Raw genomic sequence first — 121,896 nt, forward strand, 5'->3', positions numbered from 1 at the left:
TTTTTGTTGACGACAGGTACACTTTAAGGACAAAGCCCATTTTGGCCTTAAGGACCAGGCCAATTTTATTTTTGCATTTTCGTTTTTTCCTCCTCACCTTCTAAAAATCCTAACTTTTATATTTTCATCCACAGACTAGTATGGGGCTTGTCTTTTGCGTGACCAGTTGTCCTTTGTAATTACATCACTCATTTTACCCTAAAATGTATGGCGCAACCAAAAAATTTGTGTGGCGAAATTGAAAAGAGAATTGGAATTTGGCAAATTTTGGAAGGTTTTGTTTTCACGCTGTACAGTTTACATAAAAAATGACATGTTCTTTATTCTGTGGGTCAATACGAATAAAATGATACCCATGATTACTGCTTTTCTATTATTGTTGCGCTTAAAAAAGAATCTCAAACTTTTTAACCAAATTTGTACTTTTAAAATCCCTTTATTTTGGCGACCTATAACTTTTTCATTTTTTCATATAAGTGGTGGTATTAGGGCTCATTTATTTGCATCTTGCTCTGTAGTTTTTATTGCTAGTACATTTGCGTATATATAAAACTTAATACATTTTTTGTGCACGCAAAAAAAATTCAAAGTCCAAAATAGTGCATTTTTGGTCACTTTTTATATCATTTAAAAATGATCAATAAGTCTTATCAATGCAAAAAATGGTACCGTTAAAAACTTCAGATCACGGCGCAAAAATTAGCTCTCATTCCGCCCCATACACGCAAAAATAAAAAAGTTATAGGGGTCAGAAGATGACAATTTTAAACGTATAAATTTTCTTGCATGTAGTTATGATTTTTTCCAGAAGTCCGACAAAATCAAACCTATATAAATAGGGTATCATTTTAATCGTATGGACCTACAGAATAAAGATAAGGTGTAATTTTTACCGAAAAATTTACTATGTAGAAACGGAAGCCCCCAAAAGTTACAAAACGGCATTTTTTTTTTCAATTTTGTCGCACAATGATTTTTTTTCCGTTTCACCGTAGATTTTTGGGCAAAATGACTGACGTCATTACAAAGTAGAATTGGTGGCGCAAAAAATAAGCCTTCATATGGATTTTTAGGTGCAAAATTGAAAGAGTTATGATTTTTTAAAGGCAAGGAGCAAAAAACGGAAAAACCCCCGGTCCTTAAGGGGTTAAGCATGCCCTTCGGCTGTCAATGCATACTGAGAGTTGTAGTTTTGCAACAGCTGAAGGCACACTGGTTGCAAAACACTGAGTTAAGTAACAAACTGTTTTGAAACTAGTGTGCCTCCAGCTGTTGCATAACTGCAACTCCCAGCATGCAAGCACAGCCAAAGGGCATGCTGAGAGTTGTACTTTTGGAACAGCTGGAGGTTCCCCCCCCCCCATGGTACATTCACACGTGCGGGGGTTGACAGTGCATTCCCTGCTGCAAGTTTGAGCTGTGGCAAATTTTCTGCCGCAACTCAAACCCCCAGGGGAAACTCGCTGTAAACCACCGCCCATATGGATGTACTCTAAAAACACACTACACAAAATAAAAAGTAAAACACTACATATAAACACCCTTACACAGTCCCCCCCCAACCCATTAAAAAAAAAAAAAAAAAAAAAAAAGTCTCGTCCGGCACTGTTTCCAAAACGGTGCCTCCAGCTGATGAAAATTAACAATTCCCAGTATTGCCTGACAGCCACTGACTGTCAAGGCATGCTGGGAGTTTTGCAACAGCTGGAGACACCCTGTTTGGGAAACACTGCCGTAGGGTATTTTGGTGGCGGATGCAAATCCCCAATTTGGACCTCAAATGCGCATGGCGCTCTCTCGCTTTGGAACCCTGATGTATTTCAAGGCAACAGTCTAGTGCCACATAGGGGGTATTTCTGTACTTGGGAGAAATTGCGCCACAAATTTTGGGGGGCTTTTTCTTCTTTTACCCCTTATGAAAAAGTAAAGTTGGGGTTTACACCAGCATGTTAGTGTCAATTTTTTTTTTTTTACACTAACATGCTGGTGTTGCCCCATACTTTTAATTTTAAGCGGTAAAAGGAAAAAAAAAGACCCCCCAAAATTTGTAACGCAATTTCTCCTGAGTACGGAAATGCCTCATATGTGGTATATGTGACGTAAAGTGCTCTGCGGGCACACAACATGGCTCAGAAGTGAGGTCCGAATTGGTGATTTGCACAGGGGTGGCTGATTTTACAGCGGTTCTGACAAACGCAAAACAATAAATACCCACGTGACCCCATTTTGGAAACTACACCCCTCACGGAACGTAACAAGAGGTCTAGTGAGCCTTAACACCCCAGTGGTGTTTGATGAATCTTCGTCATAGTTGGATGTAAACAATTACCCTACATTTTTCATTTTCACAAGGGAAAATAGGAAAAAAAAGCCCCCCAAAATTTGTAGCCCCATCTCTTCTGAGTATGGAAATACCCCATATGTGGATGTAAAGTGCTCTGCGGGTGAACTACAATGCTCAGAAGAGAAGGAGATCCATTGGGAGAGAGAATGTGTCCAAAATTGAAGGCGATGTGTGTTTAACAAAGCCCCTAGGGTGCTAAAACAGTGGACCCCATTTTGAAAACTACACCTCTCACAGAATTTAATAAGGGGTAAAGTGAGCATTTACACCCCAGTGGTGTCTGACAGATTTTTGGAACAGTGGTCCATGAAAATAAAAATTTTTATTTTTCATTTGCACAGCCCACTGTTCCAAAGATCTGTCAAACGCCAGTGGGGTGCAAATGCTCACTGCACCCATTATTAAATTCTGTGAGGGGTGTAGTTTCCAAAATGGGGTCAGATGTGGAGAGGGTCTACTGTTCTGGCACCACGGGGGGCTTTGTAAACACACATGGCCCCCGACTTCTATTGCAACCAAATTCTCTCTCCAAAAGCTCAATGGTGCTCCTTCTCTTCTGAGCATTGTAGTTTGCTCGCAGAGCACTTTACATCCATATATGGGGTATTTCCTTACTCAGAAGAAATGGTGTTGCAAATTTTGGGAGGCTTTTTCTCCTATTACCCCTTGTGAAAATGAAAAATTTGGGGTAACACCAGCCTTTTAATGAAAAAAATATATATACTTTAGCAGAAATTTGTCAAACACCTGTGGGGTGTATAGGCTCACTGTACCCCTTAAGTGCCTTGAGGGGTGTAGTTTCCAAAATTGAATGCCATGTGTTTTTTTTTTGCTGATCTTCTGGCACCAAAGCCAAATGTGACTTCTGAGCATTGTAGTGCGCCCACAGTGCACTTGACATCCACACATGGGGTATTTCCATACTCAGAAGAGATGGGGTTACAAATTTTAGTTTTTTTTTCCATATTTCCGTTTGTAAAAATTCAAACTTGGGGGGGGGGGGGGGGGGGAAATACCAGCATTTCAGTGAAAAAAAAATCATTTACACATTCAACTTTAATGAAATGTCGTCAAACACCAGGCTAATTGTACCCATTGTTACATTCCTTGAGGAGTGTAGTTTCTAAAATAGAATGCCATGTGGTTTTTTTTTTGTGTTTTTTTTCTTTTCTGGCACCATATGGGCTTCCTAAATGTGACATGCCCCCCAAAAACCATTTCAGAAAAACTCACTCTTCAAAATCCCATTGTCGCTCCTTCCCTTCTGAGCCCTCTAGTGCACCCACAGAGCACTTGACATACACATGAGGAATTTCCTTACTCAAGAGAAATTGGTTTACAAATTTTAAGGTGATTTCTCTCCTTTTCAAAAACTGGGTCTACAAGAAAATGCGAGTGTAAAAAAATTAAGATTTTGAATTTTCTCCTTCACTTTGATGCTATTCTAGTGAAACATCCAAATAAAGGGTTAACACACTTTCTCAATGTCATTTTGAATATTTTGAGGGGTGCAGTTTTTATAATGGGGTATTTCTAATATGAAGGCCCTTCAAATCCACTTCAAAACTAACTGGTCCCTGAAAAATTCCTATTTTGAAAATTTTGTGAAAAATTGGAAAATTGCTGCTGAACTTTGAAGCCCTCTGATGTCTTCCAAAAGTAAAAACATGTCAACTTTATGAAGCAAACATAAAGTTGACATATTATATATGTCAATCAATATATAATTTATTTGGGATGTAAATTTTCCTTATAAGCAGAGAGTTTCAAAGTAAAAAAATATGCACAATTTTCACATTTTTCATAAAATTTTGGAACTTTTCACCAAGAAATGATGCAAGTATCGACAAAAATTTACCACTAACATAAAGTAGAATATGTAAAAGAAAAAACTCTCTCGGAATGGAAAGAAAAAGCATTCCAGAGTTATTAATGCTTAACCCCTTAAGGACACATGATGTACTGGAACATCATGTGTCTGCTCCTGATCTATAACGCGGGGCCACGGCCCGGGTCGGGCCCGGCCTTTAACAACAGCCGGGACCCGTGGCTAATAGCGCGCGTCATTGATTGCGGTGCCGCGCGCTATTAACCCTTTAGACGCGACATTCAAAGTTGAACGCTACGTCTAAAGTGAAAGTATGCCGGTTAGCTCAGTGGGCTATTCGGGATAGCCGCGGCGAAATCGCGGCATCCCGAACAGCTTACAGGACAGCAGAAGGGTCCCTACCTGCCTCCTCGCTGTCCGATCGCCGAATGACTGCTCAGTGCCTGAGATCCAGGCATGAGCAGTCAAGCGGCAGAATCATCGATCACTGGTTTCTTATGAGAAACCAGTGATCAATGTAAAAGATCAGTGTGTGCAGTGTTATAGGTCCCTATGGGAGCTATAACACTGCAAAAAATAAAGTGAAAAAAAAGTTAAAAATCATTTAACCCCTTCCCTATTAAAAGTTTGAATCACCCCCCTTTTCCCATTAAAAAAAAAACAAAAAAAAAAACAGTGTAAATAAAAATATATGGTATCGCCGCGTGCGGAAATGTCCGAATTATAAAAATATATAGTTAATTAAACCGCACGGTCAATGGCGTACGCGCAAAAAAATTCCAAGGTCCAAAATAGTGCATTTTTGGTCACTTTTTATATCATGAAATAATGAATAAAAAGCGATCAATAAGTCCTATCAATGCAAAAATGGTACCGCTAAAAACTTCAGCTCACGGCGCAAAAAGTGAGCCCTCATACCGCCCCATACACGCAAAAAGTTATAGGTGTCAGAAGATGACAATTTTAAACGTATTAATTTTCCTGCATGTAGTTATTTTTTCCAGAAGTACGACAAAATCAAACATATATAAGTAGGGTATCATTTTAATCATATGGACCTACAGAATAAAGATAAGGTGTCATTTTTACCGAAAAATGTACTACGTAGAAACGGAAGCCCCCAAAATTTACAAAACTGCGTTTTTTTTTTGAAATTTGTCTCAATGATTTTTTTTTCTGCTTCGACGTTAATTTTTGGGCAAAATGACTGACGTAATTACAAAGTAGAATTGGTGGCGCAAAAATAAGCCATCATGTGTATTTTTAGGTTCAAAATTGAAAGAGTTATGAATTTTTAAAGGCAAGTAGGAAAATACGAAAATGCAAAAACGGAAAACCCCTCGGTCCTTAAGGGGTTAAAGTGACAGTGGACAGATGAGCAAAAAATGCTCGGGTCCTTAACCCCTTAAGGACCTAGGGTGTATGGATACACCCTGGCTCCCTGGTACTTAAGGACCCAGGACGTATCCATACGCCCGTGGGAATTCCGGTCCCCGCCGCGTGTCGGGCAGGGACCGGACCGGGATGCCTGCTGAAATCATTCAGCAGGCATCCCGTGCAAATACCGAAAGGGGTCCTGGGACCCCCCCATGTCAGCGATCGCACCAGGTGAATTCACACCAGCGATCTGCCGCGATTCGGGTCATACGGGTCACGTGTGACACGATGACCCGGAGATACATGGTGATCGGGGGTGTACAATACAACCCAAATCACCTACTGTATCTACGGGGAGGTGGCGATTTCGTCACCCCCCCAGGAGCGCTGCTATTGGCTGGACCATCGTCCAGCCAATAGCAGCCGGCAGGGGAGGGGTTAACAGCATCTTCTCGCAGCTCTGCCGGTTTACTGAGTTCAGTCAGCGGGCAGAGCTGCTCGAAGGTGCCAGGGACCCCCGCGATCGGAGCCCCCTCAGGGAAGAAGATCTGGAGGGACAGAGCAGGGAAAGAATACAATCCAGGGTAAGGTAGGAGTGAGTGTAAAATAAATCCCCCGCCCCCCCCCCCCCAGCAGGTCCCCAGGGGTCCGCCATAAATTTTTCAGTGTGACCCGGGGCCTATTAGGGGTTCAGGGCGCTGCATTTGGCCCCCCATTTTTTTTTTTTATCCGCAGCTTCCCCCCCTGTCTAACCGTTATATCTAATAGTTACACCAAGCACACACTACATACTTCCCCACAGAAGTGGCAGATGAGGTTCAACACTGATAAATGTAAGGTAATGCACGTGGGGAGGAAAAATCTGGGCTGGGATTATGTATTAAATGGGAGAACACTTGGGATGACTGACATGGAAAAGGACTTGGGAGTCTTCGTTAACAGTAAATTTAGCTGTAGTGACCAGTGTCAGGCAGCTGTGGTCAAGGCAAATAAAATCATGGGGTGCATCAATAGGGGCATAGATGCCCACAACAAGGAAATAATTCTACCGCTGTACAAATCACTAGTCAGACCACACATAGAATACTGTGTACAGTACTGGGCACCAGTGTACAAGATAGATATAGTGGAGCTGGAGATGGTTCAAAGACGGGCAACCAGGGTAATACGGGGAATGGGAGGACTACAGTACCCAGAAAGATTATCAGAATTAGGGTTATTTAGTTTAGAAAAAAGAAGGCTTAGGGACGACCAAATAACTATGTATAAATATATCAGGGGACAGTACAGAGATCTCTCCCATGATCTATTTATTCCCAGGACTGTATCTATAACAAGGGGGCATCCTCTACGTTTAAAGGAAAGAAGCTTTCTACACCAGCACAGATGGGGGTTCTTTACTGTAAGAGCAATGAGACTGTGGAATTCTCTGTCTGAGGAGGTGGTCATGGTGAACTCTGTAAAAGAGTTCAAAAGGGGTCTGGATGCATTTTTGGATGATAATAACATCACTAGTTATGTATATTAGAATTATAGGGACAGAACGTTGATCCAGGGATTTATTCTGACTGCAATATTTGGAGTCGGGAAGGAATTTTTAACTCTAGTATGAAGGTTTTTTGCCTTCCTCTGGATCAACTCAGTAGGGACTCATTAGGGTTATAGGTTGAACTTGATGGACTACGGCCTTTTTTTCAACCTTATGAACTATGTACGCCCAGCAGTTCATCGCCCACCACTCTGATTTGTTTTTGGCTAGGTCCAATGAATGGTACGCCGTCAGTGCAACCGAAAGGAGAACATTTTGGGGCCTCGTGCTGCACATGGGCCTAGTCAAAAAACCTAGTGTCAGGCAGTACTGGAGCAGGGACATCCTCTACCAGACCCCGCTTTACAGTATGGCCATGGCACGGAAGTGGTTTGAGGCCATTCGGAAATGCCTTCTATGACCAGCTTTACAAAGTGAGGCCGGTCATCGATCACTTTGGGGACAAATTTTTGGAGGCCTACGTACTGCTCAGGGAGCTCTCTGTAGATGAGTCTCATCAGTTTTAAGGGGAGACTCATCTTCCGCCAGTATATTCCCTTGAAGCGGGCACGGTATGGCGTGAAGCTCTACAAACTTTGAGAGAGTACCTCTGGGTACACTTACAAGTTTAGAGTATATGAGGGCCGATATTCCCATATTTAACCGCCAGAATGTCCCCCCACTCTGGATGTTAGCGGGAAAATCAATTGGGACCTTGTGCACCCATTGCTGGATAAGGGTTACCACATGGACAACTTTTATACCAGCATCCCTCTGTTCACATCCCTTTCCGCCAGATCCATGTCCACTTGTGGGAGTGTGCGGAAGAATCACAGAGGCCTCCCTCTAAATTTTCTGCAGACACCTATGCCCAAGGGTGAGTCCCGTGCTCTTACCCATTAAAACCTGTTGCTGGTCAGGTATAAGGATAAGAGGGATGTCCTTATGCTGACCACAATTCATGGTAATGGCAGCTCACCCATCCCTGTGCGAGGTACCACAACAACGTCCCTCAAGCCTGATTGTATTCTGCACTACAATCAGTATATCGGGGGAGTTGATCTCTTGATCAAATCCTGAAGCCATACAATGCCATGCGGAAAACACGGATATTGTACAAAAAAATTGCGGTCTATGTACAAATCTTTTGTACTGTACCAGAACGCTGGCAGCATAGGGACATTCCTCCAGTTCCAAGAAGTCCCAAAGGCCCGGATCTTTGGCGACCGGAAAAAAGCAGGCCGGAGTTCCCAAGGAACTGAAGTTATAGGTGCAAGGATCGTCCCAGGCCAACACTTTCCAGGTGAGATCCCCCACACTGGAAAGAGGGGACGAACCCAGAAAAAATGCAGTGTGTGTCACAGGAGGGGGATTCGGAAGGACACCACCTATCAATGTGACACTTGCCCCGATCATCCGGGCCTCTGCATTAAAAACTTCTTCATGGAGTATCACACTTCCATTTTTACTAAATTTTTCCATTTTCATTTTTTTATTTTCCATAATTTGACCCCAATGTACCAAGTCCGGAGTACATTCCAAGTTTTAACCCCATAAAACCACTACATTGCCCCAAAAAACTTTTTCATTAAAAAAAAACCAAAAAAACTGATAACACCTCTGTGGGTATTTAAAAAAAAAAAAAAGGGTCATGGGTCAATGAGTCACTATCATTAGGAAGTTTTTATGTTGAGGCAACAGGTTAGGGACGGCACACACACATCCCATTCCCAGAATGATGATTCAGAGCATTGGGCTTGGGGTGGGCATATTCTTTAGTTTTGGCTATACTCTGGGTCATCATTCTGGGAACATAACCTATTTTATGATTTTACGTCCCACTGTACCCCATTTTAGTAACTTACCTCATGTAACATTTAGTAATTGCCCCATGTAACGCTCCTTGAGGGGGGTCCCACTGTTCTGGCTCCATAGGCTGCGATGTCGAAGCTCAAGGCCCCTGAGTGCGCTCCTGTTCTGTGACCGGTGTGCACCCTATGTCCTTACTCCAAAGAAATGTATTTACAAATAAATAAAAAAAATTTTTTTGCTGTTCCGGCACTAAATGCGACATGCCCCCCCCCCCCCCCATTTCAGCAAAATTTGCAAATGTGACACCTCCTCTTCTGAGCAATATAGTGCGCCCGCAGTGCACTTGATGTCCACACATGGGGTATTTCCATACTCAGAAGAGATGGGGTTACACATTTTGGGGCGCATTTTCTCCTATTACCCCTTGTAAAAATGTATAATTTGGGGGAAAAACAGCATTTTAGTAAAAAAAAAAAAAAAAAATAAATGTATTTACACATCCAAAGTCGTCTAACACCTGTGGAGTGTTAAGGCTCAATGGACCCCTTGTTACATTCCAAAATTTCCAAAATAGTATGCCATGTGTTTTTTTTTTTTTTTTTTTTGCTGATCTGGCACCATAGGGGCTTCCTAAATGCGACATGCCCCCCCCCCCCATTTTTGCCAAATTTGTAGATGCGACTCCTCTTCTGAGCATTGTAGTGCTCCCGCAGAACACTTGACGTCCACACATAGGGTTACAAATTTTGGGGGGCATACTCTCCTATTACCCCTTGTAAAAATTTTAAATTTTGGGAAAACCAGCATTTTAGTGAAAAAAAAAAATCATTTACACATCCAACTTTAGCGAAAAGTCGTCAAACACCTGTGGGCTGTTAAGGCTCACTGTACCCCATGTTACATTCTTTGAGGGGTGTAGTTTCCATAATAGTATGCCATGTGTTTTTTTTTTTGCTGTCCTGTCACCATAGGGGCTTCCTAAATAGGACATGCCCCCCAAAAAATCATTTCAGCAAAATTTGCTTTCCAAAAACCAAATGTGACTCCTCCTCTTCTGAACATTGTAGTTCGCCCACAGTGCACTTGACGTCCACACATGGGGTATTATCATACTCAGAAGAGATGGGGGTTACAAATTTTGGGGGGCATTTTCTCCTATTACTCCTTGTAAAATTTTAACATTTGGGGGAAAACCAGCATTTTAGTGAAAAAATAAATAAATTTACACATCCAACTTTAACAAAAAGTCGTCAAACACCTGTGGGGTGCTAAGACTCACTGTACCCCTTGTTATGTTCCTTTAGGGGTGTAGTTTCCCAAATAGTATGCCATGTGTTTGTTTTTTTGCTGTTCTGGCACCATAGGGGCTTCTTAAATGTGACATGCCCCCCAAAAACCATTTCAGAAAAACTCACTCTCCAAAATCCCATTGTCGCTCCTTCCCTTCTGAGCCCTCTACTTTGCCCGCCGAACACTTGACATACACATGAGGTATTTTCTTACTCGAGAGAAATTGGGTTACAAATGTTAGGAAGATTTCTCCCTTTATACCCCTTCAAAAACTGACTCTACAAGAACATGCGAGTGTAAAAAAATTAAGATTCTGAATTTCCTCCTTCAACTTGCTGCTATTCCTGTGAAACACCTTAAGGGTTAACACACCTTCTGAATGTCATTTTGAATACTTTGAGGGGTGCAGTTTTTATAATGGGGTTACTTATGGGGTATTTCTAATATGAAGGCCCTTCAAATCCACTTCAAAACTGAACTCGTCCCTGAAAAAATTTGACTGACAATTTTGTGAAAAATTGGAAAATTGCTGCTGAACTTTGAAGCCCTCGGATGTCTTCCAAAAGTAAAAACATGTCAACTTTATAATGCAAACATAAAGTAGACATATTGTATATGTGAATCAATATATAATTAATTTGGAATATCCATTTGCCTTATAAGCAGAGCGCTTCAAAGTTAACAAAATGCAAAATTTTCTATTTTTTCATCAAATTTTGGAATTTTTCACCAAGAAATTATGCAAGTATTGACGAAATTTTACCACTAACAAAGTAGAAGATGTCACGAAAAAACAATCTCGGAATCAGAATGAAAAGTAAAAGCATGCCAGAATTATTAATGCTTAAAGTGACAGTGGTCAGATGTTCATAAAATGACCGGGTCCTTAAAGGGGTAGTCCGGTGGTCAACGTGTTTTTCTGTTTTTGACTTACACTATTTGTTTTGTTTAATTTCTATTCTTGTTGTTTAGACAACTCTATTTCCGTTCATTTCTATTCTTGTTGTTTAGGCAACTCTATTTCCGTTTCCTTCTCTCCCTTCTTCGCTGTGGAACGGGCCCAAAGGGTCCCTGCCAGAACTCCTCTGCTCGGGGGGCCTCCTCGGCCGTTTCTACCTGGACTTCTCCGTGGAGTTGAGAAAACAGCGAACCCAGTTTACAGAAGTTAGAGCCAAACTCCGCTCCAAGGGATATCGCTATGCCATGTTGTACCTCATCCAGTGGGATGCTTACAAAGCCACGTTTAGGGGACCATTTATGGTGGGGGTAGCGGGCAGGAGGGCATTATTGGGAGCCCGGGAGCAGGCGCTGCAGTCAGAAATAGGGGTTCTTGAGGCAGCGGTGGTGAGGGACCCAACTCCAGTGGGCTAGGGCTCAGAGGTCTCTGTTTATTGTCCAGAAAGATCGGGTTCATTTGAAACTGGCAGCGAGGGAGGCAGCCATATTTGAATTTGGGGATAAGAATGGTAAACTTTTGGCCTACCTATCTAGGGAAAGCTGCCCTGTTGCTTCCATACCCTGTGTACGAGCGCGGGATGGGTCCCTTAGCTCTGACCCGTCAGTCATCAATGAAGTTTTCCATTCCTTCTATAGCTCAATGTACTCCTCTTCCCCTGGGGTGGCCCCTGATACTATAATGTCCTTCTTGACAGACCTTCCCCTTGTCCCGCTTACCTCGCTCCAGTCCTCTGGTCTGGAGGACCCGCTGACAGCTGAAGAGGTGTCCAGGGTTATTAAAGACACCCTCTGGGAAGACTCCAGGACTTGATGGCTTGGTGGGGGACTGGTACAGGCTGAACGAGGAAAAATTGATCCCCATCTTACTTAAATTGTATACGGTGACCTTTGAGTCTGGGGCCCCTACCTGACTATGAGAGAAGCTCTGATTGTAGTACTACCTAAGCCTGGTAAAGATCCGACCTTTCCGGATTCTTATCGCCCCATTTCCCTCCTCAATGTGGATATCAAATTTCTAGCGAAGGTACTGGCGAACAGGCTCCGGGGGGTCATTTCCTCTGTAGTTCACCCTGACCAGACTGGGTTCATGCCTGGGAGGGCAACTGATGTTAATGTGGAAAGACTCCAGCTTAACATTTCCGCACCGAAGGAGGATGGATCCCCTGGTTATGTGGTTAGCCTTGATGTTTATAAGGCCTTTGATTCAGTTGAGTGGCACTATATTTGGTGCCTGATGCGAATCCGCCGCTTCGGAACTGTTTTTCGGAAATTGGTTCGGTTGCTGTATGACTCCCCTAGGGCCCGAGTACGCACTAATTTGGAGATCTCCGAGTCGTTCCGGTTGGGCTGGGGCACTAGGCAGGGGTGCCCCCTATCATCCTATTTGCTTTAGCTGTCGAGACCCTGGCAGCGGTAATTCGCTCCTCTACCTCAATTAAGGGGATCACTAGGGGTTCCCTGACCGAGAAGATATCTTTATATGCAGACGATACCTTAGTGTACTTGGCTGGTTTTGGGGACTCCCTGGACGCTTTATTTTGTCTGTTGGAGAGGTTTGGGGAGGTCTCGGGTCTGCGGGTCAATTGGGCTAAATCATCCATAACGTCTTTGTCCCGTGCTGGGGTTCTGCTCTCTGTACTTCCTAATGGGTTACAGGCAGTATGCTGCTTTAAATACTTGGGAGTGGAGGTGTCCCCTAACAACTGAGTTTATGGCCCTTAATTTAGATTCCCCTACTCAATAATACACTTACTCGCTTACAGGCGTGGGATTCCTTGCCCTTGTTTTTGGCTGGTAGGGTTAACATTTTTAAGATGATCTTTCTCCCCAAGTTCCTCTACCTCTTTCACTTATCCCCTATTATTCCTCCCAAAGGCTTTTTTGTCAATCTTAACCGGGCTCTGAGATCCTTCTATTGGCAGAACAAACCTCCGAGGTTGGGACAAGCCTAGCCGCCCCTAATATGCATAATTATTTTCTGGCTCCGCAGCTGGTGTACGCGGCCTTGTGGATCGACCTGGACCTTTCCAATGCCTTCACGGCTTTGGCGGGGGCTCTCCTGGGTTCTTATGAGACACTGACTAACACATTATACAGGTATGTTCCCTCTCTCTCTCTCTTTACCGACCCCCGTTAAGACGGTGGCTGCGGTCTGGTCGGTGGTTTCTGTGCGCTTCCCTCAGCTGGTTGTTTCTCCGAGAGCACCCGTGTGGGGTAATCCACAATTGGAGCACTTAGGGGAGTTGCAGGCAGCCGGCTTTTGGAGCTCCCAGGGAATCAAATTTGCCATGCACCTGTTTGGAGAGGACTGTGTCTTCCCTTCATTTGCTGAGGTTAGAGAGCGTTTTAATGTCCCTCAGGATGCCCACATCCGGTATCTTCAGCTGTGACATGCGGTCTCTGCGCAGTTTGCTTCACTGGAGGTTACCCCTGTATTTAATGAATTGGAGCTGCTCCTAGGAACCACCGACCTGGCGAAGCCTCTTATTCAGAGTTATGCCTTACTGCAGTCAGTGGGTTCAGACCCGTTTGCTGTTGCGCAGTTGAAGTGGGTTGAGGATATTCCCAGTCTTTCAGAGGATATGTGGAGGGAGGTTGTCAAAACGTATTATTCTACAGTAGTTAGTGCTCGGGATATGCTTATTCAGTCCAGGTTTATCCTCCATTTATATTATCCTCCAGTTAGGCTACATCCGATCGGGGTCTCGGGGTCAGAGATCTATTTCAGGTGTGGGAGTGAGAGGGGCACCTTCTTAAATGCGGTTTGGACTTGCTCCTGCGTTGTGCCCTTTTGAAGGGAGGTTATGACATTCTTGTCGGATCACTTAGAATTACCCTTTGTTTTAACGCCAGAGGTATGTTTGTTGGGGGTTATTAATGGGTTGGTGAGGGGCTCTTACAGGCGCATTCTGGTCCGCTTCCTTTTGTTTTGTGCCCGTAAAGTTATAGTGATGACCAGGAAAGAGCTGCAATGGAGTGCGTTTTGCTTGCCTTGAGAGGGTTAATGCTTTGAAATATGGCGGGGACAGGCATAATCTCCTATTACAGAAGGAGGCCCACTGGATAATCCAGTCTGGTGCCCTAGGTCCACTTGGTCTTAATGACCGTCATGATCTTAGTCCTTTCCTGTAGATCAATGCTGCTATTCTAGTGTTTTTAATCCACTTCACGTTTTGTAATGATTTTATCTCTTGTTGATATACAGCAACAGGTGAGTTGTTATGGCAACATAAGTATGCCGACAGTGCTGTATCACGCACGAAACGTTCATTCCGCACACGCCCCCTGCTGACCGCTGAGTCCCACCTGCCTGCGGCTCCATTTCGTTGAAGAAATAAAGCTACCCTGAAGAGCGGTGAGTGCCGTCTATTCTGTGTCTCATACTCCAGCTTTGCTTGCTTCATTACGGACTGAGCACCATCAGTCTAGGGCAGGGGTCGGCAACCTGCGGCTCTTTTAAGCCTTTGCTGCGGCTCCACGAGTCTGTCCCGGTCCCCCTTACCTTTACGTTTACTCACCTGCCCTGGTGCCATCGGAGCGGAGTCTCTTCTTCCGGGGCCGCACGGATCCTCACTGTCATGTGAAAATGTAACGTCACATGACAATGACGTTGCCGGCCTGCGCGCTCAGTCGTTAATGCTGCCGCGGGGTGAGGGGTTAACGCTACCGCTGCCATGGGGTGAGGGGTAACTTAACCCCTCACCCCATGGCAGCGTTATCGCTGCCACGGGGTGAGAGGCCTACCGATGCCATGTGGTGAGGGGTAACTTAACCCCTCACCAGGCTCACCCCATGGCAGTGGCAGCGTTAACGGTTGTTTAACCCCTCACCCCGCTTCAGCATTAACCCCCCCCCCTCTACCCAGCCCACCCCAGGCTTGGGCCTAAAAAAAAAAGCCAACCCCAGGCCTGGGCCTAACTAAAAAAGGCCCAGGCCTGGGGTGGGCTTTATTTTAGTTAGGGCCTATCTAAAAAAGCCCACCCCAGGCCTGGGCCTATCTAAAAAAGCCCACCCCAGGCCTGGGCCTATCTAAAAAAGCCCACCCCAGGCCTGGGCCTATCTAAAAAAGCCCACCCCAGACCTGGGCCTAACTAAAAAAAAGCCCACCCCAGGCCTGGGCCTAAATAAAAAAAAGCCCACCCCAGGCCTGGGCCTAAACATTGTTAAGTGAAAGTCCTTTTTTTCTTCAGATTGGCAGCTGACTGCACGATCCTGTATATATAGCATCAAGGTAAGAAACAATATATGCAGTGTTATATTTGTTTTAAATGTTGCAATGGTTTTGCGGCTCCCAGTTTTTTTTTTCTTCGGAAACTGGTCCAAGTGGCTCTTTTTGTCTTAAAGGTTGCAGACCCCTGGTCTAGGGTTTAGAAGTCTACGCCGATCGGGAGTCTACGAGCATTACCAGTGCATGTTATCCCTCGCAACAGTGCCGACTTTACCTCTTTGTTTGCTGTCCTCACCCCCTCTAGATAGCCCTAGTAAATAAATATGTTCCATTATACCATGCTTATTATGTTAGTAGGAAATGCCCGAAATTTTTTTTATAAGGTCTTGGTTCCATAGTGTTGCTGGATGTCTCTACTGATCCTCCAGTTTGGGGGGCCTCTCAGTCATAGAATGTCCAAATGGGAATCGAGGAGCTCCTAGGGTATGTTTGGATGTGTGCGTGCGTGCGCGCGCGCGTGCATGGTGTTGTCTATGTGTTGTAGTTCTGGGTGGGCCTCCCTTCCCTCGACTGCTATATTCGTATGCAATTATGTATTACTTTTCCTTTGGCATAACTATGTTGGGAAGCGAAGGGGGAGGGTCTGCTTAATTGTTATTTGTCTGTTAAACTTGATTAAAAACATATAAAAGGAGATTTTTATGCTTACCGTAAAATCTCTTTCTCAAAGGATCCATTGGGGGACACAGACCATGGGTATATGCTGCTGTCTCTAGGAGGCTTGACACTATGGCAACAAGAAAAGTCGGCTTCTCCCAGCAGGGTATACCGGCCCACAGGCATCTGAGCTTATCAGTTTTAGTCCAAGAGCAATAGGAGAAGACCGACAGGTCAGGAGAAAAAAACACGAACTGTCCGAGAAACCAGAAGAAAGAGTAACTGAACCTCGGACAGATAACTGAATAGGAACACCGAAAAAGGGTGGGAGCTGTGTCCCCCAATGGATCCTTCGAGAAAGATTTTACGGTAAGCATAAAAATCTCCTTTTCGCTATCGGCTCCATTGGGGGACACAGACCATGGGACGTACCAAAGCCATCCCTTGGGTGGGCAAGGAAATCAGTCAGGTGGACAGCTGGACCACCGCCGCCTGCAACACCTTACGGCCCAGACTAGCATCAGCTGATGCAGAGGTATGAACCTGGTGAAAGTGTGCAAAGACGACCATGTGGCTGCTTTACAGAGCTGCGAGGCCGAAGCCTTGTTGCGGAGGCCCAGGATGCCCCGACAGAATGGGTGGAATGAGCCAAAACCCTGAAGAGTGGGATCTTTTCCTTGCAGTGTTAAGTGTCCGAAATAGCAGAACGGATCCACCGAGAAATGGTGGCCGTAGAAGCAGGTTGCCCTTTACGATGACCTCCCATAAGAACAAGAAAGGAGTCACACTGCCGAAAGGAAGAAGTGACAGAGATAGGTCCGAAAAACAACTTTGTCCTGTGTACAACCAGGAAGGGAGAACGGCAGGAGAGAGCTGCCAGCTCTGATACTCTCCTAATAGAGGTAATAGCAATAAGGAATGCCACCTTCTAGGAAAGGAGGCGAAAAAGAGTGTCCCTGAGAGGTTCAAAAGGAGCTCCTTGCAGGGCACCTAAGACCAAGTTTAAGTCCCAAGGGGGAAGAAGGAGACCGATAAGGAGGGTCAGTGTGTGCCACTACCTGAAGAAAGGTCCGGACATGAGAATTGGACGCCAGAGGACGTTGAAAAAGAATGGAAAGGGCCGAAACTTGACCCTTAAGGGAGCAGAGAGCCACCCCTTGTTACAGCCCCAACTGCAAAAAGGAAAGGAGTCGGGGAAAGGAAAACATGACCGGAGAATAGAACTGAGCTTCACACCAACGAAAATAAGACCGCAAGGTACGGTGGTAAATCTTCGCAGAGGAGGGCTAGCGAGCCATGAGCATGGTGCGAATTACCTGGGAAGAGAAGCCGCGGGCTCATAGAACCACAGTATCAACCGCCACGCCAAATCCAGCGACGGTAAAGTAGGGTGGCACAGGGGACCCTGAGACAGGAGGTCTGGAGACAGGAGTACCACGCCCTCCGGGGCCAGTCTGGAGCCACGAGAATGGCGGGAATGCCCTCTGCTTTGAGTTTCCTCAGAACCCTGAGAAGAAGAGGAAAGGGAGGGAAAAGATAAGGCAGGGCAAAGCACCGACCAAGGGATCACCAGGGCAGCCACGGCTAGAGCCAAGGGGCCCGGAACTTTGACACAAAGAGAGGAACCTTCTGGTTGTGGCGGGACGCAAAGAGGTCCACGTCTGGAGTGCCCCAGAGGCTGCAGATCTCTGAAAACACCTCCGGATGAAGGGACCACTCGCCGGAAGACCGGCTTAGAAAATCCGCTTCCCAGTTGCGTACTCCCGGAATGTGAATTGCTGAGATGGTCGGAACCCTGAATGCCACCCAGAGGAGAATTTTGGGTACCACGGCCATCGCTGCGAGTGCCGCCCTGGCGATTGATGTACGCCACAGCAGTGGTGTTTTCCGGCTTGATATGAACAGGGCGGCCCTGAAGAAATATATCCCAATGTAACAGGTAAAGATAGATTGCCCTCAGGTCCAATATGTTGATGGGGAGAAGGGTCTCTAGAGGGAACCAAAGACCCTGGACTGTCCGGTCCCTGAAAACACCTCCCCAGCCACGAAAGACTGGCATCAGTCATGACAACTTGCCAGCGTTGGGGCAGGAAGGAGCTCCCATGAAGAAGCAGGGGGGAACGAAGCCATCATAGAAGGGACTGACGAGACAGTCGAGAGAGAACGATCTTGCGGTATAGATAATGGAGACCTATCCCACCGGGAGAGAATCACCAATTGAAGAGGTCAGTAATGAAACTGGGCAAATGGCACTGCCTCCATGGCCACCACCATCCGACCCAGGACTTCCATGCAAAAGCGAATGGAAACTGGGGCAGGGTTACGAAGTAATCGAACCCCTGACAAGAGAGTCAGTCGTCTGTCCGGTGGGAGCCGAATTCAGGAAGAGGCCGTGTCAAACTGGAGCCCCAGGAAAACCAGTGACTGGGTAGGAGAGAGGTTGGACTTGTCCTGATTGACCATCCAACCGAAGCAAGACAAGGCCTGGAGGGTGAGACCAAGACTTTCCAGATTTTGCGCACTGGTTGGAGCCCTGATCAGGAGGTCGTCCAAATAAGAAATCACTGAGACACGTCTTGTCCGTAAAAGGGCTAACACAGGTGCCAGGACCTTGGTAAAGACCCCCGGAGCAGTGGCCAGATCGAAGGGGAGAGCCACAAATTGAAAATGGCCTTCCGGGACTGCAAAGCGGAGGTACCCCTGATGACCGGGGAATATTGTAATGTAAAGAAACTCCCCTTGAGGCATGGATGCCACGACCGAACGGAGAGACTCCATTCTGAAAGGGCGGAGTAGAAGATGCTGGTTGAGGTTAAGGCCGCTTAAGATCCAAGATTGGGCGTACAGAACCCCCTTTCTAGGGGACCACGAAGAGGTTGGAGTAAAAAACCTCAAACGTTCCCTGGGGGGAACCGGGACAATTACTCCCTGGATGAGAAGGGTCTGGAGTGTGCCCTGTAACGCCTTTACTAGAGAGGAGGACCGAGGGGCCCGGGAAAGAAAAAAGCGATCCCTTGGAAAGGAGGAAAATTTGATTTGGTATCCGTTGGATACTACGTCCCTGACCCAGGAGTCCTGAAAGTCTCCAGACATCCCGGAAGAGTAAGAGACGACCTCCCACCCGAGAAAAATCTGCAGGTGGGGGCGTCCCTTCAGGCCGAGGTAGGTTTGAGGGTGCCTGATTTGGCCGCAAAACTGCCGGAACAGTTATCCGATTTCCAGGAGGGACAGGTCTGGAAGGCAAGAGCCTTCTTGTCCCGCGAAAGTGCCTGCCTGGACCCTTTATTGGCACCAAAGGTCCGAAAGGACCGGAAAAAGGAGTACTTCCGGCGAAAGTAGTGATGCGAGCCTTATTCTGAGGTGATAAGGAACTTTTTCCGCCCGTCGCCTCTGAGATAATCTCATCTAGGCGCTTGCCAAAAAGCCGAGAACCAGTAAAGGGAAGTTCAGTCAGAGACTTCTTGGAGGCAGTGTCCGCATCCTAGGCTTTGAGCCACATGGAGCGACAGAGGGCTACCAGGTTGCCTATGGCAAATGCAGCACACTGCATGGAAGCAGAACACAGAATCTCTGGCTTTTGAGCATTGGAGAGCTAAGTCAGCCAATTCCTCCAGGGGGATCCTGAAAGAATACCCTGGCGGAGATGGGAAGACCAGAATGAAACTGCTCTGGACACCCAGGCAGAAGCAAAAGCAGGAAGAAGGGACGAACCTGCTGCCTTAGAAAGGCAAGAGACTGTTGGATCCACAGTTGGAAAGGAGGTCCACCGAGTAATGAGGTCCTTGGCGAAAGGGTATTGCGCTTGAACCTTCTTCGTTTCCTGAAACTTCTTGTCAGGATGCCTCCAGCAAGGCTTCAAATTCAGCATGAGAGCTGCAAATCTTGGGTGCCGGTGGGGCACAGTGAAAGGAAACTTCTGGAGCTACGTTCGAAGTTCCTGGGTCCTCTAGGTGGAAGGTGCCCCTTATGGCTGAAACCAATGTGTCCACCGTGTCAGACAGATCTGTGTGTGGTCCTCTGAGTCAGAGGCCGAATCAGAAGCCTCATCTACAAGTTCTCCAGGTGAGTGGGAACGAGTGGAGGCAGCCCTGGAAGAGGGAGATACTGACCTGGTACGCGGTTCTGGGGAGATAGAGTGGCGACCAGGGGAGCGTCCTCTAGGGGAGTGACGCTTGCGGCAAACTGGAGCAGAGGGGAGATGCCTGTAAGGGGAGCACCTGTGTCTGCCAGAAGACTCAGGAGATGAGTCGGATGATACACTCCTATTACACTTGCGAGACCGGTTAGTATAGGGAGAGGGAGTCTCTCTGGAGGGACGGCGTAGGGAGGACCTCTTCAAGGCAGTCACCACAGAACGGGAGACCTGAGCCAAGTCGGAAATAGACTGGGAGAGGGGGGATACCCAGACTGGAGGGATAGCTGAGTCCACAGGGTCTGGAGGAGCATCCCAGGCAGAAATAACAGGGGGGGTCAGGGGGAGCAGTGGTGCAGGCGGAACAAGTGGGTTCAGCAGAACCAGACATTTTTGTATTACAGACCTTGCATGCATAATAGGTGACCAGGGTCCCAGTTAACTGCTTGGAGAGGAACAGTTCTGGGCTCAGACATAGTAAAAGGAAACTGTCTCACCCGGTGTCTGTGTCCCCAACAGGGCAGCTGCTGTGAGGAGAACTTCAGTCGCAGCTGAGAGAGGGAGGGGGGGAGAATACAGGACCAATGAAAAGAGGGGGCCAGATAAAACTATTGGCGTCTCTGATTGGTCCTGGGAGCCCCTCTGGACATGTACTGCGTTAATTGGTAGTTAATTTGCACGCTAGTGAGTTAATCCCCGCTGCCACGCGTGGCCGGGGTTAGGGTTCGGCAGAGCTCGCGGCTGAAATAACATGTGGCCGGGATAATGGCGCCCGCTCCCAGCCCTGATCGCATATGCGAGCACCAGGGGAGGGAGCGGGTAAACACACCGCTGGCAGCTTCTTCAATGCGTTCTTAAACTTTAACGCACGTTCCAACATCGGCCTTACGCTCTTCCTGGGGACGGGAACATCGGAGAGCCGTCAGCCTATCACCGGACACAGCGATGTTCCGCCTCGGCCGGTGATAGGCTGAGCCCACTGTCATGTAAGAAGCCGGCTTCTTACATGACAGTGCGCTCAACCTATCAACGGCCGAGGCAGAACATCACTGCGGCCAGTGATAGGCTGACGGCTTTCCGATGTTCCCATCCCCAGGAAGCAGGTGAGGCTGGTACTGGACCAATGGGAGGTGAGTTAATGTTTATTTTTTTGCAGCCCAGGCATAAGGATACCGCACAGTATAGAGTGTCAGCACCGGTGGCCCAAACAGGAGGACTAGGAGGGCAGCGCTTGCGGGTGATATGTGAGTATTTACCAGAATGGGGACAGTGCAGCGCTGGGCTGGTCTGATAATTTTGGGGGGCAGAACAGTGCTCGCAGGTCACATGATTAGTTCCCCGATGTGGGGACAGCGCAGCGCTGGGCTGATAATTCATTCCCGAGGGGGAGGGGCCAAACCGATATGGCAGTATGGGTTAAAATTCATATTGTGCAGGACACAAATTTCGGTATTCGGTATGAACCGGTATACCGCCCAGCCCTACACTGACGTATATATACACATTTCTATTTCCCACAGAGAGCTGTGATTGGCTGGAACCATATGACCAATCACAGCTCTCTGTGGGAAATATGAGTAGGTGTATTTATACGGCAGTGCAGGGGACCATAGAAGAGCGGCTGCCGCATCTATACATTATACAGGAGGATCGCAATGGGCGATCTGTCAATTAGTACAGGTACTAATACTCCCATCATGGAACAGTGTGTTCCATGCTGGGAGTAGTAGTACAACCTAAAAAAAAATAACGAAAAAAAAAAGTGAAAAACACACACACTACATTGTTATTATTGTCAGCTACATTTTGAGGTCCCCGCCCACATAAATTGATCCCTGTTTGAAAAATAAAAATGTTATTATAAAAAAAATTTTGTTAGGCCTCTTTCACACTATAAAATAGTTCCGTTTAGAAACTTCTGTCACCAGTTCCGTCACTATATCGTCGAAATCCGGCCGTTACAAACTGCCCGTTTGCACCCGTATATGCACGTAATTCATTACGGGCGTTATACAGTGACGGGACATCGTGGCGGAAAAGTTACTGCATGCAGGGTTTCGCCGATATAGTGACGGAACTGGTGACGGAAGTTCCTAAACGGAACAATTTTATAGTGTGAAAGAGGCCTTAGATACAATTTTTTCCTTCACTACTGTATCTTATTTATTTTTAATGGTACCCTATGAAATGTTATTCAAAAAAGGTATCTCCATCACTTTTTTGGATCGCTAAAGTCCAAAGAAAGAATAAAAACCGCCTGCAAAAAAGCCAAAGTTAAAACCCACATATCGTTTTTCTTGGTGTTTTTTCACTCCCATAGGCTTCTATGGGAGAAAAACACCACAATTTTGACAAAAATAAAGGTAAAAAAAATAAAAAATAAATCGCTAGTGGTTCAACATGCTGCGATTTTGGAAAACCGCCAAGGAGCTGAAAACGCCAAGAGTGAAAAAACACCAAGAGAATTAAAAAAAACCCATCAAAGTGAAAATTGCCAAGTGGAATAAGAATTTTGCCATTTCTCATTGGCCGAAAAAAATGCCATGCGGCAGACTTGGCGTTTTTTCTTGGAGTTAAAAAAAAAATAAAAATAAAAAAAAATAGAAACTTAGCCTAATGATAAATCTGGTTTGAGCACACAATACATTAAAGTGAATTTCAAGGTGGAATTCATTAGTTACATTTCTTCTGAAGGAATTTTTGCCCTCATTCAACAAACACAAATCTGCAAACTTTGACATGTGGATTCGTTTTTAGAGTACAGTGACCCCCCCCTACGATGGCCCGGACACATGATCAAATCAACATACGATGGCCTCTCAGATGTCAGCATCGACATACGATGCTTTTTTATGTCGGGGCCATCACATTAAGTGCTATCCGGCAGCGCAAAATGCTTAAGCTGCTGCCGGATAGCAGCTTAATGTTCCCCGTGTGGTGCGGTAAGTATTACTTACACGCTCCGGGGTGCCCTCCGGGTCCAGTGCTGGTCTTCCGGGGTCTTCTCGGCCCTCTCCGATGACGTCAATACACTGCTGAGCACGTCATCCAATAGGAATGGCGTACGCAGCGGTGTAATGACGACGCTACGCAGGCCCAGTAAGGCCTTGTGGAAGACAGCAGAGGACCGGGGTCACCATCGGGAGTGGCAGGGACACCATCGCGAGCGGCAGGAACAGGCGAGTACAGCTTCCTATACTTTTACATTGCATGAATCTCTCAACATATGATGGATTCGACAAACGATGGCTCCTTTGGAACGAATTACCATCGTATGTTGAGGGACCACTGTATCCTGTAAGGGTATGTTCTCACAACAGAGTGTGAACGGAGTCTCCGCTCGCTGAATTCAGCGAGCAGAGATTCAGACTAGCAGCCGGCGGTGACGGAAGGACTGCGCGTCACCATTGACAGCTATGCAGGGCTCGCAGACTTCCGCGCAAAGAATGAACATGTTCTTTGCGCGGAACAATTTCAGCGGTGGAATTGTCCGCCGCTGAAATTCCGCAGCGTGAACGGGTTTCGCGGAGACCCATTCACACTAAGATTAAGTTCACACTGCGGAATACCACGGGGGACTCCATAGTGTGAACATACCCTAAATCTATTATACACATCCCTAACAATCACCCTATTTACTCATATTGAGCCCCGTAGTGTAATTCCTGGTCAGACGAGTAACTCGAGCAGCTGCAATGTGAGTACGAGTGAACCTTACTCTATATTCTGTCACTATGAACTCGGACGCCCACACGGGAGGAGCTGATAGGAGACAATGCTGACAGTCACGCTACGAGGCGACACCTCACGCACACACAAGCCGGGTCGCACTGAAACTTTCCCGCCCAGACTTCAACCAATGAGCGATCACCAAATATTCTCCCCGGCCAATAGGAAGCTAGACCCTCTGACAGCGCTGATTGGGTGTTCGGGCACCCGCCTTGGACCAATGGGAGGGCGCCGGGGAGGGAGTGAGGGATAGCCGTCCCCGGTGCAGGAAGACGCAGTGAGCAGTACGGAGAAGTGAAGCGGACGCGATGGCCGACGTGAAGTACTACACCCTAGACGAGATCCAGAAACACAACAACAGCAAGAGCACCTGGATCATCATCCACCACAAGGTGTACGATGTCACCAAGTTCCTGGAGGAGGTGAGTGGGCCGCACTGTGGGGCGGAGGAGCTGACTACAGCCATGTACCTACTGCGTTACCGAGACTTATACCTGTCACGTCTCTCCACCCTCGCCCTATGGTATCAAGTGTCAGCCAGGACTGGGGAGGGGGGCTGAGTGTGAACTCACCTGGGTAACAAGTGTCAGCCAGGACTGGGGAGGGGGGCTGAGTGTGAACTCACCTGGGTAACAAGTGTCAGCCAGGACTGGGGAGGGGGGCTGAGTGTGAACTCACCAGTGTCAGCCAGGACTGGGGAGGGGGGCTGAGTGTGAACTCACCTGGGTAACAAGTGCCAGCCAGGACTGGGGAGGGGGGCTGAGTGTGAACTCACCTGGGTAACAAGTGTCAGCCAGGACTGGGGAGGGGGGCTGAGTGTGAACTCACCAGTGTCAGCCAGGATTAGGTAGGAGAGACTGTCAACTCACACCTGGGCAATAAATGGCAGGGAGGGGAGCTGAGCGTGAACTCACCTGGTAAGTGTCAGCCAGGACTGGGGAAGAGAGACTAAGTGTGAACTCACCTGGGCAATAAATGGCATCCAGGACTGGGGAATGGAGGGTGCTGTGAACTGGGGGTATAGTCTGCCAGATAGACCCCTTTATCTATTACATGCAATATACCAGACAACCCACCCACAGAGTGTATTGTGTGTTTCTAGTAATATGTATTTCTTTTCTGTCTTCCTATTGCGATCAATGAGGTGTAGATCTGCGGGGCTCATGGTACAGAGTCCCCCCTCACTGACATGACACGTGGGATCCTGCTGCTCTAGACCTGTGGTTCTCAATCTCAACCTTTTTCTTGACTGTACCCCCAAAGGGTGAAAGAATGGCCATGTACAAAATAAGTCATAAAATTACTTATTTTCATAATGGCGTGTGCTTACCTTTATACTAATGCAATACTTAATCCCTTTGTGCCATTATCCCTCCCCCCCTCCCTCCATCTTAATGCCCTTGTGCCATTGTCGTCCCCCCCCCCCCCCTTCATCCCCTTGTGTCATTATTCCCCCTTGCTTTGATCCTCTTTTGTCATTATCAGATAATCGGGAGGGAGGAAGGGATAATGGCACAAGGGGATTAAGATGGAGGGGTATAATCATCACCCCCCCCCCCTCCATTTTAATGCCCTTGTGCCATTATTCCCCCCTCACTCTGATCCCCTTTTGCCATTATCCCTCCTAAAATACATACCATAACATCCCTCCCCCCATACACTTAGTTTAAAGGTATTTTTATTTTTAACTTTAACTGGCCTGTTCAGGTAAACAGCGCACCCCGTTCCCGGTGTCGCGTTTAGCGGGCCGCACGGATGGATGACTTCCCCCTGTGCTATGCGGCACCTCCGCGCAATGTCAGGGGACATCACATGTCTGTCTGGCAACCACGCGTCTCCCGTAAAGTAGCAACGGCTGGAGCTGCGGTTGTGGTACCGCAGCCATTCCCCACAAAAACTGGCCAATGCATGGCTGGTATTTGTCAGTGCACCGGCGTACCCCTAGGGGTACGCGTACCACCGGTTGGGAATCCCTGTCTAGACGGTGTTCACACAGTACACAGCTAGGCTATGGAACACTGCACTTTGGGGCAGATTTATTCAAACCTGTCCAGAGGAAAAGTTGATCAGTTGCCCATAGCAACCAATCAGATTGCTTCTTTTATTTTTGAAAAGGTCTGTGAAAAACGAAAGAAGCAATCTGGTTGCTATGGGCAACTGATCAGCTTTTCCTCTGGACAGGTTTTGATAAATCTCCCTTTTGTGTTTAACATACACATTTTTACACTCTTGAAAAGGATAGAAAGGTATACATAAACATACACATTGACCTCTGTAGGGCAACATAGACAAAATGTTTTGTTATACTGTTTTAAGTATTTTTTTTTTTTTTTTTTTTAAGCATAGTGTCCATAGTATTGAGAAAGTGATCTACTTGACCATAGCATTCTCTTTCAGCCTGTCCTAGAAAATGACAGCAGGATTCTCTGATGGGAGAACTCTGATCTAGAGAACATATTACTAGTTTTTAATCATAGTGAGTTCACACTTTGTTTTTTTTTTTTTCTATAAAATGTTTATGTTAAAAGAACAATAACGCACCCTAGCATTTATTTCCAGTTAGTTATTTAGCTTCCACATATTCCGCAGTGCTGTATGGAGTTTACCATATCAGCAATCTCAATGGGTTCATAATCTGATTTGCTCATATGTTACACATGAGGGTCGATTTCTTAAATAGTCTATTATCCAGTGTCTCCTGGCAAGTTTGATGCGCTATCTTATACTTTTATAGCCATTCATACTACGGGGTTTTCGGGGTCAAGCAGATGCCCCAATCAATAGAATAAATTCATGAAGTAAGTTTGCCCAATTTATTTTTAAATAGCCACTGTAAATTAGGGATCGACCAATATCGTTTTTTTTTAGGGCTGATACCGATAATCTGTGGCCTTTCAGGCTGATAATTTATACCGATATTCCGGTACAAGTTATCGGCTATTTCTCCACCCCCCAAAGAAGCCGCTGCAGATCATTGATTTAAAGCGGGTGCTTTAAATCAATGAACTGCAGCGGCTTTGGCTGAATCAGAGACCGCCGCCGCCCGCTTCTCTCCCCCTGCCTCTCCGGGGGTCCTCGAAACCACCGCCGCCGCCCCCATTGCCTCCCTTATCCCCGGTTTTATAACTACCTGTTCCTGGGGCCCAGGGTCCGCGTTACTTCTGGCTCCCGTCCTGAGCTGTCACTGTGCGCACTGACGGTGACGTCACGTCACGTTGAGGACGTCACTGCGCAGCGCACAGCGTAACGCAGGACACAGCAGGAGCCAGAAGTAGCGTGGGCCCCAGACCCCGGGAACAGGTCATTATAAAACCGGGGATAGGGGAGGCAAAGGGGGCGGCGTGGGGGGTGGTGTGCGGGGTGGAACATTATCGGATTATCGGCAAGGTAATTGCCGATAGCGTAAAAAATCGTGAATATCGGCCAAACCGATAATCGGTCGATCCCTACTGTAAATTGTGAAAAGTTCTGTCAACTTCTGTGTCACATGAACGAGACAAACTCGCAAGATAAGTCAATGAGTGTCTCGATCACATGACACGGAACCGGGAGACGTGCATGTGTCAGCACAGACTTCTCCCGGCTCTTTCTCCTGATCAGCAGAGGTCTGAATCCTCAGACCCTCCGCCGATCAAAAGTTTTGACATATCGCTAGGGCGTATCAAAAGCTTTGCCTAATGACAGGTACTCCTTAACTTTTTAAACTACTATAAAGGCCACAATCTGGCTTGATCATGATACCTTGTATATAAGCTGATAATATAGTTCCTTGTACTTTGCTCTATATTTCATCATAAAATGTATAATGTTCAGGCACACACAGTAAATTCAGATTTTGAATAGCAAAAATGTTCCTCCATTGCGTACTGGATCAGAGTTCAATGTTCTCCTGCCTGAATTCATTAGGGTAGGGCTTCAAAGTTCAATCTGATGTGACCGTGACTCGTCTCAGTTCATGGTGTGTAAATGCTGTGCAAAGGTATTCTTGGCTCGCTCATCGTTGTTATTCACAAAGGTGAGGCCAGGTTCTTTACACAGGATTAGTTCTGTTATCGTGATCCAGCTTTTGTGTAACGTCTATAGTCCAGGCGTAGGCAATGTTTGGCACTGCAGATGTTTTGGACTACATCTCCCATGATGCTCCTACATCCATAATGCTGCCAAAGCACAATGGGAGATGTAGTTCAAAGTATCTGCAGTGTTGAAAGTAGCTCATGCATGGTCTATAGACCAGTGTTTCCCAATGAGTGTGCCTCCAGCTGTGGCCAAACTACAACTCCCAGCATGCCCGGACAGCCGAAGGCTGTCCGGGCATGCTGGGAGTTGTAGTTTGGCCACAGCTGGAGTCACCCTCGTTGGGTAAACACTGGTCTATAGAATGTTGGGCTAGAGCTGTGTGACAAGTTTCTTATGGTGGATCCTTGAAATGGAATGGGTATTGGGACCCTCCACGATCACTAAAACAGGATCCATTATACCGGCTGGGCTCCACCCACCAGATCAGAGACCACTAAAAATGAGCTGGAGCCCGCAGAGGAAAAAATTCCATAAATTATAATGACCAGAAATACCGCTACCCTCCGTGTTTACGTACAACTGCTTATAAGTTACAAGAATGTTGTGGCGGAATTTTCAGCTCAGAATTTTCTGACGGAAATTCTGAAGTGTGAATGGGTTAACGGGAAATCCCATTCACCAGCATTTTACCTTCATGCTGCAAAATTTCCAACCAAAAATTAGAAGTGTAATTTCGATCGAAAATTCTGTGGTGTGTGAACCCAGCCTAAGGGTTGGTGTTCTGCTCTTCACATCAATCAATAGATAAAATTATGTTATGCCTGCAGTGGCCACTAGAGGAGCACAGGAGCTTCCTGCATTCAATGTTATGAGTATGACACGTGTGCACAAAGAACGTGTGACTGCTCAAAATCGCAAGGCATCACAACAATAGTGCAAGTGTGTAAAGCCCTGATCAACAGGGAGAAATTGCCTATACTGTCGGATTTGCCATTTTTGTCCTGTTGTCGGCCAAACTATGTCCACAACCTGTTTCATTATGCGAGTCCTCTATCAGCGTATTGTGCCCCATAAAATACCTTACAGTTGTTGTCCACGTACCTAAAGAGGTTAGGCAGCAAAAGAAAAACAGATTGAATTTCTTCCAATAACGACATCACATGTAGTGCAGTTTTTTAAAGAAATCGGCTCAGTTTTCCTAGTGCTAGATAACCTCTTTAATATAGTTGCACTGCTTTAGTTTTGACACCCAGAATATATTGTTCAACCATGGCCTTTGCTCACCCATAGTCTGATTCAGTCCTGAATTGTATTGCAGTGCAGTGATTAAAGGGGTACTCCGGTGGAAAACTTTTATTTTTATTTTTTTTAAATCAATTGGTGCCAGAAAGTTAAACAGATTTGTAAATTACTTCTATTAAAAAATCTAAATCCTTCCAGTACTTATCAGCTGCTGTGTACTACAGAGGAAGTTCTTTTCTTTTTGAATTTATTTTCTTTCTGACCACAGAGCTCTCTGCTATCACCTCCATGTCCATGTCAGGAACTGTCCAAAGCAGAAGCAAAGCCCCATAGCAAACCTGTTCTGCTCTGGACAGTTCCTGACATGGACAGAGGTGTCTGCAGAGAGCACAGTGGTCAGACTGAAGAGAAATTCAAAAAGAAAATTTCCTCTGTAGTATGCAGCAGCTAAGTACTGGAAGGATTAAGATTTTTTAATAGAAGTAATTTACAAATCTGTTTAACTTTCTGGCACGAGTTGATTTAAAAAAAAAATTTCACTGGAGTACCCCTTTAATGTCCATTGCTGAACATACATGTGGCTGAAGAAGGTCAGAACCTGTCTTCTGGCAGACCTTCCTTGTATTAGAGTCCTATAGCAAGGCCAGTAACTGTCTTTCAGTTTCAAGGGTAAAACAATACAGGCTATCGTATATTGTGCGGAGATGCTTTTCTGGCCTTGTACGTTCACGAAGGTTTATTAGAGCTAAGTCACCCAGCTGGTACAGGAAGGGTAAGGCCACATGACATGATGATGTTGCAGCTCATGCAGACTTGCTGTGGTGGATTTGGGACAGAAAATATGAATTTCTTGCAGTGAGGAGAAAGAGATGGCAAGAGCGAACGCCAAGATGCCAACCCATCAATGTCTTTGATACAGCTGTGTTGGAGCCTCTTCTGTAGATTTCATCATGTTTTGTGAGTGAGATGGTATTGCATTTAATAGTATTTTTGCTCAGGAGTGTTGTATGGGGGATTTGGCACTGTCAAGGTTTCCATTTAAAGGGGTATTCCAGAAATGTTTTTTTATTTGACTATGCTACAAGGGCTGTAAAGTTAGTGTAGTTCATAATATAGTGTCTGTACCTGTGTGTGACGGTTTTCTCACAATTCTTCTGTAATTATCGTCCCAATATTTATCTTTAACAGCATACAAAATTACTCAGGTCTTGGGATTTCCCAGGTTGAGGTGCATCGAGACCTGACATCCCTAGTCAGGTGATCAGAGGGAGCCTATCCTGCTTCAATTTTGCTACAGCTGTAGGCCCTGTGGTTAGGAAGCAGTGGCCGGCATTTGTCATTGTAGTGTAAGTGAAGCATTTTTCTACCCTTTTTTATTTTTATTTTTTTGTGTTGGTAATGTGTAGGAGCACCAAATGTATTAAATGGTCACAGAGCATTTGATACATTTTGTGCAGGTCACATTTTCTGATATTTCTCTCTTCACATACACCAAAAAGCTAAGCTAAGTCTGGGCTGGTGTAGTTTAGAGACTTTTCAGTGGCTATGCGCCTTTTCACAAAAAAGGCGCAGTTCATAAATCCCTTCTATATCATGTGTATTGCCAAAATCAGTGGATTACAACTCAAAATCAGCAGAAATGTGTAAACAAAAAGGAGCAAAAAACGTGCCTTTTCTAGACACAAAAAACAGTCTAAAGACAATGATAAATGTCGGCCACTCTGTTTGAATGGGTGGGGTGGCTTATGTGTGGGAGGAAGGAAAGTGATCTCATGCTTACAAGCATGGAATGTGGGATGTGTAGTTTGGAGAATAAAATGGCAGGTAACTACTAAAATCCCCTTATGGTGGATAACCCCTTTAAGACAGTGTTTCCCAAGCAGTGTTCCACCAGCTGTAGCAAAACTACAACTTTCAGCATGCCCGAACAGGTAAAGGCTGTTCGGGCTTGCTAGGAGTTGTAGTTTTGCCACAGCTGGAGGCACACTGGCTGGGTAAAAACAAATTAAGGGTAGAGTCACACGTGGCGTATTGTGCTGCGAATTTGCTACTGCATTTTTTCCAACCCATTGAAGTAATCGGCTAGCAAAATCATCTGCAGAAAATACACAGCAAAATACAGCATGTGTGGCCCTAACCTAAGGGCTCGCTCACACGAACGTGTTTCCCTCTGTGTATTTGAAAGGCTGTCTGCAGCAGATTTTCGGCTGCGGAAAATCCACCGCAAGCTCCATTGAAGTCAATAGGGTCTGTGGCGGATTTTCCGCAGCGGAAAATCTGTCACGTAGAGCCAGCCCCCTTTCTAAAACACAGCGGAAAACACGCAAATAAATCCGCTAGTGTGAACGAGCTAAGGGAACATTCACATGTATGCAGATTTGATGCGCACGATTTCCTGCTGCAGATTTCAATGTAAACTAAATGACTGAGCACACACCTAATCTTCAGTTACAAATCCAGCGCATCAAATCTGCGCAGGATCCTGTATGTGTGAACGCGCACCTTAGGGGTGTATTCACAAGTACACTTTCTTGCGTAGATTTCAGAGGATTTGAAGCTGTGTTCAGTCATTTAGCTTACATTGAAATCTGCAGCATAAAAACTGCAGCTCCAAATCCCGTGCATCAAATATGCACAAGATACTGTACATATACACCCTTGTTCAGACTACTGTTCTGCATGTCATGCCAATAAATGTAAACCAGTTCTAGATATGTATTTTGAAATGAGTGAAATGTCTATAAAATTACTAAAACAGCAGTCTTTGATGAAACCTTTGCTCTCTGACACAGTGCTCTCTGCAGTTCATGGGTAAAGTGCCTAATCTGCCCAGTGTGTTACCAGTTAGTTGTTTTCTCTGTTGGTGTTGGTTTTGCTGAGTCACGTAGCTTGGCTGTGGAGCACGTAGAATCTCGAATGCTGTCTATAGTATAGAATGGATATTTTCTCAGCTGTTCTGTACAAGTCGAGAGGTTTCAGAAGATACAGGTCTCTGGCAGGCAGTGATAACATTCTGTATTGAAATTTACACACGCATAGGAAACATATGATCTCTGACTGGTGGCTTACGTCCATCTTTGTGGTTATATATTCCATACAGCACAGATTTTATTACAGGATTACCTACGGTAATTGGATTGGTTTGCAATCCCTATACTTCTTTATGCCAGTTTACCTGGATTAGCAAAAAAAATCTTCAGTTCCTATTCATATTTTTATTTATTGTACTATTCTCTAGGTTAGGTTACACACCTAGGCATAAGTAGGATTAAAACCATTTTGTGCTTATTATGTGACATCTGTAAGGAAACTAGTGCTGGGCGGTATGACCTAAAATTAATATCACGGTATTTTTTTGAATTATGGCGGTATCACGGTATTACCGCTCTCCTACTTATTTTCTGTCTGACCACAGTGCTCTCTGCTGACACCTCTGTCCATGTCAGGAACTGTCCAGAGTAGGAGAAAATTTCCATAGCAAACCTCTCCTGTTCTGGACAGTTCCTGACATGGACAGAGGTGTCAGCAGAGAGCACTGTGGTCAGACAGAAAATAAATAAAAAAATAACTTACTCTGTAGTATACAGTAGTGCTGGGCAATATGACCAAAAATGAGTATCACAGTATTTTTCTAAAGTATCACGGTATTTCACGGTATTTTTTTAATTATTTTTTTTACATGGAGACTTGCATTGAGGTGGCGTAGCGGAACTAAATGATCTGAACACTGGGGCAGTGGAGTACCCTTTTAAATAGATGTAACAAACAACCCTACAGCCTCCAGCTGTTGCAAAACTACAACTCCCAGCATGTTGGACTATATAGTAGTGTATAGTATAGGTCAGTGTTTCCCAACTAGGGGTGCCTCCAGCTGTTGCAAAACTACTACTCCCAGCATGCCCGGACAGCCGTTGGCTGTCCGGGCATGCTGGGAGTAGTAGTTTTGCAACAGCTGGAGGGCCTACTGTAGGTATAGTATATTATGCAGACCCCTGTCTATCCCAGAACCCTGACTCACCTTCCCAGTTGCTGCAGGGACCGTCCGGGGAGGGTGGTCCGGGCATCCATCCTTCCTGCAGTGTCCGGCGGCATTCCGGGTGGAGGGTGAACCGGTCCGGGCTGTCCTTCTTCTCCAGGGGTCCTCTTCTCCACTCCGGACAGGCTCCGGCCTAGTAACGCTGCATAGACACCGCTGCGCAGTGACGTCCGTACGCAGCGACACTCCTGACGTCGCGGCGTCTATGCAGCGTACTAGGCCGGAGCCTGCCCGGAGTGGAGAAGAGGACCCCTGGAGAAGGACAGCCCGGACCAGTTCACCCTCCACCCGGAATGCCGCCGGACACTACAGGAAGGATGGATGGTCCGGACCACCGCTATTACGGGTAAGTATAATTTTTTTTATTGACTCGGAGGGTGGGGGAGGGGCATGACCGGTATAGCAATATGGGCAAAAATCCATACCGTGGGAGAAAATAAAACCGGTATCCGATTCATACCGGTATACCGCCCAGCACTAGTATACAGCAGCTGATAAGTACTGGAAGGATTAAGATTTTTTAATAGAAGTAATTTACAAATCTGTATTACTTTCTGAAACCAGTTGATTTAAAATAAATAGTTTTTCACCGGAGTGCCCCTTTAATATCTAACATAGAAATATGGTAATAGCTAGAAGATGCCATTGTGGCCGAACTGAAAACAAAGCCGTCATCTACAGAGAATAATAGCTGCACTGTGTTTTCAAGCTGTTCAGGAACCTGTGTTAACAAAGCGATTTTATAATTGTAGGAAATGTTTAAAACCCCGTGAATGGAGTCGCTTGAGCAGAACATTATGAACGGTAGTTTTTCTTGGAGGTCACACATAATTTTTCTACAAACAGCAATTTGTACTTGAGGTCAGACGCTGCAGATGGTAGCAGACAGAACGGGTCTCCTAATGACATTCATCTACGAGAGTCATTACATATATGGGACTACAACAAGCCAAAACGTGTTGTGGACCGTAAAATAGGCCTTCTGTATTTATGGCTGCCAGTAAAGCTGATATAACTATTCATAAGAAAAAATATATATTTTATGTACATTTGTTTTATGTTATAACATGGGTTTTCCATGTTATTGAAATATTTGCCTAGGTGGCGATGGTTTAGGCTATTAAAGGGGTACTCCACTCTCCAGCGTTTGGAACATTTAGTCCTGAAATGCTGGGTGCGGGCTTGGGGGTCATCTCGCCCAACCCCCTCAATGCAAGTCTATGGGAGGGGGCGTGATGACCCCCCCCCCCCCCTACGCCCGCACCCATCGTTTGGAACTAATTGTTCTGAACGCTGGGGAGTGAAGTGCCCCTTTAAGTATAGCCTTCAATACTTACTATCAGCAGAACTCCTAGCTTTTAAGTACATTTTTCAGTAAATTGGAAAAATCCTTTGTATCCCCATCCGAGTTTTTTGTGAAGTATGCCTCAGTGTGGCCACAACAGTGATAAGAAAACCAAGTTAATTGTGATGTGTTGATTTCAGCATCCTGGTGGGGAAGAAGTTCTCCGAGAACAAGCTGGAGGGGATGCAACAGAGACATTTGAAGACATCGGCCACTCTACAGATGCCAGAAACATGTCAAAAGATTTTATAATAGGAGAACTTCATCCAGTAAGTGAACTTTATTTTGTGTGGACTTGATGTGCAGCATTAGGTGTTCTAGTTAAAGCCCTATTGACATCTCAAGCTTTGGGTCTCTTTTGCCAGTATACATTGATATAGGACTCCTGATGTACATCTCTATGTTCTCTTAGACTTCAAAGGGGTACTCCACTGGCTAGCATTGGGAAGTAAATGTTCCGAATGCTGTTTTTGCGCAGTGGGGGGTCGGCCACACCCATTGTAACGTGACGGCCATGCCCTCTCAATGCAAGTCTATGGGAGGGGGCGTGGCTGCTGTCATGCCCCCTCCCATTGACTTGCATTGAGGGGGCATGACCATGACATCACAAGGGGCGTGGCCGACCCCCACAGCGTGAAAACAGCTTTCGGAACATTCACTACTGAACGCTGACTAGTGGAGTACCCCTTTAATGGATCTGACATGGTCTACTATTTGGTATGTTTTATTTGCTGAGTACAAGTGTAGTCTACCACACTTTCATGTCACACAAATAAAATGTATAGCAGGATAAATGTTAATAGTAGATTATGCTTATCTGCACGCTGTAAGTTATACTGGAACACCATTTGGCAGTATACCGACCTAAAATACAACAAGAAAAGGCGTATATAGATCAAAAAATAAATGTTATAATGACATAAGCAAAAAAAAGAGAATTAATCCAAGAGCACATAAAAGAAGCTGTAAATAGCATAAGTAGTGCAAGAGAAGCATTCGGTTTGAAAACAGAATAATCAGTGGAGGCTCTTGTATCATACAAAAGTGACAAATGGTGCTTAATACGATCTGCATAATCCTAAAAGGCAGCAAGTAAAGAAGTATCGCAAGGAGACACCACCACCCGACATTTTGCGCACTATGGCTTTATTCGGGCCGATGTATACTGGCCTCTAATGAACAAATGAAGCAGGTGATCCAGCACTTGGTACAAGAACCTCCAGCTTTACTGAATGGCAAGCGTAAAAACACACAGGTACAGCACACCTTAGCAGTCCATCAGAGGCTTTTCCAGCACATTCGTCAGTGATGTCACCCTCCCATTTCTGGTGGTATGTTCCAAATATATTTGCCCTAATGGTGTAGTTTTTGCTCAAGGGGTATTGAAGAATGGGCGGACATCACTGACAAATGGCGCATATGCGTCTGAAACGCATCTGATGAACTTCTAAGGTAGCTGTACCTGTGTGTTTTTTCGCTTGCCATTCAATAAAGCTAGAAGTTCTTTTGCCAAGTGCTGGATCACCTGCTTCATTTGTTCGTTGGAAACTCGCACAGGGCTGAGGTGCAGATCCGCGTGCTACTGCGGGGTGAAGGTGAGCTAGAAGGTCTCTTGCTTAATACTGGCCTTTAGCACAAAACATCATGTGACTGGGGTCTAACTAACACATAAGCTTAATCCCTTAAAGACACAGGGTTTTTCTTTTTTTTTTTTTGCATTTTCATTTGTTCCTCATCACCTTCTAAAAAATCATAACACTTTCAATTTTTCACCTAAAATTCAATTTCTGGCTTATGTTTTGTGCCACCAATTCTACTTTGCAGTGATGTTAGTCATTTTACCCAAAAAATCCACGGCGAAATGGAAACAAAATTGAAGAAAAAAACGCAATTGTGTGCATTTTGGGGGCTTCTGTTTCTACATAGTGCATTTTTCTGTAAAAATGATACCTTATCTTTATTCTGTAGGTCCATACGGTTAAAATGATACCCTACTTATATAGGTTTGATTTTCTCGTACTTCTGAAAAAAATCTTAACTACATACAGGAAAATGTATATGTTTAAAATTGTCAGGGCTCATTTTTTGCTCTGCTTTTTTGATCTGAAGTTTTTAGCGGTACCATTTTAGTTTTGATTGGACTTTTTGATCACTTTTTATCCAAAATACGCTATTTTGGACTTTGGAATTTTTTGCACGTACGCCATTGTCCGTGCGGTTTAATTAATGATATATTTTTATAGTTCGGACATTTTCGCACATGGAGATACCACATGTTAATTTTCATTTACACAGTTTTTGTTTTTTTAAATGGGAAAAGGGGGGTGATTCTTACTTTTATTAGGTAAGGGGTTAATTCATCATTAGTATTTTTTTATTTTTTTTATACACAAGTGTGAACTCTGGCAAAGCCAAAAGCTGTGTCCTTCAGAAGAGGCAACAGATACATACTAATAGAGGCACTGGTATATTTGAAGAAATGCATTAAAGCATACTCCCAAAATTCAGCTCCTATTTCACATCCAGCGTGTGACGCAGTCCACAGTAGGTGGTACAGTTGCTGTGGAACTTGCCGGGCATCGTACTGTGTTCTCAACAGCTGTACCGCCCAGTGTGGCCTTCAACACTCCACGCTGGATTTGTGAGTGTAAAAACTCTATGGGGGGAGATTTATCAAAACCTGTCCAGAGGAAAAGTCACGGAGTTGCCCATAGCAACCAATCAAATTGCTTCTTTCATTTTTCACAGGCCTTTTCAAAAATGAAAGAAGCAATCTGGTTGGTTGCTTTGGGCAGCTCAGCAACTTTTCCTCAGGACAGGTTTTGATAAATCTTCTCCTATATGTGAGTCCCTACAGGCTGCTATTAAGCTTACTCTGTTAGGGCAGAGCGATGATCTGTGCCTAAAGTAAGTGTGCAGTAGTGCATGTCCTCTGCCTCCTCATTGATTTGGGCTACTATGTATAAACACAGGTCTATCCCGGGCATAGGACATTAGTGGTGTAGGGCAGTACTACTAGATGACTAGTGGGGAAAAAGATGATTTTCTGGTAAGAAAGACACATTCAGGGGAAAATAAATGTTTGTGAAGGACTCTTACTAACTAGACATGTGAGGTATTTATTAAAACTTGTGCACAGGAGCAGTTACCCATAGCAACCAGAATGCCTAGTTCATTCCGTACTGTAATTCAATATTTCACTGCATTTCCTCACAAAAGTTTCATTGTAAAATGCTTTAAAATGATGCATATGGCCTATCATCTGCAATATAGATGAAATATTTTCTGCAAACTAGCTATATGGATGTGCCCTGCCTGTCACACGTTTCCCTTAGGACCCCTTGGCGTTAAACCACTTACAAATAACATTATCCAGCTGTGATAATCTTGATGGTTTTATTCCTGCTGCTTGAGAAATATCCAGGATTTGTCAGGATGCTAGGACAAGCTTGACAATGGCATTTTGAAGTATATTTAATTCTTGTTAAGTAAGCAAAGTTACATATATTAATATGGAAATATTTTTGTTTTTCTTTTAAAGGATGATCGATCAAAAATCCAGAAACCAACGGTAAGTTTTACTGTAACAAGCTGCGGTTCTGAATGGATGCTGAAATGGGTAGTATCTAATGGTTAACACCTAAGATTGTATATGGATATTGTGTAAAAATCCTTCTGCATGGGCTGATTGGGTGGATGAACTTTCTTTCCCAGTCCCCCCTGTTAGGCTGCATTCACAACACATTTTTGCAATACAGTTCCCGTATACATTTTCAGTTTGAAAACCGTATGGAACTGTATTGAACTGTATGCATTGACTCTCCATTGAAAACCGTATGCCAAATGATACATCCAGTTGCATCCATTTTGCATCATGTATGGTTTTGTCAAATTTTTTTTTTTTTTCCGTACCCAAAACCGTAGCCTACCACTGTTTTTTTTTTATTTTATTTTGTTTTTTTTGTCCAGGTATAAAACCATATTGAAACTGTATACGTTTTTTTTTTTTTTTTCTTTTAACATGGGAGTCAATGGGAACTGTAGAGAACCGTATGTGCGTATGGTTCCATCTGGTTTGCACCATGCGGTTTTTGACTTATCACAGATTTTTTTTTTTTTTGGGGGGGGGGAAATTTCAATCAAACAAGTGAAATTTTATTCATAATGGAGTGAAAAGTTAAATACGTATGTTTTTTTTCTTTCTCAAAAAATAGATGCAACCGGACATAATTTTTCAAACTGTATACGGTTTTTATTTGTATATGGGTTAAAATTTGTACACACATTTTGATACAGTTTTTAGTACTGTTTTGAGGAATCTGTTTTTCATCAAAAACCTGATACGGGAACTGTATTTCAAAAACGTGATGTGAATGCACCCTTATAGAAAGTAGAGATTAAAATAATCTTTTGTAAGCTGCTCATCTGCCCATGTATACAGTGTATGTGCCTTTTAGGGGAGGGGTTTGAAGGATGGTTTGCAAGATTGGTCATTTATTTATTTATTCATTCAAATGAAAGTGAACGAGCTTTTGCAATTCACCTGCATTTTCATGTCTGCTTTGACTGATATATACTACTGTTTATATAATATTGACACTTTGTTGCACTAATTGTACCTTGGTCATGTGCTATTATCTTAATTCTTCTGAATACCAGTCATTCCAAATGATTATGGGGGAGATTTATCAAAACCTGCCCAGAGGAAAAGTTGCCCATAGCAACCAATCAGATCACTTCTTTCATTTTTAACAAGGCCTCTGCAAAATGAAAGAAGCGATCTGATTAGTTGCTATGGGCAACTGGGCAACTTTTCCTCTGGACAGGTTTTGATAAATCTCCCCCGATAGATAGATAGATATACATACATACACACACACACACACACACTAGCGGAGTACCCGGCGTTGCCCGCTTTTTCCTTCCTAATCCTTGTTGGGGAGGAAAATAAACAAAGGAGGAAGCTTTTGACTTTATAACCCGTCCTCATATATTGTTGTCCTATCCCATGCCGCCTATCCCGACCTGTAATATGTGTACCAGGTATTATTGAAATATCTCCAGGCGTATGGAAGTTATGTGGAAACATACATTTCCCATTGATTTGCATGGGACTTTAAACAAAATGGGGGTAGTTAAGGGTTAAATTAACTATCCTATATTTTAAGTGGACATATAAGTAACATGACCAAGTATTATCGAAATATCTCCAGCCGTTTGGAAGTTATGCAGTAACATATATTTCCCATAGACTTACTCACCCCCATTTGCCAGGGGTGGGGTTTTTGTTTAAGGTCCCATACAAGTCTATGGGAAATATGTTACTGCATAACTTCCAAACGGCTGGAGATATTTCGATAGTACCTGGTCACATGTTACTTATGTCCACTTAAAATATAGGATAGTTAATTAACCCTTAACTACCCCCATTTGTGAGGGTCGGGGTTTTTGTTTAAAGTCCCATGCAAATCAATGGGAAATGTATGTTCCCACATAACTTCTGTACGGCTGGAGATATTTCAATACCTGGTATACACATTACGGGTCGGGATAGGACACCAATCTATGAGGATGGGATATGAAGTCAAAAGCTGCTTCTGTTGATTTTCCTCCACAACAAGGATTAGGAAGGAAAAACCGGGCAACACCGGGTGCTCAGCTAGTATATATATATAAACAATGGGTCAGTCAGGGAGATTCGAAAATGTGCACTCGGAGTTCAGCACGTTACCTTTTCATATACAATGGTTAAGTGACGCCTTAGATCTGTATGGTCTATTTTTATGGAGACATGTATATTTTTGTGTTTAGGGTAGAGCAGCCTTGCCGGCACATTTGCTATTACACTTCTTGTAGCATCCCACTTTCATAACTGACCAGTTGTTTATTTAATATTGTCATTTTGTTGCACTAATTTTACCTTGGTTACGTGCTGTTATCTTCGAAATTCTTCTGAATGCCAGTCGTATTACACAGTTTTTTAATCTATTGATCAATAAAGATTAGTTTAGTTAATTCAATAAGTATTTTGGGCTGGATTTATTTATTTATTTATTTTTTTGGTTTTTAAACCAAATATATATATTACGTACATAATTGTTTACATGCCAAAATAAATAAACATATACAAATTATCACTCTTTTTTTATTTTGTTTTATTTTAGCCATAAACACCCCAAAATATTTTTGAGCTGTAGCTTTTGCTGTGGCCCAACAAATGGATACAAACATTGCCAAAAAATAACCCCACTAGTGAAAAAATGGGCCTAAAGCAAAATAACAGGCTCCAAAATGTCAGACAGTATTAGTTAAATTGCCTCAAGTTGCTTAAAATTTATTAAAGGGGTATTCCACTGGAAAACTATTTTTTCTAATCAACTGGCGCCAGAAAGTTATCCAGATTTGTAAAATACTTCTATTTAAAAATCTTAATCCTTCCAGTATTTATTATCTGCTGTATACTACAGAGGAAATTCTTTTCTTTTTGGATTTCTTTTCTGTCTGACCACATTGCTCTCTGCAGACACCAGTTTGTTTCAGGAACTGTCCAGAGCAGGATAGGTTTCCTATACGGATTTTTCTTGCTTTGGACAGTTCCTGGAATGGTCAGAGGTGTCAGCAGAGAGCATTGTGGTCAGGCAGAAAATAAATTCAAAAAGAAAAGAACTTCCTGTGGAACATATAGCAGCTAATAAGTACTGGAAGGATTAAGATTTTTAAATAAAAGTAATTTACAAATCTGTTTAACTTTCTGGCACCAGTTGATTTAAAAAAAATATATATATATGTTTTCCAGTGTAGTACCATTTTAAGAACATTGTCGTCCTCTTTGTTTTGGAAGAAACATGATTTATGAATGCTTACATGACAAAACGGAAATATTTTACAAAAATCTGTGCAGAAGAAAATTGAAGCAGTTGCCCATAGCAACCAATAAATTGCGTATTAATTTTTTTTAAAAAGGCCTCTGAAAAATTTAAGAAGCAATCTGACTGGTTGCTTTTGGATAACTGGTAAAACCACATAAAAAGTGCGTTTAAGAAAATGCGCAAATTCGTGATACGTCTTGTAACAAGTTGACTTTGCGTAATTGAAACTGGCATAAGGTAGAAAGAATGCAAGATATTGGAAGGCACAAATTATAATTTCCCCCTATAGTTCTTTCACCTGTAAATTTCAAAATGTTTTTCTTCATTCTTTAGGAAACCTTTATTACCACAACGGAGTCTGATTCAAGGTATTTACTTTTTAAATATGACTGTATATACAAAAACTTATTTTAGGTTAGTGTTTCTTTTGAGATTCCTTGTGAGTTTGTATTTAGTAATAAGTGAACAGTCTGAACATGCATTGCTGTAGTGTAAAGCATAGATGATGAGACATTGGGTACACCTCAGACTATGTTAGGGCCCCATTAGAAAATGAAGCAGAAATGCATTCCCTGGTCTTAGCTATGCTCTAATGGCGCAGAGATGAAAAGCAGCAAACTGCGAAGAATAACTAGGGTAGTGAAAGGTGGTTCAAGTTCATTTGTACTACTAGTAAAACTTGCTTCACTTTATTGGGATCCATTAAAATATTCAAATGTAGACAAAAGGACATGAAAGCAACAGTCTTCAGACATGATGGGGTCAGGAAACTCTGGACATGCATGATGCGTTTCTGGTCATGTGACCCTTTTTCAAATGCAACCCTGGAGGCTGCAACCGCGCGGTGGAGTCAGGTGAGCGTACTACGTATCCTTATCTGAACTTTAGTGAAAGGTAGTAACTTATTTAGTAAATGTACAGATCCCTTTTTTTGTCCAGCACAGGACTGGACTATGTTCACAGCACCTTACATGATATTTCACCAATAGAAAAGAAAAATTATGGAGCCGAGGCGCGATAACGGCCTGTCGCACTGCTCCCCCGCGTCTTCATCCCTGCCTCCCTGCACCTTGTCTCCCGCCTCTGTTCTTATGAACGAATAAAGAAGCCCGACGAAGCACCTCGGCGCGATAACGGCCCGTCGCTCTGCACCCCCGCGTCATCTCCTGCCTCCCCGCACCTTGTCTCCCGCCTCTGTTCTCATGAACGAATAAAGAAGTCCACTGCAGAAAGACTTGAGTGAGTGCTCCGTAATTTTTCTTTTCTATTGGTGAAATATTTTGCTACAAGCCTACACGTAGCTAGCACCACATCCAGGTACTCCACCACTTCTAGGGAACCATACTGGATATTCCACCTAATCGCATGCAGCCAGCTCTATGTCCAGGTAGTGCCCAGTACTCTTTACTACGATACCCTACATTATATGTTGCCATGGATGCAGCCACACTCAGGCTGGATGTACAGTGGGAGCAGATTCTGCACCCACTGTTTTTGTTAATGTCAACAAATGAGTGCCTAATGTCTACAGCTTTTGTCAACCCCTTTTTAGAAGGTTTTACATGACTGAGAATGGGTAGAAATAGGGCACTGGGGAGGCCAATTTCCTTTTTCTTTGTAATTTAAATAGTCTGAAACACCCGACAAATTCATGAATGTAATAATGCATCTACTACAGTTGAGTGACATTTAAGAGTTAGCTGCTTTTGATCTGGAGGTAGGATACACTTAAACCTCCTGGGCACTCTTAAGCGCAGAATTGCTCCGAGACGTGCATGAAACCTTCAGCATTCTTGTTCCAGGATCCATCTGATCACATGAGTCTTGGAGCAATTTTTGGGTTACAAGAGAGCCAGGGAAAGTTTGAATGTATCCTGCTGCCTGAGCGAATGGAGACAAACTAGTAAATTCTTTCTTTCTGGTTCCTTAAATGCAAGTTTTGTTGTCCTTTTTAAAGAGGTTGTCCCAAGAACAAAAGTTATTCCCTATTCACAGGTTAGGGGATAACTAGCGGATCCACTGCTTCATTTGCTGTCTGACTTCCATTGTCCAATGAGTGTCACTAATCCCTGCATCAGCTCCAGCATTATCGCTGCCACCATGATATTGTACAACATTTTTTTTTTTAGAAATTACAATTAGAAAATAAGAAAGTATCGGCACCTGGCTTCAATCCTAAAAAAATATTTTCGATCTGTTATCCTTAACTGGCCTAGAATCCAATAACATGGTTTCTAGAAATAAATCGTGCTCATGTTAACTATACGCATTTTTACTTTTAGTTGGTTGAGTAACTGGATCATCCCAGCAATATCAGCTATAATTGTCGCTCTGATGTATCGTTTCTATATGGCAGAAGAGTAGACGCCATCCACAGGATTTCTCAAACCGATTCCTATCCAGACCTCGAAGTGTGAGCATAATTTTAGGAAGGCCAATAATTGTGTTTTCTGATCTTTGTCCGTGTTCAAATCAAGTCAGTCTTGAAGCCCTCAAAGATATTTTTATATTCAGTTTTTAAATGGATACCCACAATCTGAGCCATACGTTAAATGTGGATGGAAATTGCTTGTGAATTTGTGCACACAGTATATTGTGTATACAACGTTTTTGCTTATCTTCATTCATAAATCTTTCTTTCTTTTTATTACCTAAAATATTTGGCTTTCACTACACCAAATGGACACAAGAATCAGAAATATATTTGGTGACAAATGATCGGATCAAGCTATTTCAAGTCTCAAGTTTATGTTCACTAAACTTATTATAAAACATCCACCGAATATAAATGTAAATGATAATTGTGGTAAATTATATAAATTGTGGTAAAATGTTGTAGTTTAAAGCCTAACCCCCCACATAGTTTATAGAGTCTGTTTCCTACAGCTGCCTTTTCTTCGTGTATGCTGCTGGCTACGAACTTGTCTAGCAACCACTTCATGTGCGGGTGCCACAATCTTCTGTAGATGCATGCGCACACAAGATGGTCACAGGCTGCTGTAGTTATCGTACTATTATACTGCAGTTCTGGGCACCACCGGCTTGCTTAGGCCCCTTCTACTTATGTAGGGGTGGGGGGGGGCATCATGAAAACTATGCAATGTATATTGCTTCAGGATGTAAACACAAAGAACAAAAAGGGAAAAAAAACTTGTACTACATTAGGTTACAATTCTAAAGAATAATTGACCTAGGCCTTTAATGCGCCATTCCAGTACAGCAACAATTTACCACTGCTATGTTGGTAAGTGTATACACATGGTATTGCCAGTAAGAATCATGTATGCTAAGACATTTGTAAGATCACTGTTCTGTATAGTGCCTTCAACACAAAGCAACTGTGACAAGTCAGCTTATGTCTGTTATCGTGAGTGCTCATAAAACCTCATTCACACAGGGCTTAAAATGAAATGTTCTGTCATACTAAACCTGATTATCTGAATACGTAATGACCACACCTAACCATTATAGGTTTATACCTTTTTATAGTGGTAAAATAAATGAAATGTAAATGTGTGTCCTTTTCTATGATTATTTTGTTCACATTTTACACTACAGTGTCTACTTTAGCTGAAACCTGATTGGTTGCTATGGGCACCTGCTCCACTGTTTCTTTGCACACGGTTTAATGAATTTTTGCGGATTGTAGTGCTGTTTTAATTTCCGTATTGATTTGACACTTTTTTTTTTTTCCATTCCCTTCCTATTCTTTTAAAAACAGGTATTCTGTATGTTATATGCTTCCACAATGCAGTTACAGTAAAACCAGTATTGTTGCTGATTTACAGTATTTTTTAAATATTGAATTGTATGGCATAACACCCTACACTCTTTCAAAGTTCTGTAAGTGTTCTCCCTAAAATGCCTTTTTTCTTTCGTGTTTTTTTTTGTTATGCCAATATTTGCCATTTCTCAATCTTGAAACATGGAAATGACGCTCAGCCAATCACTAGCTAAGGCAGGACCCCACTACCAGTGATTGGCTGAGCAGGCATTTCCGGTGTCATCATGGGATATCAGGTCATCGTTGTAACGGCAGCGGTGGGGGAAATAAAGGATTGTAAGGGTGTGTTCACATGTTCAGGTTTTTAATTACAATTATTTAATGCAATGCAAGTAATAGATAAATAGATGTACACATGAATGACTGACTGAGACTTCTCTTTTTAAATCCATTCCTAGCTTTGTATTCACTAATCTAAATTGAACACCTTATACCTGTGAATACATGGTATCTAAAGCCTTGTATACAAGATAGGAGCACTAACTGCGTATATTGATAGATTTGGCAAAGGGTTTTTCTATATAGAATGGAATTCAAGGGCCGATATTTATTTAGTCATTAAGTATAATTTTAGCCATTAAAACTTGAATGGTTATACAAGTTTATAACACCAGCCAGGAATAAGACTCCCCAGTTATGATCATGGCCTCTAGTGACTATCTTTCTGGCTTTGATTAGGTATAGGAAGAGCTCTATCAATCAACACTGGCTGGGCAGGGAGAAGCTCCCAGGAACTGCCCTGCTTCCTTGCAGCCCTTTTCATAGCCAATTTTTTAATATATGCGTTTTCACAATTAATTCTACACCATCATAAGTTGTATTCTTGATTTTTGTAATTTAAGTTTTTATGTGCCATTGCTAAAAAGTGCTGAATAAAATTGTGAAAAGGTCCATTTAATCAAAAAATTTAAGAACTTGTCCTTAAGTTTACAAAGTACCATGCAGATTGTACCCATGGAGGAATATGAAGAGAAAAGGGCAAGTACTTAAATTGGACTTAATAAAGCAAAAATGTTTTTAAACTGTTTTGTCTTCTCTTGATGATCACATTTAGGCTTAGTTCACACTTGCCTAGTTTCATGTGCAACACAGCTATGCTGTCAAGTTTCTGATGTCATTTTAGTGTTTTTCATTTTTTTTTATTTTATTGTTTTTAAACTTATCTGGGTCCCACCGGGGGAATTTTTTTTTTTTTCCAAATCAACTGTTGCCAGAAAAATATACAGATCTCTGCTCTGGCCGGCCAGTGATGTGAATAGAAGTTCACATCACTCATTCATATTTTCTCATATTCCCCAGAGCCAGAGTGGGGATTGGTCGGATATTGGCAGCTAATCCCCGCTCTCAGCGGAAAATATGAGTGAGTGAGTGAGTGAGTGGCTGGCTGGAGTACAGAGCAGAGTTGTGAGTGCAAGAGAAAGCCGCTTCGCATCTCAGGAATGAAGGATGATCGCAGTGGGTGTTAGGAGTGACACCTATGGTGATCTGTCATTAACTGCAGGTACTAATGCTCCCAACATGGAGCACATTCTCCTGCCCGCCTGCATCTATACATTATACAGGAGGATCGCAACAGGTGTCAGTGTGTTACATGCTGGGAGTAGTAGTACTACCTAAAAAAAAAAAATGTAAAAATTAAAGAAAAAAAAAAGTTAAAAACACACACTACATTTGTATTATTGTCTGCTTCATTTTTAGTCCCCTGTCTGCACACGTAAATTGATCCCTGTTTAAAAATTAATAAAAATGTTAAATACTATTTTTTTTCCATCACTTCTGTATCTTTACATTTCTTTTTTTAACCACATAGGGACCCAGGGAGTACAGGTACGCCTTCGGTCCCTGGTACTTAAGGACTGTATGCCCGTGGGAAATTCGGTCCCCTTGGAGCGGGGACCGGACCGGGGTGAATGCTGATATCGATCAGCAGGCACCCCGCGCAAATGCCCAGGGGGGGGGGGGGGGGGTCAGACGACCCCCAAATCCCATCTCTCCCCCCCCCCCCCCCCCCCCCCAATTCAGCGATCGGCGCAAGTCACAAGTGAATTCACACTTGCGATTTGCGCCTATTCCGGGTCATACTGGTCTATGGTGACCCGGAATATAATGGGGATCGCGGTTGTCCAAGACACCTACGATCCCCCTGAAGGAAAAGGAGTGAGGTGGCAGGGATGCCACCCCTCCTATCCCTGCTATTGGTCATCAAAAGCGACGACCAATAGCAGATCGGGGGCGGGGTGGGGGGGGTAAACTTTTTTCTTTTCCCCGTTCTGCCCACCCACAATAGGTGGGCCAGTACGGGGAAACCGAAGGGGACTGGGCAACGAAGTCCACTTACCCATCGGCGACGGCTGCGATCTGGACGGGGATCGGCGGAAGAAGACAGCGATGCGACTCCCTGGATCCAACGCTTTAGGTGTTGTGCTCTGAGCGCAACATCCTCCGGTGAGTTTAACCGAAAATATGTGTAAACTTTTAACCCTAACGTCCTTCACTAGGGGCGCAAATTCCTCTCTTTCTCTTTCTATGCTTTAACTCAGACAGCTGTTTGGGCATGCTGGGATTTGTAGTTTTGCAACAGCTGGAGGGTCACAGTTTGGAGATCACTGTGCAGTGGTCTCTATCTGTAGCCCTCCAGATGTTGCAAACAGCTGTCTCGGCATGCTGGGAGTTGTAGTTGAGTACTCTAGCTGTTGCGTGACTACATCTCCCAGCATGCCCTTCGGCGATCAGTACATGCTGGGAGTTGAAGTTTTGCAACAGCTGGAGGCACACTGGTTGGAAAATACTGAGTTGAATAACTGAAGGTTTTCCAACCAGTGTGCCTCCAGCTGTTGCAAAAGTACAACTCCCAGCATGCACGGTCTGTCAGTAATGCTGGGAGTTGTCGTTTTGAAACAGCTGGAGGTTTGCCCCCCCCCCCCCCCCCTCCTCCTCCTCTCATGTGAATGTACAGGGTACATTCACACTGGCGGGTTTACAGTAAGTTTTCTGCTTCAAGTTTGGGCTGCGGCAAATATTTCGTTGCAGCGCAAACTCCTAGCGGGAAACTCGCCGTAAACTCCCGCCAGTGTGAATGTACCCTAAAAACACCACACTAACACATAATAAAGGGTAAAACACTACTTTTACACCCCTTACACTGTTTCCCCCCCCCCTCCCCCCCAATAAAAAAAAAAACATATCGAACAGCAGTATTTCCAAAACAGAGGCTCCAGCTGTTGCAAAACAACAACTCCCAGCATTTCCGGACAGCCACTGACTGTCCAGGCATGCTGGGAGTTTAGAAACAGCTGGAGGCATCCTATGTCTACCCCTGTGCAATCCCTATGTAGTCCTCAAATGCCCATGGCGCTCTTTCACGGCGGAGCCCTGTCGTATTTCAAGGAAACAGTTTAGGGTCACATATGGGGTATTTCCGTAATCAGGAAAAATTGCACCTCAAATTTTGGATGTCTTTTTCTCCTTTTACCCCTTATGAAAAGGAAAAGTTGGGGGCCACACCAGCCTGTTAGTGTAAAAATTTTTATTTTTTTTTACACTAACATGCTGGTGTTGCCCCATACTTTTTATTTTCACAAGCGGTAAAAGAAAGAAAAAATAATAATAATTGTAACGCAATTTCTCCTTAGTACAGAAATATCCTATATGTGGACATAAAATGCTCTGCGGGCGCATAATAAGGCTCAGGAGTGAGAGGGCACTATGTACATTTGAGGCTTAAATTGTTGATTTGCACAGGAGTGGCTGATTTTACAGCGGTTCTGACAAACGCAAAAAAATACCCACATGTGACCCCATTTTGGAAACTACACCCCTCATGGAATATAACAAGGGGTATAGGGAACCTCAACACCCCACAGGTGTTTGACTAATTTTCATTATAGTTGGATGGGAAAATAAAAAAAATAAAAAATAATTTCACTAAAATGCTGGTGTTACCCTAAATTTTTCATTTTCACTAGGGAAAATAGGAAAAAAAAAGCCCCCCAAAATTTGTAACCCCATTTCTTCTGAGTAAGAACATACCCCATATGTGGATGTAAAGTGCTCTGCTGGCGAACTACAATGCTCAGAAGAGAAGGAGCGCCATTGGGATTTTGAAGAGAAAATGTGTCCGGAATTGAAGGCCACATGTGTTTACAAAGCCCCAATAGCGCCAGAACAATGGACCCCCCCCCCACATGTGACCCCATTTTGGAAACTACACCCCTCCCAGAATGTAATAAGGGGTACAATGAGCATTTACGCCCCACAGATTTTTAGAACAGTGATCCGTGAAAATGAAAAAATTAATTTTTAACTTGCACAGCCCACTGTTCCAAAGATCTGTCTAGAGATGAGCGAACTTACAGTAAATTCGATTTGTCACGAACTTCTCGGCTCGGCAGTTGATGACTTATTCTGCATAAATTAGTTCAGCTTTCAGGTGCTCCGGTGGGCTGGAAAAGGTGGATACAGTCCTAGGAAAGATTCTCCTAGGACTGTATCCACCTTTTCCAGCCCACGGGAGCACCTGAAAGCTGAACTAATTTACGCAGGATAAGTCATCAACTGCCGAGCCGAGAAGTTTGTGACGAATCAAATTTACTGTAAGTTCGCTCATCTCTAGATCTGTCAAACACCAGTCGGGTGTAAATACTCACTGCACCCCTTATTAAATTCTGTGAGGGGTGTAGTTTCCAAAATGGGGGTCACATGTGGGGGGGGGGGTCTACTGTTCTGGCACCACGGGGGGGCTTTGTAAACGCACATGGCCCCCGACTTCCATTCCAAACAAATTCTTCAAAAAGCTCAATGGCGCTCCTCCTCCTCTGAGCATTGTAGTGCGCCAGCAGAGCACTTGACGTCTACACATGGGGTATTTCCATGCTCAGAAGAAATGGGGCTACAAATTTTGGGGGGCATTTTCTCCTATTATCCCTTGTAAAAATGTAAAATTTGGGGAAAAAGCAGCATTTTAGTGAAAAAATTTGTGTTTTTTTTTCATTTACACATCCGACTTTCACAAAGTCGTCAAACACCTGTGGGGTGTTAAGGCTCTTTGTACCCCTTGTTATGTTCCTTGAGGGGTGTAGTTTCCAAAATAGTATGCCATGTGTTTTATTTTTATTTATTTTTATTTTTTTGCTGTTCTGGCACCATAGGGGCTTCCTAAATGCGACATGCCCCCCAAAAACCATTTCAGCAAAATTTGCTTTCCAAAAGCTAAATGTGACTCCTTGTCTTCTGCACATTGTAGTTCGCACTAAGAGCATTTTACATCCTAACATGGGGTATTTATATACTCAGAAGAGATGGGGTTACAAATTTTTCATTTAGACATCCAATTTCTCTCTTGTAAAAATTCAAAAACTGGGTCTACAAGAACCAAAATGAAGATTTTGAATTTTCTCCTTCACTTTGCTGCTATTCCTGTGAAACACCTAAAGGGTTAACAAACTTTCTGAATGTCATTTTGAATACTTTGAGGGGTGCAGTTTTTTATAATGGGGTCATTTATGGGGTATTTTTAATAAGAAAGCCCTTCAAATCCATTTAAAAACTGGACTGGTCCCTGAAAAATTCTGATTTGGAAAATTTTGTGAAAAATTTGAAAATCGCTGCTGAACTTTGAAGCCCTCTGATGTCGTCCAGAAGTAAAAACATGTCAACTTTATGATGAAAATATAAAATAGACATATTGTATATGTGAATCAAAATATAATTTATTTGGAATGTCTGTTTTTCTTACAAGTAGAGAGCTTCAAAGTAAAAAAAAAATGCAAAATGTTAAATTTTTTCATCAAATTTGGGAATTTTTCACCAAGAAATGATGCAAGTATCGACAAAATTTTACCACAAACATAAAGTAGAATGTGTCACGAAAAAACAGTCTCGGAATTAGAATGAAAGGTGAAAGCATCCCAGAGTTATTAATGTTTCAAGTGACAGTGGTCAGATGTTAAAAAAAATGGCCGGGTCCTTAAGAGGTTAATGATCCCCTACGAAATTTTTTTTTTTTTAAAGTTATCTCCTTAACTTTTGGGTTTTGAAAGACCAAAAAAGAATAAAAAAAACGCCTGAAAAAAAAACGCTAAAGTTAAAACCCACTTGTCGTTTTTCTTGGTGTTTTTTTACTCCCATGGACTTTTCTGGGAGAAAAACGCCACTATTTCAGGGGAAATAAACGACATAGCTGCGACTTTGCAAAACCGCCAAGAAGCTGTAAAACACCAAAAGGATTTAAAAAAAAATCGCCAAACTGGAAAACACAAAGTGGAAAAAAAGAACTTTGCAATTTCTCATTGATTTACAGCTAACATTGGGCCACAGCGTGTTTTGGGAAGGTGAAAACTTAGCCTAAACCTTGTGACTAGGATTTTAGTATCAAAATTGAGAAAACTACAATGAAAGCCTCCCATAGGGAGTTGGGTAGGTAACCCCTTTCCGTGGAGACCATAAAGATATTTAGCAATTTTGGCCATAGGAGGTCACAGATCTGTACCACTTTCCCACCAGTCCTGGTGTCGTCCATACAGGCATGTCATGAATGACCTGACATTTTCAATCTTTACACTTAGAATTTAGTTCTGTTACTTACGCTATAGTCACTTACGCTAATGTCTGAGGGGAAAACTGCCAAAGAAGGAGTCTAAGGGTACATTCCCACACGGCGTATTTGCTGCTGCGTATTTTATTTTCTCTGTTGAAGTCAATGGGTAGGAAAATACGCAGCTGCAAATACGCAGCAAAATACGCCGTGTGGGAACATACCCTTAATCAGTGAATGATGCGGTGCATTTAGAATCATGAAAGTTCCTGAAGACCTCATCAATGGTTAGAGGCTTAGTGACCACTTGGCCTGTACAATCAAACATATGTGATAGAGGAAAAAGGACATTTCTCCCTAGCCAAGTGAGCAACTACTTGTAATTCTGCATCTTGGCCCAAACCCTTCCATGCTCAGGAGAGGGGCCTGTAATAAAGGTTGTCTCAGGCTGCTGCAGCTCCCTATTCACACGCATTTCTCACTGCCTGTAAATGACTTGCTGACCAGAAACCCTGGCTATAAATGATCGCCTTATATTTCCTTGTAAGCATCCCATTGAATCAGGTGATCCAGGAACTCAGCATTGTGCTCCCAGTAATCCTTATTGGCTGCAGACACAGCTAAAAAGTTTTACCATCCAGGGTGCATGTGATATACCATAAATGTAAGGATCAGGACTGAATACAGGCTAACCCAAGAGCGAGTTCTATCCCAAAAAAACGATTTTGTTTACTGTGGAATAATAGGAGTACCTAGTGTCTTGAGAGAATTTCCACCGCCAGATGTCGGTGAGATTAAAGGTTCAATGGGGTTTGCATTTAGAACTACATTAAAATCAACTATAAGTAAGATTAGGATTAGAGGAGAAATTAGAGAGAATTCCATTAATATGGAGGGGAGACTGCAAAGGGGTGGAACATATAGACTTGCCACAATACAGAATCACATAGCATCCAAAATGACTGAAAGTTGCTTGGGTCATCACTATCTGTTGGGATTTAGAAATCAATATAGACCCCTCCCCCCACCCCACCCCCCCCTGGAAATCAGGATGCTATGAGATAGGGATCACTCAAAGAAAGCATGCCTTGTGGAGGACTGAAGATACAAACAGGAACAATGATCACATCACAAACACTGAGAGCAGTAGAGCACACACAAGCAGAAAATTACAAACCTAAAAAAACTTAAAGCGTACCTGCAAAAAAAAAAAAAAAAAAATATATATATATATATATATGATGTTACTCAGTACCTAATCTTGATCATGTACATATAATTTTTATGTGTCTAGGACCTATATATCCCTAACCAATAACATTTATATGTTGCTCACTTGCTTTGTGTTCTTGCCTTGTGGAGGGGGCATGTCCATCTCTCTCTCACTCTCACACTCACTCACTCATCTGCTCTGAGTCTGGGAGCAGCCTGGCAGTCTGCAAATCACTGCACAGTAGGTTTTATGCATACATTTTCTATCTGTTCCTAGTAAAGCTGGATGCTAATCAACATAGCTTACACTATGTGTGTCATTCAGCTTTCACAGACTCCTGAATGTCTGATCAGCTTCTTTGTCATTAAGGAGTTAGAGAAAGCTTAGGCTGTTCAAGCATGCTGGGAGTTGTAGTTTTGCATTGCAACAGCTGGAGCTGCAGAGTTTGTAAAGCACTTTGTTAGACCAGTGTTGCCTTTAGCTGTTGCAAAACTTCAACTCCCAGCATGCCCACACATCCTTTGACTGTAGTTTTGCAAGAGCTGGAGAATACACAGCTCTTACACACAGTTTTTACAAAGATTGTACCCCCAGCTGTTACAAAACTACAACTCCCATCATGGGAGTTGTAGTTTAGGGACAGCTGAAGGCTGCAGTGGTGATCTCCCATACTGGATACCAACACACTTTATGGCCGGTATCCAGTATGCTGCAAAATACAGAGTAGTCTCTGCATAAAGACAGAGGAATAGCCGGCTATTTTCATTTTTTTTATTTTTAGTAAAATTTACTTTTTTTTTAAAATAAATGTATATTTACAAAAAGTCATTTTAGCAGAAGTACTACAAAATATAAAAAGCTTTTCATAATGACAGTGCCTCTTTAAAAAAAACATTCCCTATGTAACACTCTAACTCCCTTAATATTATACAAAAAGTGCATACCTAGACTCTAAACTACTAAATGGTACCCTGGGATGAGATCACCGTCCAAAAATTTAAAGGGAGACTGTCACTTGAGCATAATAGCTCTTGCACAATTGCCCTGGCCAGGACTAAGTAGCAAAATTAACAATCGTCAGAGGACCAAAACCTGAGTAGAGAAAAAGTGATTAGGTATAGCAGGAAATAAACAATAGGGACTCAGTCCCTTTGGTGAAGCATCTAAAAGAAACAGGGAGCAGCATCAACCCACACAGCATGGTGTCCACAGGGAAAAAATTGTGCTGGTTTCCCCCAGTTTAAAGTAAATTTAGTACTTGTACCCCTTGTCAAGTAAATGGAGTACTTGTACCCCTTGTCATGCAGATCGGATCTGAAAATTGGGTGTGTTGCTTCTAAAGTTCCCCCAGAAAGTCCAACTAGAGTGAGAATCTATTACTGTTAAAAAGCATTTTACCCTTCGCCTGAGCGCTGCAGTGGACTGGGATTTGTCGTGGTCGTGACGTACGTACCTGCTCTCTTAATTCGTCCTGTTTTCTGGCTTCTTCTCTTCCTACTTTTCTCTGGTCCTCTTCTTCTTTTCCCTTTTATTTTTCTTGACTGCATATTTACCTTTTAAATGTTTGCCCTGACTAAACAGTTATGCCTGTCTCATTAAAGGATTACTCCGATGCTAGGTTTTTTTATGGTAAACTAACCCTAAAGCAAAGTTATATAACATTGTAAATTACTTACCTTATCCATATCGCTCTTTTCCTGGTCTTCTCCCGCATTTCTCCTTCTAACGGAAGCTGGCTCCTTTTTCTTCAATCTATGAATCTCGACCGCTGTTTCTTCTGCACCGCCGCCATCTTAGCCCGGTGACTCATCGCTCCCATGAGTCACTGCGGGCTGTGCCGGCCTCCCAGCCCGGAGCCGGCTACTTCCCCAAAGTTAATTTATTCTGCGTATGCGCAGTACTACGCAAATAGCGTAGGGCTAACGCTAGGCTCCTATCGCTGCCTACGTTAGCCCTACGCTATTTGCGACCAGACAGACGGACCGTATCATCTTCATCCAGCACTGAAACGGTTAACCTGAGGGTTCTGACCTATCCACTGCCGGGCACAGGTGAGTTCTGCCGTACATTAACTCTTTTGGTGACTGGTCCATGCTTACAGGGGATTTTAGCAAGTTTAGAACGCCAGGTATTTGGGGAATTTTTTTTTTTTTTTTTCAAAATTCTGTTAAAAATTCGATTTATTTCTAAAATAAAAATCTCTTTCCGCTTATATTCACATCCATATGGTAATATTCCCAAAAATGTATCGGCTTTATTAGGGGCGTGGCACGAACTTCACCACCGTACATGATCTCAGGTATTTGGCGCAGATGGACACATTTTTGTAGTAGTGCACAAGGGTTATGTCAATGTTTCACAACCAGGGTGTCTCCAGCTGTTGCTAAACTACAATTCCCAGCATGCTGGGAGTTGTCGTTTTGCAACAGCTGGAGGCACCCTAGTTGGGAAACACTGCGCTAGTGGGCACATGGAAGGAGGGAAGGAACTTTTTCTGGGAGGAGGGGGAGAGAGCAGCAGCTAACAGGAAGCTGGTGCAGGGAGTCATGGGAAATGTAGTCTTTATGACATGGCTGCTTTCTGCTACAGGTGGCAATTACAAGAGAATGGCTGGGCCAAATTTGACAAATGAGGTATCGTTGGAAAGGTCTTTGAAAGAGCTATCAGATGAGGTAAACTTTTTTTTAAGTACCAGCGCTCCGGAGTACTCCTTTAAGGTTTATTGTCCCACATACTATCGCTGACATCAAACTTACTGCATTCCGTATTACTTGATGGTCATTATGTTGGTATCTCACTGTTCTGTACTGTTAAGTTTTTTCCCTGGAAGGGTTCCTATTGTATGCTAAGCATGATATGATATTACTGTGCTACTCATTCTGTTTGGATATGTTTCTTTGTGAATTTTTTAAAACAATAGAAATCTTATAATTGAAAGAAGAAAAAAAAAGCATTTTACCTTTCTGTTGGACCACTTTTCAAAAGTCATCTGTCTCAAAAATGCAGTAAATGTGCTCGGAAGGGCCTAGGGGGATCATCATGTGAATTGGGCCAAGTTGGCACTCTGTGAGCCCTTTTAACTATAAAGAAGGCAGAAAAAAATGTCCTTTTGGAGGATTTCTCTCAGCCAAGATAGGATAAACGCCATGACATCAGAGCATTCCTAGTTTTTTGTTAGACCCAATGTATGAAAAACAGCTTACCTTCAGAGGTGGGAAAACCAATCTGTCAAGCAGCAAGTTTCTAGCCAAACATAAGCCAGCAGTGTACAGCCAACCGTGTACAGCCAGCAGTTTATCAGCAGCCACATTTCAGTGCTTAGTGTAACCCCTTCCTTGCTGTGCTGCTGTTTCTTTCATTACTACTGCTCACATATCATCTAGCAAAGCCAGTACATTAATAACCCTTCTCCTTCCACATGCCATCTACAGTAATGTATTGTAACTCATTTCCCAGCACATTGCCAGCTTGTTCAGTCCAGAGCACTTCCACAAGCACTATGTTATGTCATCGCAGTAAGGAGTAGATGCTGTTCTGTGATTGGCCAGGCAAAAAAAAAGCCCAACTCTGGATCAGCCTCCTAAAATGGAGAAAAAAATACCTGTGCACCATAGAGGGAGCTCTTAGGGCTTAAATTAGTTCTCCAGCATTTAAAAACTGATCCCCTATACAAAGAAGGTTTGACCCCCACATTCTTCAAAATGGGGCCACAAATATCCCCACTGTATGAAGCACAGGGTCGGCATCAGCTCCAAGAATTCTCTATCCCATATAGAATGCATGGAGTGCGTGCCAACTCCGAGCTTAATGGAGGCGGGAGATTTGGGTTCCTTTTCTGGAGATCAAAGGGGTTCCAGAGGTCGATAAAGACCCCATTGACAGAAATGCATTTCTGAAGGGTATTCTGTCAAAAGAATAAACTGGTTTAGACTTTCAGCAAAGTTCGGAATTAAAATTTATACCACAGAAATTCTGCAGTGTGCACAGTACAGCAAAATCCCATTGAAGATAATGTGAGGTTGCTGCACCAGAATTTCTCAAGGCGGAAATTCCGTTGTGCCCTAATAACAGTGATCTACTAGTAACAGCCCTTTTAGATCATTGGTACCAGTGATCTGAATATACAAACATAAAAAGAAAATGCAGATTGCATCTTATCTGAATGCATTTAAGCCCCCTCTTCTCAGGAAATCCCTGGGATATCATGGTGTTCCATAGAAACATTTCAAGAGCATAAACAGCTTTCTGCATTCAGGAACACAACCATCACCCCTGTGATCCTGTTTTTGTTTCTAACAGAGAGCAGCAGCCATTGTGACACCCAAATTCTGCCAATGGCACTGTGTGCTGGAACCATTAAACTCTGCATACAGTGACCGACCTACGATGGCCCCCTGACATACGATAATTTCAACATACAGTGGCCTCTCAGAGGCCATCTCATGTTGAAGGCAGCATCAACATACGATGCTTTTGTATGTCGGGGCCATCGCATAAACGGCTATCCGGCAGCGCAGACTGCTTCAGCTGCCACTGGATAGCCGTTTAAGGTGCCCCGTGTGCTGAGGTGATGATCACTCACCTGTCCCCGGCGTTCCGGACCGTCCTCTTCAGGATTACCTGCATGACCATCATCAGGTCGTCCCGTCATCCAATAGGAGCAACGTGATGTCGGCGATGAAGAGCGAAGATCTCGGGCAGCAGTGACGGTCCGGAGCGGCGGGGACACCCCGCGGACGCGGCGACATCGATGGAGGGTGACATCCAGGGCAGCGGTCACAGGTGAGTATACCTTCCTATACTTATCATTGCACGGATCCCTCAACATACGATGGTTTCAACTAACGATAGTTCATTTGGAGCGAATTACCATCATATGTTGAGGGATCACTGTATTAATTAAAGGGCTACAGGCTCATAGACCAGTCCTTTAGCATCATCTGCAGCGTAACGTGTCTGGCCCGAGAAGCACCTGGGCCTAATATGTTCTCCTGCTGCTCAGTGTATCACTTAATCAGTGATGTCCTTGGCCAGCAATTCACTGAGTGGCAGTAAAATACATTTGGCCCAGGTGCTTCCTGGGCCCATCATGCTGCAGCTCAGAGAACGATTGTATTGGGGGACTGGTGCAGGATATTGCGGGAGCACTGGAGGTAAGTAAAGGTTTTTTTTTTCATATCCCACACAAGGGGCATAGGTAGGAATCTCCTCCCGGAGGGGTTATTCAAAGAATGTATAACAGGTCCTAGAGACATGTCAAAAGTTTGGTTTGGTCTTATTGCTTATCCACACTAATCAGGAGAACGAGCAGGTATAAGCGTGTAGTAGCGCTGTTTAGTCCCTGGCTCCCAGTGCTGACCCCAAAGACTTTTAATGGAGCAGTGAGACAAAGATCACTAAGAGCCAAGAAGTAAAGTAAGCTACTATGTACTTATCTCTGCTCGTTGTTTTGATCAGTGGGAGGCTCAGCAAATGATACCCCAAATGATCAAAACTATTGACATATCTCTAGTCATAGTGCCTATTTAACAAAAATAATGTCAAGCATGGATATTCACTTTTATTTCTGTCACATTGCAGACCTTAGTCCCATTCACAGCTATACCTCTTGAGTCCAGCACACCTTCCATTACTGACATTTTCTGCTACCTTTTTGTCAATGCCAATAGCGTACAAGTGCACTGTGTAGTAGTTTTCCTTCCCAGACTGGTTTAAAATTGCACATGTGCCTGTCATGACTTGCATGTTTGGCTTGCGTGTGCTGTCTGCTGTATTATTAGGAGTGCACACAAGTTCATGACATAGAGATGAGTCAGGTATTTGAAGCTTTCCACTTTCCTTGCTTTCAAGAAAGGAAGCTAAAAAAAAACATCAAATATGAGGCACAAGTCTAGTTTTTTTTTGTTTCTTCTCATGAGCAGTAGAGGTAAATAAAGGGTAGGGTCACACATGCTGTATTTTGCTGCGTATTTGCTGCTGCGTATTTTCCTACCCATTGAAGTCAATGAGTAGGGAAATACGCAGCAGCAAATACGCAGCAAGATCCATTGAAGTCAATGGGTTGCAAAATCAGCTGCATATTTTGATACCCATTGATTTCAATGAGTAGGAAAATAAGCAGCAGCAAAATACAGCATGTGCGACCCTACCCTAAAAAAAATGATTACGGTCTCATTAGGCAAGTGATATCTTCCAGCAGCCTATAGTACCTCTCCTGTTATTAGGATCTCAGTATATATTCACAAACCTTCTCTAGGGCAGCGGAATCTACAGGTGTATGGCTTTGGAATTACAAGCCAAAAGGCTGCAGAAAGGTCTGTAGGCTTTACTACAGAAAAATAATCCAACTTTTAACATAATGAGGACTCAGGCCATGTGGATTTTTTCTGTTTTATTAAAAAAAATACTCCTGAAAAATGCATTGTCACAATAAGAACAAATTGTAGGTGGTCCAGCACTACAAAGGCAGTGAGGCCATTTACCATTACAGATTTTTTTCATTGATCACAATAGCAAAACACATTTGGATCTTTTTTGGCAAGCGACCGCTATCTGTTACCACCCTCCATTATTATCATAAACTAAATGTTCAGTATAACTATAATATAAATAGATGCACAAAGCAAGTTACTGGCGTGTAATACTGACATCTCACAGTTCCTCCATTTCCATAACTAATGGGTTGGTGTGACCATTGGTTTGTAATGATGGTGATGAAGCAAGTTTGGATTCCTTTAAATGATCTTTTTTCTCCTCTTCCTTTAAATGATCTTTTTTCTCCTCTTCTGCTATCATTGGTCTTAATTTATCGCACAGGAAGATTAGAACAAACCGCAACAGACAGGCTACAGAGCACACAGCAATGATCACAGCTGAAAAGAAGGTAAAAGCAATGTTATGACAGCCGTGTGATAACTGTTGGAGTCACCTATATTTTATACATTAATGGTCTATTCACATGTACAGTATTCTGTGCAGTTCTGCAGCAGATTTCAATGTAAACTGAACACAGCTTGAAATCCTGCGCATCAAATCTGCACAGAATACTGTACGTATGAATAGACCCTAATACTGAAAAAAATTATATCAGCGTTTTATGTTTAAATATCCTGTCTCAGCATGAGCCATCAAGCCACACTTAACCCCTTAAGGACCGGGGGTTTTTCCGTTTTTGCATTTTCGTTTTTTGCTCCTTGCCTTTAAAAAATCATAACTCTTTCAATTTTGCACCTAAAAATCCATATGATGGCTTATTTTTTGCGCCACCAATTCTACTTTGTAATGACATCAGTCATTTTGCCCAAAAATCTACGGTGAAACAGAAAAAAAAATCATTGTGCAACAAAATTGGAAAAAAAACGCCGTTTTGTAAATTTTGGGGGCTTCCGTTTCTACGTAGTACATTTTTCGGTAAAAATGACACCTTATCTTTATTCTGTAGGTCCATACAATTAAAATGATACCCTACTTATATAGGTTTGATTTTGTCGGACTTCTGGAAAAAATCATAACTACATGCAGGAAAATTAATACGTTTAAAATTGTCATCTTCTGACCCCTATAACTTTTTTATTTTTCCGTGTATGGGGCTCATTTTTTGCGCCGTGATCTGAAGTTTTTAACGGCACCATTTTTGCATTGATAGGACTTATTGATCGCTTTTTATTCATTTTTAAATGATATAAAAAGTGACCAAAAATGCACTATTTTGGACTTTGGAATTTTTTTGCGCGCACGCCATTGATCGAGCGGTTTAATTAATGATATATTTTTATAATTCGGACATTTCCGCACGCGGTGATACCATATATGTTTATTTTTTTTTACACTGTGTTTTTTTTTTTATTGGAAAAGGGGGGTGATTCAAACTTTTAATAGGGGAGGAGTTAAATGATCTTTATTCACTTCTTTTTTTCACTTTTTTTTTGCAGTGTTATAGCTCCCATAGGGACCTATGACACTGCACACACTGATCTTCATCATTGATCACTGGTTTCTCATAGGAAACCAGTAATCGACGATTCTGCCGCATGACTGCTCATGCCTGGATCTCAGGCACTGAGCAGTCATTCGGCGATCGGACAGCGAGGAGGCAGGTAGGGGCCCTCCCGCTGTCCTGTCAGCTGTTCGGGATGCCGCGATTAGCCGCGGCTATCCCGAACAGCCCGACTGAGCTAGCCGGCAACTTTCACTTTCGCTTTTAGCCGCGCGGCTCAGCTCTGAGCGCGCGGCTAAAGGGTTAGTAGTGCGCCATGAGAGGCGGGTCCCGGCTTCACTATGACGCCGGGCTCGCCGTGATATGACGCGGGGTTACTGTGTAACCCCACTGTCACGATGCCGGCTGGCAGGTAGTGGATCCTCTGTGCCAGAGAGGGATGGCGAGGACCGCGCTAGTGGACCGGTTCTAAGCCACTACAGGTTTTCACCAGAGCCCGCCGCAAAGCGGGATGGTCTTGCTGCGGCGGTAGTGACCAGGTCGTATCCACTAGCAACGGCTCACCTCTCTGACTGCTGAAGATAGGCGAGGTACAAGGGAGTAGGCAGAAGCAAGGTCGGACGTAGCAGAAGGTCGGGGGCAGGCGGCAAGGATCGTAGTCAGGGGCAACGGCAGGAGGTCAGGAACACGGGCTAGGAACAAACAAGGGAACGCTTTCACTAGGCACAAGTGCAACAAGATCCGGCCAGGGAGTGCAGGGGAAGTGAGGTGATATAGGGAAGTGCACAGGTGGAAACTAATTAAGCTAATTGGAAGATTGGGCCAGGCACCATCATAGGTGCACTGGCCCATTAAATCGCAGAGACCCGGCGCGCGCGCGCCCTAGGGAGCGGGCCGCGCGCGCCGGGACAGGACCGACGGAGAGCGAGTCAGGTACGGGGACCGGGGTGCGCATCGCGAGCGGGCGCCACCCGCATCGCGAATCGCATCCCGGCTGGAGGCGGGACCGCAGCGCACCCGGTCAGTGGATCTGACCGGGGCGCTGCAGCAACGAGGATGAGGCGAGCGCTCCGGGGAGGAACGGGGACCCGGAGCGCTCGGCGTAACAGTACCCCCCCCCTTGGGTCTCCCCCTCTTCTTGGGGCCAAAGAACCTGAGGGAAAAAAAGTCAATTTTTCCGTGATGAGGTCCGATGCACATTAGGAGGGGTTCTGTGCGGAAACGCATGAGACAGTCCAATCTTTCATTGTTAATACAATAGATGTAGAGGGGTCTGGCGAGACTGGTCACAGGGACGTAGAACCTGTTGATAAGAGAGGCCAAAAATTTTTTTCCTGCAGATCCGGAATCCAAGAAGACCATAGTAGAGAAGGAGAAGGTAGAGGCAGATATCCGCACAGGCACAGTAAGGCGTGGAGAAGCAGAGTTGACATCAAGAACTGTGTCACCTTTGTGCGGAGTCAGCGTACGTCTTTCCAGGCGGGGAGGACGGATAGGACAATCCTTCAGGAAGTGTTCGGTACCGGCATAGTACAGGCAAAGATTCTCCATGCGGCGTCGTGTCCTCTCTTGAGGTGTCAAGCGAGACCGGTCAACTTGCATAGCCTCCGCGGCGGGAAGCACAGGAACGGATTGCAGAGGACCAGAGGAGAGAGGAGCCGGGGAGAAAAAACGCCTCGTGCGAACAAAGTCCATATCCAGGTGGAGCTCCAGACGCCATCCGGAAGAACGCATGTCAATGCGAGTGGCAAGATGAATGAGTTCATGCAGGTTAGCAGGAGTTTCTCGTGCGGCCAGAACATCTTTAATGTTGCTGGATAGGCCTTTTTTAAAGGTCGCGCAGAGAATCTCACTATTCCAGGACAACTCGGAAGCAAGAGCACGGAACTGAATGGCGTACTCGCCAACGGAAGAAACACCCTGGGCCAGGTTCAGCAGGGCAGTCTTGGCAGAAGAGGCTCGGGCAGGCTCCTCGAAGACACCACGGACCTCAGCGAAGTAGGACTGGACTGTGGCTGTGGCAGGATCATTGCGGACCCCATCAAATTTGTCCGGCAGGGACAAGCAGGGGTTAGGAGCGGCCGGTTGCTGCGGAGGAGTTGCAGGAGCCGGTGGAGGAGATGGTTGTTGCAGCTGTAGCTGTGACTGAATTTGCTGTATCTGTGACTGAAGATGCAGTGTCACGGAGGTCAAGTATGCCAGCTGTTGATTTCGTTGGGCGATCTTTAGGGCTTGCTGGGCGACCAGTGTAGGGAGGTCGGTGACAACTGGCAGAGGAACTTCAGCGGGATCCATGGCCGGATCTACTGTCACGATGCCGGCTGGCAGGTAGTGGATCCTCTGTGCCAGAGAGGGATGGCGAGGACCGCGCTAGTGGACCGGTTCTAAGCCACTACAGGTTTTCACCAGAGCCCGCCGCAAAGCGGGATGGTCTTGCTGCGGCGGTAGTGACCAGGTCGTATCCACTAGCAACGGCTCACCTCTCTGACTGCTGAAGATAGGCGAGGTACAAGGGAGTAGGCAGAAGCAAGGTCGGACGTAGCAGAAGGTCGGGGGCAGGCGGCAAGGATCGTAGTCAGGGGCAACGGCAGGAGGTCAGGAACACGGGCTAGGAACAAACAAGGGAACGCTTTCACTAGGCACAAGTGCAACAAGATCCGGCCAGGGAGTGCAGGGGAAGTGAGGTGATATAGGGAAGTGCACAGGTGGAAACTAATTAAGCTAATTGGAAGATTGGGCCAGGCACCATCATAGGTGCACTGGCCCTTTAAATCGCAGAGACCCGGCGCGCGCGCGCCCTAGGGAGCGGGGCCGCGCGCGCCGGGACAGGACCGACGGAGAGCGAGTCAGGTACGGGGACCGGGGTGCGCATCGCGAGCGGGCGCCACCCGCATCGCGAATCGCATCCCGGCTGGAGGCGGGACCGCAGCGCACCCGGTCAGTGGATCTGACCGGGGCGCTGCAGCAATGAGGATGAGGCGAGCGCTCCGGGGAGGAACGGGGACCCGGAGCGCTCGGCGTAACACCCACGTTATATCAGGAGAGCAGGACCAAGGACGTACCGGTATGTCCTAGGTCCTTAAGGGGTTAAAATTAATTTACACATTAATACTGGGGGAAAAAAAACTATATCATAATTATATGTTTAAGGTTCTCAGCAATCCAAAAAAAAAAAAAAACATTTAATTTTAAAATGATTTATACATATAAGGGTATGTTCACACATACAAGATCTGTTGCATATATTTTGCTGCCCATTGAAGTTAATGGGTAGTAAAAACCAGCTGCACAAAATATGCAGCAGATACTGTATGTGAATGTACCCTAATACTGAATAAAACTATAACAGGTTCATATTATAAATATCCTGTCTCAGCATGAGTTAGCAATCCGCACAAAAAAAAATAAAAAATAAAATTACATTGGATATTCCCTTTCCCCAGCTTAAGGCTTGGTCAGTTTCCTGCATTCATAACCAGACACTTTTTATTTTTATTTTATTTTTTAAAGTAACTGCAGATTTAAGCTTGGTTCATATGTCTAAATTTTCGTGCAGACATTCTAAGCTTAATTCCACGTGGAACCTATCCTAAATCTGCACTTACCGTATTTTCCGGCATATAAGACGACCCCCAACTTTCACAGTTAAAATATAGAGTTTGGAATATACTTGCCGTATAAGACTACCCCTCTACCGCGATGTACGGTACCTTACCATTGTTACCCCACACTAGGTAGGCAGCATAGTTCCCCCAACATTAGGTTGTCAGCATAGTGCCCCCTACATTTGGTTGTCAGCATAGTTCCCCCTACATTTGGTTGTCAACATAGTTCCCCCTACATTTAGTTGTCAGCATAGTTCCCCCTACATTTGGTTGGCAGCATAGTTCCCCCTACATTTGGTTGTCAGCATAGTTCCCCCTTTATTAGGTTATCAGCATAGTTCCCCCACATTAGGTTGTCAGCATAGTTCCCCCCAAATTAGGTTATCAGCATAGTTCCCCAACATTAGGTTGGCAGTATAGTTCACTCACATTAGGCTGGCAGTATAGTTTCCCCCACATTTGGTAGGCAGTGGACCCCACAGACATACAGCCTTCAGCCATATACAGTATATGGCTGGAGGCTGTATTTCTGTGTACTGCCCCACTTCAGTGCTCCAACCAACACTCCTCCGGTCTGTGGTCATGATCTACTGCTACTGCAATAGCAGTAGGTCCCGGGACCGGAGGAGCAGTGGTCAGAGCAGCGAAGATGACTTGCCGATGGTAACTTACCATGTGTGCACGTCATTTCTATGGACGCACGCACAGATGGCAGTAACGTCCCTGTGTGCGCTACCTACCGGCGGCCCCTATTTTTCTAAAGTTAACGCGGGGCCGCAGGAAGTTAACCAGGACATCCTTGTGTCCCAAAAAGATCTTTTGGGACACAGGGATGTCCCTAATGTGACGGGGGAAATTAATCTCGGCCAGGATAATCCATACCAGCCGACTTCAGCACCCGGCGTATAAGACGACCCCCGACTTTTGAGAAAATTTTACCCGGTTAAAAAGTCTTCTTATACACCGGAAAATACGGTACTTAAAAAAAATAAAAAAAAAGTATGATCATGAATGCAGGTAAGGCTGCATTCACACCTTGTTTTTACGTTACAGGTCCCGGATCCGGCTGGGGGAGGGGCAAACCGGGTTCTCCCGTACCCCAGGCGGACCAGCGCTGAAATCCATTTATTTTAATGAGCCGACCGGAGTCAAACGTTGGCTCCAGTCGGCTCATTTTTGACCCGTATCCAGTTTTGTGACCGGACCTAAAACCGTAGTATATTACGGTTTTAGGTCCGGTCAGGAAACTGCATACGGGTAAAAAATGAGCCGACCCGAGTCACCGTTTGACTCCGGTCGGCTCATTAAAGTAAATGGATTTCAGCCCTGGTCCGGCTGGGGTACGGGAGAGCCCGGTTTGCCCCTCCCCCAGCCGGATCCGGCACCCGTATTGCAAAAACGAGGTGTGAATGCAGCCTAACTGGAAATTCTGCTGCAGCAAAGTCCAGTTGAATTCAAAAGGATTCTGCTGCACTGTGCACAAGGCGGAATTTCCGTGCCAGATGTTCCCGGCATGAAAATTCTATTTTTTGTTTCCCCACAAGGAATTCTTTGTGCGGAGTCCGTACGGAATGCACAGCCATGTATGAGAAGGAGCCTTCCCGTGCGGTAGGGTCACATTGACTTATTTTGCTACCCATTCATTTCAATAGCTAGGAAAATACACAGCAGCAAATACGCCGCAAAATACGGCTAATATAAAATAATACCCTATATATCACAGAACAAAAGACGCAAAAAGTAGCTGAGTATTTTAAGGGTAGGGTCACACATGCTTTTTGCGTCTTTTGTTCTGTAGTATATAGGGTATTATTTTATATTACCTTCCTTTAATCTGTGTTTGTGATATTGGAACATGTAAAAATAAAATCGAATTGTGTCTGTTTTTTACATTTAAAAGCGCATTTGTTTCATGTTTAAAAGCACTTTGTGCCACATACAGTGCCTTGCAAAAGTATTTGCCCCCCCCCCCCTTGACTTTTTTGTATTTTGGCACCTCACAACATGGAATTAACAATGATTGTTTGAGGATTTTGATCATTTAATTTATAGAACATACCAAGAACTTTGAAGATTTCTTTTTAGTTTATTGTGAAGCAAAAAACAACTAGGACAAAATGACAGAAAAAGTTAATGTGCATAACTATTCACCCCCTCGGGCAATACTATTGTAGAGCCACCTTATGTGGCAATCACAGCTCCGAGTCGCTTTGGATAAGTCTCTATGGGGGCATTTATCAATGTTTGCTTATATATTCCCTTTTTTGTTCTTTTTTTCTTACAATTTTTTATTGCTTATGTGCAACTTATTTATTAACTTTTTTGCTTTGATAGTGGCTTTTTCTGCTGCATGTCTGAGCTGGAGTAAATTTAGTACGTTTTTTCATGCGATGTGACTTTTTTGCGACTTTCGCACTTGATAAATCTCAAAAATCACTTTTTGCTTTGGTAAGCAAGTTTCTTTTTTTATTTTTTGCTTAGGGCACTGCACAATCAAAAAGTTGCACAAAAAATAGAGTAGTCGCACATGCAGCTTTTTTGGTCAATTTTAAGCAAAAAAAAAAAAACTATGTACATTCCTCCTTGCAAAACTGCCCATTCCTCCTTGCAAAACTGCTACAGCTCCTTCAAGTTGGATGGTTTGCGCTTGTGAACATCTGACCACAGATTTTCGATTGGATCGAGATCTGGGCTTTGACTAGGCCATTCCAACACATTTACATGTTTCCCCTTAAACCACTCAAGTGTTGCTTTAGCAGTGTGTTTGGCGTCATTGTCCTGCTGGAAGGGGAACCTCTGTCCTAGCCTCAAATCATGCACAGAGTGGTACAGGTTTTGCTCATGAATATCCCTGTATTTAGCACCATCCATCTTTCCCTCAACTCTGACCAGTTTCCCAGTCCCGGCTGCTGAATGGTGTTCTTTCGGTGATGTGATGTGTTGGGTTTGCGCTGGACATAGCGTTTTCTTTCGTAAAGAAAAATGAAGACTGGCACTACTGGACCTCTATTCCTGCATGTAAGTCTAGGAAGTATTGCAAACCGGATCTTGGAAAAAGCAGCCGGGCTGTGCTCAGAGCATAGCAGAGTCCATATACAGGTGCATGAAGGTAAAGAACAAACTCGGCAACTCACCACTGCTGCAACAACGAAAGGCTTTATTCCAGAGCTTGATTCATGGCCCACATCGTTGCAAGGAAGGAAGGATGCAGGGGGTAACCGTGGAACAGAGCAGTTTTGTGCCTTGCTTGCACTTCTTCAAGCCATGCAGACACTGGATCCAACAAGCTCACATGCTAATGAACCAGATGAGCAGGGATACCGGTGCAGGGCCACATACCGGTACACAAACACATAACAATAGAAAAAGATAAATATATACAAAACATAAAAAAAAACACTTAAAGGACATCTGCAGCGTGATTAACACTTATCCCCTATCCACAGGATAGGGGATAAGTGTTTGATCGCGGGGGGTCCGACCGCTGGGACCCCTTGTGATCTCCTGTACGGGGCCGCGGCTGTCCCGTGCAGGGGGTGTGCCAGCCGCAGCATGACGTTGCAGCCGGCACGCCTCCTCCATACATCTCTATGGGAGAGGCGGGGAGGCAGCGTTCGTGCCTCCCCGTCTCCCCCATAGAACTGTATGGAGACGGGGAGTCACCGTCGCCCTCTAGGTCGACGCTACGTCACCATGAGCGCTAATGGCGGCGCCCCGTTAGGGAGATCGAGGGGGGTCCCATTGGTCGGACCCCCTGCAATCAAACACTTATCCCCTATCCTGTGGATAAGTGTCATACTGCTGCAGTTGTCGTTTAAATCATGCCTGTCATTGAGACCGGCCAGTTCCAAGGTGTTCAGCTTTGCCTGACTGGAAACTGTTAAGATTTTGAGACGGGGAGGAGATAGACACTGTATGCTGTTGAGGTTGTTGAGCTTGTTGAATCAAGCATCTCCGTGGCTTGAAGAAGCGCCAGCAAGGCATGAAACTGCGCTGTTCCACAGGTACCCCCTGCCTCCTTCCGTCCTCTCCCTTGCCATGATGTGTGCCATGAACCAAGCTCTGGAAAAAGCCTTTCGTTGTTGCAGCAGTGGTGAGTTGCCAAGTTTCTTCCTTACCTTCATGCACCTATAGCGTTTTCTTTGATAGCAGAAAAGTTACATTTAAGTATCATCAGACCAGAGCACCTTCCTCCATACATTTTGGGAGTCTCCTACATGCCTTTTTGCAAACTTAGCCTTTATGTTTTTAGATGAAAGTAATGGCTTTCTTCTGGCCACTCTGCCATAAAGCCCAACTCTATGAAGTGTACGGCTTATTGTCGTCCTATGTACAGATACTCCAGTCTCTGCTGTGGAACTGCAGCTCCTCCAGGGTTGCCTTAGGTCTCTGTGTTGCCTCTCTGATTAATGCCCTCCTTGCCCGGTCCGCGAGTTTTGGTCGGGGCCGTCTTTTGGCAGGTTTGCTATTGTGCCATATTTTTCCATTTGGTTATGATAGATTTGATGGTGCTCCTGGAGATCATCAAAGATTTCGATATTTTTTTATAACCTAACTCTAACTTGTACTTCTCAACAACATTGTCCCTTCTTGTTTGGAGAGTTCCTTGGTCTTCATGGTATTGTTTGGTTACTGATGCCTCTTGCTTGGTGTTGCAGCCTCTGGGGCCTTTCAAACAAGGTGTGTATATGTAATGACAGATCATGTGACACATAGATGTGACTTCTGAAGGTAATTGGTTGCACCAGAGCTTTTTATGAGCTTCCTAACAAAGGGGGTGAATACATACGCACATGCCAATTTTCTGTTTTCAATTTCTAAACAATAGTTTTATTTATGTATTTTTCTCATTTCACTTCACCAACTTAGACTATTGTGTTCTGATCCATCACATACAATTCAGATTAACAAAACAAAATCAGAAAGGCACTGTAAGTAGGAAGCATTATGGCCCAAATATATAAATCTGTCCCAGACAAAGACTAAAGTGATTTGCCCATAGCAACCAATCACAGTTCAACTTTCATATCTTATTGAGATAAAATAAAAGCTGAGTTTTCTATGGGAAAAAAAATCACTTTTTTTCTCAGCTATATCTAGGGAACAATGCTTCCTGCACTGTATACACGGCACTGAATGTATACAGCAAGCAGGAATGCAAGGACGGTAGTAAGCAGGCTGTTATGCACGTTTTCCATGCAGCTGCAGACTCAGCATATACATGTCCTCCCTTTATGATCCATTCCTGGCTTTAGCTTTGGAAACTATATAAAAAAAAAACTAAACATGGTAACATACCCTAAGGTATTACACCTAAGCTACTGCATATGGGTGATGTTCATTAGTATGATCAAGATACTATATACATTTTTTGATAAATATCGCCATTAGGGGAGAAAGTGATTTGACATCATGGGAAATGTAGGCAGCATTAAGAAATCATTTCATTGGGGAAATAGTAATTAAGATGGCTGAAAACCTGTGCATGCCACATCACCAAAACTGGTAAGCACATGGCATGCACAAGAACCATTATTCTTTAATAATAGCCCTCTTTAATTCTTAAATTAGCTATAGAATATTTTATGTAATCTTGTGATCACCCCTTTAACTTAATAGTATATTAACTGACACCTTAGGTAGAAGTGAGAAAATAATCAAAGTAGAAAAGTAAACCGATAGCAAGCAATAGGGTGGCAGCTATCATTTAAAAATCTGATTGGTTGTTATAGACAACGTCTTTAGTCTGCATTAGTTTAGATTAAATTACACCCCCCAATAGCGTTTTCTGAAATATTGTCCTGTCTGGTGAGCCCCTGGCAATAGGTTTGGCTTGTCAGTTATGGAGGATATAGAGATCACCTGAAAAGTACAACATAATAGACTTACCATTCATCATTTCATTGTCAGAGAATTCTGTAGTCTCATCCACTCCGAGAAATATGCCAACTGAAGCAACAATAGCTACTGGGTAAATGGTTACTGTGTAGCGCACATACTTTTCAAAGATAAATGTTTCCATCGAGAACCTATGAGAGGGAGACAATATTATACACACTAAAGCATCATAAAATGGATTAAAGGGTCTATTAAAACCGTTAAGCTGTAAATGAATATAATATAGTGTTGTAAGTGGCACTTGGTGACTGATATGTCTGTACTACATGCAAATTTAGCTGAATGCCACCAGAGGTCAATGTGGCGCCTTCGTATCTGTGAAGTGGCTGTTGAAGTACATGGTTTCTTGTTTACGGAGTATAATATTACCTGATGTAATGAAAAGATAATATACACTAATGTTTCTTCATGATAGACAAAGCTCTGTGAATACAGCTTGTGCATTGTGCCCAGTTTTAGAACATCTGAAAATAGTAGCAACCAGATGCAAAATTCATGCCTATGACCTAGCCTGTATATATGTCATTATTTTAGTGTGAATTCCCCCTTGATGAGGCAGGTTATAAAGTGCAGATTATTTTCTCACCACACATGGGAAAAATATTCAGTAAGCTGCCCTAGCCCTGTATGTAAAGAATACTAGTAGAGGTTCAACGGGTCTACCAACACAAAAATGGTATGAACTCCCAATTAATTAATTATTGTAAGGAAAAGGGGGAGTGACTTAAAACTTAACTTTTAATTATTATGCAGCTAAGACACATATATAATAAGTGCAGAAATTGTGGTAATTGGCCAGGGATATTGATGCTAATCCCAGTGCCAAAAAGAGATGCAAATGATACCACACAGTGAATATACTGTCTACAGTCAACCGCACACTGACTATTCACACTGCAATTATTACAGCTTGGGTCAGTATGGTATATTATGTACAATGCCCTGCCCAACGCGTTTCAGTCAACTAGCAGTGACCTCATCAGGGGCTGTATACAGTTCTGTGTACTTGTACACATCCACCTAATTTCACTAATAGATGTCAAGGCAAATCATAATATGAGACCGCCGATACAGTTGACATAGACAGTAATGTAACTCAATGGAGTCAATAGAAGCAATATTCATAGTATTCAGGGTACGTCCGGTGGTTCATATCCGACGTCCTGACTGTGTCTCCATAAGCGCGCCCGCAGTGGAGGGGAGCCATGCAGTACTTGCAGCTACCAGCGCAGTAAATACTCTGGCTAAGGGTATTTATCTTTCCATTACCCACTACATGCCAGCTCATTTCAAAGGGGGGAGCTATGCACATTCAGGGAGGTTGTGATATAGGAGCAAGTACCCTGACATAGTCTACTTATAGAAAAACACAATTAACTGCACTCACCACTGGCTTCAGCCAGCCGACTCCGCTACATCTGCTTCAACGAATGTCTCCGGTACCAGACACGCTGCAGGGCGTGCCCTGCAGCGTGTCTGGTATCGGAGACGTCCGTTGAAGCAGATATAGCGGAGTCGGCTGGCTGAAGCCTAGCGGTGACTGCAGGTAACTGTTTTTTTTTTTTTATAAGTAGACTATATTATGACTTGGAGTTTTCTGGTCCCCAGCACCGCTGGACCTGCATACCTAGGACCTCGGTCTCCCGCAGCGATAGAAGAGCCGCAGCCTAGTAGACTTATCTGCGGTATAGGAATAGTGCCACTACATCTCGTTTAGTGTTGTCCTCAAGTACCCTGACGCCTGTCATAAAACCTTGTGGATGGATGTAATCACAAGATTTTATACTGCACATTTTAAGTTCCATCATTTATTTTGATTGATGTATACAGAATAAAATCTACGTGTGAACATATCCTAAGGCAAAGATGCATTTCCATGAGGTTCATAAATGCTAAATTATATTTGACACTGCAGAAAAATTCACATGTGAGCCACAGGGATAATGCCATGATTAAAATGTATGGCCTATCCACAAGTAGGCATCTGATCGATGGAGGCCTGAACACTATGACCCAATGAGAAAATGCCACAGCCTGTGGACAGGAGTGGTGCTGTGTTTGCAAAAAAGAAGCAGCATTTTTTATAATCCTGGACAACCCGTTTACTGTCAAATCTATTATCTAATGTGAAATAGTTGTATGTGTAGTTACTATTACTACCAGATGTAGGTAGGGTCTGCTGTAAGCATGAAAGAGACATTTCTTGTATCACTAGGGATGGACACAGTATACAAGGTTAGTTTTGAACATGTGACTGGGATGATAAGGGATAGGCACCCTAAAGTGCAGGTACTTGACCTTCTTATTATATATTATTGTACTGTTGCATATTATATTATATAATAAATACCGGTATATTACATAAGACATGACTTAAAACAAAGGAGCTGTGAAGAGAACTTACCAGAACAAGAGAGCAAACAATATAAGGCCAAGAACAATGCTGCTGACATAAGGTTCCACTACATGGAGCGAGTTATACTTCAGCACAAGGCCAAGATTAACAATAGTAGCAATGGAAGTCCATGTGGCGTATGTGGCAAGTCCATTATGTACCTTAAAAACAGACCAAGACAATGAATATCCACTAAGAGGCCTGACATATATACAGGCTCTGTAATGGCAGCAGCCCCACTAGTCAGTGAATGGGAATGATCATACTGACATATCCATTGTTACATAGTTGTTTCTCTAAAATTAAAAAACACACAAAAAAATACTTGTTTTTGAATTGGGAAAAAAAAAAAAAAAATATATATATATATATATATATATACTTGTATCACAGTAGTGCAGTGCCAGTGAAGCCCACTAGAGGGTGCAAGATAACTTTATATACTTACTCTTTGTCGTGTAACCACAGTACATTTGCATTCAGTATATTTCAATTCAGAGTTGTAAAAATACTGATTTTAAATTTGTTAAAAACAATAACACAAGACCACTAGGGGCACTTGTCATATAAAATAGCATATGGTCACGTTAGATTTTACATATAAATCTGTAGAGAATTATTTATTACTATTAAAAAATGGAGGGTGATTTTCTTGCTAACCAGAACTAATGTAAGGCAAGCCTTACATTGCTTTCTTATGACATTGAAATAAGATAAGGAGGTTGCACAAGGTTAGAGAAACATGGCTACTTTCTTGTAGAAAAAAGCAGCACATCTGTCTGTGTGTTGTGCCTATAGCAGCAAATAGAACAGAGCTGCAGTATCATACACAACCTGTGGACCGTTTTGCATGTGGCACTGTTTATAAGAAAGCAGTCATATTTTACTAGCCCTGTACATTTAATTTAAGCCATTATGTGGCATACGTAATCTGTGTGGGCTAGTTTTCAGAGGATACTGTTGCGTGAAATGACCGGCGTAGGCTCTGAGCGCTTCGGCGATTCCTTCTATGCCTCCCCGTGATCCCAGACCTCTGGATGTCTAGACACAGTTTGAACGGTGAGTGCATACTATTGTTCTTTATTTTGTTATTACTATTTACTTCAGCTGTATTGCGTGCACCCCGCAGGTGTCATTTGTTTCACTGGATCCATACACAGCTCCGCAAACGTATCCTTTATTCAAGTTGTGCTTATACAGGAGTGCTCTCCCCTTCATTTCTTTCTTCAGAGTACATTTTAATAGGATACTGTTCACATATATTGTTAAGATTGTGGGGGCACAAGAGTTGTACCCACATGATCACCATGGGGGAATGGCTGGAAATGACAGCCAAGCTCCTGCTGTAATGGCTGAGATAGGAGATGATTCTTATCACTGCTGTATAAGCCTGCAAACCCGATCATAGGCTGCCCTGAGGTGCCAAAGGCTGACAAGCTAGCCAAGGCTGCATGTGTATTAGGGCCATGCTAGGGCACAGTCTCATACATTGAAAATTCTAGCACAGTTTGCACCACAAAAATTGTGCACATGCTGTACACTTCATTTACTATGTCTTATAGAATTTTGGGTCTCACAGAGTTTTAGAAATCTTCTGATCCCTACATATACATGAACATTTGGAGTGGCCATGTGTTTATGCGTAATTGCTAAGGAGAAGAGGGGTTAGCCACTGCCATCTGACAGTGCCATATCTATTCAAGAACATCAAGATAATGCAATTGATATCCAATATGCCAAGGGAGGGGGGAGTTGAGAGGGGACCATACACTTTAGACTGCCATTAAGTCCCAACAAAATCAGTGGGTTTGGACAACTTTTCTAAAGGTCTCCATATACAAATTTAAATTAGAGCTCTGATGGCAGGGTTCTGATTTTGGCCATTGCTCCTGTGGTGCCTCCGGTGTCCTGCTTTGGCCCATAGCAGTGATTCTCTTCCTGAAGCTGCAGTGCGACTGTCAACTACAGAAGCAGGGGACTGGAGCAGGACACTGGAGGCACCATGGGAGCGCTGGAGTTGAGTAAATGCTTATTTTTTTTATATTCCACACAAACACCATAATTAGGAAAAAAAAAAAAACTTCTGTCAGAGTTCTCCTTTAATGCTAAAACAGCTATGGTCATTCGGGGGGTTAATACAGTATTCATACTATTCCTTCATTAGTTATTTAATTATAATGATATTGTAACATTTAGCTTTTCAGTTGAAACTGCAGATATATATTCTTACCAATATTCTGATGCACCACAAATCGAAACGCTGATTTTGTGACATCCAGTCTGCATGGCGGTAACAATTTCTGTATGATATGCGAAGCATAAGGATGATGGTAAATGGTATTAAAGCTAGGAAGACATTAGCGAATATAAGAAGCCTGTAAGAAAACAAATGAAAAAAAAATGGTCATTTTCAAAAACATATTAGCATATACCTATATTTGCCTGATGTCAGCCAAAGAGCCAAATGGATGTCAGCATTGTAAATGATAATCCCTTTCAACCCTACAAGTTCCTATATATTATTATATACGTTTAGAAGTCCTACTCCGATAACTGAGGCTGAGCTGTAACACCAGACACAGCCCATGGCCAAGTGTGGCACTGTTTCTTTGAAAAAGCCCACCCTTTCTAATTCTGTACAACACTATTTCTGTTCAAGTGTTACTGATTGAGATCATGTAGTAAAGTTGTGATATGCACTTTAGAGGTCAAAGGGGGTTCTCTCCTATCAATAACACCTTGCACAAATGCATGGTATGGGAATGCTGATTTTATACAAGATGGTGCCATGATCAGCATCACTTCTGTTACAGACAGTCAAGTATGGCTGTCAGGTCGTGCGGACCACAGACAACCACTACAGTACCTGCAGCAATAATAGCTGAGCACAGGGGTCCAAACACTATGACTACCTCTCCACAATCGCTTCCGCTGAAAAGGTCCCAACAAGTAGCTGTATACAGAAAATTAGTGCAAAACTTACTCTCTGTCCCATAAGAAGAGCCAGCCAATATTAATAATGTTGTTCAGTATCCACAAAACAAAAAATTCCGGTGGGTGAATTTCTGGTCTGAGGTATATGCGACTTCCATTATTGCTGAAACAGAACAGAGATCTGTATGTAAGGTATGGAGTATAAGTTGATAAAATTATAATAGTATTTTATTAAGTTTGTCTGAAGTAAATCTTAAATATGGCAAATTAACATGAACAATGAATCCTAAGGGCTGGTGAATTATAAAGAGGTTGTCAACAGTTGGTTCTGCTGTAATGTGATTGTCTATATAATAAGGTTCTGCCATGGTCTTGAACTTTACATATAACAGATAACATTATAAATTACATTGGATGATATAAATGAAATTGGATAGATTATAAAATAGAAGAGATCTTACTTGACATACACTAGTCTGTGATACTAGAGCTTTTAAAGAAACAAGAAACCACACACTATTAACATTAACTTAAGTAGTCACTGAGTTTTCATAAAAATTTTCATTTGTCCTTGGGACATGTGAAAAGTTCTGATCGGTCTGGGTCTGAGTGTTCAGACCCTCACTGACTGCAAGAATAACAGAGAGGGGCTGAGCATTGCTTCTCCCTGGAGTATGTAGATGTGCCCGAGGTGACCCCATAGACATACATGGGAAACCTGTCTTGGTCACGTGACACAAATTGTCATAAGTTGTAGGAAGACTTTAAAGTGCCTTAATCTTTGAGGCAAAAGCGATCCCTATTATAAAAAGATTTTAAAATAACTATTTTAAAAATGATCTTGGAAAATGTGTTAGTTATATTTAGAGTATGCGTGCGGGAAAGTAAAATATATTGTTTAAACACCAAAAACATCATATCATGTATATATAAAAGATCAGTATATTTGCAATTACCTTCTGAACAGAGTAGAAACCACATAGACAATCCACAGTCCGTTCCAGATATATATTACGGACCATATGGAGAATGTCCAGCCGGCAGGTGTGACATCTAGTGGGTATTTGGCAGAAATATTGCTGGCAGTTGTGATAAATAAACCTATTTAGAAAAGAATTAGGATCATTACCAGCACAAAACTGCTTTACAAAAACAGACAAGCAAACACATTTTTATGCAACAGTCATTTATTTGGCTTTGTAATTCCAGAATGTGTATATTCACCCAAAATGTATACAGATAATAAGTTATAACACTAAAACCATTGGCAGGTGAGGGAAGTAACAGTTAATATCTTGTTGCAATGGCAGCTGTTAAAACTGTCCTGCTCTGTGAGTTTACATTAGGAGCCATTATGTAGTTCTGACCATTATATAACTTATATTTGGCATTATTCACTAGATATCTGCTTTGATCTGATCTTCATCTCTGATTTACAGTTGCCCCTGAGCTAATGGGTAGAAACAAGGTGATGTCTGCCATACACTACACCCACACAAATGCACAACCACAGAAGAGGATATCCTGCAGTTCTATCTCTTTATAGCACACCCTCTATATCTCAAGTGAGGGACCGAGGGGTTTGGAGAGAGGGCAGAGGGGTATAGAGAGGACAAAAGGGTCTAGAGGGAGACACAGATGTTTGGTGAGGGCGGGGATGGGGGGTCTGAAGAATCGAAGGAGGGAGAGGGCTTTGGAGGGAGAGACAGGAGTATGAAGGTTCTGGAGAGGATAAAGGAGTCTGGATTCATGCATCTTTCATCTTGCCAAATCACACTGCTGGCACAGGTTTATAAACTGTATAGTTGCCTACTAAGCAATGCGTATCATTTTCAACACAATCATTTCAGTGATCACAAAATATTGCTAAAATATGCAGCACAACAGAGTTCCCCTAGTATTTTATTGCTCCGTATTCTTAATAATCACATTTGCTATCACAGGTTGAATTCAGGCATAACATGGCAGGCTAGTTTTCAATGTAAAACAGATTGTTTATCTGCTGTTCGAAAGATAGAAAGAGTTGAATTTTTGGAAGTTCAATTTTTTACCATTGACTTCTATTGGATTCTGCTCGTGAATTCCACTTGAAGAATGATCATGTTCTTCAAGCGGAAAGGAATTCAGCATCTGAATTCCGCGAGCGGAATTTCCACAGTGTGAACAGGACAACAGTAAAACCATTAAAGTCAATGGGCAGAGGAGATGTGAATTAATTTGGAGCGGAGAATTCAAGAGGAATTACTCGAGTAAATTCCTCTTGAATTACTCAGTGTGAACGGGCCCTAATACTCTTTGATTGTACAATTCTACATAAAAAGCATTATAAATGACAGACATAACTCTGCTGCAACAGTTTGTTTACTTTGGCTTCTACTCTCGGAAATTATCTTGTCACATGACCTAATGGTCCGCTCTTCCCTTTCCTGCTTTCTACTATAATGTTTTGTATTATTCTATTCAATTCAGTAAAGATCAAATGTTATCTGAGCAACTCCAAAAATCTAAATGTTAAATTCTAATTCCAATTATATAGGAATGATAGGAAAATGTATATACATTATTGCGTACCTTTTTGAGACACGGCTGAGAGAGCATTGAAAGCCACAGTACAAATGTAAGAGATAACCGAGAGGCAGATGAGGAACACCAATGCTATATTATATGCCTTCATTGTCCCAGGTCAACTTGAGGCAAAGGGTTGAAGTTCGGTAGAGTACGAAGGCTTTGTTTTGTGGTGGATTCTCTATGCTGGTCTTTTATACCTGTGCTTGAAAATGTCAGTTGTATAAATATGAAGCTTATCTATGAGACTTTGTACCTGCATAGTAATGAATCTTATGAAACCTCAATAACAATTCTTCATTTTATTGCAGCTTGGGATTTTCACTTGTGTAACAGTAAAAATAGTTGCAAGCGTATTACAGATAGAACTAGCCTAATACCTGCCAATTACATAATATAGTATTTATATACTAAATCTAGTGTTTCTATATAATGATTTTTGTTATTTTATTATGTGGTGTCTACAGGTGGTTGAAATGCACACTTCATCATGCCATGGCCTTAACCTGAACCTATATGTTCTGAGGATGAGATAGCTCTCCTGGGACAATGGCTGTTAGCGGGGTATGATGCGGGCTCCCGACTCATGCCCGTGTCATACCGGCCGGCCCCCAGCTGATTCCTGTAGCTGGGGGCTGGCGTTATTAGGCGACATCACCGTGGCCGGCTAGTAACCCTTTAGATCGTCGCTGTCAAAGTTGACAGTGGTGTCTAAAGGTGCATGTATACCGTCCCTGGTGGTCCAGTGAGGTGGATCGCCCCTCCGCAGCGCGATCGTGCACGGGGGGGGGGGGGCGATCCACTGCTGAGGTAGCCTAAGGGCTTACCTCATGTCCTGTCCCGGCTCCAGCACGCTTTATCAATCAAGCACAGAGCACACAGATCAATGAGATTCTATGAAACCCCATTGATCTGTATGAGGAATCAATTGATTCCTCCTAAAAGTCCCCTAAAAAAAAAAAGTTTAAAAACACACACATTAACCCCTTCCTTATTAACCTGTTAAGGACCCAGGGCGTACCTGTACACCCTGAGTCCGCTCCCGATCTATAATCATCATAGCGGGTCGGGCCCGGCCTCTAACAACGGCCGGGACCCGTGGCTAATAGCGCGCAGCATTGATCGCGCTGCCGCGCGCTATTAAACCTTTAGACGCGGCGTTCAAAGTTGAATGCAGCATCTAAAATGAAAGTGAAACCATGCCGGTTAGCTCAGGGAGCTGTTCGGGATAGCCGCGGTGATGCGGCATCCCGAAAAGCTTACAGGGCAGCTGGAGGGTCCCTACCTGCCTCCTCACTGTCCGATTGCCGAATGACTGCTCAATGCCTGAGAGCCAGGCATGAGCAGCCAAGCGGCAGAATCATCGATCACTGGTTTCTTATGAGAAACCAGTGATTAATGTGAAAGATCAGTGTGTGCAATATTATAGGTCCCTATGGGAGCTATAACACTGCAAAAAAAAAGTGAATAAAGATCATTTAACCCCTCCCCTATTAAAAGTTTGAATCACCCCCCTTTTCCCATAAAAAAACAAAAAAAAAATTATAAAAATATATCATTAATTAAACCGCACGGTCAATGGCGTGCACGCAAAAAAATTCCAAAGTCCAAAATAGTGCATTTTTGGTCACTTTTTATATCATGAAAAAATGAATAAAAAGCAATCAATAAGTCCTATCAATGCAAACATGGTACCACTAAAAACTTCAGATCACGGCGCAAAAAATGAGCTCTCATACCGCCCCATACGCGGAAAAATAAAAAAGTTATAGGGGTCAGACAATTTTAAACTATAAATTTTCCTGCATGTAGTTTTGATTTTTTTCAGAAGTAGGACAAAATCAAACCTACATAAGTAGGGTATCATTTTAACCGTATAGACCTACAGAATAAAGAGAAGGTGTCATTTTTACCGAACAATGTACTGTGCAGAAACGGAAGCCCCCAAAAGTTACAAAATGGCGTTTTTTTTTCAATTTTGTCTCACATTGATTTTTTTTTCCGTTTCGCCGTAGATTTTTGGGTAAAATGACTGACGCCATTACAAAGTAGAATTGGTGGCGCAAAAAATAAGCCATCATATAGATTTTTAGGTGAAAGATTGAAAGAGTTATGATTTTTTAAAGGTAAGGAGGAGAAAACGAAAATGCAAAAACGGGGTTAAAAGTTTAAATCACCCCCCTTTTCCCAAATTACATATAAAAAATATATAGAGTAAACATAATAAAAATAAACACATATGGTATCGCCACGTGCGAAAATGTCCGAACTATAAACCTATATTGTAAATTAAACCGCACGGTCAATGGCGTACATGCCGTGTGATCAATAAACCCCCCGCACAAGACCTTGTCTGCCTTCCCTGCTATTTTGATGTCCTCCACTGGAAAAGCTTGAAATAAAGAAGTACCTGCTTGCATTGAATTTTGGGGTGAGTGCTCCGTTATTACTACTTTTCTTCACATGGAATATCACATTGGACTATGTCTATACGAGTAGCACCATCTGCATATACAGAGTACACATCGAGATTGGTGGACATTTGTATTGAGGTACCTGTTTTTTGGATTTATGAAGTGGTTGGGCCAGGATTTTTTCTTTGTTCTGGAGAGGGGTCTATATAGTTTTTATAAGAGAGTAGCTCTGTTTTTCTATTCCTGGATAACCCCTCTAACCTGTGCTTCCAAGTAGTCTGTCATACACAATTCTACCAGGGAGCATTCACCCAAGTGTGTATTCACTAGTTGAGTCCTGGGTTGAAAGCATTTCCCTAGTAGGCACGTGAACTTTTGTTCTATTTGTGTCTCCTAAGCATTCTAGTGGAATGATGCCATCTCACATCTTCCTTCAATCTCAATCTGGTTGCAGTCATTTCAATCATTATGTTGTAAGGTAGCAGTCAAAGAGGTTTCAGCCTCTATATTGGGCCTCTATATTAAATATTTATGGAATATTCTGAGGACACACCACCATTGTCTAAAGTTGGAAATCTGCTTTAACATCTACCACTGCCCTAAACTTTTTAAAAGTAAACATGATAAAAGATGCAAACTGACAGATCCTTATGATTCCTAGAATACTTGTATAACATGGTCCATTTAACAGTCATATTACGTTAAAAAGTATGTAAAGCCATGTAAAAGTATTACAAAGCCATGTAAATTGTCTTACAAGGAAGATGTTATTGCTTATACACCAACCTTTTATATTGGGAAGCAGAATATTACATATGTTTCGTTCCACTGAACAATTGCTGCTGTCCAAATATTTGTAGTTGTTGGATCCAAGCAAATATATAACAGCAAGGTGGTTGCATTAATGATACAAGCAAACAGATGAAGTTGTCAGGATGTGTGAAATGTGAAGTATCATTGAGCTGGGATAATATACATAAAAGAGCTGACATGTTTACACTTAAATAAATATGTTCATAGTTTATGCTTTTTACGGTTCTTCTGTAACTGAACAGGTGGGGTGTGAGTGGCAGTGCTGGTAGATGCAGACTGTTTAGCTTTCCCCACATTTTAAGTCTACATTTAACATATAGTCAGGAAATGCTTCCAACACATATGACTAATATATGTCCTACTTTTGTTTACATTTTGATATGTATATGGCTTGTGCTAAAATAATTGATACCTCATAATGACAAAAGTTAAAGGGGTACTCCGCCCCTAGACATCTTATCCCCTATCCAAAGGATGGGGGATAAGATGTCAGATCGCCGCGGTCCCGCTGCTGGGGAGCCCCGGGATCCCCGCTGCGGCACCCCGCTCTCATTACAGCACAGAGCGAGTTCGCTCTGTGCGTAATGACGGGCGATACGGGGGACGGAGCAGCGTGACGTCATGGCTCCGCCTCTCGTGACATCACGGCCCGTCCCCTTAATGCAAGTCTATGGGAGGGGGCGTGACCGCCACGCCCCCTCCCATAGACTTGTATTGAAAGGGGCAGGCCGTGACGTCACGAGGGGCGGAGCCGTGACGTAACGATGCTCCGGCCCCTGTACTGCCCGTCATTACGCGCAGAGCGAACTCGCTCTGTGCTGTAATGAGAGCGCGGTGCCGCAGCGGGGATCCCAGGGCTCCCCAGCAGCGGGACTGCGGCGATCTGACATCTTATCCCCTATCCTTTGGATAGGGGATAAGATGTCTAGGGGCAGAGTACCCCTTTAAAGCATATTTTTTTTTACAAATTTTGCAAATGTATTAAAAATAAAAAATTATTTTGGCATGAACAGAAGTATTCATACCCTTTGCTATGATCTTTTAAATGTATCTATGGGGACCTCCCATTTCTCTCGATCATCTTTGAGATGTTTTTACACATCAGAGACAGGATTATATAGAGGCAAAGATCTGGAGAAGGTACAAACAAATGTCTACTGAAATTTCCCAAGAGCATAGTGGCCTCTATACTACAAAGTTGGAAACAGCCAGGACTCTTCCTAAAGCTAGTCACCCCACCAAGCTAAGTAATCGGGGTAGAAGGGCCTTGCTAAGAGAGGGGACTAAAACCTAATGGCCACTCTTCTCTCTGGCTGAACTCCAAACATCTTTGCGCAGATAGGAGAAACTTCCAGAAGAGCAACCATTACTTCAGCACACCAGCAATCTGGGCCATATGGGCAGAAAGAAGCCTCTCCTTAGTAAAAGACACATAAAAGCCTACTTGGAGTTTGCAAGAAAGCACTTAAAGGACTCTCAGCCTGTGAGAAATAAGACTCTTTGGTCTAAAGAGAAAAAAAAACAAAATTGAACTTTCTGACATTCATTCTAAACTTCATGTCTGGAGGAAACCAGACCCTGCTCATCACCTGCACAACACTAGCCCTACAGTGAAGCGTGGTGGTGACAGCATAACGCTGTGTGGGTCTTTTCCAGTGATTGGGACATTGAGATTGGTCAGGGTTGAGGAAAAGCTGAATGGAGCAAAGTACAGAGATTTTTTTTTTAATGAAATCCTGATCCAGAATGCTCTGGATCTCAAACTGGGCTGAAGGTTCACATTCCAACAAGTCAGTGACTCTAAAAACATATTCGAGACAGCACAGGAGCAGCTTAGGGACAACACTATGAATGTCCTTGAGTTACCCAGTCAGAGCCCAGACAAGTTAAACATCCCTGGATAGACCTGAAAATGGCTGTTCACTGGCGGTTACCATCTAGCCTGACAGAGCTTGAGAGGATCTGCAAAGAAGAATGGCATACAAACCAGATGTGCAATCTTGTGGTATCATACCCAGGAAGATTAGAGGCTGTAATTGTTGTGTTGTCAAAGGTACAGTTTTTCATTTTTAACATGTTTTCCCATTCTCATCATGGAGTAGTACGTGCAGATTGTGGGTGTGGGGGCAGGGGCTTGAGATAAAATTTTTATTTTTCTAACACAAGGCTGCAACATAACAAAACGTGAAAAAAGTGAAAGGGCCTGAAAACTCAGAATACATTTTGATGTGGTATTCAACTAGTTCATTTGGGCAATCAGTTTAAGAGAATTCAACAGCTAGTTCACCTGCACCAAACTCAGTATACTGGGTTATAGTGCGGGAAAAGAGCTGTAAAATGAGGGGTTACTCACTGACATACATTTACTGGGTGCTGCGTTCTGCTGTAAATAGTTTCATTACTAATGCGCCCCACCACGCATCGAAGGCGGGGAACGGCTGGCCGAATTCCCCTGTCTTCTACATAATCCCCCGTCTGCCCTGCCCCTTCAATATTATGCTAATGAAGGCCGCAAGTGAGCTCACAGTGAGCAGTGCGCTCACCTGCAGCCTTCATTGGCATAATAATAAAGGGGGCGGGGTCGACGGGGGATTATGAAGGAGACAGAGGAATTTGGCCAGCTGGCTTCCTGCCTCCAATGCACGCTGGGGTGCATTAGGAAAGAAACTATTTCCAAGAAGAACACATCACCTGGTGAATGTATTTCAGTGAGTAATCCCTCATTTTACAGCTCTTCACCTGCACTATAACCCAGTATACAGCACTTGCTGCGGGTGAAAAAGCTGTCAGATTCTCTTTAAAGCTTGTGTCCTTCAGCTCACATCTTCCATTTTTTTTTTATAAAAAAAAAAAAAAAAAATGATTGTACATTTTTTTGTTCTGGTTTTATTTTTTCCAGATTTGTTTTTTTGTTTTAAATTAGTTTGATACTCAGATACTCGTGTTAAATTGGGATTCTTTGCAAGTTTCTGACTGCAATGCAGATGTTTTCTGATAATGAGAACATTGTTCTGCTTCATCAGAACATTGTGAACCTGTGTCCGTAGGCCAAACATTATCACAAAACGAATTGCTTTTCTGAGGATTTTTCCCCTGCTCAGAGGTTGCTGTATACGCACTGTTATGTATTTGCAGAGCACACTAATCTGCACATATATCTAGTTAAGTGATCAGATAATCCAGCAGACTAAGCAATCAAGTTAATCTAAAGCCAAAAGAGCAGTTGATTAAAGAATCCAACAATTGTCCTCCAAGGGATAAGAGATGTTCTTTTGTTGTCAGACAAAATGGAAATAAGATGTACGATAGGAATTTTGCGGTATAATTTAACATCCAATTTTGAATTAAGGCTGGAGATAGACTGGAATGAAGACATTTTAGCATATAGTCAATCTTAAATGCATATTTAGCTTTAAGTAAGACTCTTGATATTCAAATAAAGCCACGTTTCATTCAGTTTATTCACAGTGTGTGAAGCCGCTATTGTACTTCTAAAAATACTGCAGTCAAAGCAATCATTTGTCTCTCTGACGACCTTGTCTACACAGACTGTGGCAGAAGAATGGTAATGATTGAAATATTACTCAACTATTCTCAATGCAACTGATCTGTCATTATGTGAGTCTTATTTGTGCTGATTTTTTGAGGGACCACAGTACAGGTCCAGAATTTAGGAGAAGTATGATGGTAGATCCTATTCTTTTCTAGAGGGCGAAAACAAGTGCTTAAGTTTGCATCAGTTTTCATCAGCAACTTGAGAATTTTTTGACATATTAAAAATAGACACTGGTTTTAGTCATCTATTTTTTCTTATTTGTAGAGCAAAAAAAAGCAACATAAAAAAAGAATAAAAAACTTTAGAATTAAATGCAGGAGGCTCTACATCAGCACACACAGTCTTTCGCACCTCCATACTAGAGACCAAAAATGGATACATTTTTAATTACTGTTGGCCGACAGTTAAAGGGGTACTCTGCCCCTATACATCTTATCTCCCATTCTTTGGAAAAGATGTCTGATAGCGGGTGTCCAACCACTGGGGACCCCCGCGATCTCGGTTCTGCACCAGGCGTTCGTTTGGACCGTCTGGTTCAGTGCCAGCGGTGCGTGACATCACGGCCGCACCCCGCTCGTGACAACACGGCCATGTCCCCTCAATGCAAGTCTATGGGAGAGGGCTTGACGGCTGTCACGCCCTCTGCCATAGACTTGTATTGAGGGGGCATGGCTGCGACGTCACGAGCCTCCACCCCGCATCGCCAGTATTCCAGCATGGAGCAAAGTTAGCTCCAGGCACCATATGTCTGGGATTTCGCAGCCGAGATCGGACATCTAATCCCCTATCCTTTTCAAAGGGGATAAGGTGTCTAGGGGTGGAGTAACGCTATAACTCTCCCATCCTCCCCATTCACACAGCGGCGTAGCGTGGGTTGTCAGCACCCGGGGCAAGGCAAGTAATTTTGGCCCCCTAACCCGTGGATTTTAGCACTCAAGTCTCTTCCACTAGATTAGTTAAAGAAACCCTTACCCCCTAAGCACATGTATTGTTTGTTATGAAAATACTGATAAATAAATTAAAGGTTGCTAGACCCACTGGCTTATATCAACTGATGTTGAGCTGGAGCAGCTACATTTGGATCGAAATCTGTTTCGTCACTGTTGAACCAATCAAACATCAATCCATCTGGTCAGCTCAACATGCCAGTCTTGACCTGCAGACCGGGAACATCCCAAAGAAACTTCAGTTTTGGAGATGCTCTGCTAGCACTACACAGCCAGCCCACTGAGCCCAGTACTACTCCAGTCAGTCCTGACTCCTACCTTTTTTTTCATCGGCTGTCCCGGACCCGATCACAGCAGTCAGCAGGCTAGGTTTTCTCCTCCAGGTCCTCCTAGGTTTTCCTCCTGCAGCATCTGTCACCACTGGCTCCCTCTCTCCTCTCTGGCCTGTGTCACCTGCCTGCCGCCGCTGCCAGCTTCTTCTTGCTGCTGCCTGGGCTGGTCTGGTGTGCTTCTCTCCCGCGCTCAGTGCTGCGCTGGGCGGCCGCTGCACTGTCCCTCCCCCAGATAGTTCCTCGCTCTCTCTTCGCACCCACCGCACCGCACGCCTGGCACCCCCTCCACAGTGGGTGGCGACCCGGTGGCTCGGATCGGATTCGCACAGCCAGCACTGCAGAGAGAGTGAGTGAGCCAGGCAGGGGCAGAGAGCTGCGAGTGCGAGCGCGCCCCCCCAGGTGTTGCGCCCGGTGCGGCCGCCCCCCCCCCCCTGCACCCCCCATGCTACGCCACAGCATTCACATAAGAATTTGGCACAGCCAAACCTTCGTATGTCCTCTATAGGGAGGGGAGCGGTAGGCTGTCTTGCTGCGGCTTATCCCTCCCAGAACAAAAGGGTCATTCGAGAGTTGGCAGGTCATCATATATCTTAGAGAGACTTTAGTATAATGTGTATAGACACCTTCAATGTGCGACTGTATCATGGTCTTTCAGATGCCATTGAGAGAAATATTATAGATCGGTAATACTGTATCCAATGGAGCATGCCACCATATTTCCATATTATGCTTATTCCACTATTACTCTTGTGGCCTATATATATTGTTTTAAGCCTTTTGGAGCCTTTTTTCCTTGTGCTTTTGGATTAGTAGAGGTGTATGTCTTCAGTTCCCACTGTCACCAATTCTTGCAACAGGTCTTTTGCAATCACTTGAGGGTTTTTGATCACCTACCTTCACAGAAATCTGGTGAAAGCCAGTGAAAGATTTCCCCTTTTTCCATGTTTAAATATTTTTTGCCTTTATAAATTGACTTTTTGTCTGCCCCAAAATACAGCCCAAACAATATAGCAAACATTCGTATATTTTCTAAAATGCAGTCGGTCAGATTAACACACCATCCTTTTTCACTATGCATAGCTGTTTTAAGAATATGAAAAATAGATAACAGTTGCGCTATATGATGGAATTAGTATGTGTGCCCAATTGTGCTGCTGGTCTGATGGTATGATATCCTGTAAGTCATACACATGTATAAGCAAAACTTAAAAATATATAGTGTATCAGACAACGCTATATGGGACTTAAAGTGCGATTATTTGGAATTTAAATACCTATGTACCTGTACTGTATATTGAATGATGTGCCCCAGTAAAGAGGATGAATAGGGGTAGATGATAATATATATACTATGGATGTAAGCACAGTAAAAAACAAGAAACTGAAAATTAGGTCACTTCACCGATATAACTGTACTAATATATTGAGCATAAGTAATCAAACTAAAATGTGTATATCCGTACCTGTAGTGCTATAGTGGTAAGTAAAAAATAATAATGCTGATGTGCAGATTTGGAGTTGACTCCCGTTATAGACCCTATTTCGTACTGAATGAGTATGGTATGAGTATTTTGTCTTTACGGTGTTACAAATATAGAGCTGTTCAATTTACTTGCTGTTGGTTAGAGATGCCGGTTCCCACGATGTGGTACCTTTGCGGTGTGAAAATCAGAGTTCAAACCATGTGGAATCATAGTATTCATGTTAACATGAATACTTTGATTCCACATGGTTTGAACTCTGAGTTCGAAATCTTTGTTTTTTTTAATAAAATACTTGTAAACATAGAACACAATATACAAATTAAAAACAAACAACAACAAAAAATATAAACAGAACGATTCTTCAGTAAAACTAGGGGAGTTTGTTACACTCGGAGGCTATATAAGAAAGAGGAGGACACTTACTTACCATCCCTGACGAAGGAAACAGCCCCCGTTTCCGAAACGCGTTGGAGAGTATTGTGGACCTCCACAGCAGCAGTAGTGACGTCACCGCTTACCGTCCCATTCCACCAAACTGATCGCGCCAACGAGTTTGTTACGGTTGGGACGCCACCGGCCGGGGCGTTCTCCCGTCGACTCCCCAATACTGTGGATTTTGTTTTAATAGTACCCTCGCATCCAGCGGGACTGAAGGATTTTCACACCGCAAAGGTACCGCATTGTGGGAACCGGCATCTCTAACCAACAGCAAGTAAATTGAACGGCTCTATATTTGTAACACCGTAAAGTCAAAATACTCATACCATTGTAACTGGGTTTAGCACTCATTCAGTACAAAATAGGGTCTATAACGGGAGTCAACTCCAAATCTGCACATCAGCATCATTATTTTTTACTTACCACCAAAGCACTACAGGTACGGATATACACATTTTAGTTTGATTGCTTATGCTCAATATATTAGTACAGTTATATCGGTGAAGTGACCTAATTTAAAATTTCTTGTTTTTTACTGTGCTTACATCCATAGTATATATATTATCATCTACCACTTTTCATCCTCTTTACTGGGGCACATCATTCAGTACACACTACAGGTACGTAGGTATTTAAATTCCAAATAATCGCACTTTAAGTCCCATATAGCGCTGTCTGATACACTATATATTTTTATGTTTTAAGAATATGCTTAGACAGTACCCTCTTTGGTTTATCTGCAATTAGCTCAAAAGCAGAACTTTCTTTCAGGTCATCCAGTCTTACTATATCCCTTGGGTGTAAAAATGTTCCTGCAGTACAGTTTATGGTCATTTTGTTGCCAATGATATCTTTTGGCAGTTATAACCAATAATCCTCTACCCCAAGACCCCTAACCAGTGCTGCCACAGATAGACAGCCACACTTTTGTTGGCTCGTTCTTTTCAAAGGCAGCTTTCTTCACAATCTACAGTGAGGATGACACCTCATTTAATAGGCTTCCTTGCTGTTACATGCCTATTCTTCATTGCATTGAAGTGCTTCCACATAGTAACTGGTGTGGGAGAGGGGAAGAAACTACAGTGCAAGATCAATTAAAAAAGCAAAATCCCAACTCCTTTAATAAATGTACAGGGTACTTCTCCTGTTTAAAAGTATCAGGGTCCCTGATGAAGCTAGAGGATGGCAAAACAGGATGGGACTGTCTGCAGTATTTACTTTAAAAAAAGAGAAGCACACATTCACAAGCTATGTACTATAGCCCTATGTACTATAGTCAGCCACTATAAAAGACTAGTAGTAACCAACCAAAATTACCACTATATAAGGGTAACATATTTACAAAGGATAGAGGATTAGATGTCTGATCGCGGGGGTCCCTCCGCCCCTTCAATGCAGGCCTATAGGAGGGGGCGTTACAGCCATCATGCCCCCTCCCATAGACTTGCATTTATGGGGTGGGGTTTGATGTCACAAGGGGGTGGAGTGGTGATGTCACGATACTCCTACCCCGTGGTCGTGAGGCTTCAGACATGGAGCCTCCAGCACTGCATGCAGCTGAGACAGGTGGGTGCTTCATGAGAGATTGCAGGGGTATGGGGTCTTAGGGCCGGAGTACCCCTTTAAGATTTTTAAATAGAAGTAATTTAAAAATCTGGCTTTAAACTTAAACTTTCTGGCACCAGTTAAGAATGCAAAAACTTAGCTTTTTAAAGGTAGAAAAATAAAAACAACAACAAATAAAAACAGCTGCACTGCCCTCCAGTTTAGACTTTTGGATAGGGCTACATTGCAACTTTTTGTAGCACTGCAAGATTGAATATACCTATCAAGACACAGCTGTAGTCTAAAGCATTATACTGAGCCAAAGGGCCATATTTATTGTCCAAATAAAACCTATTGTCCTCTGTGTCAGCGAGGGATTGGCGTGGACCGTGTCGGTGGACCGGTTCTAAGTTGCTACTGGTATTCACCAGAGCCCGCCGCAAAGCGGGATGGTCTTGCTGCGGCGGTAGCAACCAGGTCGTATCCACCGGCAACGGCTCAACCTCGCTGACTGCTGAGAAGGCGTGGGACAGAAGGACTAGGCAGAGGCAAGGTCAGACGTAGCAGAAGGTCGGGGCAGGCGGCAAGGTTCGTAGTCAAATAGGAATAGCAGAAGGTCTGGAACACAGGCTTTGGACAACACTAAATGCTTTCACTGGCACAAGGCAACAAGATCCGTCAAGGAAGTGCAGGGGAAGTGAGGTAATATAGCCAGGGAGCAGGTGGAAGCTAATTAGGCTGATTGGGCCAGGCACCAATAATTGGTGCACTGGCCCTTTAAATCTCAGAGAGCTGGCGCGCGCGCGCCCTAGAGATCGTAGCCGCGTGCGCCAGAACATGTCAGCCGGGGACCGGGACGGGTAAGTGACTTGGGATGCGATTCGCGAGCGGGCGCGTCCCGCTATGCGAATCGCATCCCCGCCGGCAATGTCAGTGCAGCGCTCCCCGTCAGCGGGTCTGACCGGGGCGCTGCAGAGAGAGACGCCGCGAGCGCTCCGGGGAGGAGCAGGGACCCGGAGCGCTCGGCGTAACAGTACCCCCCCTTAGGTCTCCCCCTCTTTTTGTCTCCTTGTCCCTTCAAAAGAGACGAGAACATAGGGGACGCCTCTTGAGTCTCCTTCTGATAAAAGAAGTCCTAGGTAGCTTCTACCAGCGGCAGGTAGTTCAGAAGAAGTGGGAATGGGGAGGGGAGGCAGAGGGTGAAGCTTGTCACGGGGCAGAGTGTCACCAGGACGGGGGCTATGAGGAGGCACGGCACAGTCCAGATAGGCCTTGGGGAGACAAGGCACAGGAGGAGACACTGAGGCCCGACAGACGGGACTGGGAGCAGATGTGAGGAATTTCTTACGGCAAGCAGAACCCCAATTCTTGATCTCCCCGGTGGTCCAGTCAAGGGTGGGAGAATGATGCTGGAGCCATGGCAGACCAAGGAGGACTTCAGAGGTGCAGTTGGGAAGGACGAAAAATTCAATCTTTTCGTGATGGGGTCCAATGCACATTAAGAGGGGTTCTGTGCGGTAACGCACAGTACAGTTCAACTTCACTCCGTTGGCCGAAGAAATGTAGAGCGGCTTGACGAGATGGGTCAGCGGGATGCAGAACTTATTCACCAAAGAGTCCAGAATAAAATTTCCAGAAGCACCAGAGTCCAAGCAGGCCACGGCTGAGAGGGAGGAGTTGGCAGAAGGAGAAATCCACACGGGCACAGTGAGACGTGGAGAAGCAGACTTCGTACCAAGGGACGCCACACCCACGTGAGCTGGGTGCGTGCGTTTCCTAGACGTGGAGGACGAATAGGGCAATCCACCAAGAAATGTTCGGTACTAGTGCAGTACAGACAAAGATTTTTTTTCCCTACGGCGAGTCCTCTCTTCATGGGTCAGGCGAGACCGATCCACTTGCATAGCCTCCTCGGCGGGAGGCACAGGGGTAGATTGCAAAGGATACTGTGGGAGAGGTGCCCAGAGATCAAGGTCTTTTTCCTGGCGGAGCTCCTGGTGTCTTTCAGAAAACCGCATGCCAATGCGGGTGGCCAAATGGATAAGTTCTTGCAGGTTGGCAGGAATCTCTCATGCGGCCAGCACATCCTTGATGTTACTGGATAGGCCTTTTTTAAAGGTCGCGCAGAGAGCCTCGTTATTCCAAGATAATTCGGAAGCGAGAGTACGAAGTCGGATGGCGTACTCGCCTACTGAAGAATTACCCTGGACCAGGTTCAGCAGGGCAGTCTCGGCAGAAGAAGCTCGGGCTGGTTCCTCGAAGACACTACGGACTTCAGCGAAGAAGGACTGGACTGTAGCTGTGGCAGGATCATTGCGGTCCCAGAGCGGTGTGGCCCAAGACAAGGCCTTTCCAGACAGAAGACTCCCTACTGTCACGATGCCGGCAGGCAGGTAGTGGACCCTCTGTGCCAGAGAGGGATTGGCGTGGACCGTGCTAGTGGACCGGTTCTAAGCCACTACTGGTTTTCACCAGAGCCCGCCGCAAAGCGGGATGGTCTTGCTGCGGCGGTAGTGACCAGGTCGTATCCACTAGCAACGGCTCACCTCTCTGGCTGCTGAAGATAGGCGCGGTACAAGGGAGTAGGCAGAAGCAAGGTCGGACGTAGCAGAAGGTCGGGGCAGGCAGCAAGGATCGTAGTCAGGGGCAACGGCAGAAGGTCTGGAAACACAGGCAAGGAACACACAAGGAACGCTTTCACTGGCACTAAGGCAACAAGATCCGGCAAGGGAGTGCAAGGGAAGTGAGGTAATATAGGGAAGTGCACAGGTGAAAACCCTAATTGGAACCACTGCGCCAATCAGCGGCGCAGTGGCCCTTTAAATCGCAGAGACCCGGCGCGCGCGCGCCCTAGGGAGCGGGGCCGCGCGCGCCGGGACAGAACAGACGGGGAGCGAGTCAGGTAGGGGAGCCGGGGTGCGCATCGCGAGCGGGCGCTACCCGCATCGCGAATCGCATCCCGGCTGGCAGCAGGATCGCAGCGCCCCGGGTCAGAGGACGTGACCGGAGCGCTGCAGCGGAGGGAGTGAAGCGAGCGCTCCGGGGAGGAGCGGGGACCCGGAGCGCTCGGCGTAACAGTACCCCCCCCCTTGGGTCTCCCCCTCTTCTTGGAGCCTGAGAACCTGAGGAGCAGACTTTTGTCAAGGATGTTGTCCTCAGGTTCCCAGGATCTCTCTTCAGGACCACAACCCTCCCAGTCAACTAAAAAAAAATTTTTCCCTCTGACCTTTTTGGCAGCCAAAATTTCCTTGACCGAGAAGACGTCCGAGGAGCCGGAAACAGGAGTGGGAGGAACAGATTTGGGAGAAAAACGGTTGAGGATGAGTGGTTTGAGAAGAGAGACGTGAAAGGCATTAGGGATACGAAGAGAAGGAGGAAGAAGAAGTTTATAAGAGACAGGATTAATTTGACACAAAATTTTGAAAGGACCAAGATAGCGTGGTCCCAACTTGTAGCTAGGGACACGGAAGCGGACATATTTAGCGGAGAGCCATACCTTGTCTCCAGGGGAAAAAACGGGGGGAGCTCTTCTTTTCTTATCCGCGAACCTCTTCATGCGTGAAGAAGCCTGTAAAAGAGAATTTTGGGTCTCTCTCCATATAATGGAAAGGTCACGAGAAATTTCATCCACAGCGGGCAGACCAGAGGGCAAGGGGGTAGGGAGGGGGGGAAGAGGGTGACGGCCGTACACCACGAAAAATGGGGATTTGGAGGAAGATTCAGAGACCCTGAAGTTATACGAAAATTCGGCCCATGGAAGGAGATCTGCCCAGTCATCCTGGCGGGAGGAAACAAAATGTCGCAAATAATCACCCAGGATCTGGTTAATTCTTTCTACTTGTCCATTGGACTGGGGATGATATGCAGAGGAAAAATTTAATTTAATCTTGAGTTGTTTACAGAGAGCCCTCCAGAATTTAGACACGAATTGGACCCCTCTATCCGAGACAATCTGCGTAGGCAACCCGTGAAGACGAAAAATGTGTACAAAAAATTGTTTAGCCAACTGAGGCGCAGAAGGAAGACCAGGAAGAGGGATGAAATGTGCCATTTTGGAGAATCGATCAACGACCACCCAAATAACGGTGTTGCCACGGGAAGGGGGTAAATCAGTAATAAAATCCATACCAATCAGAGACCAAGGCTGTTCGGGGACAGGCAGAGGATGAAGAAAACCAGCGGGCTTCTGGCGAGGAGTCTTATCCCGGGCACAGATAGTGCAGGCTCGCACAAAGTCCCCAACATCCGTCTCCAGAGTCGGCCACCAATAGAAGCGGGAGATGAGTTGCACAGATTTCTTGATGCCCGCATGACCTGCGAGATGGGAGGAGTGACCCCATTTGAGGATTCCGAGGCGTTGGCGAGGAGAAACAAAGGTCTTTCCTGGAGGAGTCTGCCTGATGGAGGCAGGAGAAGTGGAGATCAGGCAGTCAGGTGGAATGATGTGTTGCGGAGGGAGATCAACTTCTGAGGCATCCGAGGAACGAGAGAGAGCATCGGCCCTAATGTTCTTATCGGCAGGACGAAAGTGAATCTCAAAATTAAATCGGGCAAAGAACAGAGACCACCGGGCCTGGCGAGGATTCAGCCGTTGGGCCGACTGGAGGTAGGAGAGGTTCTTGTGGTCGGTGTAGATAATAACAGGAAATCTTGATCCCTCCAGCAGATGCCTCCATTCCTCAAGTGCTAATTTAATGGCTAGAAGCTCTCGATCCCCGATGGAGTAGTTCCTCTCCGCTGGAGAGAAGGTCCTAGAGAAAAAACCACAAGTGACAGCATGCCCGGAAGGATTTTTTTGTAGAAGAACAGCTCCAGCTCCCACTGAGGAGGCATCAACCTCCAATAGGAAGGGTTTGGAAGGGTCAGGTCTGGAGAGCACGGGAGCCGAAGAAAAGGCAGACTTGAGTCGTTTAAAGGAGTCTTCTGCTTGAGGAGGCCAGGACTTGGGATCAGCATTTTTCTTGGTTAAAGCCACGATAGGAGCCACAATGGTAGAAAAATGTGGAATAAATTGCCTGTAATAATTGGCGAACCCCAAAAAGCGTTGGATAGCACGGAGTCCGGAGGGGCGTGGCCAATTTAAGACGGCAGAGAGTTTGTCTGGATCCATCTGTAGTCCCTGGCCAGAGACCAAATATCCTAGAAAAGGAAGAGATTGGCATTCAAACAGACATTTCTCAATTTTGGCATAGAGTTGGTTGTCACGAAGTCTCTGAAGAACCATACGGACATGCTGGCGGTGTTCTTCTAGATTGGCAGAAAAAATTAGGATATCGTCCAGATATACCACAACACAGGAGTATAATAGATCACGAAAAATTTCATTGACAAAGTCTTGGAAGACGGCAGGGGCATTACACAGTCCAAAGGGCATGACCAGATACTCAAAGTGTCCATCTCTGGTGTTAAATGCCGTTTTCCACTCGTCCCCCTCTCTGATGCGGATGAGGTTATAGGCGCCTCTTAAGTCCAATTTAGTGAAGATGTGGGCACCTTGGAGGCGATCAAAGAGTTCAGAGATGAGGGGTAAGGGGTAGCGGTTCTTAACCGTGATTTTATTAAGACCGCGGTAGTCAATGCAAGGACGTAGGGAGCCATCTTTTTTGGACACAAAGAAAAATCCGGCTCCGGCAGGAGAGGAGGATTTACGGATAAAGCCCTTTTTTAGATTCTCCTGGACGTATTCGGACATGGCAAGAGTCTCTGGGGCAGAGAGAGGATAAATTCTGCCCCGGGGTGGAGTAGTACCCGGGAGGAGGTCGATAGGGCAATCATAAGGCCTGTGAGGAGGTAGAGTCTCAGCTTGTTTTTTGCAGAAAACATCCGCGAAGTCCATATAGGCCTTGGGGAGACCGGTTACTGGAGGAACCACAGAGTTACGGCAAGGGTTACTGGGAACCGGTTTTAGACAGTTCTTGGAACAAGAGGACCCCCAACTCTTGATCTCCCCAGTGGACCAATCCAGGGTTGGGGAATGAAGTTGAAGCCAGGGAAGTCCAAGGAGAATCTCCGAGGTGCAATTGGGGAGGACCAAAAGTTCAATCCTCTCATGATGAGATCCGATGCTCATAAGAAGGGGCTCCGTGCGGAAACGTATGGTACAGTCCAATCTTTCATTATTTACACAATTGATGTAGAGGGGTCTGGCGAGACCGGTCACTGGGATGTTGAACCTGTTGACGAGAGAGGCCAAAATAAAATTTCCTGCAGATCCAGAGTCCAAAAAAGCCACTGTAGAGAAGGAGAAGGCAGAGGCAGACAACCGCACAGGCACAGTAAGACGTGGAGAAGCAGAGTAGACATCAAGGACTGTCACATCTTTGTGCGGAGTCAGCGTACGTCTTTCCAGGCGGGGAGGACGGATAGGACAATCCCTCAGGAAGTGTTCGGTACTAGCACAGTACAGGCAGAGGTTCTCCATACGGCGTCGTGTCCTCTCTTGAGGTGTCAGGCGAGACCGGTCGACCTGCATAGCCTCCACGGCGGGGGGCACAGGAACAGATTGCAGGGGACCAGAGGAGAGAGGAGCCGAGGAGACGAAACGCCTCGTGCGAACAGAGTCCATATCTTGGCGGAGTTCCTGACGCCTTTCAGAAAAACGCATGTCAATGCGAGTGGCTAGGTGAATAAGTTCATGTAGATTAGCAGGAATTTCTCGTGCGGCCAGAACATCTTTAATGTTGCTGGATAGGCCTTTTTTGAAGGTCGCGCAGAGGGCCTCATTATTCCAGGACAATTCTGAAGCAAGTGTACGGAATTGTACGGCGTACTCGCCAACGGAAGAATTACCCTGGACCAGGTTCAACAGGGCAGTCTCAGCAGAAGAGGCTCGGGCAGGTTCCTCAAAGACACTTCGGATTTCCGAGAAGAAGGAGTGTACAGAGGCAGTGACGGGGTCATTGCGGTCCCAGAGCGGTGTGGCCCATGACAGGGCTTTTCCGGACAGAAGACTGACTACGAAAGCCACCTTAGACCTTTCAGTGGGAAACAGGTCCGACATCATCTCCAGATGCAGGGAACATTGGGAGAGAAAGCCACGGCAAAACTTAGAGTCCCCATCAAATTTATCTGGCAAGGATAAGCGTATCCCAGGAGCGGCCACTCGCTGCGGAGGAGGTGCAGGAGCTGGCGGAGGAGATGACTGCTGAAGCTGTGGTAGCAACTGTTGTAGCATAACGGTCAGTTGAGACAGCTGTTGGCCTTGTTGCGCTATCTGTTGTGACTGCTGGGCGACCACCGTGGTGAGGTCAGCGACAACTGGCAGAGGAACTTCAGCGGGATCCATGGCCGGATCTACTGTCACGATGCCGGCAGGCAGGTAGTGGACCCTCTGTGCCAGAGAGGGATTGGCGTGGACCGTGCTAGTGGACCGGTTCTAAGCCACTACTGGTTTTCACCAGAGCCCGCCGCAAAGCGGGATGGTCTTGCTGCGGCGGTAGTGACCAGGTCGTATCCACTAGCAACGGCTCACCTCTCTGGCTGCTGAAGATAGGCGCGGTACAAGGGAGTAGGCAGAAGCAAGGTCGGACGTAGCAGAAGGTCGGGGCAGGCAGCAAGGATCGTAGTCAGGGGCAACGGCAGAAGGTCTGGAAACACAGGCAAGGAACACACAAGGAACGCTTTCACTGGCACTAAGGCAACAAGATCCGGCAAGGGAGTGCAAGGGAAGTGAGGTAATATAGGGAAGTGCACAGGTGAAAACCCTAATTGGAACCACTGCGCCAATCAGCGGCGCAGTGGCCCTTTAAATCGCAGAGACCCGGCGCGCGCGCGCCCTAGGGAGCGGGGCCGCGCGCGCCGGGACAGAACAGACGGGGAGCGAGTCAGGTAGGGGAGCCGGGGTGCGCATCGCGAGCGGGCGCTACCCGCATCGCGAATCGCATCCCGGCTGGCAGCAGGATCGCAGCGCCCCGGGTCAGAGGACGTGACCGGAGCGCTGCAGCGGAGGGAGTGAAGCGAGCGCTCCGGGGAGGAGCGGGGACCCGGAGCGCTCGGCGTAACACCTACGAACGCCACCTTAGATCGTTCTGTAGGAAATTGGTCCGACAACATCTCCATATGTAGGGAACATTGAGACAGAAAGCCACGGCAGAGTCTAGAGTCCCCATCAAATTTGTCCGGCAGGGACAAGCGAAGGCTAGGACCGGCCACTCGCTGCGGAGGAGGTGCAGGAGTTGGCGGAGGAGATGGTTGCTGCTGCAGCAGTGGCAGAAGTTGCTGTAACGTGGCGGTCAACTGCGACAGCTGCTGTCCTTGTTGGGCGATTTGCTGCGATTGCTGAGCGACCACCGTGGATAGGTCATCGAGACTTGGCAGCGTCACCTCAGCGGGATCCATGGCCGGATCTACTGTTACGATTCGGCAGGCTGGATGTGGATCCTCTGTGTCAGCGAGGGATTGGCGTGAACCGTGTCGGTGGACCGGTTCTAAGTTGCTACTGGTATTCACCAGAGCCCACCGCAAAGCGGGATGGTCTTGCTGCGGCGGTAGCAAGCAGGTCGTATCCACCGGCAACGGCTCAACCTCGCTGACTGCTGAGAAGGCGTGGGACAGAAGGACTAGGCAGAGGCAAGGTCAGACGTAGCAGAAGGTCGGGGCAGGCGGCAAGGTTCGTAGTCAAATAGGAATAGCAGAAGGTCTGGAACACAGGCTTTGGACAACACTAAACGCTTTCACTGGCACAAGGCAACAAGATCCGTCAAGGAAGTGCAGGGGAAGTGAGGTAATATAGCCAGGGAGCAGGTGGAAGCTAATTAGGCTGATTGGGCCAGGCACCAATCATTGGTGCACTGGCCCTTTAAATCTCAGAGAGCTGGCGCGCGCGCGCGCCCTAGAGAGCGGAGCCGCGTGCGCCAGAACATGACAGCCGGGGACCGGGACGGGTAAGTGACTTGGGATGCGATTCGCGAGCGGGCGCGTCCCGCTATGCGAATCGCATCCCCGCCGGCAATGTCAGTGCAGCGTTCCCGGTCAGCAGGTCTGACCGGGGCGCTGCAGAGAGAGAGACGCCGCGAGCGCTCCGGGGAGGAGCAGGGACCCGGAGCGCTCGGCGTAACAGTGGCCTCACACGCTGACCTCAAATAGAAGCATAAGAATTTTACTTGTACACCGTAAAAAAAACAACAAAAATGTGCAAGAATTGCTCATTTTGGTCAGAAAAGTGGAATGGAAATGATCAAAAGGTAGCATGTATCACAGAAGTAGTGCCACTTAAAGGAGTACTCCAGGATGAGAAAACTTATCCCCTATCCTAAGGATAGGGGATAAGTTTAAGATCGCAGGGGGTCCGACCGCTGGGGCCCCCCGTGATCTCCTGTACGGGGCTCTCGGCTCATGATGCGGTGTCCGACACGCCCCCTCAATACATTTCTATGGCAGAGGCGGAGGCTGCTGATTGCAGCGCTTCGGCTCTCCCATAGAGATGTATTGAGGGTGCGTGTCGGCTGCCGCGTCATGCGGTGGTCAGACACAGCCCCTTGGCCGCTGACTGTCGGGGCCCAGTACGGGAGATTGCGAGGGGGGGGGCCCCAGCGGTCGGACCCCCTACGATCTGAAACTTATCCCCTATTCTTAGGATAGGGGATAAGTTTTCTTATCCTGGAGTACTTCTTTAAAGGATGAAGATTGTCCTTCCAAAAAAAATGCAGCCAGATAAAAAAAGAAAAAAGTTGTAATGGCAACACAAAAAAGAAAAAAAATAAGGATTTTGTAGTAAAAAGGAAAAAAAATTAATTAAAAACTACATAAATAGGGTATTGCCATAATTTTATGAATCCACAAAATATAAACAATATAAAAATGGCATTTTTTTCAGCACAGTGAAGGCCATAAATAATAATAATTTTTAAAAAATGCCAGAATTTGTAAAAATAAATTTACAATATATTTGGAGTAAAAAAAATAAATAAAAAAAAAAGCATTACTATAACGTACAATATGTCATGAAAAAGCTATTAGTAAAAAAAAAAAGCATTCCAAAGTTATAACAATTTAAAAAGATACAAGGCAGATATGAAAAATGAGGCTTGGACATTAAGGTCAAACAAGTCGGCATCATTAAGGGGTTAAGTTGTATAAACTTCACCATCCAATAGATAACATAAATTATGAACAAACAATGGCATTTCTGGGACACCCATCAGCATTACTTCACGTGTGCCTTACACAAGCACAGAAAAAAGCAAGATACAGCTTACACAAGCAGTAAAGAAAAGCCAGACACAGGTTATACAACACTGAGAAAAGAGTTGTTATAAAAGATCGTGTTTCATAACCACATATAACAAATGCCACAATGATCATTACAATGCCGCCTACACAAAATAAATCCTAAAAAATACTATAGATCAAATTTACTAAATCTGTGTAATTTCGAAAAAAGTCCAAACTTGGACAGTCTTTACAGATTTATCGGCGTATTAGGCTGCTTTATAAATGTGGCATATCTGTAAACTGTCTAAAGTAAGTTTAATATAGAGAAAAAACTTTATGTGGGCGATGTTCTTGGTTCCAGAAATTTCACGCCAGATGCAGGAGTGTGGTTGAAGTGCTATATAGCTCTATGTTTATTAAATATAAATAAAAACCAAAGACGTGTTTTGGAGTGACAGCCCTCCTTCCTCAGATTGGCATACATGACATCTAAAAAAGGAACTCCTTAAATACACTAAATATGGGTGCCAGGTACAGTAGGTGGAGTTACAATCAAATTTCAAAATAACATACTAAGTCATAAAAACAATCTAAACATATGTCCATTATTAGGAATTATTACAACAAGCAGCAAGAAGTACAAGAACATTTATAAATTATAAAAACACAATGTGTATAACCAGAGGTCACAGCAAGCCCTGTTCACATGCACCGGTAGCAGTGCATGAGAACGAGGTTCGTCGCGCGCGTATTGTAAAAAAAACAAGCAGCGGGTTGCGCTCTCTGAAGAAGGGCTGTAACAGTAGTAACAGAAGGGCTGTAACAGTAACAAATGTATGACCTAGATGCAGTTCTACAATATTTACACACGTTCCATTCAGTTATACATGTTCCATTCATGTTTCTTCTATAGGAACGTTGTCAGTGGCTGGATGTGGTGACGTGACTCCGCCCATGACAACACGTGGCTAGTTACCATCCGGCCGTAGAAGGGCTGTAACAGTAGTAACAGAAGGGCTGTAACAGTAGCAGGGCTGTAACAGTAGCGGGGTGTGCTCTCTGTAGAAGGGCTTCTACGGCCGGATGGTAACTAGCCACGCGTTGTCATGGGCGGAGTCACGTCACCACATCCAGCCACTGAAAACCTTCCTATAGAAGAAACATGAATGGAACATGTATAACTGAATGGAACGTGTGTAAATATTGTAGAACTGTATTCAGGTCATACATTTGTCAGTGGTATATCGGAACAAAGAGTAGTACCTAGTCCTGAAAGGTAAGAATTCTCTAGGATTAAAGAAGTGTTTTAGAATTGATCAGGTAAGGAGCGCAGGCATGGAGGAGAAAATGGATCCAGAGGGCAATATTCCAAATAATTATATAGCACCGATAATGTAGCAGCAATGTGAATAGCATAATAGGAGCAGTCAAGCTAGTTAAAAAGACTATAAGATTAATAACAAACTATCAAGGGCTAAAATAGCAGCGATATAAAGACAGCTGCAAAGGTGCAATGAGACAGTCTAGCAGCAGTATATTGCCCACTGGCCCCTGTTTTGCTTATCAAGCACAGGTAGGATTAGCGTTAGGTAATTGCCCGCTGGCCCCTGTTTTGCTTATCACGCACAGGTAGGATTAGCGTTAGGTCCCGCGCCATTTTGAGAAACCTTGGCGTTGGTGTGCGGGCTCTGGTATGTCCTTCATAGAAGGATATACTGGCGAATGTCTCAATTTTAACATCAGTGTTGAGGCATAGCCAATATCATTGTATACATCTACCACAGTAGTGCACCCATATTCCTGTATTATATATTAGCAGCCTAAAGTATATATTGTAAACTATATATATAAACAATTATATAGGCATAAAAAATTATTTATATATATATATATATATATATATATATATATATATATAAATCCCATATAAGGGTAAAAAGAGGGTTCACTGACTGTCACGATGCCGGCTGGCAGGAGGTGGATCCTCTGTGCCAGAGAGGGATAGCGAGGACCGTGCTAGTGGACCGGTTCTAAGACACTACTGGTTTTCACCAGAGCCCGCCGCAAAGCGGGATGGTATTGCTGCGGCGGTAGTGACCAGGTCGTATCCACTAGCAACGGCTCACCTCTCTGGCTGCTGAAGATAGGCGAGGTACAAGGGAGTAGGCAGAAGCAAAGTCGGACGTAGCAGAAGGTCGGGGGCAGGCGGCAAGGTTCGTAGTCAGGGGAGATAGCAGAAGTTCTGGTACACAGGCTTTAAACACACAAAACGCTTTCACTAGGCACAAGGGCAACAAGATCCGGCCAGGAAGTGCATGGGAGGAGGTTAGATATAGTCAGGGACCAGGTGGAAGCCAATTAAGCTAATTGGGCCAGGCACCAATCATTGGTGCACTGGCCCTTTAAGTCTCAGGGAGCTGGCGCGCGCGCGCCCTAGAGAGCGGAGCCGCGCGCGCCAGCACATGACAGCAGGGGACGGGAACGGGTAAGTGACCTGGGATGCGATTCGCGAGCGGGCGCGTCCCGCTGTGCGAATCGCATCCCCAACGGCCATGACAGAGCAGCGCTCCCGGTCAGCGGGACTGACCGGGGAGCTGCAGGGAGAAAGACGCCGTGAGCGCTCCGGGGAGGAGCGGGGGCCCGGAGCGCTAGGCGTAACAGTACCCCCCCCCTTAGGTCTCCCCTTCTCTTTGTCCGGTAACTGCCTCCCCTGGGATGAGGACACCGGGAAAGGATGGAGGGATTCCTCAACGGCAGGCAGAACAGCAGGAGTAGGAATGGGGAAAGAGGGCAGAGGGCGAGACCTGGCACGGGGCAGTGTGACACCAGGACGAGGGCCATGAGGGGACACAGAGGCTTGCCTGATGGGACTGGGAGGGGGGGAGAGGCATTTCCTGTGGCAGGCAGAGTCCTTAATGACCTTAGGGGGACCGGATACAGGAGGAACCACAGGGTCACGGCAGGGAGTACTGGGAACCGGTTGAAGGCAGTCCTTGGAACAAGAGGGACCCCAACTCTTGATCTCCCCAGTGGACCAATCCAGGGTTGGGGAATGGTGTTGAAGCCAGGGTAGTCCAAGGAGAACTTCAGAAGTGCAATTAGGAAGGACAAAAAATACAATTTCCTCGTGATGAGGTCCGATGCACATTAGGAGGGGCTCCGTGCGGTAACGCACGGTGCAATCCAACCTGGCTCCGTTGACCGCGGAAATGTGGAGTGGCTTGACAAGACGGGTCACCGGAATGCGGAATTTATTCACTAAGGACTCCCGAATAAAATTCCCAGAAGCTCCAGAGTCCAGGCAGGCCACGGCTGAGAGGGGAGAGCTGGCTGAAGTAGAAATCCGAACAGGCACCGTGAGACGTGGAGAAGCCGACTTAGCATCAAGAGACGCCACACCCACGAGAGCTGGGTGCGAGCGTGCGTTTCCCAGACGTGGAGGACGGATTGGGCAATCCACCAAAAAATGTTCAGTACTGGCACAGTACAGACAAAGATTCTCTTCCTTACGGCGATTCCTCTCTTCCAGGGTCAGGCGAGACCGATCCACTTGCATGGCCTCCTCGGCGGGAGGCCTAGGCGCAGATTGCAGTGGAGACTGTGGGAGAGGAGTCCAGAGATCTAAGTCTTTTTCCTGGCGGAGCTCTTGATGCCTCTCAGAAAAACGCATGTCAATGCGAGTGGCTAGATGAATGAGTTCATGCAGGTTAGCAGGAGTCTCTCGTGCGGCCAGAACATCTTTAATGTTGCTGGATAGGCCTTTTTTAAAGGTCGCGCAGAGGGCCTCATTATTCCAGGAAAGTTCAGAAGCAAGAGTACGGAATTGTATGGCGTACTCGCCAACGGAAGAATTACCCTGGACCAGGTTCAGCAGGGCAGTCTCAGCAGAAGAGGCTCGGGCAGGTTCCTCAAAGACACTTCGAATTTCCGAGAAGAAGGAGTGTACAGAGGCAGTGACGGGGTCATTGCGGTCCCAGAGCGGTGTGGCCCATGACAGGGCTTTTCCAGACAGAAGGCTGACTACGAAAGCCACCTTAGACCTTTCAGTAGGAAACTGGTCCGACATCATCTCCATGTGCAGGGAACATTGCGAAAGAAAGCCACGGCAAAACTTAGAGTCCCCATTAAATTTGTCCGGCAAGGACAGGCGGAGGCTAGGAGTGGCCACTCGCTGCGGAAGGGGTGCAGGAGCTGGCGGAGGAGATGATTGCTGCTGAAGTTGCGACTGAAGTTGCTGCACAATGGTGAATACTTCCGACAGCTGGTGGGTTAGATGGGCGATCTGTCGGGATTGCTGGGCGACCACCGTGGTGATATCAGAGATATAAGGCAGAGGGACGTCAGCGGGATCCATGGCCGGATCTACTGTCACGATGCCGGCTGGCAGGAGGTGGATCCTCTGTGCCAGAGAGGGATAGCGAGGACCGTGCTAGTGGACCGGTTCTAAGACACTACTGGTTTTCACCAGAGCCCGCCGCAAAGCGGGATGGTCTTGCTGCGGCGGTAGTGACCAGGTCGTATCCACTAGCAACGGCTCACCTCTCTGGCTGCTGAAGATAGGCGAGGTACAACGGAGTAGGCAGAAGCAAAGTCGGACGTAGCAGAAGGTCGGGGGCAGGCGGCAAGGTTCGTAGTCAGGGGAGATAGCAGAAGTTCTGGTACACAGGCTTTAAACACACAAAACGCTTTCACTAGGCACAAGGGCAACAAGATCCGGCCAGGAAGTGCATGGGAGGAGGTTAGATATAGTCAGGGACCAGGTGGAAGCCAATTAAGCTAATTGGGCCAGGCACCAATCATTGGTGCACTGGCCCTTCAAGTCTCAGGGAGCTGGCGCGCGCGCGCCCTAGAGAGTGGAGCCGCGCGCGCCAGCACATGACAGCAGGGGACGGGAACGGGTAAGTGACCTGGGATGCGATTCGCGAGCGGGCGCGTCCCGCTGTGCGAATCGCATCCCCAACGGCCATGACAGAGCAGCGCTCCCGGTCAGCGGGACTGACCGGGGAGCTGCAGGGAGAAAGACGCCGTGAGCGCTCCGGGGAGGAGCGGGGGCCCGGAGCGCTAGGCGTAACACTGACATTATAAAATGTATGGGGATAGCGATATACATATGAATATAAATGAAGAAATAGATGGTCCAGCGCAGGATAACGTGCAATAAAAGCCAAAATTTATTGTAGATTCAAGCCATAGGACAGCAGGACACAAGGTAACGCGTTTCAGCCGGAAAGACCAGCCTTATTCATACAAAGATACAAAAGAAGTGGCCATTCTTTTATGGGAAGTGGTGGAAGGGAACACCCAGGTGAACACCTGGTGTAATCACGCCCACCAGATCCCGCAGTAGAAATACAAAGACATGTGTATACATATAAAAATGAACACAATTTAAAATACTGACAACAAACATTTTTTAGAATATAACTATATAAAAATTAGTATAATAATAGATATATAGAGATGGCCCAAACTGGTTACAGGTATGTAAATTTCTCAAATATACAAATATGACAGAGGGTATAAATTTCCAAATATATTATATGGGCATATGTAGTATATACAAAAGTATACAACTGTGAATTACAATAACCATAAAACCATTAGAAAAGAGAGGCATTAGGAGACATGGGGTCGTAATCGTGGACACGGATGCCATAAATTATTTCAATTGCATATTCATAATGAAAAGTTTATTTAAATATTAGTAATGTAAAATCACATCCTGTCTACGATTAAGGCCCTTAGGAAATCTACAGTCTAATTCCATAATCCAATAAACCTCGCGGTCTAACAATTTTTGTCTGAAATCACCCCCTCTTTTGGGTGGAATAACTCTTTCAATTCCGCATAAGATCATGGAAGAATAATCTCCCTGGTGTGCTCGAGCGCAGTGCTGGGACACCATTGATGTGTGTCGGGAGTTAAAATGGGCAATGTCTGAGATGTGCTTCCTGGTCCTAGTTTTGAGGGAATTGGAGGTGCATCCAACATATTGGAGTTTGCAGATAGTACAGGAAAACATGTAAATGACATGCATAGTATTGCAATTTATATATTGTTGTATTTTATATTTTTTTCCGGTGGAATAAGAACTAAATTCTACAACACTGTGCATGAATTTACAACAAATGCATATTTTATGTCCACATTTGTATGAGCCCTTGGTGGTAAGCCATGTTTGTGCAGTAGACCTGGTGCTTGTGAAAAGACTCGGGGATAATTTTTGTCCCAAGGTGGGAGCTTTTCTAGAGACACATCTGTAGCCTGAGTCCATAATGGAACTGTATAATGGATCACCTGTAATAATAGGTATGTATTTGTGGTCTTCTTTGGCCGTACCGGGCGGTACCTCCTCCCCTCCACAGGTGTCTCCTAATGTGGGCCATAGCATGAGATCTTCCACTCCAAAAAACGGAGGGCAGGGAGGAAGCACAAGCGCTCCAGCCAAGAGAAATCCTCAACGTGGAGCAAAGAAAAGACATTAAACCTTCCGGTCTTTAACATCTCAGCCAAGATCTTGTCTGAGGCACAGCTATCGGTATTGTCCAAGGGACTCTCTTTCTCACCAACACGAAGGTTTGATTTTTTTCACACTATGCTGGACATTAATCGGTTTGTCAGAAATATTACTTTGCGTAAGCACTTTGCTAATTGTGAGAATACTAACAGTGTTGCTGATGTTTCCAATGCCTCTGACAATTCTACCTTTCTGAATGTTAACCCTTTGCCTGCTTCATTAACTAATACAAATTCATTGCTTGAGTCCGTGCCCTCTGATCATGTACATTTTTCTGGTGATTCTCATACTCCTGGTGAGGATATGATCGCGGGTCTCGCGTTTCACGAGCTCGCGGCCATTTCTGATTTACAGGATTTATCTCATTCACCACAGGTCTATAGTATTCCACATATGCCTGTGTCCAATCCTGATTTTTATCCAGTAATGTCTAGAACTAGCGTGCTGGATAACTTTCAGGAGTGTATGGAGAGAGAATTGGTACGTCTGATGCATAACCCTCCCCCACCGTCCTTTAATCTACCTCACAGAGAAAAATTAGCTATATCAGAATTGTCCGATGCTCAAGATATTATTATACGTGAGGCTGATAAAGGAGGTGGAGTTATCGTTATGGATAAGGGGTTGTATCATAAACTTAATTTAGATATGCTATCGGATACAAAGACATATAAAAGACTATCCAGTAACCCAGTCAACACCTTTAAATCACATCTATATAGCCTTGTGGATCTTGGGGAGAAAAAAGGTTTTTTCACCATTAAACAGGCGGAATATATCAAAATTCCCCATCCAGTCACAGCTATTTTCCATTCACTCCCCAAGATCCACAAGGGTACCTTTCCTCCACCTATGAGGCCCATAGTGGCTGGCATCTCTTCTTTGAATGAAAGATTGTGTTCATGGATTGACACCTTACTTCAACCCCTTGTTGTCACCATGCCTGGCTTTTTGAGGGACACTAAACATGTACTGGCCGCTTTTAGTCAAATTGAATGGGGATCTAATTTTTCATGGGTCACGGCAGATGTCTCTGCACTATATTCAGTTATTCCCCACGACAAAGCAGTCACTGCATTAACATGGTTTCTGTCTACATACTCACAATACCCCAGTCACCTCCAGGAATACATTGTCATATGTGTAGAATTTTTACTTTCTCATAACTATTTTATGTTTGACGATGTATACTACCTGCAGATCACCGGAGCTGCTATGGGGGCGAAATTCTCCCCTTCTCTCGCCAACATATATATGTGTTGGTGGGAGAAGGGGATTCTTTTCGCCCCCAACAATCCTTTCTTTAATTGCATTCGGTGGTATGGCCGCTACATTGATGACCTCCTGTTTATCTGGGGGTCCGATGTGGCGGCAGGTGACACCTTCACTCAATTCTTGAATGATAATCAGATAGGACTCAAATTTACAGTTTCCTTCAGTACAAGCACCATTTCTTTTTTGGATCTTTACTTGAAGGGCGATCATGTCTCTAAATCCATTGTTACCACCACATTTCGTAAAGAATCAGCATCTAACACGATTTTGCATTCCTCATCTTGCCATCCCCCCCACGTGATCCGCAATCTTCCCGTGGGAGAGATGATAAGAGCTAGAAGAAATTGCTCTTCATTGGAGCTCTTTCACAGGGAGGCTGATACTATTGAGGCACGTCTTAGATGCAGAGGTTATCCAAAATGGAGCATAGAAAGAGCGAGGCAAATTGCACTAAACAAAAATCGTTCCCAATTAATTTCCTCTGCCCCTAAAGTACATAACAACCCAGAGTCTAGTAGCACAGTCATACCGGAAAATTCACCACAACAACTACAAAAAAGCAAAAAGCCAGTCATGTTTGTTACCCAATACAGCAGTGATTATAATACCATCTGTCGCCTAGTCCACAAATACATACCTATTATTACAGGTGATCCATTATACAGTTCCATTATGGACTCAGGCTACAGATGTGTCTCTAGAAAAGCTCCCACCTTGGGACAAAAATTATCCCCGAGTCTTTTCACAAGCACCAGGTCTACTGCACAAACATGGCTTACCACCAAGGGCTCATACAAATGTGGACATAAAATATGCATTTGTTGTAAATTCATGCACAGTGTTGTAGAATTTAGTTCTTATTCCACCGGAAAAAAATATAAAATACAACAATATATAAATTGCAATACTATGCATGTCATTTACATGTTTTCCTGTACTATCTGCAAACTCCAATATGTTGGATGCACCTCCAATTCCCTCAAAACTAGGACCAGGAAGCACATCTCAGACATTGCCCATTTTAACTCCCGACACACATCAATGGTGTCCCAGCACTGCGCTCGAGCACACCAGGGAGATTATTCTTCCATGATCTTATGCGGAATTGAAAGAGTTATTCCACCCAAAAGAGGGGGTGATTTCAGACAAAAATTGTTAGACCGCGAGGTTTATTGGATTATGGAATTAGACTGTAGATTTCCTAAGGGCCTTAATCGTAGACAGGATGTGATTTTACATTACTAATATTTAAATAAACTTTTCATTATGAATATGCAATTGAAATAATTTATGGCATCCGTGTCCACGATTACGACCCCATGTCTCCTAATGCCTCTCTTTTCTAATGGTTTTATGGTTATTGTAATTCACAGTTGTATACTTTTGTATATACTACATATGCCCATATAATATATTTGGAAATTTATACCCTCTGTCATATTTGTATATTTGAGAAATTTACATACCTGTAACCAGTTTGGGCCATCTCTATATATCTATTATTATACTAATTTTTATATAGTTATATTCTAAAAAATGTTTGTTGTCAGTATTTTAAATTGTGTTCATTTTTATATGTATACACATGTCTTTGTATTTCTACTGCGGGATCTGGTGGGCGTGATTACACCAGGTGTTCACCTGGGTGTTCCCTTCCACCACTTCCCATAAAAGAATGGCCACTTCTTTTGTATCTTTGTATGAATAAGGCTGGTCTTTCCGGCTGAAACGCGTTACCTTGTGTCCTGCTGTCCTATGGCTTGAATCTACAATAAATTTTGGCTTTTATTGCACGTTATCCTGCGCTGGACCATCTATTTCTTCATTGCTATCTTGGTGTTGGTTCACACGGTGCCGTGCGACAGGCGTCTGGCTGGAAGGGTGAGCTGAGTTATCCTATACTCTTCTACATATGAATATAATAATATAAATATAATTAAATAAATGCAAGTATAAATAAGACTCATTGAGACTGATTACCCAAGCGGCAATTCAATTAATAATCTGGAGTGGGAGAGATAAAAACACAGTATAACAGCACAGTAAAACCACATAATAAATTCACACAGCAAAATATACAAATATAAAAAAAAAATGCATTATAAAGAACTCTCAATAAGTTCGTTGAGACCCAGAGGCTGGTTCTCTCTTCTTTTTAGCATGGAGAACAGCTGGGGATTCTGTCTTGGTATCCCTTCAATGGGGTGATTGTGATAACCCCAAAGTCAGAGTAATGAGACTCCACTAGATGTTTAGAGACACTATGTAGCAAAAACCCCAACTTAGTGTTGCTCCTGTGCTTACTGACTCTGTCTCTCAGGCATTGGATAGTACGCCCAATGTACTGTAAGCCACAGGGGCATTGTAATAGGTATACAACAAATTTTGAGTTACAATTAAGAAACTTCCTATCGGAAAGGATTCCTTGGTCACTCTGGATGTAAACTCTTTTACTTTGTTGGAAATATTATCACAACATTTGCACCTGGAGACACCGCATTTATGGCTACCAACTCTATTTAAAAATGTGGTTTTAGGTGTATTATCCTTTTTGAGCCTGCTTGGTGCTACTATATTTCTAAGATTGCGATTTCTCCTGAATGTCAGACCTGGTCTAGGAGGGAGACATAGGCTGAGATACGGATCCTGTAACAAAATGTGCCAATGTCTATTTAAGATCTTTTTGATGTCTTTATTTTCCCTGCAGAAGTTTGTGATGAAATTAATGGACCATTCTGTATTGGACTCAGTAGTGATGCTACATTGGGTTTCTTACTGATACGTTTACTAAGTAGTAAGCAAACTCACTGGCCTTATAGGAAAAATCAATACTTTTTAAGGGTAGTTTTTAGCACGAAATCTGGCCTTTAAAATATTACTCTGTTCTCGTAAGTCAGACACAGAAGAACAGTTTTGCCTAATTCTTTTGAATTGCCCAAAAGTTATATTATAAATCCATTTTTTTGTAATGTGCACTTCTGAATTCAAGGCAGCTGTTGCTATCAACTGTTTTAAAATATGTTTTGGATTGTAGTTTACCAGTGTCACCGTGGAAGACTATCACGTCTAAAAATTCAGCATTATTGTTAAAAAGTGATTGTGTGAAATTGAGACCCCAATCATTTGTGTTAAAAGCCATTAAAAATTCACTTAGTTCAGAAGAACTCCCACTCCAGATGAAAAAAATATCATCTATATATCGCTTATAAAACCGGCAGTGCCTAAAAAGAGGATTTGGGTATACTATCTGTTTCTCAAAGAGGCCGACAAACAAGTTAGCAAAACTTGGTGCCACCTTCGACCCCATAGCTGTACCTGTGTGCTGCGAATATATTTGTTGCTGGAATTAATCTTATAGTCTTTTTAACTGGCTTGACTGCTCCTATTATGCTATTCACATTGCTGCTACATTATTGGTGCTATATAATTATTTGGAATATTGCAGTCTGGATCCATTTTCTTCTCCATGCCTGCGCTCCTTATCCAATCAATTGTAAAACACTTCTTTAATCCTAGAGAATACTTACCATTCAGGACTAGGTGCTACTCTTTGTTCCGATATACCACTGACAAATGTATCACCTGGATGCAGTTCTACAATATTTACACTATGTTCCATTCATGTTTTTTCTATCAGAACGTTGTCAGTGGCTGGATTTGGTCACGTGACTCCGCCCATGACAACGCGTTGCTAGTTACCACCCGGCCGTAAAAGTCCTTCTACAGGGAGCGCACCTCGCTACTGTTGCAGGTTGGAAGTTGTCACGTGACCCCCCGGCCATGGCGACGCGTCCATGACAACCCGTCTCCTAAACTCTTCTGTGTACACACGATTGGAGAACCTCCCCATGACTTCTGACACTGCTTGTTTATTTACAATATGCGCGCGACGAACCTCGTTCTCATGCACTACTACCGGTGCATGTGAACGGGGCTTGCTGTGACTTCTGGTTACACATTGTGTTTTTATAATTTATAAATTTTCTTGTACTTCTTGCTGCTTATTGTAATTATTCCTAATAATGGACGTCTGTTTAGATTGTTTTTATGACTCAGTATGTGATTTTGAAATTTGATTGTAACTCCGCCCACTGTACCTGGCACCATGTTTAGTGTATGCCAATCTGAGGAAGGAGGACTGTCCCTCCGAAACGTGTCATTGGTTTTTATTTATATTTAATAAACATCGTGCAAACACACTCCAGCATCTGTCTTGAAATTCCTGGAACCAAAAACAGCGCCCGCAAAAAGTTTATTTCTATATTAAACTCTTCATGTCCTGTATGAGAGAAGTTTCCTTCCTCCCCATTGCACCTTTGGGCCCAGCAGTTCGCTTCCTTATGATCATCGATACCCCATTGGGGTGATATGTGCATTACTTCCTTGACTAGGTGAGCAGCCATCTTTAAGAACCTTGGGTAATACACGAGGCGATTTCCACTTTTTTTCAATTCTTTCGTCTAGGTTTTAACCTCTTAAAGGGGTACTACGCCCCTAGACATCTTATCCCCTATCCAAAGGATAGGGGATAAGATGTCAGATCGCCGTGGTCCCGCTGCTGGGGAGCCCCGGGATCCCAGCTGCGGCACCCTGCTATCATTACAGCACAGAGCGAGTTCGCTCTGTGCGTAATGACGGGCGATACAGGGGACGGAGCAGCGCGACGTCATGGCTCCGCCCCTCGTGACATCATGGCCCGTCCCCTTAATGCAAGTATATGGCAGGGGGCGTGACGACTGCCACGCCCCCTCCCATAGACTTGTATTGAAAGGGACTGGCCGTGACATCATGAGGGGCGGAGCCGTGACGTAACGATGCTCCGGCCCCTGTATTGCCCGTCATTACGTGCAGAGCAAACTTGCTCTGTGCTGTAATGATAGCGCAGTGCCGCAGCGGGGATCCCGGGGGTCCCCAGCAGCGGGACCGTGGCGGTCTGACATCTTATCCCCTATCCTTTGGATAGGGGATAAGTTGTCTAGGGGCGTAGTACTCCTTTAAGGACATAGGGCGTACCTGTACGCCCTACGCCCGGTCCTGGTGTTTAAAACGGGGTCACACCGTGACCCCGCATTACACCGGGTTGGTCCCAAATGCTATTCATAGCCGGGACCCTGGGCTAACAGCGTGTGGCACAGATCGTTGTGCCGCACGCTATTAACCCTTCAGCCGCGGTGATCAAAGTTGACCGCCGCGTCTGATAGTGAAAGTAAATGCTTCCCAGCAGCTCAGTCGGGCTGATCAGGACATTGCGATAAAATCGTGATGTCCCAATCAGCTAGGACGCGAGCAGAGGTCCCCTTACCTGTCTCCGCTGTGTCCGATTGGGGTTTGATTGCTCAAAGCCTGAGCTACAGGCTTGAGCAATCAAGCCCCTATCTTGCTGATCCATGCAAAGCTATGGCTTTTCAGGGATCAGAATAAGACAGTGTTTCCCAACCCAGTCCTCAAGTCACACCAACAGTCCAGGATTTAAATTTTTCCCTGTTCTATTCCAATGGAGTAACTGAAAAAACCTGGAATGTTGGTGTGCCTTGAGGACTGGGTTGGGAAACACTGGAATAAGAGATCAGTGTGTGCAGTGCTATAGGTCCCTATGGGAGCTATAGCACTGCAAAAAAAAGTGAAAAAAAAGTTAACAAAGGTCATTTAACCCCTTCTCTAATAAAAGTTTGAATCACCCCCCTTTTCCCATAAAAAAAAAAACTGTGTAAATAAAAGTAAACATATATGGTATCGCCCCGTGCGGAAATGTCCGAACTATAAAAATACATAATTAATTAAATCGCACAGTCAATGGCGTACGTGCAAAAAAATTCCAAAATAGCGTATTGTTGGTCACTTTTTATATCATGAAAAAATAAATTAAAAGTGATCAAAAAGTCTGATCAATACAAAAATGATACCGATAAAAACTTCAGATCACGGCACAAAAAATTAGTCCCCATACCGGCCCGTACGCGGAAAAATTTAAAAGTTAGAGGGGTCAGAAGATGAGAATTTGATTTAGATTTTTTGATAAATTTTGATTTTTTTCCGAAGAACGACAATATCCAACATATATAAGTTGGGTATCATTTTAACCGTATGGACCTACAGAATAATGATAAGGTGTCATTTTTACCGAAATATGCACTGCATAGAAACGGAAGCCCCCAAAAGTTACAAAATTACATTTTTCTTCAATTTTGCACAATTAATTTTTTTTTCCGTTTCGCCGTGGATTTTTGGCTGAAATGACTAATGTCACTGCAAAGTAGAATTGGTTGCGCAAAAAATAAGACATCATATGGAATTTTATGTGCAAAATTGAAAGCGTTAGGATTTTTAGAAGGTGATGAGGAAAAAATGAAAATGCAAAAATGGAAAAATCCTGCGTCCTTAAGGGGTTAAAGTAAGTTAGACCAACTGATAGGCTATGCTCACATGTCAGAATGTCAGCACGGAAAATCTCCTCTCATAGACTGCAATGCATTCAGTGCGGAGCCTGCAGAAAGAATGCACATCTATTCTTTCTGCGGACACCGTAATTTAAATTTCCGCGCCAGATGTTTTCAGCGCAGAAATTTTGCTAGGTGCACAGCACAGCAGAATCCCATTGAAATCAATGGGACTCTACTGCTGTGGAATATCTGTGTGGAATTCCAATGCAGAATTCTGCACGGAAATTCTGGAGTGTAAACATAGCCTTAGATGGCTTATTTTAAACTAATTGGGCAATTTTGGTGCATTTAGACCATGTCTCCTTTTGTGAAAACCCTGCCCCTTTTGTCAGACACAGGAAAGTGTCTAAACAATTTGTCTAAAACTCATAACACATTAGGCTGAGTTCAGTATTTTGATCAGTATTTTTAACCAAGACCAGAAGTGGAACCGATACAGGAAAACAATAATGGAACAATGTTCATCTGTTTGAGCCCACTCCTGGTTTTGGTTACAAAATACTAAGCACAATGCTGAACAAATTACCATGTGTGAATTCAGTCCAAAGCCAGGTTCACAAAGGGGAAAATCTTCAACTCATTTTATGTGCTGATTTACTTCCGTAATTGTTGAAGATGGGAAATTGGAAGAAAATCAGTGTGTAAAATAAAATATGGTGAAGATTTTTCCCCTGTGTGAACCCAGTCAAAAACATATATATATGTATTTTTTCTAGTTTTTTTTTTTTTTTGCACAAATTGCACCAGAATTCTGGGCTAGTACTTTTACAGTATTTTTGTTCTTTTGTATTTATATTTCTTGTTCCCTTCAAATCTATTTCTGGCTAAAAAAAAATAAAAAATAAAACTGCAGCAACCCTAAGGCTAGGTTCACACTATGGAATTTCGGCCTGCAATTCCGCTTTGAATTTGCAGACAGAAATTCTGCATACTAACATGTACATGCAAGTCAATGGGTTTTCCGTGTACCCATTAACACTTCGGAATTTTTAAGCAGAATTTTTACTTTCAAATTTCTGCCTGAAGGATGGTGGTGCTCTTTCTTCAGGCGGAATTTCATAGCAGAATCCTATTGACTTCAATGGGACTCCCATGTAAGGCAGATTTTTACCCAATGCAGAATGGCAGATTGGAAGCGGATTGCTGGCAGAATTTCCAAACTGAGTTTAGTCAGAATTTTTACCTGGTTCTGGTCATGTGACCAAATGGTCAAAAAGGGGCCAAACGTTGGTCCTTAGTGCACTCACAGTTTTGAACTCCCACTGGGGGCGGCATATCCGTCTTGAATAGGGGCGGAATACTCGCGGAAATAACAGAATTCTACCTGCAACAGAAAATAGGCTTTGGAGGTGGAAATTACTCTACCACACTTTTGTAAGCAGACCAGCAGAATTTCAGTAGTGTGAACCTAGCCTAAGGGTCGATTCACACAGCAGAATTTCTGCTTGCAGAATTCAACCTCAATTTAAAGCCCATAGACTTCTATGGGATTCCACGCTCCCATTCACACTTCTAAATTTCTGAGTGCATAATCTCATAGAAGTCTATGGGTTTTAACCCCTTAAGGACCAGAAGTTTTTTTCATTTTTGCACTTTTGTATTTTCCACCTCACCTTCTAAAAATTTAAACGCTTTCAATTTTGCACCTACAGACTCATATGGGGCTTTTTTGCAACACCAATTGTACTTTGTAATGACATCAATCATTTCACCAAAAAATGTATGGCAAAACCAGAAAAAAATGATTTGTGGGACAAAAATGTAAAAAAATTAAAACACTATTTTGTAAATTGTGGGGGCTTCCGATTCTATGCAGTGCATTATTTTTTTTAAATGACACCATATATTTATTCTGTAGGTCCATATGGTTACAATGATACCCAATTTATTATTATTTTTTTTTAAATTAAACATTAAATTTGTATGTTTAAAATTGCCATCTTCTGACCCCTATAACTTAGTATACCTAAAGCTCAGTTTTTGCGCCGTGATCTGAAGTTTTTATCGGTACCGTTTTTATTTTGATGGGACTTTTTGATCCCTTTTTATAAATACTTTGAGTATACAAAGTGGCTTGGAGGAATCAAATGCCGATCGGACAGCAAGGAACTAGGTAAGGCGCCTCCCGCTGTTCTCTCAGCTGTTTGGGACACAGCATATTCACTACAACGGTCCCGAACAGCTCTGCTGAGCTAACCGGCAGTACTTTTTCCCGGTTCATACCGGACATCATCCTGATTGGCGATGTCCGGTATTAGCCACGGGTCCTGGCTGCTCATAGCAACCGGGACCTCGCCGGTATGAAGCGCGCACAGCTCCTGAGTGCGCTTCACATACCGGGAGTCAGCCACGAACGTAAATATACGCGTGTGGTCCTTAACCGCTTAACAACCAAGGACGTATATTTACGCGGGGTCACTGAAGCTGGGACCCGGGGCTAATAGCGCGCAGCAGCGATCGCGGTGCTGAGCACTATTGACCCTTTAGACGCGGCGTTCAAAGCAAAGCTATGGCTTTGAAGTGATCAGTGTAAAAGATCAGTGTGTGCAGTGTTATAGTCCCCTATGGGAGCTATAACGCTGCAAAAAAATGTGTAAAAAAAAGTTAATGAATGTGGTTTAACCCTTTTCCCATAAAAAAAACTATGTGAATAAAAATAAATATAAACATATGTGGTATCACCGTGTGCGTAAATGTCCGAACTATAAAAATATATAATTAATTAAACCGCACGGTCAATGGCGTACACGCAAAAAAATTCCAAAGCCCAAAATAACGTATTTTTGGTCACTTTTTATATAATGAAAAAATGAATAAAAAGCGATCAAAAAGTCCGATCAATACAAAAATGGTACCGCTAAAAACTTCAGATCATGGCGCAAAAAAATTATTTTATTTCCGTTTCGCCGTAGATTTTTGGGTAAAATTACTGATGTCACTGCAGACTTAGAATTAGTGGTGCAAACAATAAGCCATCATATGGATTTTTAGGTGCAAAATTGAAAGGGTTATGATTTTTTAAAGTTGAGGAGGAAAAAACAAAAGTGCAAAAACGGTCGTAAAGGGGTTAATTTGAGGTGGAATTCCGCAAGCGGAAATTCTGCCGCGTGAATAGACCTTTACACTGATAGTAATGATAGTATTGGCTGTGGCACAGATGACAATTTAACAGTATTGTCTTCCTACAACTATTGTTTACACTAAGGGTATGTATTGAATGCAAAGTGTGCATACCAGTCCAATGTTTTTGCATAGAATCTAGAGTATTGCTGACGCAGTGTTACTACACAGTAAAGGAAATGAAGCCTGAAATGAGCAGCCATTATTTCTCGGTTACATCAATCTGCAACCAGGAAATATGAACATTTAGATGAATTCCTTATTTTACTGACTTAAAAGTGGATTGTTTTATTGTTTAAGCTGCTTGTGTTTTTCTTACGGCTTGGTACAGTAAGGCTATGTACACATTTGTATCTCTATGGACAGCATATGGTGGACCCCCCAAGTTAGCCTATAAAGGAGTCTGTCTTTTCGATGGAGTTATTATTGCTTATAAATGTGAGAATACTGCCAAATACTAACAGAGATGCCAGACAGAGGTTCTGATGTAACTGTGAGCAGAGCCTTACATAGTAAAATAATGAGCCCTTATTTACAATGTTATATCATTCACCCAGATTTCTATTCTGAAGTAGTAAAACATAAATATTTTGGCTTTTTTTAAGCTTTATTCATAAATGGTAAATACGAAATTCATTTGTGGCAGTTTTGCAGCAAGCTGCTTGATCTATGCAAAATTAAGTGTCAAATAAAGCTGCTTTTGCTGTGATGACTATTTAATATACAGCACAGACCAAAAGTTTGGACACACCTTCTCATTCAGAGTTTTCTTTATTTTCATGACTATGAAAATTGTAGATTCACATTTAAGGCATCAAAACTATGAATTAACACATGTGGAATTATAGACATAACAAAAAAGTGTGAAAATATGTCATATTCTAGGTTCTTCAAAGTAGCCACCTTTTGCTTTGATTACTGCTTTGCACACTCTTGGCATTCTCTTGTTGAGCTTCAAGAGGTAGTCACCTGAAATGGTTTTCACTTCACAGGTGTGCTGGTGTGGAGGAGCAGGTGTGATGGTGTGGGGGTGCTTTGCTGGTGACACTGTTGGGGATTTATTCAAAATTGAAGGCATACTGAACCAGCATATCTACCATAGCATCTTGCAGCGGCATGCTATTCCATCCGGTTTGCGTTTAGTTGGACCATCATTTATTTTTCAATAGGACAATGACCCCAAACACACCTCCAGGCTGTGTAAGGGCTATTTGACCAAGAAGGAGAGTGATGGGGTGCTGCGCCAGATGACCTGGCCTCCACAGTCAACGGACCTGAACCCAATCGAAATGGTTTGGGGTGAGCTGGACCGCAGAGTGAAGGCAAAAAGGGCCAACAAGTGCTAAGCATCTCTGGGAACTCCTTTAAGACTGTTGGAAGACCATTTCAGGTGACTACCTCTTGAAGCTCATCAAGAGAATGAGTGTGCAAAGCAGTAATCAGAGCAAAAGGTGGCTACTTTGAAGAACCTAGAATGACATATTTTCAGTTGTTTCACACTTTTTTGTTATGTATATAATTCCACATGTATTAATTCATAGTTTTGATGCCTTCAGTGTGAATCTACAATTTTCATAGTCATGAAAATAAAGAAAACTCTGAATGAGGAGGTGTGTCCAAACTTTTGGTCTGTACTGTACATTGAGCGTCGTCTAAGAGTTACATTGAGAAATTGACTTCTGGTTTACCCAGCAAGTGTTGTGTGTATTGGCTAGTCATTTTAAAGGGATTCCTGGAGAGCAGAAAAAGTCCTACCTGTCCTGCTGTGCCCTGGCACTTAATGACATGGGTATTGGGCCAAGATGGCTGCTATTATCTAACCCTTCCTTCTATACACCCTAAAAAACAATTTGGAGTCACTTCATCATAAAAAGTTGTATTTATTGATATGCATCAAAAATCAAACATGTAAAACATGTAGAAAGAGGAGAAAACAGCATCACAAAAAATACAGCGACATCACCGGCACATCTGCCGATCATTAGATGGTTGTAGGTGGGTATGTAACTAAGAAAAGTGCATATATATGAATAGCAGCAATATAGAGAAAAATGTGTGCAACAATTACTCATAATATGCTAGTACAATAAAGGTGCCATATGCATAAAGGGGAAGATTTATCAAAACCTGTCCAAGAAAAAGTTACTGAGTTGCCCATAGCAACCAATCAGATTTCTTCTTTCATTTTTGAAAGAGCCTGTGAAAAATGAAAGAAGCGATCTGATTGGTTGCTATGGGCAACTCAGCAACTTTTCAGCTGGACAGGTTTTGATAAATCTCCCCCAAAGTACCTTCAATATAGTAATGACTGCATCAGTGCAAGGACATTATACATACCAATACCCACAAGAAAGTAAGGGGCAGAGACAGGGATGGCGCCACTCCTACGCGCGTTTCTGCACGCTGACCTTTGTCCGGGAGTGGAGTTTCCTTCTTTGTAACAGAGACCGCCATGATCTGGTCGGGACTGGCAAACCAATCACGGCTTACGGTGAGGAATAGTGTGACCGGCAAATAGCATGTGGTGTGAGAGACCATGGACGTTACGCAGGGAAAGTTAGGTTAGAGGGGGAAAAAAGTTACCAGTCTGCACCAGAGCAGGTACAGCTCTGATGTTACTCCTGGCACAGATTGAGTCCAACCTCTATACCAGCTGATTAGTAATTTTTACTAAACAGCTTTTTTTTTTTTTGGGGGGGGGGTGCACTTTTTATCCCCCTTTTTTGCGGCAGGGGTCTCCGTCTTCTATAGTTGCTCATCAGTAATTTATTATCAACTTTTTTTTTTCTTTCATTAAATTAAAAAGTAAAAAAAAAAAAACTCTGAGAGTATTTCAGGATACAATTACAGGTTTAGGTTGTATGACTGGAAGGAAACGCACAGTGAAGCCCCCAGAATGCCCACCTCCCTATCCTGGGAGCTAGCGGGAAAATTATGTGGAAACTGATCTACCCACTGCTGCATTAGGATTACCACCTGTACATGGATAATCTTTATACAAGCCTCAAAAATTTAATTAAGAATATAATATACAGAAATTAAATAAAATACGGTATAAAAATCAACAATATCACAGATAATACCAAATTATTTCATTATAAGGGTTATTGATAAAAAACAGATGTGTGACAAAGGTCACACACTGTCAGGTGTGACATTAACCGGCAGTGGTATCAGAAATGGAGGCTGAATGGAAGAAAACAAACATGACAAACAGATGAGTAAACAAACGAACTATCACTCATTCATTCAATGCCCAGCATGAGCTCTGCAAAGCTCCGAATGGCTGTCACTATTGTTGATTTTCATACAAGGAAAACAAAAGTAGTAGAGGCGGCAATCCAGTATAAGTAATAAATAGGTCAACCATCAAGGTGCAAAATGCGATGTTTCAACCTCACAATGAGGCCTTTCTCAACCACTTTGGTTTTACTTGGATGCATGGTTTGGAGTCAGGACCAGAGGAGCAGAGCACCTATTTGTGAGCTACAAGCTTGGTTCTTACAGTGCTGGTCCTCCCCATTTGGACATTGATTTTCATACTGTATTTCCTTTAGTTTCTGGACATTATTTGTGGTATCTCATGATATGTGGTGGTCTGTAACCTGACCCACCCGTATTGTGGCGCCCATTTTTATGTATATATATTTTGTGACGTGCTATACCTATGCCAATCTGAGGAGGAAAGATTGAACATCCAAAATGTATGATTGCCCTGTTTCATTATTTCCTTTTCAATAAACAAGTGCGTAAGAGCCTTTGAGCATTATCTGAGAAGTGGACACCTTTTATTTGTGGAAGGAGGGCACCAGAGGATCAGAGGTCATTTTTCCATTGTATCTTCACTGTATGCTGACAGGATGGTTAACCACCCATCCTGTGACCTTCCGGGCTGAGCATTTCCTTCCAGGGTCTATGCTACCCCTATACAGGTGTGATAGGTGCATTTATTTAATACAAAAGGTGAGCGGCCATCTTGACAGCTGTCCTATTCACTCTGATCACATTATGAATCTATGGTGTCTGGGATTACGCACAAGGGGCTGCCCTCCGATCTAATTTCTTTTCTCCTTAGATGCATCACCCTCTTTAAGTCCCTCTCTGTCAGAGCCACTGTAGCTTGTGGCTCTGTACAGGAGAATCTAAGATATCTCTCCTGATATATCCCCCACTAAACCCTATGGGTAACAAGAGAGCCCTTACTTGTGACAACATGTTTTTGGTCAGATAAAAAGGACCCTATGCTGACGACAATACATGGTACGCACAACTCCTATGTCTCTGCGCAAGGTATACTACAATGGTCTTCAAACCTGTCTGTATTGTGGAGTCCAATCAATACATGGGAGGAGTTGATTGATCTGATCATGTCCTCAAACCATACAATGGTCCAAAGATTTGGCAGTGTACATGGTCCAACTAGCATTGCACATCGCTTTTGTTCTTTTCTGATGCACAGCAAAATTGATTCTTTCAATTTGGTGACCAGAAAGAAGTGGTCCCAACACCTTTGGAAATGGCCCCCACATTTGGGAATGTGACCGGAGGTAATAAAGGTGGGGAGGGGCTGAAATATAATGAAACAGGGAGCATCAGAGGGGGAGGATATAATGGCACAGGGGACATCAGAGGGGGGGACGAATATAATGGCACGCACGCATAGTGAAATG

The 121,896-nt window shown here is 44.1% G+C and overlaps 3 protein-coding genes across 8 annotated transcripts in view; 1 reads left to right on the forward strand and 2 right to left on the reverse strand.

The window, feature by feature from the left end:
- C5H18orf63 (chromosome 5 C18orf63 homolog) overlaps nt 1–23,959 on the reverse strand; it is a 185,754-nt gene extending 161,795 nt beyond the window's left edge. For 2 of the 6 annotated variants that reach the window (XM_056521445.1, XM_056521444.1), the window contains exon 1: nt 23,812–23,937. Coding sequence is in view for 1 of the 6 variants with exons in the window: in XM_056521440.1 (XP_056377415.1) it covers nt 8,943–8,954 (12 nt within the window). In the remaining 5 variants the exon portion in view is untranslated. Of the gene's footprint in view, nt 1–8,942; nt 8,970–23,732; nt 23,752–23,811 lie in introns of those variants that run through there. The other 4 variants (XM_056521441.1, XM_056521442.1, XM_056521443.1 and 1 more) reach the window with 4 other exon arrangements.
- Nucleotides 23,960–24,037: 78 nt separating this feature from the next.
- Nucleotides 24,038–46,874, forward strand: LOC130273924 (cytochrome b5). Its single transcript, XM_056521447.1, has 6 exons — nt 24,038–24,244; nt 34,603–34,731; nt 38,004–38,033; nt 41,665–41,699; nt 43,614–43,744; nt 45,794–46,874. Exons 1-5 carry the CDS (start codon nt 24,131–24,133, stop codon nt 43,693–43,695), a joined length of 390 nt encoding a protein of 129 aa, XP_056377422.1. The 5' UTR covers nt 24,038–24,130; the 3' UTR covers nt 43,696–43,744; nt 45,794–46,874.
- Nucleotides 46,875–59,354: 12,480 nt separating this feature from the next.
- LOC130273923 (uncharacterized) lies at nt 59,355–119,698 on the reverse strand. Its single transcript, XM_056521446.1, has 7 exons — nt 119,564–119,698; nt 76,585–76,729; nt 75,678–75,791; nt 74,925–75,069; nt 72,704–72,855; nt 70,291–70,430; nt 59,355–59,732 (listed from the first exon to the last, which is right to left on the reverse strand). The coding sequence occupies exons 4-7, from the start codon at nt 75,012–75,014 to the stop codon at nt 59,512–59,514; spliced, it is 603 nt and encodes a 200-aa protein (XP_056377421.1). The 5' UTR covers nt 75,015–75,069; nt 75,678–75,791; nt 76,585–76,729; nt 119,564–119,698; the 3' UTR covers nt 59,355–59,511.
- Between the last annotated feature and the right edge of the window lie 2,198 nt (nt 119,699–121,896).

This window comes from Hyla sarda, chromosome 5 (genome assembly GCF_029499605.1).
Source record: "Hyla sarda isolate aHylSar1 chromosome 5, aHylSar1.hap1, whole genome shotgun sequence".
In the NCBI taxonomy this organism is placed as follows: domain Eukaryota; kingdom Metazoa; phylum Chordata; class Amphibia; order Anura; family Hylidae; genus Hyla; species Hyla sarda.

Coding starts and splice junctions, on each gene's coding strand:
- LOC130273924 (XM_056521447.1), top strand. CDS start 24,131: ATGGCCGACGTGAAGTACTACACCCTAGACGAGATCCAGAAACACAAC. Junction 24,245..34,602: donor TCACCAAGTTCCTGGAGGAG/GTGAGTGGGCCG, acceptor TGTTGATTTCAG/CATCCTGGTGGGGAAGAAGT. Junction 41,700..43,613: donor ACAACGGAGTCTGATTCAAG/GTATTTACTTTT, acceptor TTTTACTTTTAG/TTGGTTGAGTAACTGGATCA.
- LOC130273923 (XM_056521446.1), bottom strand. CDS start 75,014: ATGCTTCGCATATCATACAGAAATTGTTACCGCCATGCAGACTGGATG. Junction 70,431..72,703: donor TTGTTTGCTCTCTTGTTCTG/GTAAGTTCTCTT, acceptor TCCCTCTCATAG/GTTCTCGATGGAAACATTTA. Junction 59,733..70,290: donor TGACAATGAAATGATGAATG/GTAAGTCTATTA, acceptor CCTTCTTTTCAG/CTGTGATCATTGCTGTGTGC.